At 37.6% G+C, this 144,179-nt stretch overlaps 1 long non-coding RNA gene across 5 annotated transcripts; it reads left to right on the top strand.

The window, feature by feature from the left end:
* The first annotated feature begins 13,181 nt into the window (after positions 1 to 13,181).
* On the top strand, positions 13,182 to 99,235 carry LOC134423012 (uncharacterized). 5 transcript variants are annotated; one of them, XR_010028982.1, is made up of 12 exons: positions 13,182 to 13,410; positions 23,251 to 23,480; positions 24,118 to 24,359; positions 25,342 to 25,485; positions 33,282 to 33,509; positions 36,197 to 36,381; positions 73,766 to 73,916; positions 76,575 to 76,674; positions 92,754 to 92,933; positions 93,519 to 93,633; positions 95,942 to 96,133; positions 97,967 to 99,235. It is a non-coding gene; the product is annotated as an uncharacterized LOC134423012 (long non-coding RNA). The 5 variants fall into 5 exon arrangements; XR_010028981.1 differs by having other exon boundaries at positions 13,182 to 13,371; XR_010028983.1 differs by having other exon boundaries at positions 13,182 to 13,371; positions 33,282 to 33,397.
* Positions 99,236 to 144,179: the final 44,944 nt, after the last annotated feature.

Raw genomic sequence — 144,179 nt, forward strand, 5'->3', positions numbered from 1 at the left:
CAAATGAATGGCTATTAACTCTGGATTATTAAACCCCCAAAAGCTTTCCTGAAGCTTCTGGGAGCTGACCTGGAACTTCCTTTACAAAAGGGAATGAAAAGAAAATGAGAAGCTGCTGAGGATTTTTTTTGGCTTGTTAAATTATTTTTTTTAGCAGGAGGAGTGTGAGTAGAGGGGAATGCAATATGTAAATATCAGAATATCCTTTCTTCTGGTTTATTTTTTATTTCCTCAGGTTTCTGGCAGAAGGACTGGCTACTGTCTCTCAGTCCATGGTATTTACTGTTGGCTTTCTTTGTCTGTCCTACTACTGGTAGGTTTTCATATTCTCCCTAAAGACAGGTTAGATGAACTGACAGTTTGCTGGTTGTGGGCAGTTTTCCCCTCAGGCTTGTGTTTAACACAGCAGACTTGTTTTCAGGGATTTTTTTTTTGTTTGGTTGTTTTTTGGTTTTTTTTCCATGTCACTCTCTGCAACTGGAATAATTTTCCATGTATATTTTGTTTGTCTAATGTTGGACAGATATTTAAGAGAGCAAACAAGCAAACCCTCCTCCAAAGAGAAGTGAACAGGGGTTCCACAGCCCCAAGACCTGCAGCTGGACATTCTTGCTTGCTGGGCTCAGCATTGCTATGGGCGTGAGCACCTTCTCTTCCAACTGGGAGTTCTGGCTGTGTCTGACTGGAACCAACTCCTTGGCTCTTGTGAACTGATGGTCTGTCCTGCAGGTTCTCTCCTTCTCCCACTTTGCCTCTCCAGTATTGCAAGAATTGCTGTGCTATTCTGAGTGTAGGTGGAAATACTATTTATTTTGAGGGCAGAGTAACCTACATCTAAGGTAGATGCATCCTCTACAGGCAGACTAATACTACAGTGAAATTTAAAAGATACCAAGATAATTGACTGATGCAATTAATTATAGACAGAAATGGGTAGAGACAAATAAAATAGATACTTCAAATCTGTCAAGCATGCTTAACACCAAGATTACTCAGCAAAGCAGAGTGGGGAATGTTTTGGGGTGTTTGAGCAGGGCTAATCTGTATTATCTAGTTGCTGTTTTATCTATTTGCTAAGTCTTTTACACAGAGATACTCACTTCTAATTTATTAAACATTTGGTTATCCCTACCTAATGCTGGAACACTGTAAAATCTTCTGTATACAAGGTGAGATGGCTGTGCTGATTGAAGGCCTGAAGATTGACTGAGCTGGAGCATTCTCAAGGCTTCAAGAAAGGTTTTTACTTGACGTGCTTTCCCACAGGAGTTCACATTTGCTGTTTTATCTCTGGGAGTGAGCTTAGTGACAGACACACACTGAGAGTCAGGGAGAAATGCCATGGGAGCTACTTAACAGCATTCAGATGCAGAGATGGCATTTGATTCCCAGCCTTCTTTGCTGCAGCCGCTTTATAAGAAATCTAAATCAGGAAACTCTACAGGGTATCAGGAAAGCAGACCTCTGATCTGTGAGCTCGCACCATTAAAAAGCAGAGTCCTGCTTCTGAAACAATAAACAAATCTAAAGGTTGTTTGGAATAGCTTCTGTTTATTTTGGTGGAGTCTGTGAAGTGGCAGAATTGCAGGTGTGTGGACACACCACCATGCGTGGTAGAGCCATGAGAGTTCTCTGACAAGGTGTTATCAGGTTGCCTGACATACTCATTGTAGCTGCTTCCATTTAATGTGGTAATTGCATTAGTCCAATTCCTATGTGTTGTTCAGGTAAAATGTTCTGGATGTGTTTAAAAGCAAGTGCCAGTCTTTTGAAACAGTTCCCAGTACCTGCGTTATAGACATCAAATATTCTTTTAGAGATAGCAGAGCTTGAAATATTTCTTTTGCATTTTAGTTTTTATGCATTCGTTTAAAATTATAAATATCTGGAGGTGAGTAATTGAAACTCATCAGCAAAACTTTTTCTTTCCTTTTAGATACACAGAGCTTGAAAAATCTAAACCACCTTGTGAGTAGACACGCTAATGTTATGTTGAAACCTTGCCTCTCATTCAAGGGAAGGGTAATTTTTTTGTGATTCTTTTGGTGCAGGGAAATTAAGAAAGTCACCAAAAATAAACATTAAAGCAAATGACTAGATGGCAAAAGTGATAAAAATGTAAGCACTGCAGCTGTAAGATAATGCACTCCCTGATGTCAGAACTGTGGATTGTTGATGAAGTTTGAAGTAATTCCGTTTTGCATAATATTTTTAAATTCTCATCTAACACAATTGATTTAAATGTAGAAACTTTGAAATACAAAGAATTAACCTCACCTTCCAGACAAGATGCTTAAGGTTAAAAATAATAGAAACATAAATCTTGTGTAAGTCTTATAAGAAAAGAAATATCTGCACTATCTGAGTTAGATTTCTTTCAACCAAAACTCCTATTCTGAAATGCTACCATTCTGACAGTGTGACAAATTGCTGGAACAAATGCTAAATAGTTAAATGGACAAGTGATGGATGGCCTCATAAGCCTTGCAGGGCAGCCTGTGTAAGATACTAATTGGTTCTGTGGAACTGGTTTTGGTCAATAAATTCACTTGAGATTTTTTTTTTTTGTATGTGTGTGTTAGATATCTTTAAAGAATGCAGTCTTGTAGGTGACAAACCACTTGCAATGTATTAGGCTACCAACAACTTTGTTTTGTCTGCTCTACCATCTACCTTCTTTCAAGGATATAACCTACTAAAAATCTATTATTGATGCACTGCTGTCTCTCAAATGCTTCTGAATTATGAGTTCATTTGGAAGCCTCCAGAATTTTCTGATGCTAAAAAATGTCCATGTTAAGTTTTCCACAGTGTTTGCAATTGCTCTTTTTTTTTTTTTTTTCTCTTCCCCTGGAATAGATTCTGCCGCTATTGCTCACTTTGAGCAATACATTCTATTGCAGAGAGCCTAAATACTAGTGTACTCCCCTTGTAAAATATATTGCCAAGGTGAGTAAAGGCAGTCAGACTGGACTTTGAGACCTGTGTTAGGAAAGAGTTGAGCCACCAATCCTTGCACTGAACTTGGAGATAAGGAAGTAGCTGCAGAGGGGTTCTCATGGTTCTCACTTTGAGTGTAGGCTCCAGTGGCTCCTTGTTCTATTCTTCTGGTGCTGGGTAGATCAGCTGAAGGGTTGAAAGAGCTCACCCTGTTGTTTCCCAGCGATGAGTTGGTTGGTTTTGGACAGCTCCCTCCCACAGCCTGGCTGCTGCAAAACCCGTGTGCTGCAAACTCCTGCTCTGCACAGCATTGCACAGCCCATCCTGGGACTTGCTGTCTTGACATCATCTCCAGGCATTGAAAAGACAAGCCCTGAAGCAATTGCCTTTCAAGTCCTTCAGTCCTTTGTTGAATTTGGACCTAAGTGATTTCAGTGGAAATAAGAGAAGTAGAGTTTGTTTTTGGTTTATTTTGTTTTGGTTTCTGGTTTTTTTTATTGTTTTTTTTTTTGTTGTTTTTTTTTTTTTTTTCCTTCTTGAGTTAGTTTATTTGTTAGTTGAGTGGATTTCTTTTCTTTTTTCAAAATTTTCATTAGTGCTAAGTAGAATTTTTTTTCCATGGATGCTAAAAAAACCCCTAAGAGAACCAAAGCCTGCCTCAATAAGCGAGCCAGGGAAGCAGAAGGATTGAGATGGTTTCACAGTTTTTTCCAGATAGCAACTTCCTGTTCTATAAAGTAGAACAGGTTAATTCTAAAAACATCAGAATTTAGAAGGCTAATCTTTGATATAAATGAGTAATCAGAAATTAATTTAGAGTTTAAACAATGCTAAACTTAAACATACATAATGTCTTTGTTTGCTTTGCATTCTTACTTATGTTAATATATATGAGATGTTTCATAATTAAAGCCTATATTTCAACTGCTGTATATTTAAACCAAATTTAACTGCTTACACTTACTAGCTACCTTAGCAGCAAACAAGATGTTTCCAGAATGATCCATAAGTCTAACATATATAAATGTCAAGAAAACTTTCTGGGAATGAAAAAGCATGCAGCTGCTTTAACATTCAGTTATTTATTCAGTTATATTTATTATTCAGTTCAGTGCAGTATTGTCAAGTCTTGTGGAATGCATATTTAACTGGAAGGCAAATGTATTACTTTGAGAGACTATGAAGACAAGGCTCCATAGGCTCCTTGTAAAGCTTTTGGGAGGAGGTAGATGTCTTAAGGAGAACTTGCTGTTTGTGACATACAACCCAGGCCTGGCTCCCCAGTACAAGAAAAACATGATTTGTCATTGTGGAAAAGTACATTCAAGTCATTATATGACAAAATAACTAAATCATGTATTAAATCCTAATACATGATTGGATTTTATGACCAAAAAACCCCAAAACAGGCTAATGAAAGCTAATTTTGTATCAATTATTTTATGGTAGCTTCCTTGTGCAGGTTAGTTGAGTGAGGTATGCAACAAGCTGAACATATCTATTGTTGATCCAAACAAGCAAGAGCTGAATTAGAAGAGTTCAGAGCTGTCCTGTTAGGGAAGCATGCTTGATATGCAGCCATCTGAGAATCAAGGGATAACTACAGTCTGTTTTCTTACATTTGATCAGATTCTGTAGCTCCTCAGAAAAGGCTCACAAGTCCCTCTGGAGAGAATCTATAATGACTATTTTAGTTTATTAATACAAAGGATTGTGACTATACACGTAACAGAACAAACAATTGTTATGTGAGATCTGAAACGCTGATCTCTATTTATGTTTGTGTGAGAACCCAAGGCTCACTTAGGATGTTGAGCAGTAATGTTTAACTACTGAATTCACCAAAGATGATAGACTTGAAATTTTCTGTGTAACCAAAAAAATTTTTAAATTATTTAACCTTTTCTTGTTTAAAGTTAATTTTGAACTTAGCTGTATATGTTGCTTTCTGTAATACAGAAAATGCTGCTACAGGTAACCTATCAATCTGCAATGGTGCCTGTGCCAAGAAAAGAGACCTTGCAGCACAGAACACTCCAGTTAATGGTTACCAGGCTATAGATTAATTGTTGTGAAGGAGACTTTCAGGTTTAAATACCAACATTCTTTTGCTTGTAAATCAACTGGAAGTGAGGGTCTTATGGGTCATTTGGATATTGGAAATCTGTCCTTTGAATTCAGCTGATAAACTTAGATGTTGCAAGTGTAAAGTACATAATTTGGTATAAGGAACGTGTAAATACTGTGTGTCTAAAATCATGGTGTGCATCTCAAAGGCTTTTGGTTCCTGTAGAAATCTCTTAATCACCTCAGAAAGGAAGGTACAGTTGGCAAGGAAACTGCTCTGAAAGCTTCTCTCATTCTCCAAAGTTTCCCAGCTAGACTTGAACTTCAAAACTTAAGTGGTTGTAAATGAAGAGTTTACTTCCAAATAGCTTATGAAACAAACATGGAGGTGATGAGTTGATATGTTTGTCACACTTGTGTACTTAGGTAGCCATGTGTTTATAAAGGGTTGTGTCACATCTGTGGGAGACACTGCAGCTGTTCATAACTTTGACTGTAAAAATCTGCTGACCTGCTGGATTCCTTAACAGTTTCAAGTTATTGCTTAACCTTTCTGAAAGATTTTTTTTAAGTTTATAAAGTATATTTTTTCAGCAAACCTGAGTGTGTGATGTTCGAAAAGAAAGTGAAGAGATTGAAAGAATAAAACTGCTGAATGTCAACCTCACAAGGACCTACTGAAATTCAGGACAAAATCCAAATTCAGGTAATTTCTTAAGTTACCATCTGTTCTGTTCACAAGTATCTTTTATATACTATAAATATACCATACTGTAACAGCTTCCCAGCTGTGAAGAACCCATTTGCCTGACTATTCTTGTAATTCCCCCATAAAACTTTGGTTTTGAAGTTGGCCATCTGCCTAGATGCCAGTGGAATAGGCATTAATAAAATATAGTATAAAGGATAAATTAAAGCATCTGCTAAAATTAATATGAAAATGTTCTATTTGGCATAGCAGGAAGTACAATAGTATGGAGAAACTGAGCAGTCTGAACTGGAAGTCATAATTTTGAGATATGGAGATAGTGAAGGAGGCACTTGGGAGCTGGTCCAGCAAGTGCTTGCATTCATGTAGTGTTCAACCATAAGCCTGTGAGTAACCCCTTTCTTGGCTTACTTGCACATAAACCCAACACTAAGTGTGTTATGTGACAGAAACCATTTTTACATCCTGCTACAGCTATAGAGTTATGGGAGATTCATTTTACTGCTGAGGATAAGCCCTAGCAGGTGCAGCTGGGTTGGAAAGGTAAGGCTGTTTCCCTCTTTGTCAACACCATGCTCTGTGTGTGCTGGGCTGCAGCTCAGAGCTGTAACCATGCTGCCCCCAAAGCTCAGCCTGGGCTGCATCAGCTCCTCCTGGCAGAGAGGCTGAAGGGCAGGGTTCTGTAAGCACTGACCCAAGTGACAGATTTCCTGCAGGCTGAGAGGCTGCACAACATGAGTGTTCTGTGCCTTTAGTAGAGGCCGCAGGCAGGCTCCACTTGTTGCTTATGCTGATCCAGCAACAGGAGCCTGGCTTGGGCTAAGCATGCAGAACATTAGGGAGGTGATCTGTGCAAGTGCAAATCTTTTCATTAGAGAAAGGCTTCTTTGTAAGGAGGATGTACAGCACAAAGAGAGATTGTGGTGTATTTCTTCACCCTTAGAATTTTTTCAGTCAACACTGGGGCTGGAAACTTCTAGAAATATGTTCCAACTGTCTTTCTTGAGACAATGCTTTTTCAGAACAAATCTCTCTCTAGCAGAGATCAGGACCAGGCACTTAGGAAAAAGCAAAAGATGAGACATACATATTTGTTCTCAGTATTCTACTATAATCTGGCAACAATGGGATGGGCATTTCCCAAACAGAAGGTGTTGTCTTTGTATTTATTTAATAAGTGTGAAAAAGTTTGGTTGATACTCTTTTAGGTTTTCATTTTAACCTAGTAATTTTTTGAATTCTGAGATATAAGAGAATTGATTTTGTTTTAGGAAGGGTTTTGGTATTTAATGATAGGGTATTTTTAGGAGAAAAATCTGATGAATTTAATTACATTTTTCTGGTGTACTATATCAGCTCTGCCTCCCTGCTATTTTGTGGGTAGACAGGAAAAGGTGTTCAAATTCCTGTTTGTTAGTCAGTCGCTTGAATTCTTCTACAGTGTCTTGGACCTGTGTGCTCAATCCCTTAAATTGTCTGGCTCAGGAAAAACAATCTTCACTTGATCAGCGACATGGTCTTTGCCTCAGTAACTGAAATAAAGCCAGGTTGGTTTTATATAATTTCTAGCATTAGAAATGAACAGCTCTGATTCAGCTTTTTCTGAGGCTTAGCTGGGGTTTTAAGGTTTGTAGCACGTTCCCTGAGCAGTGTTGCAAGCCCTGTATTGTTCATGTCCCCTCTGCTGTACTGTGTGCTTTTTAAACTGGGCACTGGTTCTAGGTTTGTCTCCAGCATGTCTGTTTCATTACATAATTTTAGAAATGTTCTGTGATTATTGCCTAATCACTTTGCACTCATTTCTTGATCTTCTGGAAGCAGGGATTAACCTTCTGTGGCATTTTTGATCCAGCTAGCCACGGAATCAGAATGGTTTCTGCTGCTGGTAACAGGCTTTGAAGTTGGCCTTCCTGGGGCAGCCCCCAGTCTGTGCCACGGCCAGCTTGGTGTCACTGTCTCCAGCAGGGATTTCCATGGGACAAACGCCGTGTCCTGTGCAGCAGCAGAGGCTCTGTGACAAGCACTGCAGTGCCTTGGGTGCACTTGGCTGGTGGCACCTTGCTAGGTCAGTGCCTGGGCAGCTGCACACCCCTCAGCACAGAGCTGGGGCCGGGCAGGGCACAGCAGCCCCTCTGCTGGGCTCTGCCAGCAGCTCATTTCACGAGGGGGCTGCTGCCAGGCCAGCCCCTGAAGCATCCTGCCCCAGAGCAGCACTGTGACACTGGGGCCCAGGGCCCTGCTCATGCTTTGCTTTACTTGCTGGCTGCTCATCCTCAGACCTCTGGCTCTTCCTCTTATGAAGCTGTATGGGAAAAGTGTCTCAAGGGTTTCTCTGTGTGTATCAAATCTAAAAAGAATACATCATGCCTCTAATTATGAGCTGAAAGTGTCTTTTCATTTGCTTTTATCTGTGCATTTTCTTACTGGCTCCTTATCCCTTGATAACAAACTAGGTCCCTCTGAGATGAACAGAATATTTCATGTAGAAAACATCAGTTGTGTATGTTTAGTTCTAATTCTAAATATTCAGAACTTAATCAGTTCTTTACAAAAGGCATCTGGGAACCTGGTGAATACTCTGCTTACACATTCACAATTAGAAGCCTGCCTTAGGTGCTATCACATACGTAGGTACATGTGTATATATGTATACACACACACACATTTATATTTTTAATCCTTCGCTTTTCAGCAGCCTGATTATGTACTTGATATCATCATGGTGAAAGGTTCGTAGAGAAATCTTGATAAAGAGCAAGGGTGGGGACAGACAGTGGAAAAAAAGAAGAAAAACAACCCAAAACATTTAAAAAAACTGATCAAAGAAGCTGAAGACTCATATGTAAACCAGAAAAGACCACTGTGAAAATAAGCTGGTTTTTATAATTTTTTATGCTATGTATACCTTTAAAAATTATTAGGAGAGTACTCCGGTGTGTGCAGAGGGTCTTTTACCTCAGATAGCATAACTTTTACTATCATTGTATATTGCAGTGGCACTCGATTCCACTGCATTAGTTAAGGGTCTGTGAGGAGTATTTCTGTTATAAATCTGGAAGATAATATCTCTGTCTTCTCATATTGCATCATCCTGAAACCTGACAAGTTGTCAGTGGAGAGGCAATTATTTCTACCATAACATAGAGAATATAATATAAATTTTGAAGGTATGTAGAAAATATGAAATCCATGAAAATATATGGATTTAGGAGAAAGTGATGAGGTTGTTGGGATTCTTTGTTTTAGTTTACCCCAACTATAAAATTTGCATGTTGAAACTTTAAAAGTGATCCTTTCCTTGCTGGTAGTTGACTATGATGGTTAACTATGTTTTTCAGTTTTCAAGGGTGAGGGAGAGGGAATGACACAGTTGAAACATGAAGAAAAATGTGAGAAAAAAACCCCAAACAAGCCAGTGGGGCTGGCCGTAAGATACTGTTCTACCCTGTGAAAGAGAGCTAATATTATTTCCAGTTTGTTGTTGGGTTTGAGAGCAGCTGGTGCTGGAGGAAGAGGCTGTGTTTCCCAGCAGTGACTCAGTGGATCTCGGGAGCAGCAGGGAGAGCAGAGCCAGGAGCGGCTGGCAGGGCTGGGACACCAAGACTCCTTAGCAGGATGTAGCTCATTATTTTTGCCTTGCAAACTCCCCAAAAATGAACGTGTTGGAAGGGTAAGACAAAGACTAGGGAGCCAGGGGAGCAGAGATAATGTTTGGAGGGGCAAAAGGAATCTGTGAAGAAGGGTGAAGGTGCCCTTCAGCTTACCTGATAATATGCCAGGTTAGAGAAGCACAATGCATCATCAGTGAAATGTATAGAAGTGGTTGTATGAACAGCATAACCAACTGAGAGTAAGTGAACTGCAAATTCAAAATTCAGATTACCCTGTATTTTAGGATGCTTGTTTGTGTGAAGAAAGCCAAGTGGCCTTGGGAAAGGTAGCAGCTTAGAGTTCCTTATTGTGAATTAGCTTCAGCAATGCTGATTATTGAAAATGGATGAAACGGTTTTCGTATTAAAAATCTTCAAGGTAAAAAAATTCTTTCTCTCTGCCTTGCTGTGAAATTGAATTTTAACCTTTCCTATCTGCTTCCATAAAAAATGGAGGAAATAAACCTGTATTATGGCCCAGCAGTGCACTTATTTGGAAAGATGTGGGAGTTTGATTCACATTACCATAGTGGAGGTGTCTCATTTACTGGCTTGGAGCTACAGTGCTTTCTTCACAGACCTCTGCTGAGTGACTACACCTAATTCTTAGGACATGGAAGAGCCAAGTTCCGTTCTCTGCTCTATTATTCTTTTGTCTCTTCTATGGCCGTATACACCTTGCCTTAACTTTTGACTTGGTGTCAGAAGTCCTGTTGTAATATTTTTGCTTAATGTTGGTCAATAAAACAGAAATTTGGATGAGAGTTGGAGACAGCAACTAAATTGTTCATGTCTTGTAAAACTGCAGAGGGCCCCACAGCTACTGACCAACATGACAAGTAATTCCTAGTGTTCTAGTATTCTGGTTTTAATCAGAAATATTCTGTATATTTGCCCAATATATATTGCCATTTTTATAGTTTTCAGAGATACATTTACAATAGGTCAATCAGCATTTTTTTAGGACCCTAAATTGAAATTACGACTATAAACATGCAATTTAGAGAATTTTCAAAGGAATTTGTAAATTTTGTTTTCTTTCTTAAATCTGAAGAATTAAACAGAAACATGAATTAGTAAGGAAAAAGGTCTTCATTATTTATGGATAGAACCTTTATTTCTCACAGTCAGATATGACCTACAATTTGCATCATTATACTGCTGAGATGAGTGAGCAGTGACAGCAGACACCACACGGTCTGTGCTGAGTGGAGGGGAAGCAGAAGCAGTTTTGGGCTGACAGATTGCAGAGATGATGTGATGAGGTCAGGATCATCCCTGCTGCACTCACTTTTCTATCTGTACTCATCTTGAAATCATGAAACCATTTTCTGTGGTTCCTCTACCTTGTTCCATCAGCATTATTTCCCCAAAGAAGAGTGGTCAGCTGCTGAATAGAATGAGGGGACAAAGTGTGCAGTCATGAAGTCATGTCTCAGAGAGGCCACTGGGGTTTGGGGGCACCTGGGGAAGGTGCACAAGGACGTTCATCCAAGGAGGTGCAGACACATTCAGGGGGTGAAGAATATGACAGCTGATACTTGTTTGCTTAACAGCTGGGACCTTCTTTGCTAGCTTCATCACCAGTGGAGAAGTGTTTCATACATGTGCCATGTAGTATAAACACCAGATTGCCTTCCTGCCTGCCAAATTCCCAGGACATGGGTGCCTGAGAAGTTGCTCTGAGTGCACTGAGCAATCATGATGGCATTTGCCATGTTAGCATTTGTTCATGGGGCGTGAACACGCTGAAACAGGAGTCGTGCATTAACAGCTCAGGGTCACAGTGAGGTGGCCGCTGTTAGCATGATCTCACACCCTGCAGAAACTTACACTGATCTCAATAGCACTTAAAAGAGTGCCCCTCATAATTAATGAGGCTGTTAACCTCCTCCTTGGAGGATGGCTGAGGGCCTCAGACTCCTCCTCATGACCCCAGCTAATAGGAAGGAAAGAGAAATAATTGCTAAAATTTGAATTTTATGGCTATTAAGAGTTTTTGTAGACTTGGCAGTTAAGCAGCTCATATCATGGTTTTGCTTCATGCTTCCCATTGATTAATTTCCTCCAATTCCCAGATCAGTAGACTATGGCCACTGAGATCTTTCGCTGCATAAACTGTTTTTGATTGACATTCTTTGTAATTAGCTCTTTAACCCCAGTGGCCTTCCAAGATTACCTCTTGCCATTCCTGTATTAGTTCCCAAAAGCTTTGCTTGTGCACATCTTTTATGCCCTTTTCTCCAAGGTTAGAATTTGTCAGCATTTCCTAGTTTTGTAGAGAATTATTATATATTATATGCATTTACACTCTTGAAGATAGAATTTACCTCCCCTTTCACTTCAACATTGCTTTATACTCCTGGGCTACCTGGCAGTCCAAAAGAAGTCATTATCAGAATTAAGAGCTCATCCACAAATCCTTTTGTGTTTTCTCTTTTGTGAAATGCCTCTTGACAATAAAGTTGAATTCATATCATAATTTGTGTTTAAAATTCAGCAACCAAGTAGATGTTCCTAAAATTAAAATGGCTGTTGGAAAACATATTCTCTTCCTATAATTCTCAGCAGTGAAAATCTGAAAGTGAGAAAAGAGAAGAAGTGGGAAAGCTGGAACTCTATAGCAGTAGAAACAAAGGATGCACAGCAGAAGTTTGAACTCGTTCCATTTTGGTGTGCCAACACTTCTGATTTGAACAGTTAATTGCTCTTGTACCTTTAACTCTTTTTCAACCGTTGCTTTTAGGTGTTTATTACGATGGGGAAAATCCATTGTTTAGTATAAAAGGAGTGAGGGAAGTACTTTATGGCCTTTTATTACTGGTCTCTATACATCAACTGGTTCTATACATAAAAAAGTTATACCCGTTTCCTTGCTTAAAAACCTCTCTCACAGGGGTTTTTCAGTTAGCTTGAGCAGCAACTTCTAAAAAGTGATGATGTCCCTATAATATCTGCTTTCTAAACAAGACTCCTGTAGTATAGACATCAAGTTATTGACTTTGAGGGGAAGCTGGTAAGATGGGAAAATTTTAATTCTCTTGTTCTTGTATAGCTAAGAAACAAACAGAACAAAAACGAGATGTTGGTCAGAGATGTTATGTAAAAAATAAATCAGTAGTGCTCTAACTTACACCCAGTGAAATCATAGTCTTGTCTTGAGATGCACAAAGTATTTCCACAGATTATTTTAGGTCCAGGAATCTTAATATATTTTCAGGCCAGATTTATAAAGGTTTTGCATTGGGATGGTGATGGTGTATGAAAATATGGCCCCAGGTATCAGACTTTATCCTATATTTATAATAACCTGGAGAAAAAAAAGTAACAGTAAAAATAAATCCCCTTATTTTTATGATAGCAAACAGAAAAATCAGCAAACCCCCCCACCTGTTTAATGTTGCCTTTTCCTGGATTTCTGTTTTATTGTAAGTAGCTTTTTTTAAATAGGCAATATATCTGACAGTTTTCCATGGAGATGTCAGTGGCTGCATGTGTGACTGATCTTTAAGAGAAATCCATGTTTAGTGTTTGGTTGAACTCTTAGATCTTGGTAAGTTGTCTTCAATTTGTGAACTTGTCTTCCATCTGTGTAGTGCATGGAGACAGACAGCAGCCTACAGAGCCAAATGGGAATTTCACTGCTGTGAGGAGTCCCTGACATGCTGGTTCTTGTGCTGCCTTGTTGGCAAGACTGTGAAGAAGATACATGACCAATGCAAGAAAAAACAGATTATGACATGCATTAGGCTTGAAGTGACATACTTTGCGTAAGTTCTGAGTGAGTTTAAAAAAAAAATCCCAAAATAGGAAGACATAACTGGCTCTTACATAGCTTCTTATGCTTTATGATGTACATTTAGCTCAGCTGAGGAGCAGGCATATAGCAGTGAAACTTGTCACTGTAGACCTAGTTTATCATCTCAGACTCTTCACAAAGGACAGCTTGGAAGTAGAGAAACATTAGTGCATTTGTTTACAGGTCGCAGACTGCTTTCTGCTCAGGTATGTTTTACAGGAATGACGGCACAATTAACAGAATTGGTACGTTTTCCTTTTGGACATTTTGTGTTCTTAATTAAATGTGCTTCTTCAGCATATTTGTGATGTTTAGGGATAGGCTTATAGAGGTTCTGAAGGCAGAAATACCCATTTTGTTGACTGTTTTTCTTTTACTAGTGTAATGGGTTGGTTTTGACATTATGGGACAGAAGATATTACACAATTTGGCCCAAAAACTGATGCCAAATCTGAGGTTTGTGAAAGTTCTTTTCTGTGCATGCTTAGGAAAGCAGTGGGAAAAGAGGGCATGATGAGGGGATCACAAACCTGTGTGCACCCATTTTTATACCTTTTTAAAACAAGAAAAAGTCTTTTACTGCCTTGGAAAATCAAATTATTATACTGGGTTTGAACACATAATGTGTCTGTTGCAGCATATAGAGGGATTACTTGTGAGCAGGGCACACCAGGTGACTAAGAAAAGCAAACCTGTGTAAGCTGACATAGATTCAGTTAACAATGGTTCATATTTTGAATGAAAAAATTTCAGAGGTCTACAGACTCCCTGGACTAGTCTGTTGCCTGGGAAACTGCACATCATAAATTAGGGTAAAGGGAAAAGGTGGTTATTAGATATGTATTTTTTATAATTATTGCTGTGTTTTTTACAATAAACATCCAAGCCGGGCTGTGCAATGGAATTGATCAGCCTTTTAATGTTTGTACAGCACTGATAATAAGTTTGGGACATTTTTTTGTAAGCAGTGCATGGTTACAGAGGAGGCTAAATATTAAGCAAAAATAGTCCTTTTCCAAGTCTATCAGCATATGTTTTGTAGATATAAAATCTCTTCTTCTCGTTATTGATGACTTGCTGTGCCTGCCTTCAATGCAGAATAGACTGCTGGAGGAATGGATGAATCCCTTCCTCCCAAACCTGGCATAATTGAAAAAGCCCAGAGAGAACAAGGATTGCTTGAACTCTTATGGCTCTAATAATTTTTTTATCCTGTAGATGTCCCCTCTTTCTTAGCACTTGTACGTTTCAAGAGCATGAGCTTAAATTTTTATAAGGGGTATATAGAAAGATTTACTTAATATGTGAGAAAGCACAGAGCATCAACTTTTGAAATGGATAAAATAGAACACTTGGACTGGCCACTCCAGACTCTGAAGCTTGATTTGCATATATTTTCAAATGGGAGTATGAAATACTCCAAGAGCATAAGAGCGCATAATTTTTTAACCTCATCTGAAAAGAAGAAGAAACTAAGATCATGCTAAAATGCTAAACAGCACCTCCTGCTTTGGTGAACCAATTCAACGAAACCAAATATTTTTTTGCAACCTCCATCTCCTTGGGAGACACCAAGAGGGACACAGTTTCCATTGGGGAGAATGAAGAAAATTAAGATAAATGTTCATTTTACTTGAAGCCAGATACTCGTAGAGACATGTTGAAAGCTCAAGTCAAAATGAGTTTCAGACAACTTCTTCCTTCTGCAAGTGCCTCATGAGGTAGTTCTTCCAAAATCTAAACAACTGTAAGAATGTCTTTTACAAGAGCATCCATGCTGCTGTCTGGACAACAACTGGAGCAGGTGCTGCCAGTCTGGGGAGTGCTGTGCCTGGTCAGACCAGCTTTTCCTGTGTGCTCTCCCTTTCTTGGCTTTGGCACTCTGGGTTTCCTTGCATCAGGGATAGATCCCTTAGTGGCCACACCTGCCTGCTTGGTTGTGATGTCCTGACTCCTGCTGAGCACTGGCTTTGCTCTCTGCCCTCTCAAGAGAGCTGCAGGTTGCCCAAAAGCTACTCTTTGGGTCTGATCTCTCCACATTTCTTTTTGCTGGGCTTTTGCTTTTAGAGGCAAAACAAACTCCTTAGCTCAAAAGGAATTATCTTTAAAATTGAGTCTTGACATTTGGGTTGGAATGGCAGGGAGAGAAACTGCAATTTTTATATTACTGCATATGCAGCAGGAGTCCTAGACTCTTACTTCAACAAGAAGAAACTCACTGAAAAACTAATCCTTTCCTGGTAGTAAATTCATTATTTTCCTGAGGTTAAGCCATTCAGTAACTGTGGGCACTGATCTCTGTCAGGGTTTTCCAGATGTGGTCTTTCTCTAAGTGTCAAGCTACAATTGGAGAATGAATGCTTCAGTCCATAGTAAAGATTATTTTCCAAGTCAAATGAAATTGTGGAATTGAGGAGTTGACATTGGCATAGTCTCCAAACTGTCACACTTGTGTACAAAAATTAATAAAACAGGACACACTGCAGTCTTCTGGACTGGTAGAGTTTATTTTTAACTCTGTAACTGAGGTAAGGTATGGAAATTTGGAATTCATTGCCACTCAGCTTCCTCCTCAACTCCCTGGTGGTAAAGATCTACTTCTTTTGGTTGTCATTGTGCTGTATTTACTTACGTTCTCTATAGATCCTCTTTATTCATTATTTTTTTCTAAAACCAATTTTTTTCTTTTCCATTCAGGAAAATTATGTTGTAAAAATCACAAGACTCTATTTTGTTAGATAAGTGTTGAACCTGGACTGTTCCTTCTAGTTCTACCAGTGGCTTAGAGTGTTCTCCCTGAGAACATTTAGTAATGTGACTAGTCTGTTACATATAGTTTGTTCTGTCATGTTTTATCTATGGAAAAATTGTATAAACATTGTAGTGCTTTTCTGTGACAAGATGTTGCTTATGTTTGTGAAGGTTTGTTATTTACGGGTGTGTTAGGAAAGGTGTCTTGGAGAAGAAAGCTGGCTTGCTTCCTTTGTTTTTCTGGAATTTCATTTCATTCCAGGGCTGCTATTATCCCCTGAGTAACCTCATTGCTACCCCAGTAATTTTTATTACTGAGCATAGTTACTGACATGACCGAATACAGTTTTTTCTTTTAGGGGTACTTTGAAAATGTGTTTAAAGATGATGGTCTAATGGGTATATTTGTCATAAAATATAACAATTGGACAACTTTTGGATAGCTTGATATTTCTGTAGATCTTTGCTGTAACCACATCCACAATAACTTTGGGACAATTGTAAGTTAAGTTACTTCATAGAAGTGGCTTCAGCAAACTTGAGGTAGATCAGTGTAATCCTCTGAATATGTCAAAGCCATTAGTGAGAATTTTCTTATGAAATTTGACTTCAGGTGCCATATTTGGTTTTGAAATCTGGATTCTTCCTTTTGAGACAGTTATGTTACAAATTTTCCTAATTGATGATAACATATAAAACAAAACGGTTTCTTGCTTTTACAAAAAAAAAGTGCTTTAGAGATAAATGTGACTCAAGTATTGACAGTTTCATAAACCACAGGTTGTAGGCAGCCTTCTTGTTCACAGTACTTTTAAATATAAACTCGATTTATGATGAAGAAGCTTTAAAGCTTTGTTTTCTAATACCATGCTTTCTCTTAAGCCCTTGTTACTCTGCATCTCTGGGCTGGAATAGACATTATTCCAGCTTGTTTAATCTCTTAATATTGAACTACTAATTCTATCTAATGTTTATGATGGGGAAGACATCTCTAGGAAATTTTTTTCTCTGAAAAAACACAATATATTGTGTTTCTAAAGAATAAGATTCAAAGGCCTGAGGAAAAACACACCTCATAAATGATTACTAGAAGCACACGTAGAGCAGCCACAGTGCTGTGAGTTGGCCATGCTTTTGGGGAAATGAAAAATTTAACACAAAAATATGCTGAAGAACAATACAGGAATATCTTGTGCCTCCTAAATTCTGAATGAAAAAGGTAAACACCTTATTAAAAAATCCAGTATATCTATCAGCCAGCTGAATTGCTTTCTGGAAACACATTAGTTCTAGGCTATGTAAGCAGCAGTTATTAGTGTTCGTAGTCAGTTTTATCCAAGAGATGTGTCCTCCAGCAGGTCTATACCAATAAAACTCTGCCTTAACTAGGTTTTACATTTTGCTTATACATGTCCTATCTGCTTGGAGTGTCTCAGCCCTTGCTCCTAAAATGATTATCAGAATGCCCTGTTTTTCACCTCTATTTTTTTGGAGTATCATGATTTATTCCTCACAGAAGCACGAGTTGAATCCACCTCAGTCTCAATCAGGGTCAAACATTGGCATGTACTTAACTGAAAGTATATTGTTATCTTGATTTAATTGTAGAAATAGAACAATGGAATAATGCATTCTATTCACTATTCTAAATAATTCAAGTGACTTTATTCAGATTCCTAAGAAGTGACTGTCAGTGTGGGATTTGGAATAGCAAGTATTGCTTTATGCTTAACAAAACACAGATAACTGACAGCCCTTTCAAATGGGGAATGGTTCATTTTGTGATGCAAAACAGATAGTTTGGGTGGGAATAATATTGTGTATCTATGTGCAGGATTAAATCCCAGGCAGAAAGCACAGGCAGATGAAAAAAATCGTATTGCTAGTCTCCTTTTTTCCTGCAGTAAAACTGAATATTTCACAGCCCTCAGGAGAGTAAGGCAAGTGGCTGGTTAATGCATTGGCTGTGTTTGACGTGCCTTATAACTATTTTTGAACTTCAGCTCCCATTTTAAAACATAAGCAGATTGTTGCTGTGATTGAATAGCTTTCTCCAGTAAGAATCTTGTGATAGGAGATTTACATGTTAGAGAACAGTGTACCTTCAACATAGGTAGGCAATATTTCTGACATCATTGACAAGTAAAATGCTCAAGAGCTAGGTACTCTTCTTCAGCAAAGGCTGTCTTCATCCCTTTCATCATTCTAGGAAAGCCTTGGTTTCAGGGAGTTTGTTTTTTAATTAATTTATTTAAAGTAGTGTGTCACACACATTTTGAGTAGCTGAAATTTGCATTCTTAGAACTTGTGGTCCATGGAGCTAACTCTGGTAGCCAAAGCAATCAGATGGCGTTTAGGAGCCTATTAGTCCAGCTCTTTGCCATTGCACTGTGTCACAGTGGTGAGTCCTTCACTATCTGTCACTTGCAAACCTGCCAGCATCTCAGTGCATGAAACGTCAGGAAAACATTTCTGGGGATGCTGCCAAAGGGAAGGGCTCTGTGTGCTTGGCCCTTTTCCCCCTGTCTGGATGGTGCTGTGTGGGATGGCTGCTGGAGATCAGCCCCGGTGACACACAAGGCTCTGTGAGCTTGGCCCTTTCCCCCCTCTGCATGGTGTTGTCTGGGATTGTTGCTGGAGATCAGCCCCAGAGACACACAGGGCTTGGTGCCAGCCAGGATGGAGGCACACATTGAGGGCAGATGGGTGTGTAGCAGCTTTTGTCTGTCTTCCTTCTGGGCTGCCACGCTCATTACCCAACTGATCCAGCAACCACTTCACATATGAACCCTCAAAAGGAACTGTTAGACTGATAGTTTCAGTGAGCTTCCACTGACACTATACAGAAAATGCTTTTAAAAACATTTCAGAGCCCCAATGAGTTAAAAAGCAATTTATGCATTTCAAAACTTGCACTGAAGGGGAATATAATATTTTTATATTGTTCTGGTGAAAACGTATGCTTAAAGAAATGTTTCAACCTGAAACAGGCAGGAGGAGAGCAGGTGGCAGCTTTGGGCGTCTGGGCACAGCTCCTCTTGGTGGTGGGAGCTCTTTTGCTGGCAGGTGAAGGGGCTGCTGCCTTGAGCTGCCCCAGAGATGCTCCTGGTTCACTGTGGTTGGTCACAGTCAGGTTTGCTTGGTTTAAAACGTAGTTGTTCAAAGCTACAGTCAAATAGAAACCCTTCAATCAACTGTTTTATTAGATTGCAAAAACCCAAAGTTCATAGAACCACAGAATAATTTATGATGGAAGGGTCTCTGGAGGTCACCTGATTCATTTTCCAGTCAAATTCGGAATACCGCCAAAGATGGATATTTCACAGTGCCTCAGGTCTTTTCCATTGCTTATCTTATCGTGAAATTTTATTTAAACCACAGCTGCATAACCACAAAAGTGCAACATTCCCGTATTTATCCATTCTAGTGCCCTTCTTTGTCAGGCAGAGCAGGAAAGCTAATAGGGAGTAAAAAGGAGCCTTGAAATGCAACTGTAACCTGGACTCAGGAGGATATTAGAGCTTATATCAGTACAGATTATTTCTTATTTCATATAACTCCCCAATAGGCTTTTGTATTTTCCCGTTTAAATCTCTGAAATTGAATCTCTAATATCTGCAGCAAGATTCCTAAATACTCCATGAAAAAAAAATCAAAATCCACTCTTTATTGGAAGGGAAAAAAGCAAGAATATTTTTGGGGAGGTCATATCTTGTACAAGAAAATATACAAAATCCTTTGAGGCTCTTGCTTGTGGGTGACTTTTTGTCTGTTTTGGCAGGTGGTCTTAACTTATTTTCCTATTTTTCTATTTAGTCCGTAAGGAAAGCTCACGGTCACTGTGATCCTGGACATTCTGTGCTTAATAGGTAGTGTAAAAAATCCTGATGAGAATGTAGAGTAACACCTCTGTAATCACTCATACAAAGGACACCTTTGTGAACTGCATTTCTGTGAGGACACAAAATTCAAAGGGGAGTTTGAACGTGCTTTTTGTGTTCAGAGGAGGAAAACCGCGCTTCTTGCAAGTATCAAATCCTGTCCTCTCACTGAGCTGCTCCTCAACATTTTCATGTTCAAGGGTTCTTCCTTCTTGCCCTGTCCACATTGTCTGGTCTGCCTCCTGTCCCTGCCTGCCTGCTTTGGGCAGCAGCAAGGAGCAGTCCCAGGCTGTGCCTGCGTTCCCCTGATGAAGCGCCGTGCTCAGAAGCCGGCATTTGTGCCGCAGGTTTACAATCACTGCATCGATTGGTGTCTCCATTTAAATGATTTATCTTTGCTCTTGGCTTGCTGTGAGCTTTTCCATGAGCTGCAAGGAAAACTGATTTTATATGAGTTTTTTAGCAAGTTACTCAGCTTGTTACTCATGTTATCTGAAGGAAATGGGTTAAGAACTGGGAAGTAGCGTGGTGGGTACCAGGGTATGTGCAGGGCCTGGAGCTGTCCGAAAGGATTGTGTGGTGGGTGTGGCTGAAGACCTCACTCCCTCTGCCCTGTGGCACCAAAGCCACGCCTGGCTCTGAGATCTGTGAGCAGGCTGCTGAGAACTATTCTGTTGGGAAGGATCAGTTGCCATAGGTTTTAGAAAGCATAGAGTTTGGAGTATTTAAAGTCTGTCATTGAATCAAACCCCCAGGGAACAATCCATTTTTGGTATATCAAAATAAGTATATTTTGCTTATGTAATCAATCCGAGGGTGATAAATACTTTGTCATCCATTCCAGGCAATTTACTTCATTGATTGGCATCAAATAGACATTGTATGGTCAATATAATTTTCATACCTCGCCTTTAGCTGCAGTTTTGCCTACTTTTTTTTTAATTTATTAAAAGCTATGGTTCTGTTTTCCTTTTTATTTGAACTCAGAAGTCTGATTTTGTTTTCTTCTCCTGATTAAAAAGTATGTTGGCAAGACTAACCTGGAGTTACGTAAATCAATAATGCTACACAGAAAAGGAGAACAAATTGTACCTCTCATTTGCATAATGGACAAGATCTAAAATGAATTCCTCAGGTTAATGAGTGTCCTCAGGGTTGTTTGTGAGAATGTACAGCCTTCTGTGACACCAGTGTGTTACTGATTGAAAAGTACTGCTCAGAGTCAAAGAAAAGAAGTGAAAAAAATCAGGAGCAATCAGGTTGGGGGACTCCATACTAAGCTTTTAGCTTTAGTGCATTGATTTTTGGATGCCTGCATTGAGCTTCACTATAAGCTGAGGATACAAATTCAGATTTACCCTTGCTTTGAGGTTCAAACTCAGCCTAATCTCACCTGGGGTTTTGGCTAAAATGCAGCTGAGTCCCCAGGTTTCTGTCACACTGACATAAGGTTATCTTTGTGTTTCTCAGAAAGAGAACAGTGCTCCCCAGAGGGACAGGAACACGAACGCCTTGTGCAGGGCTATACAGCTTGGTTAACTCAGAAAAGTCTGAATCTTAGATAAGACAATCACAGGGCCAAAAATTGCTAGAAGCAGGCAGTTACAACAGCATTAAAATGTCTCATATTTCCTATTCTGTCTCTGCTCCATTACCTTTATCCTCTTATTCCAGGCAGTTAGCCTCCTCTTGCTCCTATTAGCTTGCTGTGAAATGGTAACATGGCTGGAGGAGCACAGGATGCTGCCACAGGTGGCCATTCCTGCATGGAGAGGAAAAAGGATAGGAGGAACCTTGCTTTGGGTGGAGTGCTCTGCAAATGGAATTGCTTTTGGAAGCTTGCAGTGTGACTGCAGTTGGATGTACATTTACATAGATGGCAAGAAGGGATTCAAGGCAGAAGGGAGGGCCTATTTCCTCCCCACCCAGTGTAACATTTTTATTTCAAACAGGAGGAAGCTGGTGCTACTCAAAGTTCAATTGAGGATAACCAAAACAAGTGTTTTGTTCTTGAGTGTTGTATTCTTACTGATAATGAACTGTAGTAAATGAATTTTACCTTAACTGTGCACCATGGAAAGGTCATAAACTACTGGAGAAGGGCTTCTACAAAAATTAAATTACACATTAGTACAGTACATGTAATGTGAGAGAATTGACTGTACAGATCAACCACTGCACAATAACTCTTGCTTTTTTCCCTGTTTAATGTGTACCTTGAATATTGCACCATAAGAGATGATCTCCTTTAGAGGGTTGTTCTGAAGAAGGGAGAGTTCAATGGTCAAGTGAAGAAGGTGTTTTCCAATTTACAGTACAGTGACTTGTGGAGACTGGGGCCACTCTGGCTTCTTTGTGCTTCAGGACGTGAGCTGGAAAGGCACCTGTTTGCAGGAGGACTGCTGCAGCCTGGTCCCTGTCAGTGGTGCCCTGACAGCACATCTCACCCATGCAGCAAGTCCCTGGGGGTTCAGAACCACACAGGCTTTTTCATCTGCTGAAACATTTCCTTGTTGGCAAATAGGACTTGCTGTACTGGGAGTCAGCAGGTGCATCGTGCTGGTTTATGGGGTCTACTCTGTTTTTCTGTACAGGCAGAATATTAGGAAAACGTGTTTTTTCATATGTACAGATTATTTGTTTATTTAATTTACTGAACACACACACCCAGAATTACATCTTTGGGTTTCTTTTATGATTTTTATATGGCCTTTTTTGCTGTGTAACACTTTTCTTCCAATTCTGTTGCATCTTGCCTATGATGTATAAAGCTAAGAATTATGAAAAAATTCCCAGGGATTTGTAGACTCCTGAAAACTGAATCCTACTGTAGAAACTTAGTGAATTAAATTGCCCCAATGCCTGTGGTTTTGAGAATTTTGCAAGCCTTCTACATAGAGGAAACAAAAAGAAGACATTAAGTAAGGAGAATTGTGCAAGCTGAATCCAGCAGAGCTGCTGTGCTTTACCTATCATTCTTCAAAAGGTGTTTGATCCTTAGATAAAACATTTTTTAATACTTTCAAGATTTCAGCATAACATCTTTAAAGATTTTCTCTTTTTCTACAGTAAAAACCTAATAATAAGTCATAATTTTACTTAAGTGTTAAACTTCTTTCAATATCTGGAACTATTCACCCTAGGCATTCAATAACAACAGTGTAACACAGGAATCCTGAATCAGGAAGTAAGAGGATGAAACAAGGCTGGGGTAAATGAGTTGAAGGTTTATAATAATTTCAGATTGATTTAACTCTCTGACTCTCTGCTAGCAACATGAAAAAGATAATCTTTTTATGTCATTGATAGGTAACTTTTGGGAAATGCTGAATGCAGGGCACAAAGTAATTAGAAAAAGAATTAAAAGATGAAAATGTTCTTTCAGATATAAAATCATGTTATTGGATAAACTAAGGTTCTGGAAGCCTTATTCTCTCTCTCTCTTTTAATCAGTTTGCAGGAAATGGAGCAAAGCAAACAGAAAAGAGTGGCAGGGTGTTAATTGCAACCGGATAATTAAAGTGAAGCATAGTCAAGGAACAGATATCCTCCCAACTTTCAGCATGAAAATGATGATGGGCAGCATCTCTGGACGTTCAGCACTGTTTAGATAACCCTGGGAAGCTGCAGCAGGGAGAACCTCAGTGACACACAAGTCTGTGTCTGAGAGCACACATTATCAGGTGGGGAGTTTCATAAAACTGATTTTTTTAATTGATCTTTTTTTTTTTCCATCTCTGCCTTGCTGTCTGGGCTGTTGATGGGTAGGAAATGGAAAGGATGAGCTCCTTTGGTGATAAAAAGCGTGGGCGAGCAGGCGGCGGTTGCAGGGTAATGGCAACAGGGCCTTGTGTCAGTCACAGATGAGTACTGAGAGATTAAATAGATTAAATGAAAATAAATGTAAGCTAATTGAATTCAGTGATATAGGAGAAGAAATCAGAGGAGTATAAAATTAGGCCTAAGATGGGCATTATTATTTTACTTTTTGTCAGCTCTCTTTTTGGCTTTCCAGAGTCAGTAGCTTTTTGAGTCAGAAGTGAAAACAAAACAACAATACACTGAAAGAAAATGAACTGTTTACCTGTTTTACAGGTTTTAGTTTTTTTCTTACAACAAAACAGTTTTGCAGCATATTTGCATTGTTTCAAAAAGATTACACTTTGACACCATCTTAGATTGAAGTTACTTGGATTTTCTCCATGTTTTTAGGTAAGATGACCTAAAATTTGAGTTAAAAGTGTCTCTGTGTCTCTTTTTGAGTTAAAATGTTCAGAAGTGTGATGAACTGTGACAAAATAATTGTGATTCATTTTCTAGATTTCGTTGTGACTCACAGAGGTAGTGGTTAAACTCCTCTTCTCCTGGCACGACCTCCCCACTTCAAGCATGTTTTTTTATGGAAGAATATAAATTTGTGAACTCATGAGTTTATATCCAGTCAGCAAGATGGACCACTAAACTTGAGAACACTACAGAAAATACAATAGACATGAAAGCCTGAAGAGCATAATGGGGAGAAGGAAAGTTTTAAAATAATCAGAGCAAATTGAAAGCAAGTGGTAAGTATGTGTTGTGTTTTTCTGGGCCTTATATTTGAGAGAAGAACTGTGAACTGGAAACAGAGGATGAAGGGTTTGATTTGAATATGAATGTCTGTCAGGGTCTTAGCAGCATGAAAAGGATAATTTTAGCTGCAGCTTTTGAATAGGGTGGCTGGGTACAAGCTGAGATGTAAGTAGGCTACACAGGCTATAGCTAAGATCAAGGATGAGGTAAGGAAAAACCACGAAAAACAGATAAAATTCACCTGTGTGCAAAAAAAGTCTTGCAGAAGCATGCATGACTTTCACTGATACCTGGTTTGTAAATTTTATTGGAATACCAAGGGTTTGGTTGGCAAACAGATTTCCCTCAGGCAGGCAGGCTATATTTTATGGTATCCATTTACAGGCACAGTACCTGAGGGGGTTTTGTGAGCATCTGAAACATAGGAGAGGTTATTAGGGTTGGGGTTCAGTTGAGACCTCGCACCAGATGAGGGAATTTGTAGTAAAGATGAACTTTACTACGTGGAGTCAGAGGTTATGGCAGGGTACCCAAGAGAAGGGGAAGATAGAGGCAACATTGTCTAGATTCAATGACAGGCTTAAAAGATTTTTTCACACCTGAAAGCTTGTGCTGTAGAAGTAAAATATCAAAATAAATGCAATGATTAAAGAGCAAACCAAAACAATAGGAATCGTCTAGCACTTTTTCCTCTTTTCTAACAAATGCTTTTTCAATTCCTTAGTGATGAATTTTTTTCAGAGGAAAATACCATACAATTAAAGTTTAGTAGGCATAGATGAACATTGAAAAAGGCATGCACTGCAAAAGAATTCAATAATGTTTACAGCCAGCCCATTTGCCAGATAAAATACTTTTCTCTACTGCTTCAAAATTTTCTGTGAGAGGCACTTCACTTTTCTTGGTACATAGAAATGTTTATTATCTTTGATTTGAAAACAAACAAACAAAAGCCTTTTTCTTATTCGCATTCAGGTCTCGCTTTCATCACAGGATATTTGAAAATCTAACATTGGCTTTACCAGAGGAAGGAATGAGCTCTTTTCAACTTCAGTTGGATCACTTGCAAGTTTCATGGTTGATATAGCTATTTCCAGGACCTGAAGCCTTGCTTTACAGGTAATGGAATACATAAACTCCCACCATATGTCATAGAAGGATTTTCATATTATTAATGAAGTAACCATGGATAATTGAGGTTTTTTTTGACTGATTAGACTCAGGTATTAAGCTGATCCAAAATGAGAGAGGCTAGGTTCATTTATACTGTAATGAAGTGAAATTAACATTTTTGATTTAGGACTGTATGCTGTGTATTTGACAACTTTCTCTGTAAATATCAGTGACCGTAAAGGGTTCTTTTTCTCACCTCTTCATTATTCCAGCCAATGTTGCTTATTTTTTCCATGCTCCTAGAAGCTGAATATATTCAGTGTTCCTCTACCTTGTAATATTACTTAATTGTCTATGATGCCATTCATTTATCACATGTTTATGATCTCATAAAATGGTTTAGGTTGGAAGGGACCATAAAGATCATCTGGTTTCAGTCTCCCTGCCATGGGCAGGGACATCTTCCACTAGACCAGGTTGTTCAGACCTACATCCAACCTGGCCTTGAACACTGCCAGGGTTGGGAAAGCCTCAGCTTCTCTGGGCAACTTGTTCCTGCCTCAACACCCTCACAATAAAGAATTTCTTCCTAATATCTACTATAAATCCACCCTCTTTCAGTTTAAAGCCATTTCCCCTGGTTCTATTAATACATATCCTTTTAAAAAGTCCCTGTATTCAGCACCCTCCAGGTACTGGAAGGTGATCTAAGGTCCCTTCTCTTCCCCAGACTGTTTTTGTAGGAGAGGTGCTCCAGCCCTCAGATCATCCCTGTGTTCTCCTCTGCACTTGCCTCAAGAGGTCCATGTTCTTCTCTACCCTGGGGACACCAGAGCTGCACACAGCACTGCAGGCTGGGTCTCACCAGAGCAGAGGGACAGAGTCCCCTCCCTGCCCTGCTTTGGGTGCAGCCCAGGGTGCAGTTGCCTCTCTGGGCTTCAAGCTCACATTGCTGGGTCATGCTCAGCATCTCAGCCCCAGGTTGTCCTCCCCAGGGAGAAATGTGAAATGTCCACTAATTCAAATACACCGAGGCAACAGATTGCATTCTTCAAGTTAGATGTACTAAGTGTAAAGTAAAATAGATGGGAAGATAATTTAGAGTCAGCAGTCATAGTAGAATGTACTGCCAATGAATATGCTTGAAACTCAGTAGAACAGTGTTACATTTTCCCTCACTAAAAATAATGAGATCTGCTTTGAAATTTCTGGCTCAAATTAAATTTCAGTAAATAACCATGGAAGAGAAAATGAGTCTAGCTTGCAACTTTCCTCCCCCATTGTTTTTCAAATGGCACAAATAAATTTTTCATTCAGAATTTTGGTAATTTTTAGGATCAGAAATTTGGAGAGCTTTCACTGATGTACAAATATGTGAGCTATTTCAAAACCTGAAAATGTGTTTGTAAGTTCTGTAAATAGGAACAATTGAATGCTGAGCTCTAAGAAAAATCTGGCCAGGATTTTATGTGCCAATTATTCAAGAATCTTTCCCTTAAAGTGTAAAAATATAGCCTTATCAAAGCCAAAAAATTTGAAAATTATTGAGAATATTCTCCCCTCCCCTTCATATTTCTATCTTACAGTCTGAGGCATCCAAAACCACAAGCAAGGCTAATCACCATTTCTTGAAATATTTTTACGTGGCATGTTGTGATGGGGCTACTGTCATGTCCTACAATCAACTAGCTGTGGAACTTCCAAAATCTCACCTCAACTCAAATGGCTATTAAAATATATTAAAAATTTTAAATTTAATATCAAAGCCTTGGAGAAGCAGAGCTATCACATACAGATGAAGGTTAGAGTTTTCTTTATCCTTGAGGTGGCTATTAATTCCTGGTTTGCACTAGGAAGCAATTTATTCTTTTTCTATTATTCTTATTAGAAGTCATTTAGCTAGGCAAAATATATTCATTCTTGTTCCTTAATATGGTCCTTCAGAAAGAGAAAATATGTCTGTTTTTTCGTGATATTTTCAGTAGGAAGCATATTATAACTTTTATGCTGTGCATCAGGTATTGGTGGAGGAGAGATGGAGCTGAGGTGATGCTTGCTATATGTCAGTAGCAGAAGTTCAGATTTCACTGATAAAGGAACTGTAGTGTCAGCTAAATGGGCTTAGAGCAAGTTGGTTCAGGTCAAATGCACTGTAACCATCAGCAGTCTGAATCCCAAAGAAAGGGGAAAATAAAACCTTAAAGCATCAGTAGCCTGTGGCTGAAGCACCTTTTCTCTAGTTTTAGTCTTTAACTGTAAGCACATATATAGGAAACTGATGGATACAGAGGCTTCCCTGAACTTTATTATGGAATAGTGCAGGCTGAAGAAAAGCTTCTTCAAGTAGAAGAGAGGATTCTTCAAGTAGAACATGGCTCCTTTTTTCTAGAAATTTTGCTGATTGAACACTGTTATTAGTTATACATGAATGAAACCTGAGAGTTAGTTTAATTTGGGGTTTTTCTAGATTTACATCATCACAGATAAAGAACAAACTGCATCCATTGTCCAACTTGTCCTTTGAACCTTTTATTGCAAAGTTCAATAGACAGCTTTCTGTATACATTAATTTTTGACTCTTGGAGAAAGTCTTGAACACCTGAAATTTCCTTGGAAGAGTGTCTATGTTTCTGATTCTGATGAAAGAACCAAACTCCTTCCATCCCTAAGGTTAAACAAGGATAGCTGAAAATAACTGCAAGGGTGTTAATTGTCCTTTGAGGATATACAGGGAGAGAGACTGAAAAAGAGCATTGAGAAATGGGAAGAATTAAGTTAGTTTCTGGAGTTGAACATATATTAAATATACTTGTATTTTGTTTTATTTCTTAGAACTTTTGGATTATCTATTTAATATGTTGGAACTACTGTATAACCACTTCTAGATTTTTTGGATAAAATGTGGTGAGGAAGAAATAGTAAATACAAGGATTAAGGGATCTTTTAGGCAGAGGGAAGAGGTGAAATTAGAGCCACTTGATGTTCATTTGTTTCTATTGTTCTTCCTTTCAGAAAGTGCTTGTATGCAGACATCAGGACAGTAAGTCCCATATAAGTCAGATCTGGTTACAGTTCCTCATACTTGGCTTCAGTCTGTCAAATGTCCTTGACAGCTTTTAAAAACTTTAAATAATTGTGAAGGAAAATTGAACCATCAGCCATCAGTATGAAACAAGAATGCTTCATTTTTGCTGTCTGTTTGCCTATAGGTTTTGGAACCATGTTTTTTATGTGTGCTTTGTTTGACTTATGCAGATACTCAACTGACTAAGGAAAATCCATACCACAACCTAGAAAAAAGTTTTCCTATGACACTTTATTTTGCAATTGGCTTTCGTAGATTTTTGTTGCAGGAGGCTCCTCCATGCAGCCTAGTTTAGATATCACAGGCTTGCCATGTTAAGACAGCAAGGTTTAAGTTATTACAGAGATGGGCAGTAGTGTAAATATTCTGGCAGTGACCTGCTCTAGTATATTCTATATATACTATGTATATACACATTTGCATTGTAATAACTCCTTTATTATTATCTGGTGAAATAAAAATTAAATCAGCATGAGATCTGTTTAAAAAAAGAGTAAGATTACTTCCTTCAAGGATCTTTCATCACTATTTTAACAGCTAGAGATTCTATGCAAGATGTGGCTAGTATGTGTGGGAACAAAGGATATATCATATCTTACTGAAATCTTCTCAGCTTTGGTAACTCCAAAACTGAACAGGAGCTTTGTGGCTGCATTGTTTGATGATATTTCCATAACATTTTTGGCTGTCCAACTTTGTTGTGAAATGAAAGCCAGGAAATCTGACTGAATGCATTGTTAACTTTCAAGAGCCTACATTTTACTTCTGCAAAAGCCCTGTGACATTTTGATCTGTAAAGGTCCTTGTCCTTAAACTGGGGCAGAAAGAGAGGGTCAGGAAAGAAACCTAAAATGATGACTGTAATTTAAGGGAGAAGATGAGCAAGGTACTATTTGGTCTGCCAGAAGCTGAAATCAAACAAATGACTGTTTTAATATGTTGGGCATGATTTCATTTCATCATCATCAGCCAGATGGAAAACATGCTTACAAGCTTTGACTGGCCAGTGACAGGATCAAAGGACACTGTGGTCACAGTATGGTTAGCTGGCAGAACAAGGGCACCTTAGATAACTAGCCATGCTACTACTGTAGTGCATTAATTTGTGAAGAATTACATTGGAATTAATTATTATATTTTTAATTTTTTTTTTATATCTGGCATTTCTAGAATGCTGGTTTTAGTATTGTATATTGGGTTTGCTCTTTTCATTTCTGTATTTTAGAGTCACATTCTGCTGTGTAACTATTCAGATGGGTGGAACTACAGGCAGAGTTATTTGGCTTTTAATGCATAAAAAAAGACTACCAGAAAACTTATTGAATTTATGGTGTGTTTCTCAACAATTAAATATTGAAGTAAAGAAGGAAATCATATGTTAAAATTATTGTAGTCATTGTACTTATACATTTTTATGAAGAAGATGATTTGGTTTTTGATGGTATTTCAGAGATTCTGGTAATTATTTTGTGGTCTTTTCCAGCTGCTCTAATACCAAGCTCCTTTGCATTTTCCTCATTTCATAGGTGCTCTAGGGAATTCTCTGTTTCACAGCAAGCCCGTGCCTCCCTGGCTGTACTGTGGGAAGAAGCATGCACTATGATTTCTTTTGGAAAGTCCATGCATTTGATTGTGTAATGAGGTTGAGGTGTTCCTCACGATGCTTTTACAGTGTGATGCCTGTGACCTGATGTGCTCTAGAAGTGAGGAAGAGGTAGTTAACTATTTATTAGCTCTCTATGTATGAAGCAAGAGATTACAAGCAGTCACCACATTATTGAAGCAGTCTCAGCTGATCATTCAAGCCTTTTATTTGTGCATTAAAGTAAGACTGGAACATTTGTAGTTATCCTTTCCTAGACATCCTCTTCAGGTCTCTTTCTTCTGGGAGAAAGAAGCAGTGTGGGTTTTGGCCCTTGGCTTAGACCTGTGATATTTCTGGCCAGTTTATCTCCCCTTTTCTTGTGGTGCTGTTTAAAAGCTGGTTCAACCATTTTTTGCTACCGCTGTTTGTTTGCTTAACTAATCCTTTAATCCTATTCATAGCTTCTGTTAGAGGGCGAGGTTCTCATAATCCTTTTGGGCAAACTTGTTTTCCTTTTATTGTCTTGGCTGGTGTTCATTCAGGAATGGTTACTATATTTTGCCGTAAATATAAGGCAATTTTTAAGGTAAGTACAGAGGCAATAATTGGAGAACTTTTGACTTTGAATTTTACTTTTCTGGTAGCAGGTATGAGCTCAACAAGTCATGGTGCAGGGCTTTGTTGTTCCTGGTCCCATAACCACACACTTACTTCTCCAGTTAAAGGAGGGTGGCATAAACCTTCTCATGAAGGCTTGGCAATCTCTTTGCAGACAGAAAGCAAAGTATTAGAGGATTTTAGAAGACTCCATGTTTACATATGACATTGCTATGTTTCTGCCAGTAGATGCAAATTAAGTAAAATTTCCCAGCTTTTTAGAAAATATAATATTTTCTCTAAGAGTGGCTGAATTAAGGATCTGAAGCTTTGCCTCCCTGCATGACAAGCAGGAGGCCCTGAGCAATGTCATTTTCTGCCAAGAGGGAGGAAGTGGAGCTGACAGCAGCTCTCCTGACAGAAGGCTGCTGACCACCAGGACATGGGCTGTTGGTCTCTCTAAATGCAGTATTTCTTTTCCAGGGGATGCATTGTGAATTTCAAACTTTGCTCTTTTTCCTGTTTCTAGCATGCAGGCTGTTGGCAGTGTTATATTTATTGCAATTTTGTTGTCTTGGAAAAGAATTCAAAAATGTTTGCATGCCTCAGTGGACCAGTGATAGAGTAATGATATGTAGCAGCAGTAAATGTTTTTTTTTTTTCCTGTGCTGCAATCATGTTTCATAGGTGCCATGCTGGAAAATGAGATCCAAAATGGAAAATGAGATGTTTGAATCCACCCTGGTAGTTCAGTTGTGGATATGCTGCTCTCCAGGGACACAGCTCTTGAGTACAGTGGACAGAGCCCAGGGACAGCCTGGCAGTTTTAGCATCACCTCTTTCCCAATGGAGTTTTTCTTTTGCCTGGAGAAACATCTTGGGCCATAACTGTAATTGTGGGTTGCATGGGCTTTGAGTGCTGGTGTGTGCCCCAGATTATGGACAATTCATCTTCAGATGATGTGATAAAATGGTGTTGCAATAGTGCTGCACAAGTTGCAGAGTTTTGAACTACTGATGGTCTGCAGATGCTCAATCAGCACAGAAACATGAGGTCCTTCAATATGGCCTGTATTCAGTTTGAGTTTTCTGGATGGCAATAGAGGAGGAAAATCCCCAGAGAAGCCAGGAAAATCTGTCTTGCCAAAAGCTATACACAAGGAGAAACTCTTTGTACACATCTGGCACGGTGCATTTCCTGCATGTGAAACTTCTCTTGCTAGAGCAAGCAGCTAGTTGATGGAGACGTGTTTCTCCAACTGAACTTTAATGCCAGTTAAAACCAGCACTTGTTTATTAAAACTGTTACTTTTTCTAGACAATTTTTTGTCTGTCTATGGCATCAGAAGAATCAATGAACGATAGTAAATGTGTAAAGCTGGCAAATTATGAAAATTAAATAATGAAACATACTTTCCAAAAGCTATGAAGGATTATAATTTCAAACTATTTCAAGTGCTTGATTTTTAACATGCTTTTTTCTAATATATTTCAATTTTTTTTTAGCGTGGTCTCCCTTTTAAAAAGATCTCAAAACCTAGTGAATGTTGCCATAGCTATGTAAAAGTGTTCCTCCTCAGAACATGAAAATCTTGAATGATACATTATGGTCAGCTAATAATTTTTTAAAATTTATTTAATATATTGCCTTCTGAGATTTTTTTAGTTTAAAAACTTCAGGCAATTTGACCAAAAAGGCCCCCCAAAATCTTGAATGATCTAGGTGCATTACTCCTGGCATAGAATAGAGTCTAAAACACTGATACATTACAAAAGATTTCACACAAGTCTTCCCTGACTGTCCAAAAGCAGGAATTTCTTCCCTTATGCAGACTGAGATCCCTAGGCACAAAAAAATCCCATTGAACCAAGGAACTGAGGCTGAATTTTCCAAAAATGTGTAAAAGCTCCAGTTTTTTCACTTCTCTCATAGATCAAAGGGACTAATTGAGCGCAAATCTGTGCAATTTTTTTGAGTTGTGGAGTTGCAGTATTGTGAAACTATCCAAAAAGGTACCCCAATGAAACTTCCCATTTTTGGGGAAGGAACAATTAATGTCCTTTGATGAGCTTATTCTGAGTGCTTTGTGAGAAGGCATGTACATATGGAACAGAGGAGACCTAAAAGTCTGTGGGATTTGATCTCTGTCATCCTCAGCTAATGCTGAGGGGAGATCAGGTATAGTGGTATAAATTTTGTTGTTAACCCTCTAAGCTTGTGTAAATATTAATTTGACCAGATTAAACCTATGATTTACTTTATCAGCAGGCAAAACCAGATCACATTCCAGGCTAGCCCTATTTTGTGCCTGCTGCAGAGCTGGCATTGCAGGTGATGCATGGATTGAAGATGGGGTTGAGTTCTGTTCATCTATCAGGCTTAGTCCTCAACCTTAAATGTGTACAGCATGGTAATATTGCATGGCTTGTGACCCCTGCACTGGAATCCTGCTGAGCATGTGGCAAAGTGAGTGTCCCACAGTGTTACCCGGGAATAACACGCTGTCCTGGTCACTTTGGGTTCTGTTTTTCCAGGTTTGTGTTTCAAGTCATGGAGATAATTGGACAACTGCACCTGCACAGTATGGAGCGTGCTGTGTAAGCAGAGGTCTGAACACTGTCTGCAGAGACATCTAGATACCAGGGTGTGTGTAAGAAAAACTGCTTAATTATGGACACAATAACAAACACATCTGCAGGGAAACACAGAATTCACTGCAAGGAGGTGTCTCTGGGATGTAATCTACATACATTAATTGCTAGGTAATATTTTTACATTATGGAAATAGCTAAACAAAATACCAACATGCTATAGCCTCTTAACAAGGAGCTAAAGGCTAGGACACCTCATAAAAATTCTGACAAACACCATTTAAAAGCGATTATGCCTCTGTTCTATAATTTTTAACATCTTTTGTATTATTAGGAAAATTTCAAAGGAACTGCAGTTTTTGTTCTCTGATCTCTACTTTTCAGGAGCATGCATGTAGCTTTCTGCTTGGCTAATCTAAAATGCATGAGAGCTGTGATTATTCAGATAAGCTGATACATATGCTGACTTTCAAAACTTTGAGTGATAAGCTATTTGATTTTCTGTATTTTCCTTTTTCTTTTCAGTATTCTCCTCTGAAACACTAATCTTCACTACGCTTATATCCCAACCACAGACATTTTATGTTCTAGCAGACACAGCTTCTCTGGCACTAGGCAGCACTTCCACCAGTTTAAGCTTCTGGATGCCTCTCAAATATCACTCGAGCAACATATGGAAATCATACTACAACTAGTTATATTTTTTGGATATGATTTTTTAAAGAAAATGTGTTCTGTTTGAAACTTGGGGTGAGGGGAGATAAGGAAAACAGATTATAATAAAAAACACACTTCTGAAAAAAAACCTGTATGATCTGACTTCTAAGCTCCCCTATTCTAATTCAACAACTACTTTTTTTACATGCAGTAAAGCCTTTTATTGGTTATTTCTTGTTCTTTAATGACTTCACTACAGGGTTGCATGGGTCAATAGGAATGCCTTCTCCAAAATCCATTAACATGGTTCTTGATTGAATGCAGTCCAGGCATGTTAATCACCATTATTCTTCAACAATGTCAGACCTCAAGTTTTCTATATGTGAATTTCATGTCTGAGAATCAATGCACTCCTTATTTATACACAGGACTGAGTACCTTGCTGGAAATCATGGTATGCTTAGTTTAAAAATCTGCTATAGCAAATATGATCAAATTAAAGAGATTTCTTTAATGCTGTGAAAGACGTATAAACTGAAATCAAAATTATAGTATCATCTGTGCATTTCTTATCTAGATAGTACAATTCAAAGAAATTTGAATTATTTGTCTCTTCTTTTACTCCAATACATGCATATTAAAGAGAAACTTTTTTTGATGTGATTGCATCAGGAGAAAACATATATCATGATTGATGCCAGTGGGGTTTGACAAATAGCAACTCTACAGAAATTATACAAAAATTTCCTTCCATATTTCCTCTCAACTGTTCTGCCACTTTGATGAAATGGTAATCTCTCTAATCCATTTCTCCAGCTAGAAAAGCTGTTTCAGAAACATACCCTTCCCTGCAGTTATTACCATGATGGAACATTTATTATCCAGCAAATGAGGCATCACACTCTCTGATAATTCTCCTAAAAAAAAATCTTGGGGATAGTTGCCTTCTATTGTGCATATCAATGATCAATTAAAATGTGAAAAAAAGTGTTGTATATTCTGCACAAGGCAGGATACAGACTGTTTTACTGATCAATATCCAGTGCAGAAATATATTAAATCTTGTTTGTACAAATTCCTGCCTTGTGCTGAGGGGTGGTTGGACACCCTACTCATCCCCTAAACCAGCAAGGCTGTAGAATGTGGAGTTGTGAATTATTGTTTTCACATACAAAAGCCCTGGTCAATTTTGCCTTGAAAAATATGTCTGTAGTGCACTAAATGATTGTGGCTTTTGGGCCTGTGTATTCCTGGGCTCTTAGGGAGGAGTGAGAAACACAGCTGTAAAAAAATGTGCTACCAAAACCCGATCAACCAACCAAAGAAACCCTTCCAAAATTTATCCCTGCAAAAATCACCAGTGAACCTTGCACAAAGCAAAGCTAGTCCCTGCTTAACTATTTGCTTTATTTTACAGAAAGGTAAATCACAAGGACTAAATTCACACAGGAGCTCTGAACCAACCATACTACTTTAATAATAATATTTTTTGTTCGGTCACTTATATTTTTGTTACTTAAAACATGCAAGTGAAGGTAAAGGTATTCACAAGAGTTAATTTTAATGTTACGGGATTTTATGTATGAAAAAAAAGAAAAGTGTTTTTTACAAAATGGTCTAAGAGTAATGTCAGAAAATATTTGCGGAGTGATATGGGTTGTTTGTCTGTCTTCAATCGCATTTTATTTTATGTGTACACACATACATATATATGTGTGTACCTGTTATATGCAAATACATTGAAGTAAAGAGCAGGTACTGTTTGTTAACTTTGACCAATTTCTTCATTGCTTTCTTTAAAAGATTCTGTGATTTTTGCCCTCTGCAAGTAGTTTCAGAAATGTTTTTGTGGCACTATGTAACCAAAATCTCACTGAATTACTGTTCTGTCCAAGAGAGGTTTTCAAACACAGTTGAATATTACCTTGAAAATGCAATTTTTGAATAGTAATGATTCTTAAAAATCTTTTTTGTGGATTCTCTTCCTTCCTATGTCTGATCTTTAAAAATAAATTTCAATTATATGGCCCATTACAGAGCCATAATTGCATAATGAGAAAATTTAGGTTATTCATTTTTTAACATTTACTGCTGCATTTTCTTTTATTAAACTAAAACAAAATAGACTTTTTTTTTTTTGCTTTTTTCTGTAGCTGAAGCAATAGGTGACATGATGCTGTTTGTGTTTTGCCCACTTGCAGGTTGGTGTTTTAACATTTGCGCACCACCTCTTCAGCCGCCACATTAGGAACCCCCTCGCATTTCATTCTTGCACACATGTAATGATTTTACAAAATTTGAAAGAATGTACCATGGATGGAAACAAGACATGTTCCTCAAGAAATGTTTTATTCAACAAAACTTGCCCAACTTGAGCATTTTCCAGGTAAAGGATCTGCCTTTTTTTTCTTTCCTTTTTTTAATTGTTACTTGTTTGCTTAAATACTGTGGAGTAAGTGACCTAAGAAAAGCTGCTGAGTCAAAAATGCTTTCTCCTACAGTCATTTTTGAGAAGGGAACAATACCTAAAATAGTAACCTGCTTGGAATCAAACCTACCTGATAATGCCACGAATATGTGAATATTTTTTTCTTACATAGTAGAAAAAAAGTCCCAACCCAATGATCTCAAATCCAAATAGTTACCATAGTAACTCATGTTATGGTATATTATTTATGGACATATTGCAACATAGTATTCATAATGTGTTACTTTTTTCAGACCTTATGCTTCTGGTTGTTCAGGTAACATTTGCCTAGCTGAGTGAAAATGCCAGATCTTTTCACTTGTAGCAAGCTAACATTTCTCTATACTATCAAAAAGTGCAGAATTATGTATTTTGAGGCCACTAGAAAAAAATCATAGGTTTTTAAAATTATATTTAGATAATCAGTGTAATAGAGCAAAGCTGTGCTTTGTGTGTAATAGATCAGTGGTGCTAATTTCTTTTTTTATCACTGCCATGTTTTATGGGGTGAGGGGCAGGGGGGAAACACAACAAGTAGTAAATTCCTGATTTGCTGATGGAAGGGAATGACACTTCATTAGAAACTCAATTGAAACTGCTGAAAAGAAAGCAAACAGAAGCATCACATGACTGGCTCTACCCTAGTTTTTCATAAATGCTTTTTAATAATGTTACTTGTAGGAGCAGAGAATATAAGAAAATAAACATAGTGTAGAAAGTAATCTCACCCCTAAGGAGTTGCAGCTGGGCCAATTATCAAAGATTAGGAACAGGACTTTAACAGGCCACAGCTGTAAGCAGTGAGAAGAAGATGCTATAGAAGAGTGGGGTGGCTGGGTGAGAGGGGAACTGGAGTCAGTGGCTGCTTTGTGAAGAAGAAAGAGTCAGTGCTCTGAGGAGCTGCCCACAAAAAACACCAAGAAGGTATGGAACTTTTGTGATAAGGAGACAACAGTATGGAGGCACTACAATATGATGACAACAGTTACTTATGATGTGAACACATAAATTAGTCTGTAAAAGGTAGACTAATTTGTTAAGCTTGTGTTGATGAAATTTCAAAGTAATTTTATTTTTCCAGGATTATCTTCAGATATTTATATACTAAAATAAGTACCTATGATCTTGGTAAGAGTAATGTTCCCTTCCTTCTGCTTACATTTTGAGGCACAAAGAGCAGCTGGACACTCTACTGCCAAGGAATAGTAATGAAACTTGGTCATCTGCCTTTGCCATTCCCAGCCAGGGGCCAGAGTAGGTGCTCTGTCTCTCTCTGCTCTCTTCCTTTTTATACAAATACTGTCTTTAAAAAAATCAATCTAGATATGGCTATGAATGTCTGCAAAAGAATGCCATTGACTCCAAGGGAACAGTGTGGGAATCTGCACATCCAGGTCACTCTGAAATGCTTTGTCTTTGAAGATGATCTCGTGTGTGCACCAAATTGAATATTTGGATATAAATATTTAGACACTTGAGTTGATTAAGTTTACTTAACACCCAAGTATTTTTACTTGTTATCTAATTTCCATGTTATACAGAACAAATTTTTTGAAATTAGGTGTTCCTGCCAGCAAGTGCCACTCCTTCCCAGACAGGAGCTCAGCTATCAGTTGCTATTCCTTTTTCTGCTTGTCATTTTCATCATTTGGCACCTGTAACTATTTTGAACACAATTTATGTCATTTAGACAGGAAGTATGTGACACCCAAATGCCACAAATCATGCATATGCATCATTGCTGGCACAAATTTACATCTGTAATTATCTATACTTGCAAACTGTCATTGTTATGAAGCCTTGTTGGGGACTGGCTGAAGAACATGACATACTTCACTCATCCTCTACGCGCAAATTACGTCCTGTTCCATATTTTTTTTTCTGTTTGAAAAGTTATTAAAATGTTTAAAAATCAAAATTAGTTAACAATTGACATGGATGAAAGAAGTATTCTATGTGAGGAGTATTTTTCAGATCCTCTCTGCACTGCATTTTATTTCAACTGTGAATGGACTTTTCAGAAAAGATATTAATATTTTATTGAGAACAGTCCTTTTCCATTATTACTCTGACTGTGCAATTATCCCACTAATGAGCAAAAAAAGGGTGTCCCCCTATATAGATTTATTTTTACCACCAATATTTACATGGATTCTGGTACATCCTGTTGGTAAATATTCTCATAATTCCTGGTTTGCATTGGAAAAGAAAGCAATAATCACTCTAGTATAAAGTGTCCAAATCTGGTGGTTGTGGTTGCACAGATCTGAGATTTTCCTGCTGTGGTTATTTGTTGTAGGAAGACAGTAAGTTCACTCAGCGATAGGGAGGTATTTTTGTCCATTCACTGTCTGATTATTGATGCAGTTTCTCTGCTACAAATTCTGTTAATTTCTGTGAGAGAAGGGAAAACTACTTCATGTGTAATCCACAATTATTTTGTTAAATTGTCACTATGTAATAATTCAGTTGTAAAATACTTGTAAGTTGTAAGTATGGTCTGCTCTCAATGGCAACATATTTTTTTCAATCAAAAATGCTGATTAAATAAATCCAGTTGGATTTGGATGTTGTTTATACCATTGGAACTGTGATCTGAGAGCTCATGAACATGTCACAGGCTTTCAGTCTAAGTATTTTGAAACACACTCAACTAGGATCCTTGAAGAGAAATTTTTGTAGTGCCTCTCTACTGTTTGTATCATTACTTTTTTTAGTGCTTGCTCTTCCTCCTGCAATTCCAGTCTTTGAAGTGCTGTGTCTCGGTAGCCAACTGATAGAGTTCATAGTGATTTTGAGGTTGGGAGTATCTGCATTTATTTGGAATATGTAGCTGGCAATGAAGACTCTTAACAGCCATTTCAGAGCTGTTTGAGAACTGGCTGTTGCCAGCTGGTGTCATTTTCTCATGTGCTGATGGGTGCTACTTATTTTTAACACCACTATTTTCTAAATGATAAGAGCAGAAGAAAGAGTTGGTGAGGGTAAACATCACTGTCTTTGAAATTTTGTATTAATAGAATATTAAATGTTAAGGAAGGAAAGGCTGAGGGAAGGATTAAAAGGGGCAAAAAAAGGAACAAATAAAATAATTGAGTTGAAAGGAAATTTAATTGCTCGCTGGCTTATAATATCAGTGCTTCTCTTTCTCCAAAAAGAGAAAACAGAAAATGAAACACTGGCTTTACAGTTGCACAAATGGAAATAAAGGCCATAAAGAAGACATAAATTAAATCAATATTTTAACTGTACCTAGGTATCTCTTTCCAGCTGACTTCTGACACCTGATGCTTGCCTGTGTATTCCCAAATCAGTCATCTGCCAAGACCTGTTTTTCAAGCTGGTTAACTTTTGTGGGATTTGTGTCTTTAAGCCATCGATAGGGTGGCTTTTACATTTTGAGAGGTAGAGTTTGGTTGGGGTTTTTTTGGTATAATAATTCTGTTTCTTGTAGTTACCAATGTTTCAGTCTGCATGCAAAATTGCTGAGTTTCACTGGCAGGAGTGTTTTTACTCCTCACCACAAGAGGAGTTCTAGCCCAATGGGAAATTGGAGAAGCCTTTCCAGAGTTTGTAGAGATCTTCCAAGTGACTCTTTGCAACTGTTGTTTTGTTGTGTTAAAAGAGCTCTCATGCAAAAAAAAAAAAAAGCTGCAGAAAATGTTTAAGAAAGCACATTAATTCTCAAATGAAACTTTGTACACCAGCTGCTAAGCATTTCTACAATCTGAAAAAGGTTCTTTCTTTTATTAGAAACAAAAAACGTTGGCATTCCCACTACTGCCAGAAAAGGTTATGCCAATATGAAGCAAAGAGAAGTAAGGAAAGAAGATTAACAAGTTTTCCAGCTTTCCATTTCTACATAATAATGTGACTTGAAGAAAAACAAAACTAATGTTCATTATATAAAGGGAAATAGCTTTTGCATTTTGGTTGGTCTAGTTCCAAAACAGATTGGAAGATTTTTGCTCTTGTGAGGGAGCTTCTTGTTGTATTTTGGAAAATTGATCTGTTAATTGAAGTCAAGTAGCTGAATGCTGACCTTTTTAGGTTTGGGAGAGCAGGACACAACAAACAAACCAAAACCCCTGACCTTGAAGGTTCAAAGTTTAACTTCCATTTTAATAATTTGTGTGGTTCTGCATTTGTGGTCATCCTGACATGTTTGGTAGATAAACACCAGTAGAGCTTCATTGACCTCAGCTTTGACACCTATGAAGCTGTTACAAGATCTAAAATTTGGAATTGCAACAGGAAGCATGCCAGTAAAAACTGTGCCTTTTAAAGTCTAAATATGCAGATATATGTTTAATTTCATTTTCTAATTTCTTTTCTTTCTTTGTGGCACAACTGCTGAAAGCCAAAGTGTAGGTTTTTTGCCTCAATTAAATTAATTCCCTGATCTTAATAGGTTATCTACACTAATCTGATTTTTGTGATATAAGTCTAGTTATGCCATTATAAAAATCATGGAGAGCATTTCTAGGTGCTGCATCCTATGATGTGGAAAACAGCTCCTTTTTTGATTTTGTATCTAAATGAACAAAGTGCAATATAGATAAAGCCATGTGTATCTTATATAGCCTCATTTTCCTCTGAGTTAATCAATCTCATTAGCCTTGTCACACAGTTACTTATGTCAGCTGAATACAAACCACCACAAACACAAAGAATGGAAACAGTTCCACTATTCTTGGGGCTAAATTATAGTTACATAGGAAGCTTCTTTGTTTTCCCTTTGTTTCCCTACATACAAAGACATCCAGCCTTGCAGCCTGGGGTTGCTAAACATGCTGCACTGCAAGGGCTTGGGGAGAGAGAAGAGGATGAGGAGGAGCTGTGAGCCTGACTGGCTTTATTCCAGGGAAACTCTGATCAGTAGCAGAGAGAAAGGAAGGACATCTTTCCTATAGGGTTGTCAGGCTCTTTCTGTGCTTTAGATCAGGTAGGATTACTCAGACTCCTGCTTAGTGTTATGTGGTCTCAGGACCCACAACTGAACCCTTAAGGTTCAATTTTATCTGCATGTCTTGTGAATATTTACTTGAATTGCTACCTCTATTTTAATTTTACTCCAGACCTGTTTTTTTAGTTCCAGCTACCTTCCACTCTGTTGTCAATTACTTTGTAGTTAGATTTGGACCCAATCAGTTCAAATAGCAATGCCTTCACTTAGTCACTTAGATCCAATTTAGCTACCTAGAGAAGTGACTATGAACATTAATCACTTAACTAATCAGCACCTTTTCAGAATGGCTGAGTAGAGATGGAAGATAGAATGTTCCTTCCTGAAGGCAGATGAGTTAGAATTTTTTGGCCAAGCAGATAAAATCCTAACATTACATTGTCTTTATTGGTTGCTCTGTTAAGTGAGATGGGAGATGAAATTCTGTGACCTTTTAAAAATGGGCAATTACAGTTGCTGAGAAATTAGCACACATGAAATCTGGGTAGAATTGCATAACTGAAGTTGTATGAATGATTTAACATTGATACTACCATTGCCCTGCACATACATTTAGCACAGATTAAATTTACTGTAGATATTGTAGGTTTTACAAATCTGCATCTTAATCTGAATGTCTTCTGTATTGTACTTTTAGTAGATAAAATGAAGTGTCAGGTTAAATAAAGCAGGAAAATATTTATTCTAAGCTGTTGATGACAGCATCAACAATGTATTAGGAGCCAGCCTCAGGAAGCACTGACTTCTGTCTCATCTACTTTAATGTGAATCTGAAATAAGCCATCTAAAGATAAGGGATATGTTAATAGAGTTAAGTCAGTGTAAAATTGGCATGAAAAGAGGATGAAGATGTAATATTGAGCCATTGGTTCAGAACAAGATACAGAACCTGTTAAATGTAAAAATTCTCGTGACTGATGCATGGCATCTGCTTCCAGCTGCAAGTTGCTCCTCTGATCCTTTTTAAACCATCCATTGGGACATCCTTGTATTTTGTGTATCTTGAATATCTGTGTCAGGGAACTGAAAATATTTGGGTGCTATAAATTCACAAGAGCTGGTATTGGGAGTTATCCCAGGAGTTCTGAAACATTGTTTAAACTTATCATGATGTTCTTAGTATGGATAAGGATATTTCTTTAGTCAACTATGCCTGGTAACTTAATATGACTGCTCTATTTTCTTCTGCATGACATGGCCTGGAAAAGCGTGAAATATTTCAGGTTGTGCAACATGGATATAGAATGTCACAAAATTGGCAAATGCATATCAATATAGTATGACATGAATTATTAGAATTTTAATGCAAGAAAGCACAAAGTTCTGCATATCCAACTTCATCATCAGTGCTGTTTGATCCTGGCTATCTCAAAATGACTCTAGATATATGCCTGGACAAGTCACAGAAGTTAAACCCCCATTGCAAGGCACTGCCTTCCTGAGGACCCTCCTGCTGCAGAATAGTCCCATGTACCTCCTCTGTACTTATGCCTGGCTATAGGTTGTCCTCACCTCTAGCTGCTGGCCTGGGGTTTACAGGGAGGCTGACACTGTTTGTACCCCCTGTAGCCCTGCAGGAAGGCTACAGGTGGAATCCACTTTCTGCACTTCACCTTCAAATGGCTCCTGTAGCTTCCCTGGAAGTGCAGCCCGAATTGAGATCTTAATATAGCACTTATGTGCAGTTGTTAAGAGGGCAGGGCTATATATCCAGGCTTCTGTTTGACATTTCTATAGCCTGATGTGAAATGTGCTGCTTGCTGTAATTGGCTGATAAGTGAGGAAGGTAGAAAGTGGTCTGGCTTGACTGCTACAAAACACTTCATGATTATGTTGCATAGCTCACCTCTTTGTTTCCTGTATCACTGCATCATGATTATGATTCTAATTAGTTTATTTTAATCACGATCAATACACCAAGGAGAAGCGTCAGACAGCTAATATGATTTATTACATATTCCAAGAGCATTTGTCTCATATTTGGCATTTCTGCTATCTGTCTCCAGAATGCCCCTGCCTGCTTGACAGCAGCCTGTCAGTGCTGCTGTGATTGCTCTATGCAGTGACTTTAACTGCCAGCTTTTCCTGCAGCCTGGGAGAGTGATCGATCAGCACTACAATCACAGCTACACAGAATATTTTAACACTTGCCTATGGCCCTGCCAATTATGAAAAGATGGAGTATCAATGCATGTTGCAATCTGGTGCTGTAGCACTTCAGCATCAAACAGAAGACAAAAAGTAAACAGTGGTGACCGCCTTTATGAATATCTTTCTCTTTTGAAGCTTTTTTTGCTTATAACTGATGTTTTACACATAGCTCTGGAAGAAGATCAAGAGCTGTCTTTGTAACATTAAGGATTCTTGGAGGTACTGTTAGTACTGAAGTAGTGGTAAAGAAATGCAGTGATGCTAAAGATTTTCATAAACTGTCTTTCAAACCTGTGAAGGCAAAGGTCAGGTGAGGTGGTGAGTTATTATTATTAATGAATATAGGAGCAAGGGGAGATATTAAGGTTTCCTTCAAAACATACAATATTTTACAGCTGAGTTTCAAGGCATCTTCTTTTCCTGAACCTCTAGTATGGGTGACTTGACCCTGGTTTTATTGATTAAACTTTTATTCTTCCCCAATGAATAATTTAAATTATGAGCTGTAGTCTGGCATGATTAGCAGGATCGTAGGAGAGATTTTAAAGTAATACACTGTATCACTGTATGCTTCTCCTCCTGCATTGGATTCCTCTGCATCACTGTGCTCTGGGCTGAAAACTTTATATGCAACTTAGTAACTTGATTACCAGTTCTCTTCAGTGACAGGCCTAATAACAGATTTTTACTCTTTGATACAGGAGGAGGGTTACAGAGCTGGTTTTGGTTCCCTGATTCTCCTGTCAGTCTCCAGCCTTGCTGAGTTTCTAATCTGCTCCCATAGTTCAGCTCACCTAACACAGGTGATTTAGCTGTGCTGCAGTAAAGCATCCCCTGACCACTACTCTTCCCTGAATGCAACATGTGTCAGTCCTGTTGGATGGGGAGAAAGGCATGACCTGTTTGCCTCAAACACTATTGCAGTAAGTTGCGCTTTATCACAAGGAATTTTATATAGAGGGCATAGGAAAACTCAATAACATGTAAATTTGTAATTTCATAAAACTATGCAGCACAAAAGGCCAAGATTTGGACTGTGAAGAGTTATTTTAATGTTGCACATATTGGTCATTATACTCTCACTAATGTTTTCTATCCTCAGGTGCTCTTGCAGGTCCCACTGATATACCAGAGTATTAGTGTGTGAGACCTGAAAACAAGTGTGGCTCAATGTAGTGACTGCTTGAATATGTTGTATACAAGAGATGTGCAGGTGGCACTGAAAAACAATCTCAGATTGTAAATGGTATTCAGAGAGATAACTTTTAAAATGTTAAAGGAAAAAAAAAAAAAAAGAATGATAGCAGCAACAAAAGAAAAAACACAAAGTGCTTCCCTTCTACTAAGCCATAAAATGCAGCAAAACTCGGGAAAAGGGCCAAAAATAATTATACCAGTTCCCCAGGAAACAGGTATTCTTAATTACAGAGCTGTATTAGCTGGCTAATAATCCCCATGGTGAAGTTGTACACAGGAAATTGCCTGTTGCAGTTGCCAGGCTGCTGCTGCAAAGTCTGTTGTGCCCCTGCACCAAAGTGCCCAGAACCTCAATGCCTTGGGCTTTCGCTTTAATATTTTTCAGATTCTCTGCTGCCTGGCATTTAACTCTGAAACTTCATATTAGGTATTAGTAGGTTCTCTTAAAGGGCTGTCAGTGAAAATCATATATCTTTCCCTGCAGAGAATCAAGGACAACTGTTACCCAAAAAGCATAAACGATGAAAAGAGAAGGGGGCAAGCCAGGGGGTTGAGATTTCATGACCTGGAGCTGTAATTGGACAATTGAAAGCAATATGTAGATGAATAAAACTTTAAAAAGTGTAAAATGTTGTGACTGGGATCCATCTTGGATTCAAGCCGGGTGTAGCCCTGGGCAGGGTCTTGTGCTGCCCAGGGTGTACCCCTTTAAGGCCTTTCAGTAAATACCTATTTTGTCGATTTAGCTCTGTTCCAGATCAGCCTTTCTAGGCATCAGCCTCAGTTTAAATGCTGTTGCCAAAACATTCCTTGGGGTCCTGAAAGCAGCCAGGGCTTCCCTGTCCCCTTCCATGTCCCCTTTTATAAAGTGCCTTGATGTGGCAGGGCTGACCCCCTATTCTCGGGACAGGGACATCCCTGCGTGGTGCTCCCAGTCCCTGTGCAGATGTGGAGCAGGAGGTGGAGCTGCCAGGGGTTACAGGGCAATGGAGCACGTTTCTGCAGGTCATGGCATGTGTGCACAGGCACTCAGGCCATGGAGCATGGAGCACAGCCTGCTGCCTCAGGTGTCCTTGGTTTCCCAGCCACAAGCAGGAGAAATAATTTCTTGGATGCTGAGTGTTAGTAGAGGGAGCACTGCCATATCTTATTCTTTATTTCAAATGATGACTACATTTGGGTTGTTTATTTACATATGTATTACAGTCTTTGCCTATTACAAATTCTGTATTTCTTAAATAGTTTATAGAATACATCCTTTAAACAAATTTTTGATTTTTTTATTAGACTGTTTTTCTAACATAATAGAAGTACATATTTAATAAAAGTATATATTTAATGAAAATATAGTACATTTTTCCTGCAAGCTGTTTAATGTATAGGCATATTTCACCCACTAGAACTTGTCACTTTCCATATGGATTCAGTCTTAACTCAATCTGAAACCACATTTTGTTAAATATTTTTTGGCATTTTTAAAATTAGTTGTTATGAAATAAAATCTGCCATAGCAGCAAACTCATTTCAAAGGACAGTTATGAGGGTAATGCAAATCCTAAAATGTTAGAATTGATCTGAAGATGGCATCAGACAATATGCTTCAATGAAGTCTTTCCAGGAAAGATGAAATGTTTTAAAGAGAAATTGTACCATACTAAATTTAAGATAGGACAATCCTACCTCTGTACATCTATAATTTTGGAGCCTAGAAAAACCAAAGGAATGGCATTTTCATGTCTGCTCACCTTCATATCACCTAGAGTATCACAGTATTCCATTTGCAGGGTTGTTACTTCAGAACAGATTTCAGAGAATGACATGCATCCATATTTTCATCAAATTGTTGGTCTAATATAAAATCAATTGTGATCTCTGAGGCTTTTATTTGTATTCACTGGAGGATTAGATACCCTTGCCAGGGATTCTGGTGTGTGTATGTGGGGAAGGGGATTATCCCTGAAGTGGGTCACAATCCCAGCTGATGCTGGGCATTAGGAGTGCAGCACTGAGGAGCTCCAAGGTTGTGGTTTTCCAGGAGTGTTTTTCTGGCCACGTTGTTGCTGCTGATCCTTCAAAGAATGTTTAGCAGTGCCTGTCAGCTCAGTATTTCTACAAGTTGCTGTTTGCAGTACTAAGGTCTTATCATAAATCTTTTCTGATGTCTCAGGTTTAGTGGCTTAAAACTTTCTGACAATCATCCTTCAGTAATTTTCATAGAAGAGTCTCCATCCTAAATTTCAGAGCAGGTTAATCCCACATCTGTGTTGTGCTGGATAAGTTTTACACAGCTATGAACTTGTAACAATGCACATATTGTATTTTCCTATGCCTTGGCAGACTTATGGGGCAATTTATTAACCATCTAGGGAAATAGCAGGAGAAGTTCTTTCATTTGGCACCTGGAGGCTGTGAATTGGTGTTCATTTTTTTCAATGATCTGCAGTCACTGAGAAAATACTTAAAGAGTAGAAAATAAAGTACCATGCAAAGATTAAAATGTGATTTATGGATTGAATTTGAACTTGTGATATTAGTTGTTATGTATCTATAGATTTTTTAAAAATCTTTTGTGTTATAATGCTATAAGTGCATTTGTACATTGAAGCTGTAAAAAAGAAATTGATCTCTTCTTAAAATGATTTGCTAGTATTTTAATATATCTACATTCATTTAGGCCATAGAAAAGACAAAGAAACAAATTCTGTGCTGCTCTTAAATTATTTTAGTATATGAAGCTGAAGATCCAAATGCAGCTCTCAAATGCAAGATGTTGGAAGATTTTACAAGGAGCAACATGAAATTGGACATATAATTATAACTTCATCTCTAATCAACTCTATCTTTTTTCCTATGTATTTGATAATTTGAATGCAAAACAAAAAATTCTTGGATTATAGAAATGAAATTGAAATTAAGGCAGTTAAATTTAAAGGATGAGTGTTAATAACTAAAATAACTGCTTATTTTAAAGGAGGAAATTGTTTCTGGTGTAATGCTTAGATATATTTATGGTAAAGACAGCACTTCCTAACTTGAATGCTCAATGCTAAAAACTGAGCAATGCATGTGGGTTCCTGTTGTGCCTGGAGACTTGTACCCCTTTCACTGAACTTGTGAACTTCTGCTGGTGTCATCTGGATTTGATAATCCTTCTCCACTTTAGACAATGTTAATTTGCATTAATTTCTCTGCTTTTTTTCCTTCATGTTAGTCACTTCCTGCAAGGAACAAGTAGATTTTTCATGGATTTTGAGGTGGAAATGACAAATTTGCGTTGTTCTGCATTTGAAGTGTAATTTTATATTGCTGTTATACATTTTGTGGGTTTTTTTTAGTATTAATTCCATTCAGAAAAGTTGTGGATCCAATGCAAAGTTTGTTTCACCTGAAATCTGTCACCTAAGACTGTTTTCAGTCATCCTCAAATAGTAGATTAAAGGTCTGGAATTAGTTTGGGCATTCTTTCTGGTTTTGTTTCATAGAATACAGGCCTTTTGTCTTGGCATAGTTGGCTGGTTTTTTTCTTTCCCCTGTAAAATAATAGAAAAGAATAACAGAATAATTCTTCTGTGAATAATTATTGTATTTAGATGGAAATATTCTCTGATGTAGTTTTTAGTATAAAGGATTTTTAACATTTTTAAAAGTCTAGCTTTTTAAATTAAAAAGTCAGGGTGTACTGAATGATATTTTAATAATGAAACTTTTTTTTTTTTTAATCTAGGGAGAAAAGATGTATCAATATTGTACCACTTTTTTGGGCCATGTGTGCATGGAAAGTGATTGCATCAGAAGTCAACCTGATTAAGTGATGAAAATAGAGGGGGGGGGGAGGGATCTTGTTTTATTGTTTCACTACAACAGTTTAATTTCCCGAGCTACTAAAAGGTGGGGGGTGGGCCTGGGTTCTAATGTAACTTTCTGTCTGTGATAACTTTGCACTTCAGTGTGAGAAAGGGATACATGTTCATGCATTGCTGGGGTGAGTTACTGAAACCCTTCCCTGCATTCCCACCTGTTTGCTGTGGCTCCTGCAGGCTCACAAGACTGGCACGAGTTAGTGAGTCTCAGTTCTGAGGCACAGGAGACTGTAGATTTTAACTTTCTTGTAGGGCATAATTCATTTGGGAAAAGACCTTAAGGGATTATTCTTGTGGGAGTTTTCTGGCCAAATTGTTTCAGCAGGCTGGAGGCTTTTGCAAAACTGATGATGCCCTTTGGGAATGTTTCAGCGTTGTTCGTATCTTGCCTTGAGAAATAAAGAGGACAAGCATAAGGGGAGACAGTGACTTCAGAGTTTTCTTCTGTGACTGTTAAACCTTCTGTGAACATTTCAGGAAGATTTGGACCCCCAATCACAGAGTATCCCCTTCAAGAGCAATTGTGCAAATTTGCTTCATCATCTGAGAGATTAGTTGCTAGGTCTGGTTCCCATGAGCTGTGCAACCCTACTGCATGAGACTCCTTCCTCTTCTTTGCTTTACTTCCCTTCCTGTAAAATCCAAATAGGAACAGCCTATATATATATAAGATCAGTAATGAAAGCTCTCACTCCTTAAATTAAGATTTGTAGTGCTCTGATAAAGGACAAGCCATTGTAATGTGCTGATATTTAAGTAAATGTAAAGAATATCATTGGAGGAAAATAGTAAATATAGAATTGCAGAGTCAAGCATAAGCATCATCAAATTAGGAAACTGTGATTTGGGATTAGTGTGCTTGGAAGTCATGATCAATTTTTGTGGTCCTCTCTGTTGTTCTGTCTAAATATTTCTAAAGGGAATGGATGATGAGCTTAAGTATTTTTGGGTGTGTACCATAAAGAAAATGAGGAGGCCCGTGGCAGGGATTGTTTTCTTGGCCAATTATGTGAGAAAATGTTTGTAATATGCTCCAGAAATCTCAGCAATATAATTCCTTGTTTTCCGTGTTGCTTAGGTATTGGTGGAGCTTTCTAAATATTAGCATATTTCCTGTCACACAGGGCTCAGTATTGTCTTTGGAAGAAAGAAAAGCTCTTATCTTTTCAATAGCATAAGCAGATTCATGTTTATCCAAATTCAGGATGTAGATGTTTTTTGTAATTAGATTTAAAGTGCACTCTTAGTGAATGATTTTTTAGCTACAAATGCCCACAGGGCATTGTGCCTGAGTGGTATCATGTCTCATATCACTTTTGTGGAGCAAGGAAGACAGACCCACAAACAGCTTTGGAGCCAGACATGACTGTGGCCCCATGGTTTTTGAACCATCTTTAGCTGGTAGATAATTTTGATAACTGCTGCTAATAATAACTTTGGTAGGGTTGAAAGTCCTAAAATCAAATCTAAACAGAGTTCTTCTTTTCCACAGTTGCAAGTAAGAAAAATACTGAATGCATTACTAAATTCAAATGTTTTATTACCTTAAGTTGTATCCTCACAGTGGGGTAAATCAAATTTCATTACCGTTCAGAAATCTATGTGTAAGCTGCATATGAACAAAGTGGTTAGCAATCATTCTCTTTATGGTAAGAGAGGGACACAGATAATTTGTATTCATGTTATCAAGACCATTTTCAGGGTTTTACTCAAAGCGGTAGCAAGGAGTATGCCTGCTGCCTGTTGTGTAAAGCTCTAATATGCTTTCTTATGGTCACTTGTTTTGATTGAAGAGGAATTGCTAGAGCTGAGAGGACAAAATGAATGCTATTACAGGGAGTGTTACAGGCACAGAGAAAAGAACAAAACTTAGTGAGCCTCAGAACGTGAGGGCTGCCTATTACCTCTGCAGAGTGCAGTGAGCATTCATGAGAGCCATTTATAAATGTGTGCCTGCGTGGGGCTCTGGTGGCACCCTCTGATGATGAGTTAATTGAACAGTGTCAGCCAGGGCACTCCTGGCCCTGGAAGAGACTGACAGGATGACGGCTGCAGTCACTACTTCATTACTTAGAAACAAAATCAGAGATTCTTCATTTTAAAGGCAGGAGCTGCCAAGCAGTTTAAGAGCAAACGATTTAATGTGTGGGGGAGGATGAGGTGAGGAGCTTTTATGTGTGAAGAGCTTCACTTAACCCTGTGGCAGCATTCCACTCTTGATCTGTCTGTGGCATTCTAGCAGGCAGGCCAGTCCTACTGTTTTAATTCTGGTCTTTGATTCTCACCAGGCAAATCTATTTTAATTGTTTAACTAATTTCATTTTCCTCAAGTAAGTCTGTTTTGCCCATGACAGTAACTGGCAAGATATCTCCCTGTCTTTATCTTGACCCACAAGGTTTTTCATCTCATTTTCTCCCTGTCCTACCAAGAAGGGGGAGTGATAGAGAGATTGGGTGGCCATGTGGCAGCTGGAGAAGGTCAGCAGTCCATCCTTTACATTGGGGCTGCCTCAGTCATACCAGTGCTGCTATTCAATGTTCCATTTTCTCAATTCCTTTACAAAGATCTGTGTGTAAGCATAAGGGGTAACAAATAGAACTGCCAGATGCTTTATTGCTTGAAAATTCTGCTTTCTTCAGTGATCATCTTATGAATGGGATTTATTTCCAGTGTTGGCTATGTTTTTTTCCCTACTCTTTGCAACCCTGTCCCCCACACCGTCCACCAGAAAAAAAGAAAGAAAAAATGTTAAGAAGTGTCACTGCTTTGTTCTCTAGGATGATTTGGGATTTCTGTCTCTATTTTCACTTGTAGATTGAGTCACTGACTAAGGAGTATTTTCCATAGTTACTGCTTCTCAGAGGAGGATTGTTGTCTAAGAAAAGTAAGAATCACACTTACTACAAGGTTCATAGGTAAATTTCACCCTCTCACACACATCCCTGAATTAGTGCCTTTTAGATAGAACTCAGTATTTCTGATGTTACAGGTATTTAATCTCTTTGGTGACAACAGTTGGTCCTCTACAGGACGTTTCAGTGAGCGTACATGCTGGGAAGTGCTGGTAAGGTGAAGAACATCCTGTCAGGTGTGGAATGGGTACTGCCCCACCTGATCCCTGGGTGCTCAGCCCCTCCATCTCAGATGTACCCGTACCCATGAGGGAAAAATGTCTCCCTGACAAATGTCTCTTTATCACAGAAGCCGGTTTATCTGTGAGGAAAGGTCTCAGGCTGGGATACAGGGAACAGGGCATGGGCAGCAGCCCACAGCCCCTCCTGAATGCCAGCAGGTGCAGACTATCTAGCCTGTCCCTATCTAGCCTGTCAGGGATCCCAGTTCTGTCTCTCTGCTCCTTTGAACTACTGTCAGCTTTTATTGTGTGTAAGCACAATAACTGGAAGAGAGGTCATAGTATACTTTAACATTTTTAATGAAAGAGAACATTGCATGTGCAGACTGTAGTCATGGCAGTAGATTTGGCACTGATGTCAATGTAAGTAAAAACTGAGGACAAAATGTCTCAAATTTGTGGTTTTAAGTGTTCAATGAAATAAACTGTAAGAAATTTTCAGAAGCAGTGTCCCATAATTCCAGTAAATAAATGGAAGGTCTGATTTCCAGACATCCTACTTCCCCGGTAGCAAAGATACTTTACATATTTTACTACTTATTTCACTGTTTTCACACATGCTAAATTCTTCTGAAAATACAGTTTAAATGGTCTTTGGAGCAACCTCTATAATCTATAGATGGCGAAATAGGAAATTTCTAGACTGCAAGTTTGAAAAGACTGCTATTACTATCATTTTCAGCAGTGGTGACTGTCATTATTCAATCTTGGCTTCCTCCAGCTGGCCAATAATAGTTGAGTTTCTTATCAGCTTTTCCATTTTTATAACTTATTGGATTTGGATGTATGTTTAAGATTACATGTGAATTTTTCCATTTTACCGTTCATTCAAGAAGCCATGCAATTTTTGTTACTTGTCCAGTTTTTAGGGATTGTTCATTGAATTAGACTTTAGGAAATTACAGCTCATGTAATGACAAAAGGATGGAATAATTCAAATCAGTAGCAGCATGAGAGATTTTGAAAAACAGTTTTAACTCCCAAATCTGTTGGTTGCTGCTGGTGATTTTTGCTTGCTGGTTCATTTATTTATTTAAGATTAGATTTAATTTTAGATTTGAGGCCCAGATCCAAATGATTCCTTCCTTAGCAGCCCCAAAACGTTCAGTCTGAAGAGGGTGAGGTATAATAAGAACAAACTTCGAGTGCTATTTGCTTAGATTGCATTTCTGTCATCTGCCACTTACCAGATTTTGTATTGGAATTTACACTGTCTAATTTAATTTAATGAGTGGTTTTGGTGAGGCCTGGAAGAGAGGAGTTATCCAAGTTTCTTTAAGAAACTCATGCACTATTGCTCCCTCTGCTTCCTTTGCTTTATATAGGAAATAATTTCAAATACTTAATATCTTGCTATGTGAATGTCTTTCCAGACCTTGGATTATTTTTGGAGCTTCTTCAGTCTTTTAATAACCTTTCTTAGATAAAATGAGTGGAACAGTGTTTGAAGAAACAAAATCAGTGATGTATGAAAAGATATGCATGTTTTCATATTACATTCTGTCCTACCCTTGATTTCTTTACCTGTTGAGAGAAACTCTCACTGAGCTGACCACAATGATAATTCCATTCCTTTCTAGTAGTACTTTTGTGATAAGAGAATTGTAATTCGTGGAACATAGATTTAAATTTTTCTCCCAATTTGCATTTCTGGACTTGCAGCTTTCACTTCCATTTCCATTGTGTAGTCTCTTCCTGGAAAATGAAGGCTCTATGATATTTCTCAAGATTACAGAGATGACGTCAAAACACTTTGTAGACATCAGGTCAGGCAGGAGAGCTGGCCAGATTGCAGAGTTTCCAGCCAGCCCTTTCATCAGCAGCACTGACAGACTAGCGAGTTACCGTGCAGCTCCTCCCAGATTTTCAGGCTGTTTTGATCCTCTGAACGTTTCCTTTCAGAGACTCAGTGTTGCAAGTTCCACACCCCCAGGATGCCCAGGTTGTCTGTCCCAGCTCAGGCTGAGCTGACAGCTCCTTTAGGGACCTGCACCTCATCTTGCTGTACAGGAGTGTGGCTGACACTGCCCACCAACCCTTCACCTTACAGCATGTCCAGCAAGCAGTGCTCCAGCACCAGGACCTCACTCCTCTTTCCTCAGCCATCTCCACAGTAAACTGCTGACAGCTTTCTGAAAGATACTTTGAAGTAAAAGAAATCAGACATTTCAAAGTGATAAACAATTGGCCCTTTGAGAAAAGCAGGTCTTTAGCATAACAGTTGCGCACGTCTTCAGCTGGAGGGAGGATGTGCCAAATGGACATGCTGTCATTGGCTGCTTTGGGTCCAGGGTAAAAAACTATTGTCAGGAAGTTTAAATCAATGCTTGTGATGCTCTTGGTAGTTTTGTAAGGAAATTTCTTTTTTCTTGGTTAATGAAAAATGGCTTTCTCATTAAGCCAGTCTCACAGGTTTCTTGGAAGCTTTGGTCTAGAAGCTCACATGGTTCTGTTTCATGTTGTGTTTCATGCCCTGAGAAATATAAAGTTACAGTTTTATTTGTTGTACCTTTCTTGTTTGTGATATGCCAGTTACTTTGTTTCTCTTAATCAGCCTTGTTCACTAGTCTCACATGTAAAACTTTCTTTCATATGTCAATATGAAAGATATGTCACACTTAATTCCATAATTGTATGGATTATTTGCACAATTTTTAAAAACTAGAACATAGTATTCATTGCTTCCCAGTCGCAGCTCGCTATAGGTGTTTATTGAATTTTGAAGTTCCTCTGCCCATATGAGGAGATGATGAAGGAACATCTTGCTTTTGATGAAAAAGAGAATTTCACAAAAGATTTTGGAAGGCAAAGGACTGCTGAATCTCTTGAGACATAATTCACAGGATAGGGCTCTCAACAGAATGACAGTGAGGAAAAGGTTTGCTTAGGGTATGAGTAATATTTGAGAGCCTTATGGGAATAAATGGAAAAAACTTTAAATACTTGTGAATAAATATTCTCAGGGGTTTCTTGTTATTGCAAAGGTATTTTATGGTTTTTTTTTTTTTTTTTTTGTGTAAAAGCCTGTGATATTTCTGAAAAACAGCCATTGAGGGAGGGAGCGTGAGGGGGAGTAATGTACAAAAAAAACAGCAAATGGATCAGTGTCTGATTTCTCTCTTGCTAAGGCAGGAAGGTATCGTAGAAATGCATCAGTCCCAGCAGAATTGTAAAAATATGTCCAAAATAGTCAAATATTCCTCAGAGTTATTTGATGCTTATCTTGAATCCTAGAACTATAGACTCTATGTAGAATTTGTAGTTTTCAAATGACTGGGATAATGTGGAAAGTTATGTACATTTTCGAGGAAAATACTGGCATTCTTGGTGGCATTTTGATCCCAGGAATGGAATTATTTATTTAAGGAAATTATTTTTGACCTCCATTCTCTTTGCTTTGACTTTTTGCTGTCAAGTTACAAAATTCAGCATGGTACATCATGCAGGCAGCAATGGTTGATATAACAATGAAGAAACCTATTCAATATATTTAATTGGGTGCCAATTCAAGGAAACCAGAGAAAATTGCTGTACAACTGCTGTGTGAGTTGGCTGGTTCTAAACAAGCTTTAGGTGAATGTAATTAACATCACTGCCATGTTTTTTGTGATTGATTATTTTATAAGGCTGTGAACTAGAAAAATAAAAATAAAAGAAACATTCTACTGTATTTCATATTACCTTAAAATCGGGTCCAACAGTTTACAAGTCAAATAGGTGTATGACTAGGCCTTATTATCCTCCACACATCTCATGTTTTGATTGATTTGACTTTTTGGAGATAAATGTCTTGTGTCACATATATAGCACAAAGCATAACACAATATAATGCAATTTCATCAAGGAACTTTTGTAATTGCTTATCACACATATCTGTGCATGATAGATAGAAACAATAAAAATAAATGAAAAATATTCAAGCAAGCAATGTTAGTTTCTGAAATGTTGATTTTTTTGTTTTCCAATATGTCCAGATCTGAACACTCAGGAAACATCAATCTCTTCAGGAATGCATTAGGAACTGTGGGATAGAATTGATAAAGAGCTTACTTTCCACAGATTTCAAATCAATAGTGGGGACTTTATGGAAGGCAACTGCTGGCTGCTGCATGTGGTGTAAGGTACACGTCTGAGTGCCTGGAGCAAGGTCATCATATTTATCAAGTCAATTCTTTTCATTTTGGTTGTTTTGTTGAGACAGTGTTAGGAGAGCAGTTCAAAGCATCTCTTTAAATTAGTGAGACTACATTATCTGAAAATGGTATAGTTTAAGAATCAGTAAGTTATAAAAACTAATTTAAAAAAAATTATCAGAATAGTTTATAAGAATTTAGAGATTTTGTTTCAGAACCAAACTCCAACTGTACTGCTGAATAGCTGTTTGATATGTGCTTGGATGTGGTTGGACTGCAGTAAGCCTTCATTCATTTGCAAAACTAAAGTTATACAAATATAATTTTAAAATGTGCCTGTTATCCCTTTGTAACCTGGGCTTCCTAGTAGCAGTGGTTCACAAAATACTGTTCCGTACAGATGAACAACCAGCCCCCCACTTTCTGCAGTCTGTGGTAGCAGAGACCCTCAAATAAACTGAGTTGGTTTTGGTTACTATACTTTCATCTCATCTTGTCCCACCTAGTGCCTGCCTTTCCCTTTAGAACCATGAAATACCTGGGAGAATCTTAAAATGGAGAAACAGGTGCTGAAAACTGAAGTGGCTTTTCACACTCCTGTAAAGCTCTGATCCTTATCACTGTACCATGAAGGCTGCAAAGCACCTTCAGACATCTCTAGTCCACCACCCTGCACAAAGCAGGTCCAAGCTTTGTCCAGGCAGGCTTCTGCCGGATAGGAGCTGCTCTGCCTAAGAGATGTGTTCCCAGAATGTGCCATCCTCTTTGTGAAAATGTTTGCTTCTAAATCAAGATTTCCTGTGTTGTACCTGATTTCTGTTGTCAGTCATCCTAGTCATGTGCACTTCTGTTCTTCTGTGGCCCTTGACTGTATTGAGGCAATTAATTCTCTTACTATCTCCTCCTTTGCTGTCATTTAGCTCAGCTTTGGAGTCTTCCATTAGCAATAAGAAAAATGTATTTTGTCTTTAAAAACTATTAGTACCTCCAGCACTTGAAACATATTCGTTGTACTGACAGATATTTAATATCACACGTCATTCAAAATGGCAAAGCTGTTACCAATTCTGATTCCAAGATGCAGGGTAATATTTAACAAATTTTCAGTGTAAGTGACAACTCCAGACAATATTCTATATGGCAGCCTAATATACAGACCCCTTGCGACTGTTTGTAGCAATACATTTTTTTAAAGATTTTTGGGAATTTTATTTTACTCCTTTTTCTAGCATTGTAAGATATCTGGCTTTCTGTCATGTTAAGGTTTACTTAATGTTGTCTATTCATGGGGCATGTGAATTTCTAATTTGGTGATCTTCACTATGGCTTCCAATTCCAGTAGACATTCTCAGTGCTAATATGTGGTGTTCCTAAATCAGTGACTAGAGGGAATCATGTTTACCTGGCCCCTTTCCTTGTGCCTTATATCCTTGGGCATAAGGGCTCAGGGATGTAATTTGACATCTGCTTCTAATTTTGGTTATAAATACAAGAGAGCTTGTTATGTTCTCTCAGGCCTCCGAGTTTTCTGTAAGTAAGGATAAGTGCAAAGTAATGGGTGTTGCACTAGGATTGCCAACTGCTAGATCTTAACAGAACCACAGCTAAGGTCATAACTAATTCATATTAGCTACAGCTTCATTCAGCTGAGGATTTGTGCTCATGGACAATATTTTTAATTGGTTGCTGAATGACTTGTGGGAAAGTCCCATTTTCTTCCATTTCTGATGCAATGTAGTTATTCTCTAACCAAAAAAGCACAGGCTCCTTTATTCCTTTGGAGACTCTGCTTGTTCAAGGCTGGTGACAGCTTTTCATCTTTGGGATTTTGCTGTTTGGATTTTTTAAAATTGTTTGCTTGCTTTGTGAATCATGTATTTGAAACATGGGATCATTTTGATTGTATAAAGTTAAATAAAATGGACTGTTTAGAACCCTAGCACCTAGATTCTCCTTTTGTTTTTTTTTTGACTATTTGCATTTTGCATTCTGTGAGCAGATCTGGTTTTTCTTTTTTTTTTTTTTTTTTCTCTGCTGTTTCCATTGCTCTTGTTAATTCTGCTGCTTTGGGCCATGTTAAATTTGCTTTTGCCAGGAATCATCTTTGGAATCTCTCATTATTAACAGGGCATTCATTCTCTCAGTATATCCTCTAGGACATTTCTAAAATGGGCAATATTCTGTTAGTCTGTTAGGCTGTCACAAACACAGTTGTAGTATTGTCATATTGCTTTTTCCTATAATGAAATATTTTTACAATGTGTTTGGTTTGATATGTTACTATTTCACAATTATTTGTACATCTTCTGAGGTTTTATCTCCTGCTTTCTGAGACTGCTACAAACTACTTAAGGCAGAGTAAGTTTAACCCTTTATATATTTAGGAGAGTTATGTGTTCTCTGTAATCTTGTATGTGAAAAAAATTGGCCCAGGTTTTCTATATATTGCTGCCCTTTCCTGCATTGAACTGTTCATTTTTCCTACAAATTATCATTCTTTTTTTTTTTTTTTTTTTTGTTAGTATTTATATTAAAAAAACCTTTAGTTTAAAAAAGCAAGCCGTACTTACATCAATGAAAAAACTCTTGCTCTATTTCAGCAATATGAAAACACAATAGAGGAAAAACCACTGTGTAATTAAACAGTAAAGAGATGAAAATGCAGAATTGCTACACATGTCTTGCTTTTAGTTCATTTCCTGAGATGCTATCTGTTAACTATCTGGAATAGTTTATTCTGGGCAACACAGGGTTGTTGTCCAGTGTGCCTTTGAAGGATGTATGCTTAAAATAATTTTTTAAATGATCATTTTCCATCATTAATTGCAATTTGAAAGAGTAAACATATAACTGATTTGGTTTTGAAATTATTGCTCTTGTAGATAATTTGATAGTTTGTGTGGATTTTATATGTCTCTTTTTTCAGCATAAGCCAGAAACTTGCCCTGTAGGAATTGTATGTCTATTTTGTCTTCTGGAAAAGCCATTTAGGTAAATTTCAGCTTTTTTGAAGCAGTTGATGTTCTCTTTGCACGCTGAGTGCCACACATCACATTGCTTGAAGCTATGAATGTCCATAGTTTTATTTTATAGGACAGTATCAGGCATGAGCTGTGGAATATGCTGCATTTAGGTCTGCCAACACATAGGCTCTAGAGCAGATAAACCATTAGCAAAGCCCCCAGCCTGGTGGCCAAATGCAGCCTCATGAGTGACAGCAGATGAGATGATTCAAATGTGACCTGTACAGTTTCTAAATTCTGACAACTCTTACTCTAGACAGCAGCTAAAGCCCAAGAGTGCCTAAAGGAACTTTGTGCAATAAGAACTTTTTCAGATGCAAAACTTAATATGTGGTTTCCTTGTTCATCAAAAATTAATGATAAAATATTCATTTTCTGTAAGGGTATGACTCAGGAGTCTGTCCAGATGTCCTGGTTCTGGCCAGGACAAGGTTAATTTTTTTCAGTAGCCAGGAGGGGGCATGGCTGGGACACTGAGATTATTCTATACCACCTCATGGAATTGCTGGGGGCTGAAGGAAAGGGATTCCCTTCCAGGGAAAAGGGGCTCCTGCCAGTCAAGAAGAAGTGGCAGCTGGAGCAGTCTGTTCTTTGTTTATTGTCAGGGCCTTTATGTGTAAATTGTTTTCCTTTCTTATAGCTTTTGTATTAATACTGTGCTGTTACTGATAATTTTCTTATCTCATTGCTCTTTCCAGTAAATCACCCTTACCTCAACCCATGATCTTTGCCTTTTGCGCCTCCATTTGGAGTGGGGTGGGAGGGGAAGCAGTTGTGAGACTAAATTGGAAAATACCATTTCTAAACCATGACACCAGGTTGAACTGTCTTCTCTGAATGTCCAAGGGGAGACTGAAATCCTGGCTTTGGCCAGGCAAATTTCTGATGTGTCACCTTCCCAATAGATCAAACCCTTTCATTATCAACATCTCTTCTGCTTCCCAGTCTCTCTTCTGTCTCATTTCTCTCTCCACCTTACATTTTGACTTTTAAAAAATTATTCCTGATTAATAAGTAGGGCTTTTTAACTATTGCAAGTTTAGCCTATTTTAATGATTTTTTTCTGAGTTTAGTCATGCTTTGTGTCATCAACTTCCACACATGGCCCTTCAAATGGCAGACAGGAAAAAACATCCCCAGACTTTATAAAATTATATGTAAGTACCTTAACAGTACTTAACCTCTTTTTATACAAATTGCTTTTTACATTAATTTCCAGTATTTATAGACATCCATAATTTTATTTGCATTAGGGTTAAAGAGAAAAGAGATTCTGAAAATTATGCAAATTGAGGGGTACTTCAGATCTGGAAAATATAACCTGATTTTGAACTCCAGAGAAGCACAACAGAGCCACTACGTCTGGTTTCAGGTAAGCACATACCTGAAGAGCAAAGTGATTTTGGTAGTTGCCTGAGACCTTTTTTTTAGAGCCTAATGCAGTCAGGCACCCAACTATTGTTGCATTTCCAAAGAAATCAAGTTCCTATATCCCGTAGTCATCTTTCATAATTCTAACCTATTTTGAGCATACCTTTTATCTAGTCATAGGAAATATATACTCTCCAAATATGAGAGGACATACTCAATTCATTTATTATTTATTAGAAAGAAATATTTAACTATTTAAATGCTTAAATTGAAAAAGATCCAATCTAAGCCAAAGCCAGCCTATCATTTAGACCCTTGTATGGGGAAAATCATTTCAAGTTATTTATATTTTATATTTCTCTACTCAGCAGGTTTTGAGGGCTGAATGTTTTGGTGATTTACATGCAATAAACCTGGGCTCTTTTCCAGGCTCTCCCAAAGGCGATTTTAGTGACCTTCGGCAAGTTAATGGCAAATAAATAATGGGATTGAACCTAATTTCCTTTACAAAGGAAAGCACTGTGGCTAGAAGTATAAATGTTTATATACTCATCTGAGATACTGCAGTAAAAGAGTCCTGTCAACCACAAACCAGCATTATTTATTGGAGCGGCTAAGATTGAATGATGAAAATGCTAACACTATCTACTCAATCTGCATGCTTGTTAGTGTGTCATAAACACAACACTTCCCATCAAATGCACTCTTCCTGATGTGAATCAAACGTTTTTATTACAGTGCTCTGCACTATTCATCAGTCTGACTCCCTGGCCTTAACTGCCAAATACAAAATGCTTGCTGATTTTCAGGAATGTCACCACATAGCCATGTGGTTTTGGTTAGAGTAATGGGCTATCAGCAAAACACATACAAAAAATAATTACGAACACTTAAAGCTGAATTCTGAATGTTTGCACCAGCAATACAATTCAGGTACCTGCTTCTGCAATCAGTGGGCATGGCCTAGTTCTATACACGGATTTTTTTTCATTCATAGTTAGAAATGGACCAAAATGCTCATAGAGAATCCCTATGTGACACTGCTAATTTCACTATCAGACGTGGGATGATCTGTTGCACTTTCAGATTTTATCCTCCCCTGTACACGACACCTGTGTTTTCTCTGTTTAACATGCTGAACACTTGGGGTAGGCAATCCATGCCAATACAGGAAGCAATATACATTATTGCTAGCAATGTATACGTCAACAAGAAATTGCATTCTAAATCTTGGATTCTTGGATCTGTAAACCCTATTGAAGACAATCAGTCCAGATGGCAAATATTTTTTGTATTAAAGCTCAAGATAGGCAGTTTGCAAGTTTTAGAACAGAGACTAAGACTCCTTGACAATCTGGAAAAAATCCCCATTCTCTTGAAGGATTCTATCAGAAAACAAAAATCTTTAGTTCATTGGCTTGGTTACTGTCACTTTCGGTTAATTAATCCCTGTGTCAGTGCCACACTCTCTTAAGGGGCTATGTCCAGTGCAGAACATCAAATGTTGAACAATCAGTGTTCTTCACCTTGTGAAAAATCTCAAAAAGTGTGTTATGCGTGGGAGGTGCAAAAAGTCGAGGTTTGAAATACAGAAGCAGCTGTAAACATTACACTTTCCTAGGTGTTTTGTGATGATAGGAAACCTGATATACTGTGAGATTGTTGTCTAAAAGGTTACAGTATTGTAGAAGGTCTATTTATGTTTATTGCAAACACATTTAATTGGGTACACAGAAAAAAATTGGAGATGTTGAACAAATGTGAGTATTGTTGTGCATTTTGTGCTCTAATTGAAGAAAAATTGTACCAATGAGATCATTGCATTATTTTTGAAGGAATTTCTCTTTTCTTGTATGAAATTATGATTCTTGTGATGACAGAGACATTTGATTCTCCTTTGGAACTAACCTTGTGTAAAATGAGAAGGGTAATCTTTTGCTCTTGGTAGAAAGCAAGACCTTGATAAGACATAAATAATTTTAGAATTTCCCAGTGACTGTGAGCAAATTACTGATGCTCCCTGAGGCTGTTTTACTCGACTAGTAGAAAAATACTGTTTTCTATCTCTACTCTTGCAAAGTTCATCTGTTGAAAAAGCTTTTTGTTATTATTATTGCAGTAAAAAGGGATTGTACCCTCTGTTGGAGGGTGTGCTGCAGCAAGGAGGGAAGTAAGCAAAGGAATGTCTAGAAAAAAATGGATAAGGTTTCATTTAGATGCTTTCAATCCCATGTTTTCACATTTCCTTATATTTCTTCCCCAACTTGAGCCACAAGTATGTACAAAAATTCCTTGGTGGAGGATTTTATTTAATAATTCAGGGACACAGAGAAGAGACATTGTACCCCACAAGCTGTTTGGCTCCAAAGCTGACCTATAACCACACTGCTGGCACCAACACTGCTGCTAAAAAAAGGAAATGCCACAGAAGCTTTGGGGTTTTTTGAACACAATCAAAAATCTGTATTTATATTTTTGTTCCAGTTCTTTCCTTTAGTAATTTTTAGGTGGTCTCTCTATGTATGGCTCTATGATTCATTCTTGTTTGAAAAACACCCAGAATTTCAAACTTGATTGGACTTGGTCTGTCTCTATGGTTTTTTTTTTTGTTTTTTTTTTTTTTTTTTGACAATATAGTTGAAAGGAATAAGTCTGGAAATACTGACATTACTTTTGTTTCAGTTTGGTACTATGCAAGAAACAATTCTCAGTAAGAGGACTTCCAGTCTGAGAAATGGGCTTTATAACATCTGTTTTGTACAGCAGGCTATGTGGGTTAACTAATGAACTCTGAAAAAATTATTACTGAGTTTTTGAATAAAAGTTCTATCTGTACAATAACTGCAGAAATGTTAGAAAACTGCAGTTTTAAATCCCAGACTGAGGATTGACAAAAAACCCAAAACCTAAAAGAAGACCAGCTTAGCATTTCAAACATCCTTGGAAATGTGAGGGCACAGAATGACCGGGAGGATGCCTGATTTTTAGAGGAAAACTGGTGATTAATTTGTATAGCATCAAAGTATCTCTTGGTAGGTATGAAAACTGGTATTTCCATATAAGTTTGGGAAAAAGTAAAAATAATTCAGTTCCTCTAAAGTGACAAAGGAATAAAATCAAGGACACCCATAGCAATACTTTAGTTGTTTTTATTCTCACAGTGGCGCATACAGAAACTGTTGAGCCATTTGCAGTCTGTGCTCATGTGTGTCATTTCCCAAGAGAACAGACACCTGAAGGGTTTGATTTTAAAACACCATTTAGATGAGAATTATCTGTTGGTTTAAGGTTGTAGCTTTTGTTCTTAGTTTTTTCCTTAGGGGGAACAGAACATTGGTGACCAGTGAAAAAGCTCTGTTCTTCCTTGCAGAGAAGAGCTGCTCTGCCTGTGCTGTGGGGTCAATAGCTTGGCTGTGTTTGTTTTATTATATATATTTTTATTTAATCACTGCACTAGTTTTTAATCTTTTATTGGTTCTTTTCCAGACAGTGCTTTGGAGCTGCTTATTAGCTCTACCCCTGTAATCCTAGATTTTTGCTGCTAAACTGTTACATGGAAATTTACCTTTAAGACTTGTGGGAATGTATGTTGGCTATGACTGTGTTATCTGTGCAGCTGGCTATATGATTCTTTATCCTAGTGGGGAATTGTGAGTTGAGAAAGGTGGATTAGGGGAGCTGCTGGACAGCAAGTGTTGCTCACAGCATGCAAAGTGAGCATTTTATTTTAAATGCTGTTCTGATGGCAACTGGGTGCATCTGATGGCAGAACAACACACAGCAAAGGCAGCATACAGCAGACACTGGGTATCTGCCTGGTGGATGTGATGAGCTCATCTGTGGATTTCTTAATTTACTGTTAATTTTTCTATCTCTCAATTGAGATTCTGCCATAAACATTCTTTATTCACTTTACATTTTCGTTCAGATTGCAAGTGAAAATAATCCCACTACCTTTTAATGTAATGAAAAAGGAACTTATTGTTAAAAATTATAGTGACACACTGAATAGATGAATTCCACTGGGAAAAAGGAAGAAGTATTCCCTCAGGGTCTTTTTCATGGGAAGCTTTTAAAAGGAAAAAAGGAAAATGCATGTAAGAAAAAAGTAGATCTGAGTGATTTTGAAGGTGGCTTTGCCAAGTGCTAATGGGAGACTATGGCAGGAATCTTTTCAAAGGACATGGAGAAGCAAATCTGTGCTTCTTGTGGTGTTAGTCTTCATACTGTGGTGCTGATTAACCAGGGTCACTTGAGTAGGACGACCAGGAGTAGTTCTCATCTTGGATATGAGGGTCCATCTTCACCAGGGCTCTGTAACTCTGCATGAATTTGAGTCCTCTTTGGCTCAGTGCTAAAGAGAAATGTGTTGGCACCAAACCCACCACCACAACTCAGTGGGGCAGGAAGTGTTGCTGCTGTTGAGAACTTTGAAGTGAACGAGTGAGGAAGAGCCAGAGCTACCAGTCAACATACAGAATTCGGGTAGCATTGTCACCATTGGCTATGTTTGAGCTGGTCTTTGATGTAGTTGAGCATTTTCAGCTCCAGGAGTTAGTTAAGTTGGTTAAGCAATACATATTTTTTATTTATGCTTTTTTTGTCTCTCCCAATATAAAGGCAACTGTTGAAACGTAGATACCTAGAAAGCCTAAGATCTCCTGCTAAGGAGGTTTAAGTTGTGCAGTAATGCATGTGACTATAGGAACTGCTGAGAAAGCTGAGTACTACCAGTGTGATATGGGCTGGTGCAGGACAAATCTCTCTTGTCTGAATTCTGTGTTATTGTGGGTACACGGCCATTGGTACCTGAGTTAGCTGCTTTAAAACTGGCTCAGGTGTGTCAGTGGTATTGCAGTTTCTGCAAAGTTTTGGTCTAGCCTGGAAGTAAATAGAAAAGGGATCTTGTATGGTACAGAAGTGCTGGTTCCAAAGCTGCAAATGTTCTTCTTTCCTCTTCGTGTTACCTCTGATATTACTGGTTTAATATGGAGAAAGTGTTTTATTGTAAAGCACCCTAGGACACTCTTAAGCTAAGGTGTTTCCAGTGGGATATTACTTGCATTAGATATTGGAGAATATTCTTGATGGAAGAGTAGTTTTTTGATACTTTATTCCTCATGATTCTCTTATTGCACCAAATCTGAGCATAAACATTCTGGGAGAAATGTACTGTAAATATTTGCGTTTATTAATGCAAATCAAAATCACACAACTAAATCCCCATGTACTGGACTAAATATTTACTCTTCTGTGTAGATTTTAAGTGTATTCAAGGACAGAAAAACCATTCTCCATGTTCATAAATAGTAAAAGATGCCATTCAAGAATTATGGACATTTTCTCATTATTGTGTGGGAGAGTTGGAAGCTACTATAAAATATAAGAGTGGGTTCTAAAATGTAAATATTGCGTGTCTTGAAATATTTTGCTGATCACGATATAATGCCTTTAATTGCTTGGCTATCAATTAGTTTAGCAAACCTCTAGAAAGCCCCTTATACACAATTCCACATATTAAAAACCATTCAGCTTAGAAAAACCCCTTCTAAAAGAATTGTCTAGTGAGCTCAAATGTACAAAAATGTAGGATAACAAATGGACTTAAATGAAGTAAAACTTCTGGCAAAGGTCACAGAGCTGCTTAGGTGAGCTAGAAATGTACTTCTTCTTCCTTGGCCCCATCCTAATACACAGTCCCAGCCAGTCACACACACACCTGAGGCTGCTCAGCTATTCCAGTTTAGACCGTAGGAAATTTCTTGGGAGAAGAATCCCAATGACAGGCTTACATGGCTCGTAGATTGACTCTAGTTCTGGCTTCCAGAATGGTGCAGGAAGGCCCATACCTTTCATCGTGTCCATGTGTCTGTCCTTTATGAAATGGTGTGAGGAGAAGTCTCTGCACCAGCCCAGGGGCTGCAGCCTGAACTGTGAGCACATCAGCAGGGCCAGCTTAGGCTCCCTGTGCCCCACAGGGCAGAGAGGGACCTGATCATCCACCAGGAGCTGGGACACCAGCTACCCCTACTCAGCAAGTCACCCCTGCACACCAAAGGAGGGCTTCCCATATGGATATAGCCTGTACAGCAATTTCTTTCCCTTTGGTGCTGTTTTGTGTGTGACAGTGGGAAAACCTCATCAAACTTTGCCCAGAGTGAGACTTTAATTCCCTCTGTCATAGCCTGTCCTGCCTGCTCTTGAGGGGCCAAATCAGTGCTATTGTGTTTAAAGATAAATGGCAGAGCTTTGCATACACCTGTGCTGGCAAATGTGTCTGCTGCAACTTCAGAAAAAGTGACATAAGGACAAGTAATGGCAGGACTGGAGTAGATTAAATGTGGAATACCTTGCTGAGCTGCAGCTCACCAAGACCAAAACCCTGCCTGTGATTTAGTAAGCCAGGAAAATAACTTATAGTTTAGACTTGTTTTTCTCTTCTTTTTGAGACCCAGGAAGGCTAATACTTTTATAATAACTGTTTATAGAATGTCTGACTTCATGATCCTGACCTAAGCACTGAACAGGAGACCACTACAGGAAATTTATGCCTCAAACCAGCATACTATCTCCAGCTATTATTGAATTGTAGCACTACAATATAGCTCCTAATAAAGCTTGTAACAGTGGTGAGTTCTTTGCAGCTCTTTCTCTTTAAAATCTCCTGATACACTTTTAAATCAATTTCTAACAGGGAAACATTTTTTCCCAGGGCAGTAAATAAAACGTTAATGGAGAGAAGACTCCTGCCCCACTGTGCCCAAGCAATCCAAGAATTTCAATAGATATGGGCTCCCTCTCTTCCCCTTTGAGGGAAAGGATGGCTGGGGATATACTCAGTGGTGGCCTTGTCTGCCACACAAATCCTTCTCTGGGCTAGATGACCCAGACTGGGAGTGCAAACAAATATTTATAACTCTCAGAAGTGCCCTTACACTCCATCCTGCCATGACTAGTAGAGCTCTATTTTGTGCCACTGGATGAAGTTCTTTTTCAGTAAAAACATAACAGAAAAGATTATATGATTAACAAGTATTTAATTTTATGGCTTTACATGGGATTTTTTTCCTTTAATAGCAAACTGGTAACAGGCTTAAATCAAACCAGTAGTGAGAAAACCTGGGAAGAGAAAGAAAATTCAGAATAATCTTCAGGTTCTCTGTTTTGGTACTATCTTTTAAATAAGCAACAGTTTAATATCTGTATGTCTTTATCTGAAGCAACAGATAAAAAGAAATAAGAGCAAAAACCTCATATGGTATCTGTACATATGCAGTAACATTGAGCTAGTTTGTTAATAATGAGAGTAGCTTGAAGGGTTTGGAGAGGTAAATTGTATTGCTAGGTAAGTGAAAAGTGATGGTTTCTGTTTTCATGACCTGACTTGCTCTGAATCAGGGAAAACCTCTGATCTGTTTTAACAAGACAGACTACAGATGTAATCTAAATAAGCTACATTTCTTATTTGTATAAGGTTCTCTCTCTGTAAGAAATTGAAAGGCCATATTTCTCCTGTATTATTATGTAGTAGTTGCTTATCAGGATCATAATTTTTTCTAATGTTAAAGAAAAAAAATGAAAAAATTAAAGTTAGGCATGTTTATTAAAGGGAAGAGGTTGCTCAGTGTAGATTAAATTTTTAGGGGATTTTGATGTCAGCTTTTAAGAGTGTGCACAGGTAATAATTCTGAACCTTACAGTTCAGTTAGGACTGATTGGTAGAGAGCATATTCTACCTCCAATGCAGTATCTTAAAAATTAAGTTGCTGCCAAACTTTGCAAACTCCCATTGCAAATCATGAAGCCGTTAAGCTTTCTCATAACTGATTTATTTTCCACATTTGAAAAATGCCCCTGTCTCAAAAAATGGATGAATTACTTTCCTAAAACTATTTTTTAAATGACATTCAGAGGGAGAATTTAATCTCAAGTATTTAAAGTGTAGCATAATGAGAGCAACTGCAAGATAGTTACATTGAGAAGTGCTTTCTTATATTAACTATGAGTATTTCTGTGGGCTCTATCTATATTGAAAATGGCATAAATAAAAGAGTAAATGCCATTCTCTTTTTTCTTTTTTGTTACTTTTAAAATGCTCCTTCAAATAGGATTAATTTAAGTTGTTTCTATTTGAAAACTGGGCTATCATACTGGTGATTCAATGGATAAATGTCTGTTTAAAAAGATTAGTTTTACTCTGGGACTTCAGTGAAGACTCTGGGCCGTGGTGCTCTGCAGTAGTATAGTATATTTCACAGCTGTGGGCTTTGATGGAGAACAGCCTGCCCTCTGCTCCACACAATGCCTCTCAGGGGAATGTTCCCCGTAGTACTTTAGATGACAACCACTTCCAGAAAGTGTAATGGATGACAAAAGAAACCACAAGATAGTTTGACCCGTGCCAGTTTGAAGGCTTTAAAATTACTGACCTTACTCTAAACTTACAGCTGATTTTTTTTATTTTAACTCCTCTATGTGGAAAATGGAATACAGGTGTGCTGTGATCAGTAGCAGAAAGGCTTGCAGCAGGCAGGATGCCCTGGAGATTCTGTGTAGGCAGTTTCTTGTACAAAGTGTCTTGGTGAAGACAGAAATGTAGATTACTGCCATGGAGCTGTTGCCACGTGAGAGATCATGTGCTGGAGAATTGGTTCTGGTTTTGGGTGGTTATAGTTTCCCTGTTACCATCTGGACAGCCAAGAGTGACAAGTGTGAAGTGATCCCCTGCACTTTTGTACATGAAGCTGGCTTTAAGCTTGCTGATCTGGGCCACGTTGTGCTGTCACAAGAGCACTCAATGAAAGCCAGCCTCTGCTGGGCCCTGGCCTGTGCTGCCACGGCTGTGCTGCCAGTGCCACCTCAACAAGCAGCTCTGACAAACCTGCTGTGCTAAGTCTGTTCCAGACACAGAAATGACTGCCGTGCTCACATCTTCTGGCTTTCCCTCAGTGCAGGAGATGTAGGCAGAATTATGTGAGATACATCTACTTTGCAGCAGTCCTGAGAGAATTTGCTGACCTAGAGGTAAAATATGCTTACCTGGTTTTGTATGAAAATACCATTGGAAAACTAGCATTTCACTCATGCATAAAATTGTTATTAAAAAAGTAGAGAAGCCAGACATTGTGATGTAGATAGATATCTGCCCATCTCAAATGGATATATGAAATTTATTATTTTCTGATTCTAAAGTGCCAACCTCAAGAGCCAAGGGCTATCAAGAAAACAGTATTAATGAAGTTTATCAGTTTCTGCAAAACTTTCCTGTAATACCCTCTACTGGCATTGTATAGCTCTTCATAGTTTGACAGTTGTAATTCATTTTGGGGCTGCACCACTCAGAATCAATGAGGTTATTCCAAATTTCTGCTGATAAAATCTTTATACCCACCTCATGCTGATACGTGCCTTTGTTGTACAGTGTGCAGAGAGGTAGATGTATATACACTTATTCAGTTTATTTATCTTTACACTTACAGTGCATATAGCTTAAGATCTAGTATTTTAATACTTCAATACTCCAAAAATGTCCATAACTTTAAAGGTAAATGGCCTATGAAATGATATACTTAGCATCTGTAAAGGAATAATGTGTTTAGAGACCCAATGAAATAAATCTGTCAACATAAGAACTACTTTGGAGAATAGGATTTCCATGAAGTTATTTTCTTCTACAGAATGTTAGGAAAGCTGATTCAGTTAGACAAAAAGAGATTAGAGAGACAAGTATATACACTATACACGCAGGAGACCCCCCTATATATATAGGTAGTAGCCAAATAAGCATTTCAATTACTTGAATTAAAAAAACACAGTGAAAAAAATTCATTTGGCCAAGGCAGCCAATATTTGATGTAATCAAAATTACCAACAATGTTCACAGAGCAATGAAATAATTTGAGTTTACTGAGTGTCTAAATATGGAGGAAGTACAAATGTATCTTTGAAAGTGAAAAAAAAATTCCAAGTAAGTTTCCACAATTAAGTTCTTTCATTTTCTTTTGTGCTAGCTTTTATTGCTAAGCTCAAATTTCTTTCAAAGCCTTTAAAATGCAGGAATTGGAGGGGAAAGTAACATGTTTATACTCATTCCATCCAGTATTTTGTTAGTAATTGCAAAAGTGGCAGTATCTGATATCAGTGAGAAAGAAAGCCTTACAGTAATTTCAATAGCAATGTAGCAAACAGCAGCAAGACTAAAGTGCATATGCTGTACTATATACAGCAAGTCAGCTAGCTCTTAAATGTGCACACATCACTTCTGCCTGAGCTAGTCTCTGAAAAGCAAAGTCTGAAACTGGGGAGACAGTCTAGAAAGGTAACCTGTAATTCTATTCTGGTTTTAAAATTTCCTCTGGCAACAGTAACTGAGCACCTTTCGAGACAGGGCAGACTGTGCAGGCAACTGCCTTAATCCTGAGGGGTCACTCCTGTGTCAGTGTCTTGCATTGTTGGGAACACTAAGCTCTAACTTTACAAGAATTTCAGCAAAATAATTAAGCAGTACGAAATTCCATGACATTAAATATTATTCCTGTATATAATACTAAACATCTTTGAAAAAAACCCAAGTAGATGAAGTAGAGGATTTTATTATTTGAATCAGAGCAATTGACCTCCTGTGTATTTATTTTGATGCTTTCTATGTATAAGATGGCCTAGTGACATGTCATCCATTTTGGGCCAGTCAATACACATTCTCTTCTTTCAGGATTAATATTTCGGAATTAAATATCAGCTCCAGTTCAATAGTATATTTAATCCCAAATATGAACATACCCTCAGAGAGTGAGAATAGAGGGAAAGGTCAGATGATATCATCAGTTGCTAAGAACAGCTACAGGGTTTGAGAAGCAGGCTGAGGAGAAGGGAATGTTTCTTGGTCAGGAGCCAGAAATCTGCACTGTGGTGAAAAATTTTTCAAGTTGTAAGTACAGTATTTCCATTTGGTAAGGATCTTTGAGGATTGCACCATCCAGCTTTCAGGGATTAAAAGCAACAGCAGCCTCAAGAATCTTGTTTGCCCACATTTTTAACTGCTAGAAATGCTAGCTTTAGGCCTCAAAGCAATGAGACCTATAGAGACACAATCAAGTAGTTAATTAAGATGTGTTTGCTCTCATCCTTCATTTAGAGAATGAAAATATTCTGATGGGATATATTCTTGAATGGTGTGGCTATCATTATGGTATCTGAAATTATGTCCTAAGATTTGATATTTCAAGTCTAGTCAGATAGCTTTCAGGGTTTTTCAATACAAAAGCAGTTCAGCCCTCAATGTATCTTATAAAGTGAATTCATTGAGATGATGTGTTGAAGATTAAAGAACTAAGTCTAGCAATTATTGCAGTCATAAAACAAGCTAGGTAATAAACTGGGAAACATTTTATAGAATGATTTAGCACCTTTGGTAGTCAATGGGAAGAAACAAATGAGATGGGTCCTAATGGACTTTCCTTGGAAATCAAGGAAGTCAGAGTTAGGAAATCAGTGTGAACAAGGCACAGCACACTTAACCCCCTTGCCGTGTCTGTAATGCAATGCAGATGCTGTGCAGGCGCTTCTGAGGTAGCAGTGCAAAGTGTGAGCTGTGTGTGAGCGCATCCCAGCGTCTGAGAGAAGCAGCCCATGGAGGGATGAGCTGCCAGTGCCAGTTCTGCTGAGGGAGGCAGGGCACTGCAGGATCGGGCTCTGTACGGGGCTCTGCACTCCAGCTCTGGGGCCAGAGCAGCTTGGACATCCCCACACAGCTCTCCAGCCTGCAATGACAGCTATTCCCATGGCTTCCAAGCTTTATGCAAACTTCCAAAGAGTAAAACATACTATATATTCTCAGTGTTTATTCATTTCGCATAGTAGCTTTCAGTTCTCTCCCTGCCATTCCTATTGGCAGATCTTTTTAAAATTGTAACCTACTCAATTGCCAACTTTCATTATAATCCCAAATTTACGAATAAAAGAAAATGACTGCTTAAAAAAATAATCAAAGCATTTGGCTGACTATAGAGATGTGTTATTACGGATCTCTTTGTTTGCTGTGAAATTGCCTGTCTTTTCTTTCCAAATGCTAGTCTCATTTTCATAATAATGATTTTAGCTTTGCCTTCCTTTTTTAAAACAGCATTAAATTAAAAAATGAGTATGTTCCAGTGGTCAAATCTGTTGGTGGCAAAACATGCTTAATTCTTAATGGGTGTATAACCTTGTTAAAGGCTGAGTGAAAGCTAAATGATGTCCTCACAAAGAGAAAAATAATGCCGCTTGTTCCTGGCATAAATACGGGGAGGGGAAAGGGGAGAAGTGTGAGCTATAAACAAATCTGTGCAATGGAGTCAAGCTTGGTGTCCAGCTGGAAAACTGTCCTGTGTACAGAAATGGCTGTGGGAATAGTGACTGATAAAAGTGAGTGATTGGCACAAGAGAGGCCGCTCTGGGGACCCTTGAAAAAGCAGTTTTTTCCTATAGTCTGTGCTCCTCTCTACCCTTGGCTGAGGAAATAAATCAATGCACACTTCCTAAAGTGTATAACCATGGTTTTTCTAAATGGAAATGCAGCCTTTGAATACCCCTGTGCACAGGAGGGAGAAGCTTTTTCTTGCTAGTGAGTCACACACAGCTAAAAGATTTGGAATTTGGTATGCAGAAACCTGATTCTCAGGTGCTGGAAGATAAACTTCCACTGCAACAATGTAGATTTACATAAGGTGACAACCAGTACTTTAATTTCAGCAGCAACACAAAGCAGTAATTAATATTTTAAAAAAATACAATTATAAATAAGCATACTAATTTCTGTATTGCATTAACTATCTGTAGTTAATGCAAGTACATAAAATAGCACTGAGCTAAAAGTATTTATTTCCCAGAGACTTCAAAATGAGCTTAGCTGTGATGAGATTGGTTACTGTTTTCAATGAAAAAGAGAAATAATTGGGGGAAATTTTAAATTAAGATTTTTAATTAACATTCCTCTCTTTACAGAATAGAAGTGTTAAAAATTGAGTACGTGGACACCGAAACAAGTAGCCTTAACTTTTAAATATGAAGTCAAAGATGAGTGATTTACAAATGAATTCTAGATATGGGTTTTCTTTTCAATGATTAATCTGTTGTTTGGGGATTTAGATGGTCATTAGTGGAAAAACCCTGTATTGCTCATATGCCTCTGGTCCTTGTGGAGGAGGCCAGGTAGCACTTTCCATCCAGGCAGGGAATGGGCCCCAGGGAGTTGCCCCGGGCTGGGCAGAGGGATGTCAGGGCTGCTGGTCCCCCTGCAGAGCTGCTCTGGGCCCTCCTGTGACCACAGCTCCAATTGTGCCCTGGAGGCCCCCATGGGCAGCACCAAACCTGCTCCCAGGGGAGTGTGTCATGGGCAGGACACAGGGCAATTAATAACTACAACACAGAACTAAACTTCCTAAGTCATGTTTGGGTTTTCTTTTTCTTTTTTTTCTTTTTTTTTTGGCAGATTATTCCCAAACATCAGAAGCTCAGTGTTTAAAGGGACAGTCCAGTACCTAAGGAAATAATCAGTGTAATCAAATGCAATCATTGCTGTAGCAACAACTTCTTCCAGATCAGTGGAGAAAATGCTTGTTTCAAACTTGGGTCTGTAACTTGTAAGTAGACTTTATTTATTTTCTGTTTTATTTCCTCTTCAATGTTCTCAATCACCACAATGAAGCTTGTAAAGAGCACAGTGCAACAATTGGTGAAGCAAGTGGGTTCAACAATCCATATATTGACACAGTGAATTCAATAGAAAACTAATTAGTAATAATAATAAAAAATAATAATAAGATAACACTTTGCCCTCTATGGCTTCTTTCATCAAAGAAGTTCAAAGAGCTTTGCAAATATTAATTAAGCTTCAGAACACCCTGATAAGCATCTCTTTTTTCTCATTTTCTCCCTGTAACTTATATTAATGTCTGGATTACAATGAATCAGAACTAAAAATCAAGAAAGACTGAAAGGTAAAAAATCCCCTCAGTACTGTTTTAAGATTACCCACAGATGCGAAGCATGGGTGTAACCAACTGCTGCATCTGGTGCTCTGCAGAATAATCTGTGCACCTGCCCTGCACTCTCATTTGTGTGAAGTGTTTCTTTGCTCTACAGTGTATGCAGCCATCTGATCAGGTTTTTTTTTATCAACATGTAATCCTTTCCTAATCAGTAAACTGCACTGTTCTTACTACTACATTTACAGTCTAACACACAGATTTAGGCAAAGAGATTTTTTTTTCTTATTTTAAGAAAGTGTTCCCTAAAGCTTAATAAAGAGTTCATATATTCTAGTGTGCAGAAGGCTGGTCTAGGATCTTGAGATCTAATCCTATTTGCAAATGGCTTGAATTGTAGCTTTGGAAAAATATTTTAATCTCATTACTTCAATTTCCTGCTTTGGAGAAGAGATAAATAGTATTTGTTTATATTTGGGGTTTCTAGAAGGATTATTTAAATGTTGTTTTCAAGACAGTGTGGCTCAGTGCATTGTCTCAGAACAGGAACAAGGCAATTATCTGTTTATTGAGGCATTTATTTATTATTCCCTAATTTTATGAACTTGGCTTGGCTGATCTGGGGCATTCTACAGGGGGACAAGATTTGGGTGAGATTTTTTTCTACAGCCTTATCAGCAGTTTCCACTTCCTGGTCTCACTTTATTCACCTATTAGAATGCAATAATCTTAATTATTTTCCAGGGCAAAGTCAAATCTTCTCCAGCTTTTAGCAGGTGCACAGTGTCATTCCCAACTGCCGTTTTCTTTGGTTCTTGGAATACCATTTCCTATTCCCTATTGCACCTCACAATCCCTTTGTGTTTTTGGGCTCCACATCATTCTTCAGTTGAATAACTGCTGCACCTGATCATCCCCACAGCTTTTCACATGCAAGAGTGAGCTGGTATCATCTCTGAGTCTGATCTGCTGCAAGGAAGAATGGCTGAACTCAAATTATGCACAGAAAACCGTTTCTTCTGGTTTGTGCCGTTATTTCAGACAGCCAAATGATTTCTGCTCAAGTAGAGACAGCAGTGTGGGGCCACTGCAAAGCTGTGTGTGCTTGCTCAGGGCTCTGTGAAAGTCACTGCCTTGGCAAACGGGCTCTGCAGCCTCCCTCCCATTCGTCCTCATCTTCTGACTTTTACACAGAATTTCATTTGCAGGCTGAGCTTGAAGCTCTTAAACTGCAGCTCTCTTGGACCGGGATGTGGATGTGAGAGAGGTGAGGAGAGGTGAAGTGACCTTTAGGTAGCCTGTTTCTCTGCCAAACACTTCTCACTCGTGGAAAGTGGTGGCGCAGGTTCTGACGCAGGTGTTTGCAGCAGCTCTCGTCAAGGAGTCGGGGTGTAAAGATATTTGTGCTGGTTCTCTTGAGGGCAATTTTAGAGAGACATGGTATTGCTTAATTCTAATGAACTATATGTAAATATTTGATTAGTCACCACAGAATAAAATTGTAAATGGTCTTTTTAAACTCAGGAAAACATTTGAAGATATTTTCCTAGCTGTTCACAAGCCCAGAAAGGGGAGAATGTTCAGGTGCACTTCCAGTGCCTGAGTGTGTACTCTTAGCCCCCTAACGTGTCTGACTTCTAAGGGAAGTGAGGAGTCTGACTGTGAGAAATGAAGTTTAATAAGTTCTGTACTAGTGAATGCCCAAGGTGCTTGGGTGCTTACCACCTGGGAGTAACTCTCTCTGTTTCACCCAGGGCACATAAACTGTGTCCTGACAATATCTCTCTTTCCAGTAATACTTGGAGACATTGAGCTCCCTGACAGTGCTCTGAACTGTACAGAAATTGGTTGTTTAGAAGACATGGTCTAAACAGAACTTTTGGATCTAATTCTCTGTGTTATGCTAGCAAGGGAGTGGTGTAAGGAAAATATGAACTGAAATCTATTCTGGTTACTATCAAGGATAAAAAAATGGCAGATAAAAGCAGTCAGAATCAATTTTAAAGTATTAAGATTATTAAGGTAAATGTTTTGTATTTCATTAGGTCTACTAATTAAGACTAATTATCTTTCAGATGGAAATTTGTATTTGCTGAGATTGCTCATTTTTACAAAATTAGGTACCTTAGTAATTCTCTCCGAGTTTGTGGCCCAGATGTGTGGTGCTAGGAATTTAAGCATATGTGCATGCATTTTAAATTGTATTTCCCAAAAAGTGTATAACAAATAGTTCCAACAATTATGCACTTCTACTTGGATTCAAAGAGCAAATTTACAACTGCATTCACTCAGAACTTGCATATTTCTTTGTAGAGTTGTAAACTAAAAATCTCGTATGAGGACTGCATTCTCTTGAAACAGCTCTTGAAATTTGGAAAGTTTTTTAAAGAATCTTTTGAATTCCAAGGATAAGGTAAGGAAAATATTCTTCATCAATTTATTTTACCATAAAAAAAATCCTAGTTAGCTCTTGCAGACTGTTGCCTCTTACACAGAGATCAATGTTATAACACAAACACCATGTCAGAAAGGGCATATTTAGCAGCCAGTTATGAATATAATATCCAACTAATGATTTAGTCCTCTATTTCCCATAATTTTGTTGGTCCTATACGATACTTATTTATAGCACATAGATAAAATTTGCTTGTTTGACTGAAGCACCTTAGCAGAGCCACCTTTCAGCAGTTCCTTCAGGTTCCATCACCGTGCTATTACTGTGGATTAATTAGCCTTTCCCAACAGAATGGTGGTATTAGAATATGAATGAAGTCCTGCAGCGATCTCTTTCAAGTGTGGGATCACTGGGTTAATCTCTACATGAAACAGTTTGGTTACTGAATGGAGGAGCTGCCATGTGGGCTAAAGCTGGCAAAGTCAATATATTTTAAGAGATTTAGTAAGACATACTCTTCAGAAGTAGCTCCACAAGAACTGTGTGGTCTGCAATAATTTAATAAATTGGAATTACTTTTATATTCAATTGGAGTGCAGCTTTAGTTTCCATCCTTTCCATTTGCTGTATAACAAAGACTTAAAGTAATTGAGCATAATCCTGGGCTGTCACCCTGGGAGCAGGCAGAGCAGGGAGGGTGCTGCTTCAAGCTGTCCTGATATATTCCAGCTACTACAGAAACATTAATGAGCCCCAGGTTATTAGCCCATGGTTTCATTGTCTTTTCTCTGGCAGAGAACACAACCTGACTCTGGTGCTATACACAGTGCCCACTCAGGGATATGAATTTGGCATCAGTAGGGCCCAGTTAACTGAAGGAGCAGCCCTAAATCCCCTCCCTGCCACTGTTGGAATTTTCAGTCAAGGCTACACACTTGGCTTCCCTTCTGCTCACTGTCATGCTTGTCATGCTTGCTTACTGTTAATATTTTGTGCATCCTTCAAAGTGTTAGTAACTGAATTCTTCCCACAAATGCCATGTGCCTTGTCCTCTAATATTCTCACCTGAGTGATTTTACCCTGCTGACTATCCCAGACTGGCAGAGGGGCTTGCACCTCTGTGAAGGGCACCTGAGAAGGGGCAGCAAGGGGAAAAACGCATCAATTATATGTGCATTTTCTTCAGGGAGAGCTAAACTGGAGCTGGATGTGTGACTTGTGGCTGGAATGAAAGCAAAAAGAATGTGATCCTTGCATCAGAAAGGATGTGTGCATTTCTTGGTGGACAAGTATTCTCAGTGGGAGCTTGCTAAATATTTCTTAGAGTGATCATTTTTGTGTTTGTTTTTTTGTTAAGTGCTCATTGTCCTACCCAGGTATACACCCTCCTTATTGCCAGAAGGACAAAACTCTACAGGGATTGCTTCATTTTAAGTAAATATTCTTTGCTCTTATGCTTGTCCATTGTTAAGTCATAGTTCAACAGCAGTGACTTAAGTGGGTCATACTTGCTTTGCTTGATTTCCAAGTAAATTTAACCAAATGGAGACCAATATCTAACTCAAACATTATCTGGTTTACCTTTGACTTGGGGCTGTGAAAGGAACATGAGAGAGAAAAGGAGAAACCTGTGAAAAATATGGAAAAGTAAAGAGGGTGAAGGAGAAGGAGGAGTTATTAGTACCTGCCTGCCTATCTTTCCATAGGTACACAGGCTGAGGGCAATCACTAGCTATCAGTAGCCTAGTGAGTAATTTGTAGCAGAAATTGTATTTCAGTTCTTTCAGTAGATGATATTTACTATTCAAGATATCAAAAATCCTTTTTTTTTTTTTAAACCTCGGTGCATACTAGCTGGAAGAGAAAAATTGCCAGTTAGAAATAAATATTACTGTGGTTCCTAGCACCAAATTTTCATCTGCCTGTGTCCTGCTTGCTGTCTCACATCTCCTTTCTTTACTAGTGCAGTTTTGGAGGTCTTCCATAACAACATCCCCTTTCATTTGCAGGAGGGGGGATAGATGAAGGTTTCTAATGGTCAATAAGATTTGTTCTCTCTCCTGCAGTGGGCAAAAGTGAGCAGAAATTCAAGCCTTCAGTCCTGCAGCTGCAAGAGGGTAGGGGCACATCCTTGTGCTCAAAACCCCCAGGGAATCTTTCAAACCTCTGCCCTGCTCCCCTCTGATATAGCAGGGAAAAGCAAGAGGGCAGCCTGAGCTTTAGGAAACGTGTTGGTGAGGATTGGGCTACGCTTGAAAGGCTGACAGGATATGTGTAGCCAACATATACAATTGCTACAGTTTTAGTTATAGGGTAACAAAGATTCCAAAAATATCCTGAGATTTTTTTTTTTCTGAGAATTGCCTCCTGTTAGAACTAATTTCAGTATACCTGAAGCATTGCCATATTTTTTTGTATTTTGTTTTTTTGTCACTGAATGATTTCAGTAGAACTGTCTGTTAAACATTTATTTTCCTTTTATGTTTTTCTCTAGCACAGAATAAAAACTGTTTACTCTACAGGAAGAACTAGTCTCCCTACTTAGTATGCAATGTAATTTAGTGCTTAGAGTACCTATTCTGTAATTGTGTATACAAAACTAAATATGTACTTCTCAATAGGGCTTAACCTTCTATGAACATATGCTGTAAATCTACAGTGTTTGCATAATGTTTATCCAACTTGGTAGAATCCTAAGGTTAAGTGATACAGAAAACTTACTGTGTTTTTTAATGTGGTAGGTATGGAGGGGATCCTGAGATCAGCTGGAGAGCTCTTTGTCTTGGTTCTGAGGATGCTCTGAAGTGCAGCTAAGCAGGGCTGGCAGTTCTGCTTTGTGGTGCTACTGCCAGTTCTGCTGCTGCTCCTGCACCTTCTCTAAACAATGTGTTTTGAAAATTGACAGATGTCTTTTAAGTAGAATTTTAGCCCTTCTGGATATTGTGAAATAGTAGTGGCATGAGATGATGCTTTTTATATTTTGCCTTCAGTTTCTTGATTACTGTACTGAAAGCAGTCTGCAGATTTTAAATTTGAGCTGATGGATGAAACTGTACACCTGAAGAGACACAGCACACGTGACAGGTTTGCAATAGGTTTGTTCATCTTCCTGTGCTAAATGACTGAACATCAGCCAGTAGTGAAATGGCATTAAAGGTCTGGGTCTAGTGAGCTGGCAAAAGAGATATTCCCTGAGATACCAAGAGATGGGAGGTTTTTGGTAGGAATTATTGTACTATTAATCTGCAAATGTTATGGTAACAGGTCTACTGTCTCTTTTTTGGGGACTTAAATAGAAGGGTTTAATTGTTCTATTTTAATTCATTCTGTGCCTCAGCCTAACCTATAGAATTTGGAGAGAATAAGAATGGACAATTCAAGTTTTATTGTCTTCTTCTACATTGGCAGGTGTCCTATAATGGAATTTTTTCCCAGTTGTCAGCAGCCTTGAATCTAAACTTGATTTTTAACACTTTCATTTGATGAAAATGCAATTGACAGGGAGAAAATATTTTCTGAAGCAAAGTTAAAAATCGCTTCTGGAAAAAAAAAATTAATGCTGTAAGCAGAAGGAGAAAGCAGAAAAGCTCTAGTAAGACTACTTTTTAAAGTTAGTACTATCAAATTAAAAGGAAATTCTTAAAAAAATAATTCACAGACATGGAATTTCTATGTACTGACTTCACACAAAGAAAGAAGAAAAATGTTGAAACTTTCACCTCCCTTGGTGAAGCAACTTCATAATCTCTTCTAATTTTTGATCTTTAGAACTTTATTTTTAATGTTTTGTCCTGAAGCGCCTTGAGGACCATGAACAGAGCTGTCTTACCTATAATGTTTCTTGTGTTTTTTTCTATTAGTCACTGTCACCATAAGATTGTAAGAATAACATTGTCCCCTAATCTTAGTATGTGCTGTTTGTGGCAATCAATTTGGTGTAGCATGAAATGGAAATGAGGGAGCTCTGTAGCAGGTGTCTGCTGTTGTATAAAGGAGGGGAGGCCTTCGAAATCTCTCATCTGAAGCTCTGGAACTCTGCAGGCTGATGAGCTGAAGGGGAACAAAGCCACAGGCACAGCAGAGGCAATAATTGTGTGCTCAGTTCTGTGTGTGCTGAGAGAATAATGTGGCAAAATGCTGGACACAGATCGTGCAAGGAGGGAACTCCATGGGCTTCCAGGGGTTCTGTTGGTCCTTAAAGCAGCACATCTGGTGGTGACCAGGCTCTAATGATTCTTTAGGCTCCATTTCAAACAGACTTAGAGTCTGTATTTAGAATCAGGTAAGTTTTATGTACACAGAAAAATAAAGACCCTTCAATTATCTGCTTAAGGCCTTTACTTAAGTTTTATGCTTTGCATATTGCATTTTCTCCAGAGAAATGTAATTCATTAATTACATCACTAGCATAGCTACAAAATGAGTTATAAATTTGCACATTCAAAAATTGCACATTCAAAAACATAATATGGAAAACAATGTTAACTTGCAGTGTTTGATTAAAAATATGTTGCAGATTTTTTTAAGCCACTTTGAATAAATATTTAAAGACATTTTTTAAAAACAAAATAACAGAGTAACTTCTCATCATAAGAAGGAGTCACTGTAGTCTTGTAGAAATAGTAGAAGTGAGAAAACTCATGGGTTGAGATAAAGACAGAGTAACAGGTAAGGCAAAACAAGGAACTAGCAGGTGTTCAGGCATGCCCAGGAAAGCAGGGCTCCATCAGTGTCAGGGTTACTTGGGAAGGTAAAAGCCTTTCTGTGCTGAGCATGGCTCCATGTGGTGTGGGACACCCCTGGGGTCAGCTGGGGCCAGCTGTCCTGGCTGTGCCCCCTCCCAGCCCCTGCATTCCCCAGCCTCCTCACTGCTGGGGCTGCAAGAGGCAGAAAAGGCCTTGGCTCCTCACTAGGTCTGCTCAGCAACAACAAAAACATCTCTTCTATCATCACCACTGTCTTCAGCACAAATCCAAAGTAGTCCCATAGTCACTACTGAGAGCAAAACTGACTCTATTGCAGCCAAAAGCAGCACGCTCAAGACTCCACTGAAAGGAGCATTACTGAAAAACAGAAGGAAGGCATTGCATGCAGATGTATAATGCAGATGATTCCCTGCTTCATGGAACAGAATAATCTGGAAAAACACAGTGAAACAGGAGAGAGGAGATGATAAAGAAACAGGAAAATGTTTGTATTTACTATGATGTGGGCCATTTATAATTTAAGGTAAATATAAATTTATTATTTTTTAAGCATGTCTAATGTTGATGTGTTCTTTGGCTTTCTGTCTGAACAGGCAGCTTTCATCTGACTTTTGGTGCATTTCATGTGGATACCTAAACTTTCCAATTTGCATCAAGAAAAACTATAGCACAATGACTTTATGGAAGCTGTAAAATATGTACTTTATTCTTTCTTATGAAAGACTGCTCATCATTAAAGCTCTTCTTAGGGCTTTAAAGCAGATTGCTTGGGACATGAAACGTGAGGTTTTAAGATGACATTGCTGTGCTGTAGAAAGTCTTTATAAAAGTGCAGGTGTAAGAAAAATTTGATCTGTTATTACCCTAACAAGTCACATTTGTCTGCTAGCTTTAAAGCTTCTTTTAATCACAGGTCATAGTCTTTGATGTTCATGGTTACCTTTCATCCCTTTTCTCTTCTCTGTCTTCCTTACATGCCCAAACCATAATTCTCAGTGCTGCTAAATCCGCACGTCAGACATTTTTTATTTGTGATCTCAGAAATAGTTTTACAATTTTAACTTCATTTCAATTCTAGTTTTAGTAGAGGTAGGGACAGAACTGTTGCTTTTAACCTTTGTCTTTAAATATTTCTCTCTATATACCTAAGGTTTGTTTTTATTGCTTATTGGGTGATTTTGTTTCAGCTCATTACACTTCTAAAACAGCTAGCCAAACCTTTTAACGACTTGTTAATTAAATACTAACTCCTCCAAAGCTTTATAAAGGACCTGTATGCGGACTAAATTCTGCCATTTGGATTAGAGTGCTATGGATATCTTCTCCGTGGCACTGGTGCTGATGCCTTTTCTTCTCCTTCTCAAGGGTCCATCCATCATACCTGGCATTCATAATCTCTTATTGCTCCCATTTCACTGGGATTACTCTTACAGCAAAATGCAAGCTGGCATAAAGTAGATCTCAGTCCTTCCTCACCCTGTCTGAGGATACATCCAGGCAGCAAATGAAGCACATTGACCATGAATCAGCACTAGGGGACTCAGATAGTGTGCCACAAACCTGCTGGGGCTTGTGGTCAAAGCAGTGCCTTGATTTGATTTTGGAGTGTGTGGCACAAAGGCCAGCAGAGCAGATAGCCAGTGTATAGACAGAAAGTCACAAAGCTATGACTCTTACACCTAGATTTTAGCTCCATCTGTCCTTTAGTGTAAGGTGTGGACTAGGTGAGGGACTACCAGAGCATTTAAAATGTCATCTCCTTTAATTCTTCTGTTGTAATCATCCCTAACAACAGGAGCCTTAGAAAGTAGCTGTGCATTAAGTGTTTATTGCAACAGAGCAGAAGTTATGCATTTCATTAAACTATTAAAAATGGGGCCTACGTTTGGAATGTCCTGGCTCTGCAGATCTCAGATTCATTCAGTCAGAAGCATTTGGTACCAGGGATCAACTGATGAAAATTAGAGAAACAGTAGGTGGCTCTGAGCTTTTTCCCTTCCTTTTTCCTACCCAGTTGACAGCAAAATCCTACAATAATAGAGTGAGCTACAATGGCATCTAATGATTTTCTGGGAAGCAGGGAACCAGAAGCCTTGCCATACTGATGCTTTATATGCTTAAGTTTAAAAGCCAAAACCTCAGCAGTTGATGACAGAGACATGCTGAGGAAGGAAAAAGTAGCCCTGCATTTCTTCACCAACTCATATTTTAGTAAAATTTATAACATTCTCATTTCAAAACACCAAATTAACATATGAAATGGGGAGATATCTAGGCTGATTTTAATCCAAACGAGAATTACAGACTGCAGAAAGTTACTTCTTGGACACTATCTCAGACATCCTTGGTTAGTCAAGCAAATTTCCTAGTCTGTTATTTTCAGTAATTTTAAATTAAGAAGACTTTTTTTTTAAATTCAAAACATTAAACAAAACATGTATTACAAATTAATAATGATTAGTTCTTTAAAAATCCAAAACAAGATATGGAGAAATGTCAGCCTTTCCACTGAGTTGCACTTCCCAGGCTACCTGGAGTTAGAGGTCAGGCTGCCCTGAGCTTTTGGCAGCTGCCTACAATGGGTCACTCCTGAAGGCAGGGGTTGGTTTCCACAAGGTATGAGTTACTTCCTCACTCCTCAGGGCAAGCACCTTGTTGGATGGCTTGGGCATCCAGGTCACCTGCAGAAGGTGGCAAATATATCCCAGGACACAGACAATCTTGTGCTCCTTGGGAAGGAGCAGGAGGCAGCACATCTAATCTTAGAGGATCCAAAATGATGCTGAATACTTGTGCAGCCAGGATCTGCACCAAGTTGTCAGACATGATCAGATAAAACAATGAAAAAAACTGAAAAAGAAAAGTCTACCTTGGACAGTACTGTTTAGTCACCTCTTATAAGCCTGGGTCTAATTCTAGTATCTTTTTGCTAGAAAGAGGTCAGACTCAGAATATTTAGCAATGATCTCATATAATTATGTCTTCCTAACAGGGGGGAAAAAAAAAATCATCTTTCCTATCTAGCAATTTATATGCAATTGGCAAATGTCACATTCCCCCAGTGCACTCCTCCATTTATTTACACCGAAGTTCTCCATCTGTGTATCAATACCATTATGAGGAGATTTCTCTGAGTAGAGCCAGACATGTTTGAATGCATATTGTAAATGTGGAGTGGGTTTTTTTGCCTTCTTTTTTCTACCTTCTGGGCATAAGTATTGCACACAACTATTAAAAGATGCGATCCCCATGTAGTGGCTGTGACAAATGTTTGGTGTTTTATTACAATGGAATGATATCTTGAAATATTAAAATATATTTATGCCTATTCTGATGCATATGGGTGTAAAGAAACTGAGGTTTTTTTCATGTGTAAAAGTTTAGGGTTTTTTAAAATTTTGCTTTGGTGGTTGCCAAATACAAGTTTTAAGTGTTTTATGAGACCAGTCTACCGCAAGAACTTGTACTCTTAACACAGGTGGTTTTGTTCCAGCTATTACAAACGTTTTTACTGTTTATTATTACCTGTCTTGGATGTGAAAATGGCAGTTACAGTTTTATGTTGAAAAATTTTTTTTTTTTTTTTTCATTTATTTGGCTACTCTGTGAAATGTATCTTAGTTCCTGTTTCTGAGAGGTCTGGGAAGTATAAGGTAGATAAGTCTGCCACATTGAAATAATTCTTAATATTCCTATAGGTATTGAATAATTTTGAATTGCAGGAATTTGTGTGCATAGCATCTTATACATGATATTGATAACATAACCATGCATTTTAGTAATAGATGGATTTATGCAATTTGGATGATGATGTGCTAATCTGAAGAAAATGGCAGGTGTGCCTTATGCCTGATGCAGAAAGAGTATGTGGTGTTTGTTGGTAGAAAGGAAATAGTTATATGGTGTCTCAAATACATTTCTTACACAAGGATATTCTTTGAGAGATGAAAATCTGTAGGATTGGCATGTTGGTGTGCTGTGTTAATAACTCTCTTGCAGCTCTTATAATTTATCCTGGAGGCCTTTTGCCTCAGTTTCTTTATTTGCTAAATAAATATATCCAATTATCCGGTTAGACTTAATAACAGAGAGAAAATGCAACCCAAATTTAAATACCTTGCAGTTAAATAAATGACAGTATTTTGGTTTTGATACTTGTAAAAAGGATGAAATCATGTCATCAACAGTTCAGTACATTATAGCTGTATCTATTTGTTTCTGGGTAGATTCTTGAAGCTTTTGCAACTAATGAAGTGCATCACTTGCATGAAGATTTATTTCATTGTTTAACTCTTAAATATCCAGCAACTTAATAAAACCAGCAGAGAGGAATGGAGCATAGCCAGGCCCTAGAGAGCAGCTGAGGCGCTTACCTTGCATGGGGGAGACCTCTGCTCTCTGACTTTTGTCCTCCCTAGAATTCCCAAAGAATACCCTGCACATCAGCCACTGGAGCTATTCAACTTCCCAGGTAACCTCAGGTGTCACACAGCTCTCCCAACCACTTCTGAATTTTATTTCATTCCAGCAAAAGTCTCCCTTCCCTGAACAACTGGGGAAGATGCTGCAGACCTTTACAAAAAAAAAAAAAAAAAAAAATTGGTTAGAATGCTCTAATTCCTTGGATAGGGTTAGAGCTGACTCCTTTTTCTGAGTCGTCTTGTGATCTGGGAACTAAAGCTTTGTTGTACTTCAACTGTTAGGTGCTTCTTGAGCCACAGTTGCAAGATCCATGCACACATCAGAGGGGCCCATTAACACCACCAGGTACATTAATGAAGTGTAAAATTGAAGATGTGAGTGTTTGTAAACTGAGAGATAGCTGAAGTTCTTATAGCAACAGTTTCTGTTTTTCTGGTTTTCTTTCATGTAGGTAATGAGTGTAGTAAAATGCATTTCAGCATTAAAAATTAAGATAAATATACATTAAATATGAAGTGGAAATAACTTTATAAAAATACTGAAATGAGATACAATTGAAAGGACATTATCTACTTAGATCACTTATAAGTGGTGATTTTGAAGAAAGAACTTGAAATCTAAAGCATTATACAAACTTAAGTTTATCCTTTTAAATTTCTTTAAAAGTTTGTGGGGAGATGTAAAGATTCATCTAAGTTAATCTGAAAGGTCTTAACATTGTGCTTTAATGTTACATCACAGACGTAGTAAAACTGTTAAATTTGACTCCTATGTCTTTTCAAATAGGAGTTGGCTTTTGTCATATGATATTTTCTGTCAAGAAGTAGTAGATTTCAGCCAATGAATGAAATGTTTCCAAATTTTCACTTTAAAAAATCCCAACAGATGTAAAAATATATACATATGTAAAAATTACATTTCAAGAAATTCAGACAGTGAGGAGGTAAATTGGAAAGAAATGGGAAATCAACTTTTCACATACTTGTGAGCTGAGCTTCTTAAACAGTCAGTACATTGGTTTCCATTGCAAACAAGGGAATTACTGTCCTGTTTCTGTTGCCATTATATGCTGATGATATCAGTCTTTTTTTTCTTTGCTCATCTATGGAAATCAAATTGGCTGTACCTGCTTGCATGGGCAAGAGGTTACAACACAAGTTATTTTCTGAGCCCCTAGGAGGATTGTCTCTCTGCTTACAGTCTAGTGTCTGCTAACCTGGCTCATCACTGACTGATACATTTGTTCATGGGGGAAGAAAATTGAAAGCCAGATTTCTTCAACTGAATTGGAATAGTGAAGGTGGCTCTCCATCTTCCTCTCAGGAAATAGGGATGAGGGTGATGCTGTAGGCTGAACTGGAAAGAGGGAAGGTTAATGCTTGGAAACAGAAGGAAATGGAGCAGCAAATTTGGTTTAACCTTCATTTGTGTTACGTGTTTGTTTGGATTTTAGAAGTTCTTCTATTCAGAGCAAATGTTTTTTGTCCTGAAATAGGAAGACTATTTTGTACATTGTCTTGAAGAGGGGGAGAAGAGAATCCTGTTTTCTGAAAGTGTGTTTCCCAATAGGAGAGTGTTTCTGATCCTACTTAATTGAATGTCACACTTGGTGTGGCAGAAGTCACATTCTCCAGTTGTACTGACTGTGCACCTGCTCTGCCTTTCTCAAAGCTAGTGAGGAGGTACTCTGTTTACTATTATTATTTGTAGCAGGCAATGGTAGGATTTTAATAGTGATTGATTTGAGCATAAACAGCTGATTTCAAAATTAATTCAGTCCTGTGATCATTCTTCCAGCCTTTGAAAATCTTGGTACTAAATGAAAGACATTGAGCAACTTAACATCTATTTTCTGGAAGCCACTTTTATCACTTAGCATATTGTTTTGGTCAGTATGTGTAATCTGTGTAAATAAATACATTCAGAATGGTGATAATCTCAGCTTAAATAATTAGTGTGTCAGATTTTTAGGAACTGCAGTGGGAAGTGTCAGTAAAACTAAGCGCCTCTATAAAAGTCAGCAGATGCTCATACCAACCACACCAGTTTTTCTTGGATTTATTTTTATTTCCCTTTTGTTTAAGTATTAGACATATTGTTTGGTATGTTGTACAATTACAATAAAAAGAGCATTGCCGCCTATTGTAGTGACTAGAGAAGTAATTAATTCATTTATTTTAGTAGCATGCGTCTTTCCATTATTAGGATTAGTTCTGTAAATAGCCTGATCTAAAACAGAGAAAACAAGCCTAGCATAACTCCTGGAATAATTTCACATTATTCTCAAATTATCCATAATCTTATACTCCTGACTTTATGACTGGTGTGCACAATTACTGTAATAATTGTAAAGATAATTCTTTCATTTGAATTACACAATAAAAAATTAAAATTTTATGATTAATCAAGATACACTGGTCAATACAGCTTTAAAAGCATTCTAAGCATTTGGTTAGGTTATCCAATGAGAGTTGAGTTGCACTTGAGGTTTCAGCATCAGTGCTGTGTCAATACATGGTCAAGAATTTAGGCTTTCTTGTTTGAACTAACAACAGAACTGCAACAGAAATTTATTCTCCTTTAATTGGTAAGGGCATGGAGAAGGACTGGGCTTATTAACATCTTAAGTAGAAGTTAACTCATCTAGAGAATGAGTTGGGTTTTTCTCAGATCTTTCAGACTTGAATAGAAAAGGATTTTCTGTTACAGGTGGTCAGATGCCTGAAGGAACGCTCATTATCCCTCGGTATTGTATCACACACGGTAGCAGGAGACAAAATCTGCTCATTATGTTTTCATCACTACAGTTTGTGCATCTCTTGTGCTTTCTGCATAAAGCCATCAAGTATTTTAAAATGTTAATGGATCTTAATGAGGATAATTTCATATAACCTTTTTGTGGTTTCTTTGAAAATTAATTGTTGCTCTGTTCTTTAGATGACTTGGATCGTTCACTTTGAGTGACTTGTAATGAGAAAACTACTACTAATACTTTATTTCTTCAAACTGTTAGGAGAATGTTTTCAGGTGTTGGCATAAATCTCCATCCTTGCCAGGTGATGAAAATTCCTTTCTGCTCCCTGTTTGTCTCCCTCACTGTAGATCTTAGAATTTGAGTTTGGTAAATTTCCACATTGCTCTTTTATTCCTTTGATATTTGGAGGCTTGATCACCTTTCAGATAGAGGAGGAATAGGCAATTTCTCAGAATGTATTTTGTATTCTATTAGATTAGGCCCTATGATTATCTGATCTTTTGTGCTTTCCCCACGTGGGCATAATTCTAAACAAGTGTGTCTGACTCCCTGTCTGTTTGCTCTGGTGCTGAGATAGACTTGTGCTTTCTATCAAGTAAAATGCTATGCATTGTTGCTGTTATGTATATGAATATCACTCTCATCACCTGTCTCTTTGCTTGCCAAAGGTTTTCCAAGGAAAAGAGAAAAACTGATGCAAATCATGATGAAAAAGCTTTTAAAATTTTTTTCTATTTTATCTCTGGCAGTGTGTCTTTGCTGTCTAGTTTGGATGCACGTTTTTGAGCATAAAATATCACATGAAGTGCTAACATTTGGTAGAATCTTATAAATTTAATTTGGTTTTCACATGGGATGTAGAAATCAATAGAAAAATATATCTATATTTACCTAAAATGCTTAACATCAAATAACAAAGGTCTATTGATATGGCAAATGCAGGACAAATTGAATAAGAAATACAAAAGGGTAGCAGAGGGATTTGAAAACATTCTCATGTTGCACAATGTTGTGTTAAATCATATTTCATAATGGGAGAATAATGCAATGGTAGCTGCACATGATGTCCTGCAAGGTAGGTGATTTGGGAAAAAGTATTGGCAGGACTGTCTTGTCAATACTGTTTTGTCCTACTGCCAATTCTGAGAAGAAAATGTAAGCCAGGTTAAGATGTATGCATGGTTATTTGGTAAAAGGATCTTTTTCTGTATACAGGAAGTGATAACTCTTCTTCCATGGTGCCAGCTTAGAGTTGTTTCATTTCTGGGTCTGATAGAATTACTGTAGAAAATTACAGATTGACCACGTTACATTGCAACAGTTCAATTTTCTTGATGAGAGTGACTGAAGTTATTGCTTATATGTATCCTAAGGATTCATAATTATGAAATGTGAAGATAAGCAGTACAACAGGGGCAAAGGAGACCTTAAGTCTATGACATGCTTTTTTTTGGTTTTTCTTTTTCTGGATTTCATAGTAGAAAAATGCTAAAAGAATTGCAAGCAATATTTGTATTTGATTACTTTAACTGTTTTTTCTCTGACAAATTTCTTTAACTCTTTTCATCTCCAACTCAGTGCCATTAATTCACTATCATATTTGAACTTTGTTAATGCCTAAATCTTCCTTCTTCAGTCTTCAGATATTTTCTTGAAAGTATGTGTCTATTCAGATACATACTTGGGCAGAGAGGGTTAGGAAATGGCAACTTCTGAATAAAATGAAACTTAATTATTTTGTAGAAATTTTTGGAGTTAGCATGGTCCACTTGGATCCAAGCTGGGAACAAAACTATCCATCATTCATGAAATTCTTTTCTCTTTTTACTTGCTTTGTTTGCTGTAGCCTTTTGTTTGCTTGTACTGAACTGTGCCTCAAATAGAGAAAATGAGCTTCAGTGTTGAGAAGTTTTGTTTCTTCTGTACAAAAGCAACAATAATTAAAATGTCATACTAATTAATACAAATAATTTAATGTGTTCCCAAAATGCTTTAGTAAATTCAGATTTGGATTAGTTCAGCTTTTCTTGGATAAAACTCTCACAAAGATAAAATAATCCTTACTTGTTTAAGACAAAAAAAAAGTAAGCATACCTTATTCAGATGGGAATTTAGAGTGGAATTTATTTCTTCATTTAAAATTCAGGTATGACATTACTTCTACTGTACATACTTTAAAAATGCCATAGACAATTTTTAATGATCATGGAAGTACACACTTTGATGTGATGTCTTTCCAACAACAGAGTCTTGCTGCTACACTGTCTGTCTCTCCTAGCTACAGGGCACCTGTCTGCTTGGCTGCTGGGAGCAGAGGGCTGCAGGGATGGCTGAGGTGCAATGTCTTGTGTTTCAGTCTTCTAAATGAGTGAGAAAAAATCTAGGCAGAGCTTAAGCATCAACTTTTAAATACAGATGGACAAGTGGGTATGGTTTGGGCTGAGAAGTGTAATTGCAGCAAAGACAATGTATTACACAAAGTGCTAAGTGGGAAGAGGAGATGCCAACCTAAAATTTGGCTGATTCATAACATATATCAAGATTTTCTAAAACTTTAAATAGATTATTTTTCGATCTCCAACTCTTTCAGAAATGGAGACTGTACAACTGGCAGATCCACTGCTTGACCTGCTATTATTTCCTTAGGAGCCTTTTATTTGAACACAGCATCCTTCAACCATTCAAGAGAAGACCTTGAACTCTGCTTCTACTCATAGCAGAGGTTATGCTGAGAATACTTTTGATAACACTTCTTTTCTTCTTGGGATGCTTCTAGAATATATCTGCTACCTGTTTCCTTGGAGACTGACATGCAGTCAGCACAATGGCTCTATAGCAGCTGTAAATCAAACTTGGAAAGGAGACACTGTCCTTGTTAGAGGAAATGGTATGCATTGTGGGGAGAGAGGAGAGCTTTGCTTTCCCCTTGGCTTCCAGAGGATAAAATGGCTGCAGTGCTACAGAGAGATTGAGATTTTGTTGGAGGGTGAAGTCTGGGTAGTCTGTGCAGGAGCCTTCAGACTGCCTGGAGTTTTTATCAAAAATAGCATTGGAGTGCATTTAATTTGTAGAGAATAAGGCCTTATTTTGCAAATGGATTTGTGAATGCAGTAGTCACAGAAGCAATTGTATATTTGTCATTAAGAGTTTAGATGGGAAAAAGATACATTAGTAATTCTGACAATCTTGAGCATCTTTTTAGCAAATTCTTTTATCACAGTTGCTGTAATCTTCATTTGTCCCTATTATGTACCCTTCCTGCATAAGGAGATAGGGCCAGTACACTTGTGAGGACATGAGCTTGAACCTGTTTTCTGCAATTCAAACACTTTATCTTTCTCCTCTGTCCTTTGAAGTGTGGTTAAGGGATATATCCTAATGGTTTCCTATTCCTTTCCCTTATGTCAATGTTTTAAAATGTTATTAGTTTTGGCAGTTATAAATTTGGTCAACATTTAGCTTCCCAGCTCTCACACAGAAACAAAATTAAAGGACATATTTGCTTTTAGATTATCTAGCGATTCAAAAAGAGCTGAAAATAAATAATTGGGGTCTCAACTTAGGAACAGGTGGTATATTACAAGGGGGAAAACAGGTTTCCTGTTGGAACAAACACATGAATTCAGGTGAACAACACTTGGTCAAATAATAATGATATATATAATCCTTATTATTCCCACTTTAGAACGAGTACTGCTATTGCCAATATCAACATCCAGATTTCCTGTGACTTCACTTCAGTGTCAAGTTTCTAGAGTAAATCCACAGCTAAAAATTGCCAGCAGTAGATACAAACAATTTAACAAACCTATCAAATGTCCTTCACAGTCTGAGCAAATTTTAAGAGCATGATGCTCAAATATTTGATTAGATAGTGCTGTGGGATGTTCATGTGCTGAGCCTGCTGACTGAGATCCTTTTGACTGCTTACCATTTGCTCTGGAAGGGAGGGGGGAGCCCCTAAGTTTAAAGTAAATTAGAGATTTTCATGGCATTTCTAAGTGAAAATGGAGTCAACTACTGTGTGATTTTATAATCCATAGCTTCCAAATCTGCAGATTGACACCTAAATGAGTAAAGCTACAGCTGAATGAAATTAGGTTAGATGTGGTGCATAGCCATAAGGCAGTCCTAATTCTTGTGTTATTTTCTGCAGTCTCCCATTATTCTTCAGTGATGTTAGGACATAGCCATCTTTTCTTGTCTTCTCTCAGGCCTCCATCAACCACTCCTTAAGTCTTCTAGGAGTATGAAGAATGAATCTCTTTCATCCTCTGAGAGGCTTTATCATGTCTGCATATGATGTTGCATGTCTGCAGATTGAGTGAATCCTCACTTTGATTTTCCTTCCACATTCTGCAGTTCTCAAAATGCCTCACTGGGACTGCATGCAGGTATCAAATCTTTTGTTACCAGGTAAGCTTTGGCTCAATTCCTAGGCTAGCAGTGGTCTGCCTGGAGAGTTTTGAACAGTAAATCTCACAATAGCCATGTTGCCTGTGAATTATGTGGAATGAGTTGTAGTTTTTAATGAACTGCCAAAGGCCTTCCAAGGCTCTCTTCTACAGAGAGGACTACACAGCCTGTCTGCCCATACATACTCTACAACTCCTCTGACTAGGTTTGGGGCCACCTGAGCATAGATCACATGGCAGATTTGTAACTGAGAGGGTGCTTGGAAAGATCCTTTAATATCCCTTGGATAAGAGGAAATCTAGAGCTCCAGAAACCATCAAACATCTCACAGCCTCCTTGCAGCCCCACGATGAGGCAGTAGCAGAGGGTGGGGTGCAGTAACATGAATGGTGTCTCAGCCTGATTTCAGAATGATTAATGGCAGCCATTCTTGCCTCACAAGAACAACGTACAAAGCACAGCTCAGCTCTCACTGAATCACCAAGCTGTCCCTTCTCAATTACTCTCTGGGTGTCATTCAGTCCTACATACTTATTTCCACTATAATTTTATTTTTGTCATAGGTTGCTACAACACTCAGTGTGCGTGCACACACTGTTGCTAAGAGCTCTGCTATGTGTCACTTGCCAGCATTCTGCAAGGAAGAAATTAAGGTGTTCATCATAAAATACATGTTTGGTAAGTTATTGGTGTAGTCTGAAAACACAGAGCCTCAAATAAAGCTTGTCTATTACAGCCAAATAAGGCATAACTGGTGGTTTGGAGAACCTGTTACGAGTGATGCACTGATGAAATGTGAAAAGCTCTGAATAAATTAATTATATCACTCTCTGTGCCCTGATTTTGTAGCTACATGAATCTGGACGGTGTGTGAACTTGTATGCATAGTCTCAGTGGTCAGAAGGACAATTTCTATCATTTCCCTCCAAGTTTTTGAGTTGTTAGGCATGAAAATAATTTACACATTATAACACACATGAAACTCTTTAAAGAACTTTAATTACATATTCAGCATAAAAGGATTTTGCCTTCTCTTCATGTACAGGCTAAACTGATTAGTATTAATAGAACTTACATGTGTTCCATGAAAATACGACCACAATTTGTAGGGGGGAAACTTGAAAGAAAATAAGATTCTTAATTATAAATAAGAATTATGTTAATAGGTATTATAGATACGCCATGAAAAAAAATCTGAAACCCACAGTTTATACTAAGTAAACAAACTATTTTGAATTAAGTACTTAGAGAGTAGAAGCTTGTTTCTAATTTCTTGTTTTTTATATATTCATATATTTTGTAGTACCCGCAGATCTTATCTAGATGGACTCTTTGTTATAGTTAATGCTGTATAAATATGTAATGAAATTACTTACCCAAAGATATTGAAGTATTAATTTTATTTATAGCCCAAGCCAACCCTATTGTCTGCAACACTGAGTTCCTACATAAGTAAACTATTTGCTATTGATTTCTTATAAGCTTCAGTGAAACATTAAAGAAACTAATTTTCCTTGCTGGGTCTGGTTATATGAGTTAGTCACTAGCATTTGTCCCTGTTTATTAATTAGTGTCCGTAACGTGCCTTTGGATAATCATGTATAGAGGAAACAGCATCTGTCACTTAAGTCAAAGTTGACATAACTAATCTAGTTATTAGAATTGTTAGGTAAATAGACACTTTTATTCTTGCAGTTTTTCAATTCTATCCTGCCAGAAAATAGGCATTTTTTTTCTCATCCAACTGAAAACTAGCTGAGCAGGACTAATTGACAACTGATTTAAAGATTAAATAAAATTTATAGTATATTTTCCAGGATGTAAGAAAATAAAATTCTAGCCTAAATCAGGAAATTTGTAATTTGAAAAGATTCTTTCATGATTGGAATCAAAATCTTGTAATAATGGAATATTTCTGAGCAATAAAAAATAATTTTCAGTAGGTTATGAATGAAATGACAGTTTATTACTGTAGTAAGGAATCCCTTTACTTTTTAATATCTTATACAATAGCAATTCTTTAGTGTTTCAGATGCAGTTTTATTGCTGCTATGGTTACTGTTGTCACTTGTGTGTCTGTGCTGATTTGTATAATCCATGAAAGGACAGCAAACCTCGACTTGTAATCTATATGAAAAAATGTATCAGTTAGCCACAGAATTTACCACAATAGAAATAAATATACAATCCCACTTTGATTTTTGTATTAAAGAACTGTGGGCTGGGTTTATTCCCTTGGGGTGGCTTATTATTAATATCAAGTGTGAGGAATGGAAATGAGTGTGGATTTCTGAGCAGGGGGCTTTGGCTCTCTGGATGCTCAGAGGGGGCACCAGAGTTCTTGGGGAGAGCTTGCAGGGATGGGACAGGGACAGCCTGTGATCCCCAGCCAGGTCATGTGTGACAGAGCAAGAGACTGGCAGTAGCAGCAGCAAAGGGGGAGCTTTAGCACTTGTTCTCCGGCAATTTTGCCCTAATTGCAAGGTTGAACTCGTCTGCCTGACTGCTGGACTAGATCCAAAGGAAGAAGCAGCCTTTCCAGGCCATATGTTCTGTTTTTAAAAAATACCAGGTCAACAATTGCTAAGTTATTCCTGTTTGTATCTCAGGGCCTTCTGGAGAGCTTGACATGTCTGGGTGACTCTTGCATGACTTCAGCTATCACATTTGATAAGGCAAGCAGAACCTCATAGTTAAAATTTCCCTTCCTACTGCAGCCGTGTTGTGTTTTTGCCGGAATCTGTTGGGACGCTGTTTCTTTGAAGCTCTTTTGTATTTCCTGTAACTGTCTGACAAGATGGGTTCCAGCTGTTGGACCCCCCCACTTATCCTCTCCATCCTTCCCTCTTTCCACCTGGTCCCTACAGCAAGAGCTTGTAAAAGTAGCAACAGAGGGACATTTTAGCAATTCTGCTCAACCATTCAAGTCCTACTAAACCAGCAATATGATACACTTTAAACTCTTTTGCTTCTTTATGTATTATAGAGCTGGGACATAACACCAGAACAACAAAAAGAAGACTTCTTTACATCCAGCCCCCAGCTCAGTTGGTAGCAGACATGTTTCACTTGATCACTGAAGCCAGCAGTGACTGAGGTCCATTTCTGAACAGCTGTGTCCTGCATAAAAACCATTTCTACTTTTCAAAAGGTTTCAATATTAGATGCAAAAAAAATGGTAAGATAGAAAAAGAAAAGAGTTCTCATTAAAAGTGTTCATAGAACTGGAGTTCTAAAGTATTTGTATTCATGCCCTCCCTGCTGCTGGCTGTTCTCGAGAATCAGGACAAGCTAATTTGCTCATTGTTTGCTGGGGACAGAAAGTCATGTAAGTAAAGTAGGAAGTTCTAAAGCACATCACTGACTTACAGCCAGTTCAGAGACTTTTTGCAAATTGTTTATGCTATTATTCCCAATGTCAATTAATTGAACTGCATACTTCTTATTGATGCTGGTGTAACTAATGTATTTTTTTCCAGGTGTGTGTCTCTTGGTGTTGTGAGACTTGGCCATTATTTTGTGCCTTTTTTCTTTGGATGAGTTCAATATTTATTTGATATCCTTTTGAAATTTTTTCTCAAACTGAGCAAATTTGGTTTAAACAGATATGTAGATGGTGAAGTGCAAGGTAAAGTTATAGTTACTGACTTTTATTTTGTCCTATATACCTGAGATTTAAAGATTTCCTTTCACTACCATGTGGTTAATGAATCTATATAACTTTCAGTTTTCAATATAGCTATTGAAATCAAGCTGACTTGCTTTTAAAAGAAAAAATTTTAAAACATGAATCAGATGATGAACAAATAAAAAGGATTTCAAAACATTTTTCCAGGAAATGGATTCGTGACCAGAGAGAACCAGAATAGAGAGAACTTCTATACTTTTACAAAAACAAGTATTTAAATTATAGTTATAAGCAAAACACGTTGAAGTTAGAAATAAAAATTAAAGGAATGGGGGGGATCAGTAAAGACAAAGTATTATCTAATCCTCTTGATTTTCTAGGATAGCTGTTGGTACAGACAAGTGTGATTTTTACCCTCTTTGGTAAGCAGCCATTGCAGAGTTAATTAGTCTCCAGTGTTAGCAAGTGGGTGGCATTTACTTTTATAATAATAAGTCTGTCTCTAAAGTGGAGATAGCACAGGTCATGATTGTGTGCCTTATCTTTTGAGGCAGGAACAGTAAAGACTCTGTAAATGGGTTTAAGCAGAAAGTTAACTAAAAGCATTTTGGTGTGTCCCAAGAACGTCGTTTGTTCTAATTATAGAATGGCAAATATCAAGTGGAAGGGATGCTGTGCTGGGGTGGTGTGGGTGACTCAGTGCTCACTATTCACTGCAGAGCAGGCTGTCAGAAAGTGCTACTTTTCTGACTCACTGCATCTTGTAAATGAAGAAAGAAACATGAGCTATATTCATATTATATTCATCAGTGCCATGTTATTTAATTCCAACAGTGTTTGGAGGATTTGCTCAGCTACTGAGCCCTTTGAAGTGTTAGACCCTTGCTCAGTAGTAACAGTAGTGATGCCTAACAGAGTTACTGGCATTTTAGATATAACTGTGGGCTCAAGTGCAATGCTTAAACAATAAGAACAATAATGGCAAAGGTAGTGTCCTATTATAACAGAAAAAAAAATCTCGTTTTTGGCTTTATTACATGAGTTCCAAACAGGCATGCACATACACAAACATTAAAACTAGTTTAATAGAGGACTTGCCATAAAAATCATTCTAATCTGATCCTGTTCTGAATGCTTGGCTAATTAAACAAAAAACCCCAAACTAGTTACCCAGTGAAAAAAAACATTAAATGTTCTTTTTCCTGAGGAATATTTTTTTCTAAAGAAGCTTAGTTGTTATCTCATTTCCTTTTGGCATCAAAAAAAGACTTGTAATTCTGTAACAGTCATTTTCTATGTAATGTAAACTGTTAACATGTATTTTAGGCTTTATATATATATAAAAAAAATGTGGCTATTATTTCAATGTTTTCTCCTATCTAGGGGATGTTGAGCAAGACAAGACTCATCACCTACATGAAGTAATGGATAATTCCAAACGTCTTCTGAGAGGGATCTAAGCCTTTTGAAATCAACTTCCAAACTGTTTTGCTGAGTCATACCTAGAGTAACAGGGAATTTTTCCTCTGATTTCAGAAACTATGGATAATTTTGCCATAAATTTATTACAGATAATGTGTGGAATTCCATTTAACTCTGCTTTTGAAAACCAGCTGTTTTTTTTACTTTGGGGTTTTAAACAAAGTGGCTTTGTAAACTAATTGTACCTTATGTTGAAAAACCAGTCATTGGCTGAGTTGTTAGTGATATATATTGCTTTAAAATTTTCCCTTGAAAAACCTATCAGCTCTTCTAAATATTTTTTTTCCTATACAAGACTCTATTATTTTTGTCCAAATTTTACAGTATTGTCCACAATAGCCAATATGCCGGAAGACCTCTTTGGAATGAACCTGTAAGCAATTTATTTCATTTTGAAAATGGGATGTATAGAAGGAAACTGCAGAACAGATGGAAGAAGTGCTATTATAGATTTGCAAACAGTGCAATCAAAGGCATAGCTAGTTAGTGCCTGGCAAGATTTTGGCTGTTTTTTTGTCATTTGAGAGGTCTCTTGCTAAGGATGGAAGAAGTGCTTTTAAAAGTAAGATTAGCACCAACATATATAAATAATTTTTTTGTTTTGTTCTTTATTGTCCATTACATCCCACTGAAGTTGGGTGCATTGGTTGGTAACAGCAACATGTTTAAATACAGACAACTCAGTGAATGGAGCCATTCAGCAGAGACTGTTTGCCACTACTGAGGATGGAGCTCCAAGGAACTTTGGTCTGTTTTTTCTTTGCTTTGCTATTCCTCTGGTTGCAAACTGGGCTCAACACTTAAATTTCAGAGGCTGATCTTCAGAGCCTTCCTTTCTGCACTCTGGATGGTTGGATTTAAATGTGGGTAATGCAAATGTGTATATGCATATATCCATAGCTATTTATATTTACAATAAAGATGGGGGAGCTGTATTTTATGCTAAGACAAGACTAGCATGCTGAAAAGAACATGAAAATTACTGTAACTTCATCTTAAAGTTGTTTTAATCTCATTTTTAAAAGTGCTGCTGAGCTTTCAAAACTGACTCTGCTCAATTCCTAGTCAATAACTGTCATATACAAGACAGTCTACTACTGAGACATATTTTTACTTTCTAGTTTCCAGGTTCTTTACAGCCACTTTAGAACAATAAATTCAGTTGTATTATATTGTTTTTATTAATTATTATCTGTAATCATCATGTGCCAGTTTATCTGTGGATTACATTATCTTATGTTCCCAGTCACCTTTTATCAGTCTACTCTCTTTAGTGAAGAAACGCAGATGTAATTAGCAGTGACTTAGGAAGAATAATTATACAGATCACTTATGCAGACCCACACACACAGAAGCTAACTCCCAGCAACACTGGTTCTACAGACACAAAGGCAATAATGCATTGCACTAATCAGCAATTTCAGGCTTACTAGGCAAATATGACAGAGAAGTTGATTCTGATTTCTAACAAATCCAAGAAAAGGTTAACAAGTATTTTGATGGTTTTGGATCAAAGCACAGAGACAAAATTCTCAAATATGTGAGCAGTTAACTTCTGTGTATTTTGATTGTCAGTGATTCAGTCATGAATCATACAGTAATTTAATGTTTAGAAATAATATACTGTGTGCTATCACCTTAACAAGCATAGAATTCTGTGGTGCTGCGCAGCATTTTGTCTAAGATAAAGTTATGGTTTATTTGTTGGGTATTTTGATGTTGCAATGAAGTGTGGTTAACACTGAGGTTTGAGAGTATAGTAGCTATAAATTGGCTTTACTTTCCTTTTTAGCGGTAATTTCAGTTCCTTTTTCTCTTCTGTGCTTATGATTATTATTCTGAAAAGAATGAAAAAAATGGAGGCACCACAGTATGATGATAGACTGAGGACAACTAATATAAGCTGTCTGAAAAACTGCACTGAGTTGTGGTAGCCAATTTAAGAAAAATGCTGCTGGCCAAGGGCATTTATGGATGTGCAACCTGCGAGTCTGAATTTTTCAAAATTAATTGTGAGTATGGTCTAAGTTAAGGGAATATGTACTTGTGGATGAAAACTGTTCCTACCCAACTAGAAAAAGAAAGCTGAGATTCAGTTCAGAAAATCTGATTTTTAAGTATAGATCCCAGATCTCAGAGCAATGGAAATATTGCACGGATTGTGAAGTACACTTAAATATACATAAGACACAGAGTGGTATTTTTCTCCTGACCTCTGGTCTGAACTTTTAGCTGTAGTCTGGTTTACTGCATAACTTGAAACCTTTTCCAATTTGGAATGGAGTTTCTTCGTGTAGAAATGAAGTTATGGCAGATTGAGAAAAAATTCACATCAGGGAAGTTGTTCTTTTCAGTTTGCCTTTATGGGTTATTTTTACTATGTTAATAACTATAAATTGAAAATGGGCTCAAAACTAGTTCTAGATCTTATGCTATTGAAAAGTTTTTGTTTTGATTTAAATTTAAATAAGTATGCCTTTTAAAAACATTAGTAGTATAAATCACATGCATATGCTGACTGATTCTATTACCTCATTTTCAATACAAACCTCTTAAACAGAATCCCAGAGGATGCATTTCTGCTTTAATCTCTCTGTAATCAAGCAAAAATGTGTATTTTAGAAGCTTTCACAGACAAATGCTTAAACTGAACTGTAATTTGCATGTTAGTACCTGAATGTGTTGTTTCTGACTTTAATTACTCAGTTTTGTATTATTATTCTGAGTGTGTTTGGAGTATTTTATCAATAAATTTCCATCAATATTTTTATCAATACTTTTATAAACATTATCTTGCAATTGATGGGACCTTGCTGATATCCAGTATCTTGTCAACAGAGCCTTCCACTTTGTGGTAATAACTATTGACCTGTGAATTCTTGAGAGTAAAAGAATACTGACTTAACTAGAATTTCATCAACAGCTCTTGTAAGGGTTTTGGGCTAGATCATCTTGTCTGACCATTGTAACTCCACTGATTTTAGCTGTGCTGCTTTGACCTGGATGGTCTGGGAATTTTTGGTATTTTCTACCTGAATAAAAACATTGCAGTGATATCTTAAACAGGTGAATTTTGATTACCCTTCTGGTGATGCTGACAGCCTGCAGGAGGTTAGAGCAGTGGACTGCTCAGTTAGAGGCAGCAGAATTCACTTGCACAGCTGTTTGCAGCTAGCAGGGAGAAAGAAATTATTTCAGCCAAAGGTAATGCGAGGCAGAAGGCTAATGGCTATCTATTCCTCACCACCAGTACTGAATGTATTACTGTGCTGATTGCTCAAAAAAATTCCCTTGCTCAAGTAAAACAATGCAAATTTTTTGAATTAACTTCAGTAGAGTTTGGTTTATTGACCTATGGCTTTGGAAACTTTTTCTGCCTTTTCTAGCTTTTTAGAAATTCTCAAAGGAAAAGTCTATATCTGCAGCAGATATAATATAAATTTTAAATAACTATTGCAACACAATTCTCTGTAACTGCAGACATGAATTTTGATGCTAATCTCTGAGTATAGTATAATGAACTTTTGTCTGTTATTTTGCTCTCAGATTGATGCTTAGTTCCAGTATCCAGTAGGGCAGAAAAATAACTTATCAGCATTCATTAGATACACGAAACTCAGTGGAATATTTCCTGTTGCCTATGAAAGTTGCTTTCTAAACTAGGAAAGGATGTATGAAATGAGAGAAGGCAAAACAGAATTGAAATTGGATAAGAAACCTTTCACATAGGGGCCATTAGTTATCAAAAGCTATTCTTACATGATGGCTCACTGGTATTCTAAATTTAATGCCATATGTGGGTGATCTCATCATTGCTTCTTACTTAATAATTTAACATCTCTTATTTTTGCTGCTGGGACCTGGGTTTCTTAGTTGTAGCAGGTTTTTGGGGTGTCTTTGTTCAATTTTTCACCAATAAAAGGAAACATTGTTTTTCAGGACTATGTTTTCAAATTTAGACTGCTTTTCTTCACAAATGTTATGAGACAAGCTGGTCTGCTGAGGAAAAACAAAGGGAACAAAAAGTCTTTCCTCTGCTCTTTACCTCCTCAACATAATGGCAGTACCAGGTCAATTTCTGGTTTACTTCAGAGGTGTTCATAATTACAGGTGAGCTGCCACCCCTCCTCTTGTTCTACAATTGAACTTTGTTATAATTTGTTTTCACATAGGGTGATTTGCTTGATCTGAGTCAGAACAGATTCTTTTTTTTGGTCTCAGTGGCAGGAGCTCTATGCTTATTTCCTGCATTTGCTCAATCCAACACCAAGGCAAAATTAGTTTGAACAATTGCAGCTATATAAAACTCAAAATTGTTTAGGATCAAGAGCAATTGAAAAACTGAAAGTCAGATGCCAGAATTGTGTGAGACTTGTGATTTCATTTTCAGATTTTAACCCACAATCCACATCTTCTTAATGGTCAACCCCAGGAATTTTGTGTGTATTTCTAAGGGGTTGGGTGAGGATGTTTTTTCAAAACTGTAATATTTTGTAGGCATCCAGTGAGTAACATCCATGTTTTCTATAACAAATCTAAAATTTTTGCTTAACAACTAAATAATAACATCCTGACCTCTAAGCACACCAGTGTCTATCTTTGAAGGAACAAGAGTGATGGATTGAAAGAGGAAAATATGTTCTTATTTTGCATGATACTACTTCAGTAATAGTTAAAATTCCCTGTATTGATCTGGACATGAAAACAAACACCAAGATGGCTTTGTTACCTTAATGTATGAATTTAGTGTGTGAATTCAATTAACAGTCATAAACAAGCAGGGAAAGCTTAGCTCACCCTCATTTCTAGGTTATGGATGTAAGAAGCAAAAGACTTAAAAGGAATCTAATTTTTTCCCCTTCCTGTACTTAGGTCAAGGCAGAGGATTTGTAAACATGCCATAAGCTTTTAGGCAGTTCACTGTATCTGGACTTCTGAAATAACATTATTTGTAAAGGGTTTTAGAGTTCTGACTCCTGAAGAGACCTCTGAACCTCAGAAATTAACTATGAAAATCTCCATGTTCCTCCTTACTGTTAAAGTTTGTTTAAATTGAAAATTTCCACTTCTTAAATTGAAAAAACAGACCCATATAATAAACTTGATCAATCAGCTGTTAAATTAGTGTTGATTCCTCAGGTAAATTCTGTAATTTAAACCAATTATCTTCATTAGGTTTTGAGTGTCACAAATAAATTAGAAGCTGCTTAATTGTTTTTGCTTTTCACTTGAGAAATGCTCTGAAATCATAGCAATGACTTCAAAAATGTGGTGTAAGAATTATTTTTACTCCCTGGACTAAAACTGAGATTACAGGATGTAATGTGCTCTTTCAGTCAGTTTTAGGAAGGGACACAGAACTCTCTCTTCATGATATGTCACATATATAAAAGAAATTTTAGTCAGTGAATACTGTGTGTCTAGAGGACAACTTCAGTTTAAAGGAGCCCAGGTCTAACATTGTTCTACAGACCTTACTCTAGATTCATTCTTACTTATTAGTCTTCCAAAATATATATTTGCAAAGAAATATGTCCCTAGAACATATTAAAAAATACATTTTTTTATCTAGAAAAGTTTTCTATGCTGTTTTAAAGAATTGTTTGCTATATGTAAATTTTTAATGCAACTGAGCAGAACAAAATTAAACATCAGAATATTTTTGCTTTAAGGGTAAACAAATTTGATATTCCTATACAAATTTTCCATAAAAGCAAGTGAAATGAATGATCATGCAACTGCCACAGAAAGAAGGGTATTTACTCTTCTCTTAGTACACATAGACCTCTGTAGACCATATTTATTATGTTTCAATGGCTCCAGCGGCTTGTATTTGGAGGATTATTTCAGAGGAAAAATCCCATTTCAAAGGTTTTGTGATGTCAGGGATCATTGCCCAGTTAACTTACTAGTGATGAATGCTTGTAGCATACCCAGGAATTTCATTCTAATCCAAGTAGGAGAAGTAGAATTTTAGCCTAGTAATTCAAAAAAGAAGAAATATTAGTTTTGTTATAATTTTTAGTTGGTGTTTGTAATTTTAGCAGAACAAAATTTGCAAGGACCAGGTAGATCTGGAAACTATAGCAATGTTAAGTTGGGAGATGAGGGAGACAGCACTTATACTATTTTTCTTTGGACTATAGTCTCGGTAACTTTGTTTCTTAATAGCTCTTTGCAAGAAAGAAGGGGAAAAAAGCAACCCCACAGTTAGAGCTAGACCCTCAACCAACACTATCTGATGTTTCTCTTTTCTTTTGAGCAGGCTTACTCTATTTTTTCATAAAGATCTTTGGTTTTGTCTTATTTCCTTCTCATTGTATTTTCCAGTTTCTGATTTCTCTGAAATGCTGTCTCTTTTCTACTCTATGAAGTTTAATAAAGTTATGCTTAAAGAAAGGCTGCCATCACACTGTGTTGGTTCAAAAGGGGGAGAGGAATTCCCTATCACAGGGCAGAAATCCAGCTGCTTTTGTTGGGCTCTAGTCTGTGCCAGTGCCTGCCCTGCACTCAAAAAGCAGAGCAGGATGACAACAGTCAGCATCTCTCCAGAGCAGGAGATGGGGGCTGTGAATGTCTGTTCTGGCCAGTGAACTGAAAATGTCTCTGAGGGGAATCTCTGCTCTGATCTTGTCTCTGGATTTCTGCAGGCATTTAATCACTGCTAGCTCAGATATCCACCTGAATCTGGCTGCCTGTTGTACTCCTGTGATTGAACCCCACAGTTTTCTGCAACAAATGCACAGACAAGGTGCAATCAGTAAACCCCTTCACTCCAGCTGGCTGAATTGCTGTTTGCTCTTAGGCTGATAGGTTTTGGGCACAAATCTAAAGTCAGGTTGATTTCAGGGTCCATGAAGCTTTCACGTATCCTTTCCTCCCTCCTTCTCCCTCATTCTCTGAAGTTTTCCTGTACTTGATGTACTTGAAACATGTATCTGGGTATTTTACACTGCTAAGGCAGTTATTCTGAAAAAACTTCCATTCAATGCCTAAACTTAGTGATTCTTCATTTCCTCTACCTTTAAATAATTTCCACGTTGACAGTTAAAAATTCCTCTAACAATAAATGTACTATTTATTACTCCAGAGGAATATTTTCTTTGCCCAGGACTTTCAGGATCAGGTTTGAAACAGAAACTCAGGGTGCGTGGCCACAATCATTAGTTTGCAATAGCCCTGAGGCCAGGCAGAGAGAAGGGGAGTTTTCAAACTGCCTCACCAATTTTCTTCTCAGTTTGTCTGTACCCCAGTATTTTGCAGTTGTTAATACTTCTCATTTTATCTAAGGGCATTTCATTAGAGCAAATCTTTAGTACTGCCTATGATGAGAATTCTAAATTTCCTCTATCTCTGATCCAATTTCTTTATCTAATACTGTGATACTTCAAAAGGTTATGTTATGAAGTTTTTCTGTTGGTTATGTTTTCAGTCAAATGGTATAAGGAAATACTGCTTATAGGTACAGATTGTGTCCATAACTGGGGAAAAAAAATCACAGTGTTGATATCCCACTGTTCTGCTTATTATCAGGCAATCTTAATAGCTTGTTGTTGCACTTTCATCTTCTAATTTTTGGACATTATTGTGTATGAGAGCTGTACTCTGCTTCCTGTTTTTTGACAGTTGTCAGAGCATAACATTGGAAAAAAGTTGAGGGTTCTTCGGTCCTGCAGGAGATTTCTCAAGTCTTTACTTCCTAAAGATTTGTGGTTAATTGACAGTCTTTGAAACTGAAGCTCTCTGCAAATTGCAAGCTAGAAGCTCGTGTTTTAAAAGTGTTAAGTAGAGCTCAACAAGCTTTAGCAGAGTAAAAAAAGCTAGTGATTGAACCACCAGTGTGTCCTGTAATCCATGAAAAATATGATGTGTTGGTAAAGAGGAGTCTGACATAATAATATATTAAAGATCCTTGAACTGAAATTCATGGAAAAATCAAGGAGCTGAAATGAGCAGACTGATTCTATTTTCATATTAGCACCTGAAATTTTGTATGATCAATCTGAGAATCTCTGAAAAGTGAGACTTTCTGGAAGTATCTATTTAAAGTATTTAAGTGGCTCTGAAAACCACAAAGTACTTTTGTAAAAGTATATTAGGGTATTTCATATTATTTAAAAACAGTTGTTACAATAAAACAAATGCTGCAAAGAGCAAAATGCAAACTCAGTTGGGTTTTGCTGTAGACAGTCCTGCCTGCCTGTTAGTGTTGTATCTGTTGTTAACTCCTGGCTGGCAGAGCTAGACTTCATCCAAAACCTGCTTATTTAGTTGCAGTGAATTTCTCTTCTGACCTGTTGAATAGCTGAGTCACGTGGCAGAGATATTTAATGTGCTGCCTTCAGCCCATCCCATTAGGCCGAAGATTTATGCTTAATCCAAACCTCAGATGCTTGAGTGGGTTTTAAAAAATATAACTCCACAGTCCTTATCTTTGCCTGGTTTTGTTCTTTACGTTTTCCTTTGGTTTCTGGTAATCATTCTTCCACACACTGTTTGCCCCTTTCTCTGCTGCTGAGCAGAGGGGATTCATTCTCTCGGAACCCATCGGACCAGCAGGCACAAAGACAGACACTCTGCAGCTCTGCAAAAATGGAGAGTGAAATACTCTGCTCCTTCAAAATAAAAAAATTGGTAGAATTAAAACAAAAGAAGATATGAAGCAGCTAGAGATATGAAGATATAAAGCAGTAGAGAGAGTGATACAATTGTAAAGTTTCCAGAAAAGGAGAACTAAAAACCTTGTTTAAAGCAGGCTTTTCCAGGGATTATACAAGTATGAATTTGCATGGGAGTCTCTATCTCTTATCACTTTATGCTATTCATAGAATATCCCAGGCCATCACAGGTCTTCAGATCTTGTCTTCCCTCCCCCCATTTGTTCTAGCAAATGGAAGAATGAACAAGACAGACCATAAAGATGCTGCTGCTGCTGCCCATTTTTCATCATGTTTGTAATCAAAAATCTTTACAGTAAACATGTGAAACTATCTCCTGTTTCCTGGACACATTCCACATTAAATGTAGTACATCCCTTCACGTTCCTAAAATAAATTATTATTTAGTGTGACCTATGTCTTCCTGCTGTGATATTCTTTGCATCAATTCCTTCTTCAGAGACACTCCTGTGGCTATTTAATAATGGACTAGGAGAGAATATCTCAACTAGAGAGTACAAAAAAGTTCATTTCAGTTATTCTGTTTTAGTTTAGTCTTCTACTAAACCACCCCTTTCTCCAACAAGCCATTGTGTAGGGGTGAAATTTAATATCTATATGAGAACAAGCATTGGTAATCTTATGACAGCACATGAGATTAGGAACAATGAAGAGATTAATTTGATGAGGTTTGTTTATATCTTCTCTCTAAAACCTTTTCTGGGAAATTCTAAAGGGTTTTTGTGATCTATGATTAAATTCCAATACATCTCCCACTGGGTCACTACCTTGTATTTTCTGTTTACTTAAATGACATGTGTTTTATGTAAGAACTGCATTTCCATTTTTCTTTTACCTAAAACATTTCTGTTGAGCTGTCACCATAGAGTGAAAACTTTGATAACACCGATGCTGCTCTCTCCAGCATAGACTGCTTTAAAATTTAGCTTTAGAAATGTTTTACTTTATCATGAAGAAATTGTGAATGCTGTGCCACTGAGTGCCAATGACCTTGCTGTATCCCTGCAGGCTGGGAGCAGGAGCTCAGCAGCCCCGGAGAGGCTGAGCTGTCCTGATTGTGAGCTGCATGTAATCTTTGGTGTGCAACTGTGGGAGTGCTTCCAGACTGCTCTGGAACCTCTCTTATGGATCACCCAGTAACATCTTGCTTCTTGCTCAGCTGTGTGCAGAGGTTGGTAGGCATTCACACCTTCAAAAAAAGGTAAAAACCCCATGAGGGTAACATGAGAAAAACAGGTAATCAAAGAGAAGAGGAGAAAATAAGGTGATTTTTTTTTCCCTGGTGAGTTATGTCTCAGAAAGATATTTGGGTGATCAATGAAAAAAGAAAAAGAGAATTTTGTCAAATTCCATTGCTCTCAAAGTTGATCAAATTTATGTAGAAAATAATTAATGATGAGAGCTGCATTATATCTTAAGACAACCAGTTAGCTACTTCTCTTGAAAGACCATATTTTGTTACAAGTAATTCTAAATTATGCATCTGGTAGTATGTTAAATTTGGGCTTTTTTTCACTTATTTATTGTGAAATGAGAGAAAAAAATAAAATAACAAAAAACCCTTCATGGTTTGCTTTTGATTGCTTCTTTCAGTGAGAAAAAGCTGTGGCCAGTAACACTAAGTGAATGTTTTAAGTCCAGTGAAACAGGCAACAAGATGTGACATTAATTTAATTCATGAATTTTTAAAGAATGAGTTAATTCAAACATCAATTTGCACAATGACATAGCAAAAGAGTCCAAGAGCTCTTCTTCCCTGAAGGGGAGCATAAACACTCAGTGGAGACTTTGCCTACCAGAGGTGGGGAGCAGGGGAGGGCCAGGCTGGGGTAATGGATGGTGAATGAAGTGCGACTTTCATGTGCTCCTGGCCTCTGGTCCTTCAGCCTTTGAATGCAAGACAGCTTTTTTCCATGACAAATGTTAGAAAGTAGTTTATTGCTCAGGGTGTTTTAGGTGCCAAAAGGCTTGCAAATGAAAGATGGCAAAGCAAACATGAAAGCAAGCATGAAACTATTAAAGGAATGTCAGTTGATGTATACAAGTAACAGAAATAAAAACAAAATTATGTTAATACCTTCCTCATTATTTTCCCTGGAAATAGACCCTTACTCATCTGTCCTTTCTTTAATATCCTTTAATTAAATGTGTTTAAATAAATAAAAAAGCCCTAAGCATATGTTATGACTAATGATATTACTCTAATGCATTTCTCCAGTGGCAATCACAGTTGAATTGCTGGTGCATTTTCAATGAGACCACAGTTCTCATTCACCAGTTCTTGTGAAAAGGGGCTGCACTGATTCACCATATTGATTAAATTATTTTAATTTCTAGGTTATAACAGTGGAAATGTCTGTGCTTGTGTGGAGGGTGAATACTCTTTGTTTAGTTTAAAAAGAAAAAAAAGAAGGAAATGTATTTTGGAAAGCAATACTTTGTGTGATATTTTTCTAATACAGAAATGAATATAAATAAATATATAATGAAATGCATAGCAGAGTTTTTATGTATATCAGGGTCAACATTAATATTGATATTTTAAATTATTTGATCTCTCTCTGCTAAAATTTGTCTTCCTTGGCTTATGATTCTATAAAATAGAGTTGTTTAGCTTTGAGAAAAAAAATAGTGGTGTAATCTGCCCATTGGGACCAAGTGTACCCAATCTTATATTTTTGCACCCAGCCTCAGAATTCTGGGGGGAAAAAAAAAATTAGCTACGTGTAATATTTATTATATAAGAAGTACAACAAATACTAAATTTTATAAGCTCTCTCCACTTCTTATACTCAGATGCTCCATAATGCTCAAAGAGAAAATCTTTTCTACAAAAGTATAAAAAATTATATATTTGTATTATAAAGGAAAATAAAATATATGGGAGAAGGAGCCATTTGAACTACTGTTGAATACTTACTGAAACTGTGACAATTTTCCTGGGAGTCTATTAGCACTAGCATGGTCCACAACAGGACGTTTTATGACTTTATTATGGATTCTCATTTACAGGAATGCAGAGTCAGAATGCAGCTGGTTTTTTCCATATTTAGCAGTTTAACTATTTATTACCTGTCACAACTCTCACCCTGTCCAAGGATGTAACACTGAGACCATTCAGTAACACACTGAGAAATATCCATTACTGAGCATAAGATCATTAACATGGCACAAGTTTAACTAATAATGTTGAAAACAACTAATAAATCTACCTGTTTTTATTGTCAATTAAAATCTGCATACATCCTATGGCATTCATTAAAAATTAAGTGGATAGTTACAATCAGGGATAATCATGCATGCCACTTATCCCCGAGAACATGACATGCTGTTAATTCATAGAAACTGAAAGCCTAATTACTTCTATCACTGTAATTGATGAGCTTTGTATGTACTGCTTCATCATAGAAATAAATGTGAAACAAATTTTCCTTTAATTCATTGGCACTTCTGAAATAAAGGAATGCTAGTTAAATATGCAGAATTCTGCATATGTGTGCTGTTGCAAATTTCAGTATTAATTTCTGCAATCTTTCATAAGCATATTTCTGCATAGTGTTTAAGTATACTGTAATTATTTCATTACCTAATTGCCTAATATGTTATTAACCATGTAGTAAAATTAATTTTTAATTGGTGAATATGGTCACTGACCACACATTCTGTGTTTGAGATGTGGAATATCTCACGGTGTTAAATCATCCTGTAGCGAGATAAATACTTGATAAAACTCATAGCCAAGGCTACGTTAAGATTCAAATATTAATTTTTCTAAAGCTGTGATGTTATTGACATCTCTTGACTACCTGTTAAGTACAGTAAAGGTAGGAATGCTCTATGTCTAAGTTACTCATTTTCTCATATTCCTGTAAAATCAGCAACATTGGCCAAGTTAATCTGATGGCAGCATGACTGATAAAATCATGCCTTTTTAAACTAAGGCCATGCAATAGAATTCAGGTAACTGTAAGAGCTGAAGAATCTTGACATTGTGCTGTGTAAGAGGGATTGCATGGACAGTTTGATATCTGTTGTAACAAAAACTTTAAATTAATAGTGATGTTTAAGCATTTGGGCAAGACATTCAGGCTTCTCTTCTGAATAACTTGGGAAGAGTTCCACTTGTCCTCTTGTCCTTTCTCCTGCTCTCTCTGGCCTACAATGCTGTCATTCAGAAAATGAGTGTCGAGGTATTCAGGTTTTACAGTACTCTTGGAGATCCTACACTTTACAGCTCATAAAACTGACAGTTCAGAATAAAACACCTTGTTGAAATGAAAAGTTCAACAGGTTTATTTTATATTTGTAGGGTTTACTATTTCCCATATTCAAGCTTGGCTAGATATCTCTGTGCTAGGACATACAGGGTGGACTGAATTAAGACATGTGGGTTAGGACTGGTTGAGTTGTTGTACTGCATATTTAAGACTTATAAATATGTGCTTTTGTTGAGATAGAGTTGCTTCCCTCCTCTTTCTAGTTGCACTTTGTCTTTACTTACTATTCCTGCATTCCAGAAAGCACAAAGTTTGCAGTCACTTTTATAGTTTTATCCATTCTTCAGAGAGAAAGAATTGAAGTTGATGCATTTAATTGCTGAATGACTGCTAAGGATGGGTTACCTGTTTTTGCACAAATAAAGGACCCTGAAAATCAGTGGAGGTTTTCAAAGACCTGTCATACACATACTGTAAGGGGTTGGTGAGACCCTGTAATTGAATATTACAGGACAGTGGTGGAGGACGTTTGATACTATGGTGTCATTTCCTTGAGTCTCTTTTGAGCCATGGGAGCAGCTTAGAGCAATACTTACAGAAAAATGATTGACTCTTTCTACACCTTAAGTCACTTTTCTCCCAGAAGAAGTAGACCTGAGGGCAGCAGCTCGTTCTCAGATACTGCAAAAACCAAACTGAGTATTAAAGGTGGAAAAAAAGATGTCTCTAGGCTCAGGGGAGGGGCAGAGGTTTGATTTTTTGTTGTTTGTTTATTTGTTTTGTAAGATTGTAAAAAAAATTAAGTTTGTATTACCAGAATAGTTCACTAAAAAGGAAGTTGCATAAATGCAATCCCTTCCTGGTTTAATTTAAGTTGTAAAAATTGGTTGTGTTTACATCTGTCAGTAAAGCTAAAATGTCTAAGGATATGCTCTATTTCAGTTGACAGCTTTACAGAAAATTGAGTAGACAATAAAAAGGGAGATGTTTTCTCAGTCATACTTAAAAATTGCCTTTGATCTGTTGCATTTTATCTTTGGAACAAATAAGAAGGAAGATATTGCAGTGGGTAGAATTAACTGTATTCAGATTTAACAAATATTGATTTAAAATGTAAAAGATCTCTAGAAAAATCATCAGAAGGACTTACACTAAAAACTTTTAAACAGTTCCAATGGAAACATCTTTAAGAAGCAATGTTGTAGTTCTAGGAAGAAGGGTGAAATACCTCTGCAGAGACCTGCTGACTTTTTGATATGTTGTGAATTTCTAAAATATTATATTATTTTTAATATGAGCAAAGATGTTGTTCAGTTTTGAGGGGAGGGGGAAATGAAAGAAACAAAATAGGCTGTTCTGGAAAAAAGTCTCCAGTATTTCAGTATTTCACTTGTAAAGGGTTTATAATAATATAGGTTATGATCTTGAGAAGGTTTTGAGGAAAAAGAGACAGAACAAAAAGTTTTGTGAAGATATTAGTGATTTACCTGTAGTTTGATGTGTTTGTGCAGATTGCTCTATTAAAAGTAAATACATATATGAAAATTCTTTCAAATCAAGAATTTGCAATAAACCAGATTTATTGTTGGGCAATAGTAGCAAAGGATAGAATGATCAAATGAAAAGGAAAATCTGACAATTTCTTTTTCCATTGAACTAATTGAAACAAATCCTGATGGCAAGAGATTTGAGTGGGGAGGATGGAGCCTCAGTAATGCAAAGGAAGAACTTGGATTTATTTGCTGGATTTGCTATTGACTCCTCCTCTAACCAATAGCAGGTAATTTCCTGTGTCCCAATTTCCCTCTTTTTGTTCCCATTTCCTTGTTACCAAACCACAATTATTCTCTCTGCCTCTTCTGTTTTGTTTAATTTTCTAGGTTACAAGTTTCTGTGCAGAGGGAATATACTCTATGAATGTGATTGGTTTAATGGAACTTGGGAGTTTGTAAAGGCTATTCTGATACCAACAAATAATTATAATTTCAATGATCTTCAACAAATATTTACCAAAATGTAATGCTTTAAATTTCACTATAATTAGTTTTACTCCAGGGTTTCTGTAAAGGAACCACATAATAAGCGATTAACTAAGACATTTAGCACTGAATTACTTTTTCATGGCTCCTTGCTTCCATTAGAGGAAAAAAAAATGTGTGTTTTCTTTGGCTTCTCTTCTCTGGATTCAAAATGGATAAACTGTATTGATAATTCTTCCTAGCTTGTAGAGGTGGTTATCACTGATTGCATGGTCATTAGCCATTGTAACTACAGTGGTAATGCTAAACTTAAAATCCTTCTATTTTGTTCCTAGAATGTCTTTGTTACACAGTCCAGTTTTAAAATATGTTTATTTTGTCCATACAGTGAACATTTTAGCCAGAGAGCAGAAAGTTTTTTGAAATTATTATATCACTCCTCCACACTGCTGGAATGCCTCAGTCAGTCAGATCCAGGCTTCCTCTGTTGACACTACATTCTGTTTCCTGTTATCTCTGACAAATAATGTTTTTTATGAATAGAATTTCTTGATGAAAGCAGACTCAGCACTTTCTGCTAAACCCACAATCTGACCAAAGAACATTTTATTTCCACTGTAGCTCAAACTAATTCTAGACACTGCGATGTTGGAAATGAGCATATCCCTAAAAGTGAGCATGTCTATACATTTGTTGGAAAAATCTTTTAAATGGGATTTTCTAATCTTGCAGCCTCAATCAGAGATTTGACAGCGGCAAAATTCTTCCAGCTACTCTTAAAGATGCTAAATTGCAGGTAGTTCCAGCAGATGAAAGTAATGACATTAACTTGATACATATGCATTTTAACATAGAAAGTGAAAAGCTTTCCTGGAACCAAAACCAAAGCAAAATTTCCATGTTCTTATGACTGAAAATCTGAAAAAAAAAGCAGTTGCTTTGAAGAGGAGAAGCTGTTCACAAGTATTTCTGCTCTTCACTTCCGGCATTCAGACCCTGGAACATTATTCTTACTTGCCCTACATTTCAGCCTGGCTGCACTCAGAAGTTAAAAATCACACTGTAAAGATCTATTTCACCAGCATTTCTGTCCCCACATTATAGTCAGATATCTAGCTTTTTTCTTTCCTTGAAAAGAAAAACAGGCCAGTGTATTATTCCTATATAGCAAACTGCTGGATTTTCTCTTCTGCTGCCAAAGCCGGTCCCAGGCCCTCCGAGTGCACCCTGGGATAAAATTTATTTAAAGCTCATAGTCTGTGGTTTAATACAGCAGAGTGCTAAACATTCCTTCCTGTTTTCACAACTCTCCTCTGTCAGCTCCCTGTGTCAGAGCTCTGCTTGGAGCCCATGATGAGATCCATGCCTCTGCACAGAGCTGGGTGACAAAGGCTCTGGGTCAAGTACTGCCCACGTAAGAGTAATTTGTTTACATTTACTTTGGCTGTCACTCTCCCTTGACAAGAATACTAAGCAGGTTAGATGATTGTGGGTATATGTACAAAACCACTGATTATATGCTAATTTCTGTCCCTTTGCTGAAAGTCAGTATCTTCAAAGTTGAGATTGAAAAGTAAAAAAAAATTGAAAAAAAAAAATTCTCAACAAGTAATGAGAATTCTCTGCCTCTTCCTGCAGTGGCATTATTCCACGTTATTTATCTTCTTTTTTCCTAGAATACTAATCTACACAACTAACAATTTTTTTCTGATGTAAGCTTCTGAAAATATTTTTAAGAATTTATAGTAGGCTTTAAACTGTAACCCAGGGGATTTTATTTTCTCTTAATTTTTTCTTTATTTTCTCTCTTGATAATTGTGTATGTGTAGACCACTATCAGGTCTAGCTACAGCTGTGTATGCATAAGGAGGTATAATTTAAAGGGAGTCATATGACTAGGAACCATTTAGCTGAGGATACCGTTTCTGAAATATTTGTAGTGTGAAACTCATTTCTCTGTCAGCATATTTTAATATGAATTCTTCTATAATCATGAATTGGTAAATATCTTAACTCTCTTCCTCAAAAAGATAATGAAATTTTGATCTTGATCAAAATGAGACCTAAAGAGCAATGCATGAGGAGCAGAATCAGAAGCAATTTTTCACCTTGAAGGGATGATGGCATGAGCTTGAGTCTGTATTAAGAAGCTGCACATGCACGTTGCTGATTACCAGCAGCAGCATGGCTCTATCATATGCAAATGCAGGAGATTTTGCTTGATAAGGGTTTGACCTGATTAGGATGCAGGAAAACCCAGCAGCAATGCAGGAATCATCAGCACGAGTTGCAGCTGGAATGAAAAATCAGGCTGGCTTTGGGGAGGGCATAAAGCAAGGTTGTTCATCCCTGCCAAGGGCCTCTGCACTTGGATTGGCCAGGGAGCAGTGCAAATTGTGCAGAGTGCTGTGCATAGAGCCAGTCAGGAGATAAGCTCTGTGCTGGTGGGGTTTTACAGCTTCTTCTGCCTCAGTCTCAATGGCATCTGTTAGCTGGGGCTGGTAAAACAAGGCTCTGCCTTTGGCACAATTGTCCGATGGAACAAGGTGAAAATGGAGGTTAAAGAGTTTTTTAAGGAAAGTATTCTGGAACTGAGATATTTCCTTAGATGAATTATTTCCCTTGATTTGCATATTGGACCTTATCTGAAATTTCACTTCCATGCCTTGTAGACTTAAAACTCCATGCAGTCCATTCTAACCTTAATCAAAGTGGGAAAAGCTGTGAGGCTAAACCCGAGGACTTTAAATACTGTTGACATACAAAAATAAAATTAAAAAAAGTAAACCCCTTGGCCCCCAAAACCAAACAAAAGAAAAGAAATCACTTCAGGAACACAGTATTGGTCTGACCTGAAATACCAATGTTGATGCACTTTGATGAAAGGAACACTAAAGAGGAATCCAGCACAAGGATTCCAGAAGAAAGGTGTTGCATGTGGAATGGTGATATGTAATTTGCAAGTAAGAACCTTAAAAAAGTTAAAGTATGTTTTTATGTTCAATAGAAAATCAGAGATGAGAAAATAATTTGCCCCATTGGGCAATATTGATGAGCTAGAAGCTTATTAAAAAGGTTACGGCATTGATTCAAATCAAGCCTGGAGACAGAATTTATAATGTGTCCTGTCTTAATTTTTCTTTAAAGTGTCTTTGTAGTCTGCAATGTCTGATTTAAAATGCAAACAAGAATCAGTTATCAGGGGTCAAATCTCCTGAATGCCTGGTACTGCCCACACAGAGCAGGCATGCCTGTTCTCAGGTGACCATCATTTATTTTTTGCAAAGAGGTAGTGTGAAAATACTAAAAAATGAACCACCCAAAAAGCCTCCAAATATTACCATTTACATCTGACCTTGTGGCTGCAGTGGTCACATGAGCGCTGAGGGCCATGTATTTGCTTGAGTGGAGGTGAAGGAATGCCTAAGAATAATGATATTGTTACAAAAAGAAGGGAAAATAAATAATTTGCAAAGAATAAGAAGTCCATTATCAAAATTATTCCAGGGAAACAGGACTGATGTGGCTACTGAGAAAGTACCAAGCTCTGCAAACTTCACTCTCATGGTTCTCTGTTTCCAAAGAATTCTGGTAATATTTTGGTTTTAGATCTGATAGGTACTGCTTCGTTACAATACAATTACAAATAAAAAAGAAAAAACCCAAACAAACATTAAAAAAATTTCTTTCTTAGCTCCAGTGCAAGATTGGATTTGTTAGGGTAAATGACAGCATTTCAGAAAATGTTGATTTTGTTTCACATCATTGAGATTTATCCTAGTTAAAAGTCAAAATAATCTGTTAATAGCCCCTAATAATCCTGTTATTTTCCATCACAAATTAACACAGAGCTGGAATTTAAAGGAAATGTTTCTGCAACAACTCAGCAGGAAACAGTAACAGCCTACCTTAGAGTTCCAGGCTTGCAGAGAGTAAAGCACTGACTACACAATCTGTTCCTGTTTCAAATGTGTTCTTGGGGAATTAATTGGAAAGTACATTCCATGTCCAATAATGAAAAAAAATTGCAACTCCAGAGCTGCTATCATTGTTTGAAGCCACATTAAATTCTGGGGTTTTGTTCTTTTTCCAAGGCAAAGCGCTCTTGTATTTTGCCAGTAAAACCAGAGTAGCAGAGATTCTTTACCATTTTTTGAAATTGTAACCTGTACAACTCTTACTCTGTGATGTTGTATGAATTCTACTGATATTAAGCCTGATATCAGCACTGACCACTGGGAATCATTTGATCAGCTCAACTGGGACCAGGATAAAGCCCTGAGAGCATCTTTGAATCTAGCCAAACACAATGAAACATAGCTATACCTAAAGAGCCCCCAGAAATGTTTCTGGAGTTCCTTTAATAAGGGTCAGTCTCTTCTGTATTAATAATGAGTATAGAAAACCAGAAGTTTCTTTTTTGTGCTGCATGTTTTTTTCCATTTAATTTTATATTGATGTCTATAAAAATGACTGAATAATATACAGTAGAGGCAATCTGTGTTTTTCTTCAGTAAATTCTGTAATGGTGGCACATTTTTCGTGTCATTCAATGAAACTACTGTTTCAAAGTAATATTTTTTGCATGCAATAATGACGCTTACAAGGTTTAAAAAACCCTAAAAGACCCAAAAAATCTAAACCAGCCAACCAAACAGAACCAGATAAAGAAAACCCCAGCAGTGGGGTTACAAATAGATACCAAATCTATTAATTTTCTAACGTATAAATAATGCAAATAGACTGATAACCTAAAATGTTGCTCCCAGAAATTCTTGTTAAGAGCAAGGAAATATGTTGTACCTACAGTGAACTTGTCTGTAACCTCTGCAAACTTGGGGTTAAGGCACAAGTATCATCTCAATGTTTTGGTCCACTCACATTGTAATATTGATAAGCTAATGCATAATCTGCACTGTCAAAGAGCTACAGACAGACAAGCTTTGATAGCAGACTGCATTGGACATATCTTCCTTGCTTATATTAAATAGGATCTAATTTTAAACCTTATATCGAATGTTAGTGTTGAAAGTGACAGCCTTTCCTGATTTCAAACAGTCAAGCAGTGGTGTCCCTCTGCTAGATAGAACAATATATATATTTGAAAATAATTACTTTTCACTTAGTTTTAAATTGAGCCAATTTTAGGTTTTGTTCTCCTAGTCTTGGATGTTGTAAGTATTTAGCCTGTTGGTACTACAGGGATGGGAAATACAACACAAAGGGCTTTTCTCTTGTGCTGCTTTCTGCCTTTCCAGGCAGTCTGCCTTTTGCATGAAAATGGCTCCAGTTTCCTTGGCAATATTCTTAAGAGTGCTCTTTCCCTCACGAATAGGAGAGCATTTAAACACGTTTTTAGCCAACTTGCATTTTGCAGATGGGACATTTACCTGCTGTAAATAAGGTTGGGATTTGCCCTACAGGGGAAAAGAGAAAAAGGACTGTGCAGCTGGATGGGTCCTGTGATGGGGTTGGTGTGTTTCTGGAAGCACTTTGTATGCACAGCACTTTGTAGCTGTGCCTTGCAGAGCCTTGCAGCACTGTCAGGGGTCTCTGAGGAAGCACAGGTCCCTCCTTCCATCCTTGTGGAGCAAGTGAACACAGGCCCATGGTCAGATGTTCCCACTCCCATGCCTGTCCTGGCTGGGGCTTCTGTGCAGGTGCCTTGCTGAGGAAAGATGAAGATCCTGCTTCTTCCCATTCATCCCAGATGGACACAACGGAGAAATCCCGGCTCAGTCTGTGCAGCTTCTGGCCAGTTCAAAGGTGAAAATGTCAGCACTGAGTTTGAAGCACATTGTAAAGGAACAATTGCTTCAAAGTAAGTGGAAGGGACTGCACAGCTGATTTTTCACCCTTCCTTCACATGGAGCCTATAGTGGGCAAAATGCACTTTAATTTTAGCTATGACGTGCAACCTTAATACAGAATCAGGATTCTGGGAAGTATTTTTGGCAAGTGCTGCACCGTATCAGTTTCACACATGCACATGCTTTGTTGCAGTGTTCGCAAAATAGATCTGGATTTTGCCTGGGATAATCAATCTGTTTAACTCTTCATCAGCTATAGTTGTTAAATTATGTGTTATTGGTAATTTTATGTGCCTGTTGTTTCATAAAATTTACAGATTTGACATGTGTGTGCTGGATGCTTTACCTTGCTTTTTTCTTTGAGGCATTGAGAGAATTCGTGTAACAGTAATTTTGGGCTTTGGTCAAGGAATTAATTTCTAAAATTGTGCATTGAATATAAATCATGGTGCTATTCTTTCTTATAACCCAGAAACCTGATCTCTTTCCTCAAATCTGCACTAATCACATGTTAACAACACCTAAAAATTAGTAATAAAGAGTTTGGCAAACTAATTTTCTGCAATAAGCTAGAGATAGGTCCACATTTTATCATCTGTCATTTTATCATTTATGCAGAAAGCAAAAACCATATGGCAGTAGAATAAAAATCCAGGATGTAAAACCAAATGAAATATGTTTACTATATTTAATTATCCAGTGATTCAGCAATGGTTTGCATTGACTTTGGTCTGGGTCTGACAGGGAAAAACATTACATATTGAAATAGAAATTATAATTAATGCTACCATGATAGATATTGATGTATTTTCAGGTCTTGTGGGTAGTGAATAATATTTGACTTTTTTTGAATGTAGATAATTGTACTATTCATATGTTAATATAATTTTTGTTGTATTTTTTTCAATATAGATTTAGTCCATGACCATATGAAAGAAATTTTTAATATCAATACATTACTTAAGGAAAGAAAAAAAACACTCGGAAAAGATAAAATTAGGATGTTGCTGTTGTTTAGACTGGGCCAATTGTTATTTTATTTAGTACTGTTTATTAGTTCAGACTGGGTCACTTGGTGCTTTTTGCCTTTGGACAGTTGACTATTCGAGTTCTGTATCATTTGAATTACAGTTACATGATTATAATAATTGGAGGCATACATTAGATATGGGGACTACATACATTTAGAAAAAGCAAACAAAAGTTACTTTACAAGATGCAGATGAGAGAAGTTCTCTAAATTTCCTATGACGGATTTTTTTTCCCTTTCCTGTAACAGTGCAGGAAAAATAAATAAGGTGTAGTAGAGAACAAATGAAGTGTAATTATTTGCTGGATCATATGTCAGAAAACATACAAATGTTCTTTCTAATTTTTGATTGGACTTTTCTAGCACTTAAGCCAAAATGAGTGTTCCCATTTTCTTCAGTGGAAACTAGAACAAGCCAGGAATTTTAGGTTTATTAAACACCCTCAGGAAAAAAAAAAATCAGCCTTGAGGATGAGGCATCAGGTACCATCTGTGCTATTCAGCACAGAGAAGTAATATAAGATAAAGATCCAGGGATGAGAACATTTTAATCTATGTAGTTAGTATAAACACTATTGGAAGCATGCAGTCAAGTACTTCACAGCTTGGAAATGGCAAAACAAAAGCTGCAACATTAAAATTTCCCCATTTTTCTGCCTGTTTTGTGTGCCTACACTGTAATGGTATTCCTATATATGTGATTACTTACAATTTCCCCAAACAAGACACCTAATGTTATCAGTATTATATTATACAACTAAGATATAAAGATAGATGAGAGATCTGAGGTTGTACCAGGACCTCAGAGATCCTCACAGACTTTCATTTTAATTGCAAAGATGGATTTTTTTTAATCTCCAAACCTTAATTATGAAAGCATATTTTATATTAGTAACTACCTTATTTTTCAAAAATATATATGAAAAAGGTGTTTCCAAATTAAAAATATTAGCATTTTCAGTAGAGTTTACATATTTGTGAACTGTCAATCTGATTTGCAGTATTTTCTTTGATGGACTGCATTATTTTTTACAATATTTCTATTTAATCTTACTACCTACATGGTTCTAGTATTTAAATAGTCATAATAAATTCTTGTGCCGATGTTAATATCTTTATCTGAGTAACAGAGACAAGCATCCAAGATAAAAAACCCAGGTGTTTTTGGTGTCACACAAAAATTTAAAAATTGAGTCCTTGAAGTTGATAAATAAAATGACACCTCCCCAAAAACCCAGCTGTCATTCCCAAATTCTTTTCATTTCAAAAAAAATAAGAAAAAGAAACTGTATTTACAGCAAATGAATTCACTTCAATATTATTTTTCTTTGATGGAAATAGTTTGATACAAAGTGTGGGTTAAAAAGGGATTGTTTTGGTGTGAATGATGTTTCAATTTTTTGAACATCATTATGAACTCATTTTTGAAACTAGAACGGTAAATTAGCACAGCCTCTAAGTAATCAACATTTTCTTTCCTGGAAATGAATGTTGAGTCACAAGTCAAGTATGGTGAGCTTCTGACTTCTGTGACTAGAATTGCTTTTGACACTTTTCTTAGAGAACCAGTTCCCCCATTTTATTATTTAAGAGAGCTATAAATGGTCTTCTTGAAAAAAAAAAAAATTAACTCTCTTATTTTGGCATTTTTTGTGACTTAGAATTTAGCTGAAAGCAGAGATGTGTTTTGTTCTAAACACATTTTGGCAAAGAAGTCCTCATTTAAAGATTTTTGATTGTGCATGAAAAAGATCTCTTAAATAAATGCTAACTTTCATAGTATAATATTAATTAAGAAGCACACAAAACAAGTGAGGTTATTCACTATGTTAGCTAAAGCAGCAGTCATATAGGAACATTCAATTGAGAACACTGTGTGATATAGAAGAAGGTCTGTTTGTTGGTCAGTGCACATAACCAGACACACCAACAGCGTGTGCTGTTTTTATTGACTGTTTTATGACAGCAACATGAAAATATCCAAAGAGGATTGTGAAGTAATTAAAGGTAGGAACAGCTTTGCCATTGAAATTGCATTGTAGCATGGCTAAGTAGCAGAAAGATTGATTGTTTTGTAACTTGATTTGATAGTCTATTGCTGATCTTATTTAAGTTTCTTTTTCTAATCCATTTTCTCTGGGACAGTTATCAAAGAGAGAAAATTGGACTCTGCAAAACTTCAGATGAAAAGTTCACTGGGACTTATCCTTATTTTGAATACCTTCTTACAATAGAAAGTAATTCTTGGAAACTATTAGATCAGTTATGAAACTTTATCATGATAACTTGGAGCATTATCTGACCCTTAATCTATAGCAAATTCTTTTTCCTAAGTTTTTGCACTGAGATTATACCTGCAAGGTTGACCTGAAAACCTACTCCAATGTGAAACCTGGTCCTCTGATGTCAGGAGGGAAACCTGCACATGAGAAGGGTTTGCAGAGAGCTCCATTCTGCAGATTGTTCTTAGCTGGTTCAACAAAATACAAGTTCTAGACTGTTACTGTAGCACAGGCTATAAGGAGGCTTTTAATGATGAAACTACTTTGATATACAATCATCTTTTACAGTGTGCAATTTTTAGAACAAAGAGATAAGAAAGGAATAATAATAAATTGGAGACAGAGATTTCGTTTATGCTCACAATTGTATAATACAGAATAAAGCAATTTTATCTTATCTAGTTTTCTTGGAAGACTAGAAAGCTAAAATAACTTGGAAATATCTTTTAAAATTGCACCTAAAATTATCCTATTAGGAAAATTAAGATTTTAAACTTTACTACTGAAAAAGAGCCAGTTCAGGTGAACTATGAAGAATGAAGTACCTTGGAATATGTAGAGCAGGAAGCCAGAGCTGGAAGGTCAACTGCAAAAGGAAAAATCCATACAAAGATGACAGTGAAGCAAAGGTAGAAAGTCAGTGTCCATTGATTGACCTTCAGCCTGTTCCTCAGAATCAGTCAGTGGAATAACTCATTTGATCAACTACTACAATTCACATGGTAATTCAAACACCCTCTCTGCTCTCTTCCTGAGAAGGCATGCTGTCTGAGAAGGCATTTTGACAAAAAGGTCCTAGGATCTCTAAGAAATGGTATTTTCATTGGTGAGACCTTATGCTGCTAAGAAACTGGAGCAGGGAAGATTCTGGCCAAATTTATTCAAAGATTAGGTTCCTGTCAATATCTGTGATTTGAATAACCTTGTTATAGAACATAACAATTTTGTTGACTCAGATGACTCTTCACTACTGCAAATATGTAGATCTCTGATAAGAAGCAGGGCTATAACACATAGATTCTTTTTTAGGACTTTTAATTCCATAGAGCTTTAATTTTACTTTACCTGATTTCCCACACGAGCTACTTCCATGTTCTAAGTCATCTGGGTAAAGTTCCAGAACTGATCTGTTTGCCTCTAAGAATTATCTTCTATTGTGAGAAGGCATTCCATGTAAGAACAATCCAGTTAGTTTTTCATCTAAAGTTTGGCAATCTCCAATTCTTGCAGGATATTCTGCAGATTTTTCAGCATGCTAACTAATAAGGCAAAGGAAGTTATGCTGGTGGTTAGGATAGAACAAGCTTCCAATACTGATATAAGTATTTGGTGAATGTCTGTAGAATGTAAAGCTTTTCAATAATCTGCTCAGAATAATTAAATAATTGTAATCTGAGGACACCTTTCTGGCAATTGAGAAAAATATTGTATTTGGTATTTAGGAGTCAACATAGACAAAAACCACTTTTGATTGCCCTCCTCCTCTAAGGTTTCCTGGTTCTGGCTGCTGGTGAGAAGGAACAGATCCATTGCTTCTTGGGAAGTGGAGCGTGGGTCCATTTGTCTGTGGTATTGCAACCTTTACTTTTTCTTCCCATTATAAAACCACCGTGAAAGCAAAGCAAAAAAGTTTTACTTGAAATGAACAGCTTTTATTTTGTTACAAGTTATCCACTCCTCAGCTCAGACAGCATAAGGCTGTAATAATTTAAAACTTTATTTTACAGCTATTCCAGTGGCTTATTTTGATATACCACATTAAGATTTAATTTATGGAAGGATGTATAGGTATATAGGCTTGTTTTCTTCAGTTTGTGTCTGGAAAAAAAAGATAACAAAAAGATGGTTGAAAGTGGGAAAAAAACAATACTCACATGTGCTGGATTTTTATTCTTATCTATGTCTGCACCCCAAATTTAGTAACACAGTAATCCCAAATTCTTTAAACAAGCCTATTGAAATGTCCCTTTCCTCTCTTTCATGTTTATAGGTATGCTCATATGTATACATGAAAAATAATATAATCACAGAAAAACATGAACAAATTTACCAAACTTTCAGCTTTTAACAGCACAGAGAACTATTCACTTTTTTTAATCCTTACTTTTTCTTCATTTCTTTTATTTAAATAACTTTTTCTGCATTTTATTTTTCTTTCAGCTGCATACTTCAACCTTTTAGGGTTTTTTTTTTTTCCCCACAGTCTCTTCATCCAATTATTATATGCCTTTCCTACCCTTTAAAAGACGAGTGACAAAATGTAACTGTTTTATTCCCATCTATTTTTTCCCAGCTCTCTTTGAAGACACTGGCCCCAATTTACTACAGTGTGTAGGCTCTTATGCCTGTTCAGCTAAAACTTGGGAATTAACATAGGCATTAAATAATGTCTCTGTGTTTTGTATCTGGCTGGGAGTAGGCAGCAGAAAGGTGAACAGTTCCTGTGCATAGTGCTGTTTTTATCTGCATAATAGTAATCTAAAAAATGACAGTAACGGCATAAACCTGTTGGTTTATGAAATAAAGCTAAATATTCTAAAAATATAGTGTGCCAAGGCATAACCTACCATCTGTAGGCTTTTTCAGTCTAGCTGCTAGTCTAGTCTGAACATTACAGAGCTGGGTTGCATTGACATCCATGGCTTGAAAACAGCTTCTTTGTAGATTATGGCTTTCAGAGGTATGATGGCTATCAGTTGATTGCATCCTGCTTGCTCAATACTGAGTATTGTGCTCAGGAATAAATAATTCATGCAAATAGTACCATCAGGAGGAACCAACCAATACTATAATTTTTTTACTTGCAGGAATGTCTTGTTTTGCAAGTTGCCTAAAATTGTGTATTTGTACACAAATGTTTACACATTGAAAGGCACAGTGAGAAACATGTTTCTGTGTAAGGAAAGCCTCTACCAAAATGAATGAAATTCAGTCTTGACATTTCTGACAGTTGGAGCAGGATTCAATTCTATCACATCTTTATCCCATAACGACCTGCCATCATTGTTCTTCCAAGACTGACAACAGAAATGATCCCCTTTGAAAAAATGGCTTAAATATGTGAAGTCCCTATTTAGACATCCCATGCACCCCTGAGCATTGGAAACTTGTGATTTCTTGTCATAGACATTTTAAAGGGAGCAAACTCTCCACTGCAGTGTGTTGACTCTGCCAACAGCACCGTGGCAAGGAAATATTAAATTTTTTAATGATACTGTAAGGTTTAATTATGTACTTGGCATGTGAAATCTATGGTGAAGGGTGAAGCAGGGAAGGAGACGAGTGATTTTCTCTTGATATCCATGCTATCTACTGCTACGACAGAATTTCAGTAAAATTATTTGACAATAAAGAAGGCTAATGAATGTTCTAGAATCCACAGAGCTAAAATTAATATTATGTCAGGTACTTCCTAGGACTTGGATTGTTAATAACCTTCTAAGTGACAATAAATTTCTAAAAAACTTTTGTTCTTGAGGTCACTCAGAACTCATTTTTATCATTTTTTTTAATAACACCAAAAATTCAGTTAATGAATTCTAAGCTAAGGGATGAAGAAATTTCATAATTACCTTTTTCTCAGATGCCAACCTTTTCTAACACAACATGGTACTTATTTGATTTCACCCTTTTTTTAGGAGCCTTGTTTTTCTCCTCCAGCTGTTTCTGAGGGTAATCTAAGTCACAATAGATGTAAATCTACACTTTCTTCCTCCTTAATATTTTGTATTCTATTTTTTAACAGGAGAATTTGTAATTTATTTTAGGTTGATCAATAAATCCTGTCAAAGGAAACTATTTTTTACCTCATAAGCAAGAAAGTAAAATCTCTGGAGTCATTAAGGGATGATTCAGTAATGCTAAATATACCACAATTTGTTAGGTTCTTCCATGCATCCCCTCTGGGTGCTGATACATTTCACCTGTGTCAAATATGGTGCAGACCATTTTTTTTGTTTAGTAAACAATTGTTGTGGTTTATGACAATTGAACTAATAATCATTTAACCTAATCGACCTTCTTTTTGCTCTGATTTTTTTAACGCCTTTGTTTCTGATGGGATATAAAAGTCAGCGTTCATGAATTTAGTTTGCTGTAAAAAATTCTTTCCACCTATTTTCATATCTATTCCATGGGAACTAGTAACTTTAATGCCTTTGAGAAGCTGATCCCTCAAGGTGCAGATATCAGAGTGATTTGTAAAGTGGAACAGACAAATTAATACATTTCAGCCTTGACAGATATTGAGTTTGTACCAACATCCTGTTCTTGGCATATGTCCACCCCAACCATTCTATTAATCCATTTCCAGGAATTATTCTTGTTTCAAAACTAAAATCTATTTTCAGTACATTACTATACTTAATCTAGCTCTCTTATGTGAGAACAAAAATGTCATATTCATGTACCAGCATCTGCACTTTCAAATGGGAAATAAAAATTGAATACAATAAAACAAGCAATATTCCATAGGTCTCATTGAAATGTAAACTTACCTGAAAAAAATATAATATTCATGTTGTGTTTCCTACAATTGGGACAGGAAATTTCAGTGAGATATGACTACCAAAAACGAGTTTATTTTACATGTAGGCTCTACCAATATATTGGGGCCCTTTATGCAATGTTAGTTTTATAAAATGCGTACAATTCAAAACTGTCATGCTATAGTTAGAAGACCACCTGAGATGTGGTCTGAGAATAAATGTTGTCCTCAGGTTAGCATGTAACAGGTTATGACAAACCCTCTCCATGTCCTGGAAGGACAGACCATTTCCTGGCTGGAATGTTCTCAATATTTAAAATTGCTTTATTACAACTTAGTATATATACCTTTTCTCTTATATTCGCTTATCCTGTTTCCTCCTGTATCTTTGACTCCAAGAGACATTAGCAATGCTTTTTTATATTGCACATTTCACTTAAGTATGGGGGTTTTTGTGGCCTTCCCTGGGAAAGGGCACAATGAGTTATTTTCGATTAATTGATAGCTTTTGTCTGATGGCATTCCTGACTCTAGTTTAAAAGTAAAACAATGTTATTTACAACCTCACTAATACAATATTTAAAATGGTTTTCTGTCTAGAGATTAGACATCCTTTATTGTAGCATTCTAGGGTTTATTTTCCCATCTGACCCAGGGAAAATTATGATGTATGCTTGTACGATGAACTCATAACAAGAGTAATTTTAACCATCTGAAAAGCATACTAACCTCCAAAGATGCATTGTCAGTAATCTCTTACGACCTTTAGCAAACAGTTATTAATGTATTGGTCTGTGCATTATGGATGCCTATGGATGGACTACTGTGTGAAGGTTATCACGTACTAGAGCTGGTAGAAAATCCTGATTTATATCATAGAAGAATGAAGCCACCTCATAACAAGGAGTTGCACCACTCTATGTTTTTTCCTTAAATATGTATTTTAAGTGAAGATTGCCTGTTATTTCTTCTTCTGCATGTCTTTCATATTGCTAAGATTTATAGTTCAGTGTTTTGCTTGTAGACATAAACACTTTTAACTGTGGTTCTCCCTGGTTTGCTCATTTTGAGCAGTTAGCTTCCATTAGAGACAGAAGAGATGCATTCTCCCTTTTACCTACCACTCAGTGTATTTGTGATGTATTTTGTTGCTATCTGACTGGTTTAGGCAAAGAAATTTGTAAATAAATGTTTGTCCTTAGTATATTAACACATGTACAGCAATATTTGTGACATTTGAGTGTGATTAGCTCTTGAAAAATTCATCAAATGTATTGAGATCTGCATTGCTTTTTAAAAATTCATAAAAAGTTTTGAAGAGTGAAAATGGTTTGACAAGTAGGCAGGCCACAAAGAAACTGACACATCAAGGGAGGAAGATCAAACAGGAATAGAGCAGCACATTCATACTGGAGGCTGAGAGCCTGGCTGCACTCCAAGGAGGTTGAAAGAACTAGTAGACATGAAATATAGAGAAAGAATAGAGACAGGAATCTCAAGGTGGGGAAATGAAAGACCATTTGACATTCAAAAAGGATTTTTAAACATCTTTGACATACAGTCAATAAATTCACCTCTGCTTTGCTTATTTATTAACTAGATGCAAAAGTTTTCTTATAATGGAAATGTACACTGCATGAAATTTTCAGGAAATTATCTCCTATTTAGGAAGGAAATATTCAAGGGATTTGGAAAGGTTCTCAAAATAGTCATTGTGGCTTTGATGTGGGGTTGTGAGTCAAATAGGTCTACAGTGAAGTCACCCCAATACTTGATAGCTGCAATTTAACCTTAATGATTTATGCCTACTACACTAAACATGAACTGTATCTCTAAGACACTGCCTATTAAAAGATCCCATTATTTTTATTGCAAGTATTATTTATTTTATTGCAAGTATTTTATTAAAGGTGCTGTCATATTTGTATAGACAAGGTCTATTTGTTATGTGTGTATGAATATTCCGAAATTTGAATTGACTGTGAAATGAGAAAGCAAATGTTTCATTAATTACATTATATTTCTTTATTTTGCATTAAGCAAGCATTTGGCACCATGTCATAGAAGAGCTATCTATGTTAGTGTCAATCTGAAATGTGTTTAATGATGCTTAACAATGCTCTAGTCAATGGCTGGACCTGCTAGCCTCAGGGACACTCATCCATTCATAACATTTACACATATATAGTATATGAATAGGATAGAAAATGGGTCTCTTGCCTTCTACACTTCTTGCCACATATCTGTTATGCAATGGATGCCATCCATCAAGGAATTTCAAAGGGCAATTGGTAAAGGAAAACATAAGACATTCATCTCAAGAGGCCTGATTCTGTTTTATTAGATTCTCCCTAGGTTTTTCCCATGCTTTGAAGAGGAGGTAGCAGCAAGGGATCAAGCTGTAAAAGCCTTTTAAAACTTCAACCTCCTCTCCAGCTGGGTTTTGAATCAATTCTTTTTTCACTGGGCCAGCAGTAGTGCTGTAGGAGTGTAGAGCACTGCAGTATTAAAAACTTGACAAAACTTAACTTGCCCTTTCTTATTCCAGGGAAATTTTACAGGACAACACTGAAGACAAAGCACCAGTGAGGTTACAAATGTCAGAATACCTGGTTTGTTTTGGTTTGAAGAATTGAAGGTGGGAATTTGGAAGAATATTCAAGTATTTTACTCTTGAAGGTGAATTTCCCCCGTGTTCTCTGAGATTCTCATGAATTAGTGACTGTGTACATCTGTGCTGGCCAATTCTCAGTGTGTACACTAGGGTGGGAATAAATAATTGTATCCACTTGATAAGTCTGAGAATCCTGTTATGAAATGTTTTTGAAGTTCATTTCTATGGAAGACCTAAACGAGACAGAAAATTTACAAGACCCTCACAAATTTGGAATGAGGAATTATAATTTTGTCTTCTTTCTCTGGTAATCTCTCAGGTACTGCTAGAGAAAACAAGGCAGCCTGCAGTCCCAGAAGCTATTTACAGAAGAAATGTACTTTGTGCTTCTGACAATAACAAAACAACGAAGCCATATATCCAAAATAGTTTAAGAAATCTCTTTTGTGTATTGTGTCTGGGTATCAGAAGATGGAATCTTTCTGGTGTGCTCTGTGGTTGCTCTGGGTGTTCCCGAGGGGGCTGCCGGGCCCTGGAGCGCAGGTGAGCTCCGTGCTGGGCTGAGGGCCCGGCTGCCTCAGGTGCAATTAATTACCTGGTTAATTGGCGGCGGCTGGGGAGGGGGGCGGAACCCCCGAGCCTCCCTCACAACCGGGGCGCAGGAACGGGGGCTGCTCTTCTTGTTCTGTGTGTCTTCCCACACTCAGGTAAGTTAGTTTTGTTGGTCTCAGGGGATGTGCTCGGTTTTAGTCCTGGTCACGGATAATTCTCCATAATTGTCCGTGGCTGTCGGGCCCAGCCGCTGAGCTGTCGGCTCCGCCGCTCCGTCTTCGGGGGATGCCCTCACGGGGCTCCATCTCTGCCCGCCACGGGCCTCGCTCACCTCTCTGCAGTTCTTGCCTTTGCTCAGAGGGGTGGTTTTCGTGTTTCTATGTGGTGGTTTTTATGTTATGTGTGTATAAAATACAAATACACTAAGAATAAATACACTGAATCTGTCCATCTGTCTATCTATCTATCTATTTACACGCACGTATATCCACACGGGCACAAATAGATTCTCAGGATTTTATGCGCTTTGGGACAGTTTCCCTGTCCAGTCTCAGCAGAAAGCAGCGCTCTCCCGGCCCCTGTGGGGTTCGAGCGCCCCGCGGTTCTGTGCCCGCTCCTGCGGCCAGCACCGGCCAGCCCGAGCCCTTTGTGGCTCTTCGTGTCATTATTCCGGCAGGACAATGGCTCTCGTGCCTCATCATTAGCTCCCTGATCCTTACGACTCCCGTCTCTTCTGGGCTTTTTATCCTAAATAGTTTTTACCGGCAAATCACTTCCTCTTCTGATGTGTCACTGGGAGCCACACAGAGAGCGGAGTCGCGGGAGGTTATCGGAACCCTTCTGAGTCCTTTTCTTGCAATTAACTCAGCTGTGTGCCAGGTTTCCATTAGAGCACGATAATTGGTAAGCTGAGGTATTGCGGTTTGCAGCAGTATTTTCATATTTTCTGATTTATTTTCCTCTGGAGTGGTGGTCCTGTTGTGTAGGTCATTTCTGGCTGGAATGACAGAGAAGCTGAGATCCAGTGATTTACCACAGTTACAGCCATGTGTGTAATGTACTTTCAGCCTCTTTGTCACGTATGCTACACGTCATGAAATATTATCGTGGAATGCTTAATATACCAGTGCCCAGCAGGAGATAATATCAGATTAATTACACTGGTGGTGTATATAAATCACAGCTTTGAAGCTTCAGTTGCTCAAGTTCATGTGATGCTTTATGCTCTGCTTTTAAGGGTATCAGGTGAGCTGCTGCCTGCACTGCTCAGGTTAGTTTCTTTCCATAAAGATCAAGTATTTGCATATTCCAACTTTACTAAGGCTTCCAGTCTTTGGGATAAAAAAAAACAGTACAAACTTGTTGTAGAAAACTATATTGTTAGGCTATTGCAAAGCTGAAAACAAGACTTCTATTAAAATGTAGTTATGGAAGTTTATGTATTGGGGTGACTGAGAAATGTGTGGTCCTCTCCTCTTCCAATGTATTTGAGTCCTCACTGTTACAGCCCTCTGCTGCTGCATTTAGAAGGCTTTTTGCTCTAGTTGCTTTCTTCATAATCTGCATCTGACGCGCACTTCAAATTCTGGATGAACACTTTGTGCTCAGTTCTCCTTTTCCAACAGCAGTTTCTGTTTTTCCTACCAAAGGTGTTGAGATAAGTATCTCCTACTGCATTTCCTTAGATTCTTTCTCGATTTTCCTTAAGACTTTGAACAAAGCTGGATGCCTGTAAAATGTGAGCTTCAAAATAGATTTTAAATCCCTTGCTCCCTTCAAGAATTGCATTAATATTCCAAACTTTCTTCCCCTTTTAAAAGGGACAGGTAATGGGATTTAGGTCTTAGATAGTGTCTGCTAAAAATCAGTATGGAGCTTTTTACTGGAGGAGGAGCAATGTTTTGGATGTGAGGGGGGAAGTCAGGCCCTTTGCTTAGTGCTCTGTTGCATTTGTTAGCTGGTCTTAGGAATGTGCTAGAAATTGATACACGTGTCAGTTTGCTTCCTAACAGCAGTTCTGTTTTGTTACCAACCACACAAGACTGGTATGCTTAGAAGAATTTGCATGTAAAACATGCATTTCACATTTGATTCAGGGAGTGTGTGGTGCTCTACTCAAAGCTTCCTTTTGCTAACCAGTTTTAATGTTCCTTTTGCTAACCAGTTTTTACATGAGCTGTTACAGTGGCCCCTTTATCACCCAAACAGAAAATTTCAACTATCCATACCTAACCCTTGCACTTAGCCTTGCAAATAGCAAACACTTGTGAGTCAGTGTTTGGTTAAATCTAGTCACAATTTTACATGTATTTCACAGTACATGTAGACTGTCAGGGAAACCTTTGTGTGAAAAAAGGGGGTGAAAGCTTCACACTTTGCAGCAGGCAAGATTTTGGCCATTCTGTGATCTGTGTGTTCATGCATAACTACTCCCCTTCATCTATTTGCCACTCATGTTCATCCTCATAACTTTTTTGTTCTGTTTTTTGTTTTGCTTTTTCTTTTATTGTCCTTCCCAAAAGGACATTTATGAAGCTTTAAAAATTTTTATGACTAAAACATGACCTGGCCTGGTGAATCAGTGGCTCCTTTAGATGAAGATGTTAAAAATAATAATGGCACGAATGTATGATGAGGACTTTCTCTTGCACCTCTCTGTTGAAGTCCATATGGCCAAGGCCATTAATACCACAAATATATTTCTTTTCAGATTTGGTAGCATCATATCTGAATTTTGTTAAATCAACTTTGCTTCTTTCAGACATTTTTGTGCAATAATTCCCTAGAATTTAAATGGTATGAACCATCAGACTCAGTGCAGATGTTTTTGGTGAGTTCATAAAACGCTGTGTTGTCGTATTCAGGACCAAGTTAAGCCATTTATGCAGTCAATATCAATGACATAATATATCCAGGGGAAACTGGAAAGTCCAAGGACATCACCAGTCAAAAGGAGCAGTAGGATGAGAGCTGACTCCCCACTACATGTAACTAGACAGCTCCTGAAGTGTTTAATAATATATTCTACCCATTTCTATGAATTTAAGCATCTTTTAACACACTGAAATAGGAGCTTCACAAATGTCAAAACTGAGCATCATTGTAGGAGATAGTTCTTTGTTCTTGAACAAATGAAAGGGTAAAACAAACCTTATAATGATTGCTCAGCATGGTTTGATTCAGACTCAGGCCTGTGATTTCTTTTGGCTGGTTTACAGTGATTTTTACAGACTGTTCAGAGTAAAGCTGTCACACTCCCCCTTGGAATTATTTGCAGTTAGAAAATACTTAGTCTACTTTAAGCGTCCTATGGGATCCTTCAGGCATACATTTGATTTTCCACTGGTACCTGTGGATTTCTTGATGACACTTGTGAAACTCCTCCCTGAGAGAGGTGCTGTGCAATGGGTTAGAGGCACAACCTGATACAAATGTGCTTGCCTGCAGTCTGTGTGGCTTTCCACACAAAACCAGGGTATGCATAACTGCTGCATTAGCAAAGATGAGATTTGCAGAGTTGTTCTGGCATCTCACGTGAACAGAACAGATGACAGCAGAACAGCTTGTTCTGCTCTTTTTTCAATGAATAATAAAGTGTTGAAGCTTTATGCTCTTTAAAACAACTTCAGGAAAAAATGGCATTGAAGGTTTTGAATGTTAGAGCTGGTTGTGATGTTTCAGATCTGAGCATGTGTAAGATATATTCTAAAGTTTATTCCTACTTGTGGTGAACTGATCCTGGCTCTCCAGAATGGGGATTCAGAATGGTGTTTTGTGCATAGGATATTTGATGTTTTAAATGCTTGCCTTTGGCCCTAACTTCTGTAACCCTACATATCAGCATGCCAGCATGAGTCCTTTGCATATTGGAATTTGCCTTGCTGATTTGATAATTGATTTTATGTAAAACTATTCTAACTTTTCTGTGAAAAGGGATTTTTCTTACCCCACCTCATACTTAGGACAAAAAATACCTTGATGAGAATGCAAACCTATTACTTCACGAAATATTATTATATGATTAATTATACAATAAACATTATTGCTGGTATAAACTACTAATTTAACTTTCCAATTCCAAACCCAAATGAACTGGGTGCCTTGAAGTCTTTTGTCCTGGAAATGTCATTATTTTAGTCTCAAATTAGGGTTTTTGACAGGATGGTGTTTGGTACTTTTGTGCAGATTTTGTTTAACAACTTCGTTTTGGATTCTTGCAGTTAGAGCCCCTCTCTTGTTTGTTGTGACCTTTTCTGTTTCATTGAGTTTGCTTGCTTCCCAATTTCCACTCCTCACATGAAAGTGTCTGTTTTCCACTGCTTCATTGCAGCATCACTGATTACTGAAGTTATTTCATCAGTGAATATACACTGTATCTATTGTATCCCCCAGACTGGGACTGGCACCTCTGAAATTTTTTGTCCTATTGCTGATGACTTAGTCCTTGTAATGATGTTGCTTGATTTACTATTGTTAGCTGTTATTCAGGCTTCAAACTATTTCAAATCTGTTCTCTTTTCTTTCAGCTCAGAAAATGGTTGTTTTGGGGAGTTTGTGTCTTTTTACAGGATAGGCAGTAAAATTAATATGCCTAACCTATTATCAGTGCAGTTCTGTGAGGTTTTTGGGTTTAGTGTTTTTAGACTTTTATAAAATGTCATTTTTCTGAACTTAAGTGTTGCTGTAGTGTGCTAACAGCTTACACTTGTGTGGGAAGACTCGATCCAGGATGGCTCTGTGTGTCTAATTGTGAATGTTCATGCATGGAGAGAAAGGCCAGCTGTTCCTTTCTCATCAAAGTGTAGTAGTTGGTATTGCCTGTTAGTAGGTGCCACTAAGCTGTGCCAGTAATAACAAAAAGATGAAGAGTAATTTATGGTGTAGAGCAAGCAGAGTAATTTGACTTGACTATACTAAATGTGTGCTCTTAGCAGAATGCAGGCACTTCCTGAGGATAGCTGATGATAACTGCAGATGTGGAGCTGCTGAGGAATAAACTTTCTTCAAGGATAGAAGAGCAAAACTAGAATTCCTGGAGGTGAAATACTCATCAGACAGTCTGTCAGAAAGCATTGTTTACCCATTCAAGTTCCTTTAGCTTAGTGATGGAGGAGGCTTTATTTTCTTAATATTACTCTTGAGGTTAAATAAATGCTTTTTTTAGAGAGTGCTGTTTTACACCTGAGTAGTGCAGCATCAGAAGTATTGCCTATGCACTTAAATAATGCAAAAGCAAAGTTACACTCATGCTTTATTCTCTCTAAATTCTTCTCTGCCTGCTTGAATTCTGCTAAAAAATGTGCAAATGGGGTGTATCTAGGACTTTTTAATGACAAGAATGTCATAGAAACAGGTCTGGGTTTGGGTTGGAAGGGACATTAGGGGTCATCTAGTTCCAGCCTGCCCTGTGATGGGCAAGGACACCTTTCATTACATCAGGCTGCTCTGGGTCCCATCCAGCCTGGCCTTGAACACTTCAGGGATGAAACATCCACAGCTTCTCTGGCCAACCTGTGCCAGGGCTCACCACCCTCACAGTAAGGAATTTCTTCCTAGTGTCTCATCTAGACCTACTTCTTCTCAGTTTAAGAGTATTTCCTCTTGTCCTATCACTGCCTGTCCTTGTAGAAACCCCTTTCCAGGTTTTTGTAAGTTCCCTTTAGTTACTGAAAGGTGCTATAGGCTTCTCCTAGGAGACCTTGAGAGGCCTTTTTTACTCCAGATAGAGCAGCCCCATTTCTCTCAGCCTGTCTTCTGAAGAGAGGTGTTCTAGACCCCTGAGTACCTCTGGCCTCTTCTGGCCTTTGTGCTGGGGGCTCCAGAGCTGGACGCTGCTCCAGGTGGATGTCCTGATGGCTTTGGAGGTCTTTTCCAGCCTTAGTGATGCTCTGGTTGTGATGTTCAATGTGATGAAGAAGAAAGACATTATTGCTGAGAAGACAATGTCTCTGGAAAGGGGGGATGTGTTTAAAGTGAATACAAATAAATTAATGGAAACCAGGAGCTGTAGCTGTTCTGTGCTTGGTAGGCATTTCTGCAACATCAGAATGAAGTAACTTGTTGCAGGGTCATTGTTGGAATTAGGATGTGAAGGTTGAAAATAAGATTGAGATCTAAAAATGTCTTCATACAGTAATATTGGTGTTTTCAGTGCTTATGTTTGGCATATTTACAAGGAATTAGTAAGAAATAAAAATCAAGAACTTCCAAAAGGCAAGAGCAGGCCTGCAACCTGCAAGAAGCTTGGAAGGAGTCATGTCCTAGGACAGTCCTGATGGCACTTTCTGGGATGAAAATAGAGCTGAAAATGGTTGTTTAGGGACAGGTGAGAGAACTGGTCCATGACAGAAAGATCAGATAGAATTACTTAAGAATGTAAAAATTCTAATAGCCAGGAGAAGCAGCACTGTTTCTCTGAGTAATTACTCTCTGGTCACTGAGCAGTATTACCAATTATCCTGCACCAGGGGATATGCAGATTACTTTTTTTTTTGTTTGCCTTTAGAATTAGGTGAAGGGACTAACAGCAAAGAAAAGCTTTGTGTTTGAAATAATGATACTCTTTCCTCATGACCTTCCTTCAATGTTTCACACATCCCATACCTCACATTGGTGCAACTATTTCTTTTTCATTAGTTTTTCATAACTTTTGCTACAGTGGACAATCAACAACTCAAATTCCCATCCATAAGACAAAGTTAGTTCAGCCCATGAACAGAAGATGCTTACTCAGCATTTCAGTTTAGAAGTGTCATTGACACCAAGATAGTGTGAATATACTTGAAAAACTCAAGGTCTTGTATATTATTTACTTTTCCTTATCCCTCAAAGTGTTAGAATTTTACAGGGACAAGCACTAGATAAGGTTCCACTTGTCTAAACAAATGTCCTGCACTTTCAAGAGCATGTGGAAAAGATGATTGGCAAAACTCATTTACCTTTTAAGCTGAGGACTAGTTTGGTAATGAAAGAAGTGTTTTTCACTGTCAATATTTACTAGTTTCTAAATACACTAGGGGTGATTATTCTCCTCTCAGTGGATTTTAAGTGAGAATAAGTGGCAAGTTAGACAAAGTAAAATGTTTGTATGGAACCAAGCCAGAAGTGTGTGTCTATTTATAATCTTTACCCTTCTGCCCTGCAAGGCTAGCTGGTCTTGTCTTTTCTGCAGAGACTAAACCTGTGTCACTTTAGTGGTCTGTCTGAGGCTCTTACAGGAGAATTCTAAAGGATGGATTTCTTTTTTTTCCACTGAGTAATTGCTGTAGCTTTTCAGTTCTGCCTTCACAAAAGAAACACCATATTGTACATTGGGAGAGCATACCATGTTTATAAAAGTATAATGTTATAACTTCAAAATTATCTTTCAATGTCCTTGGAATTTTCTTTTATAATATTTTTTTGTTCTTTGTGCTGGAAATTCTACAGTATAACTTCAAAGACATTTTATATTAAATTATCTTCTGTAAAGGAAATATTTGGGCTCATTTATAGTTAGGTGACAATCAGCAGTCAGGGAACATGGTAATGTCACTAACCCAACGTCACTGCAGACATAATCCTTGTAGACTCTTATGAGAGACAGGTTGAGCCTTTAGAAGTATTTTACTAAAAATCCTTTTGTTTATGGTGTAAATAAATGGGTAGCAACAGTTGAGATTATAATAAATAATGAAAAAAATCACCGTTAAAGAGCTCTGTATCATCTGGTAATATTTTGCTGCAATTATGTGCTGTATTATTGGCATTTTTTCAGTTTTGAGGGTTCTTTATTTTAGGTCAAAGATCATGTTACTCTGTCTCAGTCAGTGGTTAGCCAGTCAATTTTTTACAGAAAAATATGATTACCCACACCAGAGGTCAATAGTACAGAAGAATTATAGATCACATTGCCCTGTCCTGATCAATTGAACTATATTCGACCATTCAAGGTTGTAATAATACTTAAGATGTAAAGAAAGTAGAATTTTGGACTTAAGCTACATAGCTGGGATGGATGATTCTTTGTTTTATTCAGGAGCATTCAGAATGTATAAGTGACTGCCACAGTGTCCTGCTGTAGGCTGGAACTGCACAAAGGTATTGGCCAAAGCCTGATAGTCCTGCCAGTAGATCAGTTTGTCACCACTGAAACTCCTACAAATCTGCACTGGCAGGAATCAAGGGGAATTTGACCTGTGTTTCTTGCTTGTTTAAGGATTGTTACTTAAGTGCAATTAGCTGCTCTGATGCTGATGCACAACAATAAGAACTGTAATATTTTGTTCTAATATTCCTTGAAATATTGTAAGGATGTTGTTTCCATTGTTCTGATATTTAAGAACCAGGTTTCAGTAGATTTCAAAGAGATCTCTAAATTTTCTCATCTCCTTTACATGGATAAGCCTTCTAGCATTTTGCTACTCGACTTCTGTGCCTAAAAGTACTTTAAAGAATACAAAAATAGAGGTTTTATTTTTAAGAATAGTCACTTTTTTCAAGATCCTTTGTTTCACTGCAGTTTTAATGCAATCCATGCAGAACTGTTAATCTCTTGCAGCTGACTCTTACAGATAGCTTGCTGCAGACATGTGTAGATTATCTAAGCTTTTCCCTGCTGGCATTTTCATACAGCTTTTTTTTTGTCACTGCAAAGTCTGACTTGGATTCAAATCTAGTAATTACCAGAGTCAAGAAAGCCACCAGCTAACTGTCAGTTTTACATATGTGTTTGCTGAGGCTCACTTTCAAAATGAAAACTACATTTTTTTCCAGATATTCTGCTTGATAGTAATTTGCAGAGAAATAGATGCCCTGTTTAGACATGAGGTAGCTCCAATGTCTGTCTTCCCTTTACAGACCAACATGCACAGGAAGATTCTTTAGGCAGACAGAACAATTTGGGTACTTGTCACTTCTTTTAAATGGATAAATTCTAAAAAAATCTCATTAATTATAACCAGAATATGATTTTTTTCATTAATATAATATTAAAAATACATTTTTTTCTTAAAATGCTTCTTAGACAGATACCTGCTCTGATCTCTTGCCCAGTTTGCTGTTACCCAGCCGTCCACTTAATTCTGTTGCTTTGTCAGGTGTTTTCTCCCAGTCTGTACTTTAAAACAACCCATAGCATGTACCCTTGCTTATATCTGTAGTATCTTTGCTGACAATATTTGAGATGGAGGTAAAGTGATAATTGTGAATCCATCTATTATTGGGGAAGGTAATGTCATGTTCCCCTGAAATGATGTAGCTTTCTTCTACACCTGCAATTATACTATACACAAATATTATTTCTGTCTATCATTTGTTTTCCTTCCTACTGTGAATTCAGCATGTGACCACTCTGAATCTACCTGAAAAAAAAATCCCAATGTAGATCTGATGTTTATTCCTTGTTATAATATTCAGCCACTGTTCTTCCTTTTGTTGATTATGGTGGGTTATGGGTTTTTTTTTGGTAGTGTGAAAGGTTGCAGCACACCTTCAGGCCACCAGTGAAATTGGATAACTTAATTAGCAATGAGTGCTTTTGGTCACTTGGATTAATCAGATCTTTTGCTTACTGTACAGGTGTAAATGTAACACCTTTTAAACCTAACATTCCTACCAAAAATAGTCTGGTTTAAGTAATATTTTCAAGGATTGTAGATGATTCTTTTCCTTTTTATTTTTTTTTTTTGAAAGAGTTAAGACATGATCATGCAGACAAACGCAGAGTATGCTGGCATGTACATAAGGAACCCATTTACTGAGTCACTGTCATTTTAACAGCAGGGATGTTGACTCCCTGAGGTGTTTCTAAAGCATTTCAGGCTCACTGAGTCAGGACTAAATAACACCCAGCTGGGTAAGAACAAATACCTGTCAGATAATCCAGCTAATAGCTGGTTTAGTTATCAGTGCCCTTCTCTACCTGCTTCCTCTTTCCTGCCTTTCTAAATGTATGATGCATTTCCTACAACATCATGTTTAAAAGCTTCAATAACCCCATAATGGCAGCTGATGGAAACCTTTTATATGTTGATTCCTTTTTCCCTTGGTTTTGGAAAGATGGCAGAAGTTTGCATGATGACATCTTGATTAGAATGCCTCTTGTTGTGTTCAGATCTATTTCAGCTGGGTTTTCCCCTCTTTGGAAGTGTCAGTGTTAGAAATTTCTTCTGGAATCCATGTCGTCTTTTTCCTCAGTGAGAATACAACTCTGCAAACTGACTTCTTCTGTGAGCGGGCTGGTTTCCTAAATACAGCTTTACATTGCTACCTTTGAGGTCCGTGATCCACAGGCTGGCAAGTGAAAGCTGTAGAACACGAGCATCACCAGACTTCTGAGCCTGCATCTGTGATTTTAGTGACTCTATATCCTTGCCCTGGAAACTGGCCTAGCAGTTTGTGGTCAGCTTCTTTTGACAGTTGTTCCAAGTATGTTTCCTTGTTTTCTAGATACACAGACAACTCTAATTCTGGTAATTGCTAAGTCTTGAGTTAGTTTGTAATCTTCCTGCTGTCCTAGAATAGTTCTGTATAATGCATATTTCTACCTTAATTCACTATATTTTACATCCTGCTGTATCTGGGTGCAACATGGTACTGTCAGCTTTGACAGTTTGATCTTCAGTGTTGCTGTAAAGCTCATCATTCTTAGCTAATCCGATTGCTTAATTAGCTGAATATTATTAACCTCATAAATGAACATAGAGGTTTTTCTGTTACAAACTGTCCAGTGTAAGTGTACTTTGGAAAACTGGCTTAACTATTTTCAGTCTTTCTTATCAAAACTTTATCTAGGATGAAAATCTGTCGAGGTTCAGTCTGAGTCGAATGAACACAGTTAGTGCTTAGGCTTGACTGTTTCTCTGCTCTGTTGGGCTAACGTGTGGCGTGCAGTCCTTGATCGTGGTGTCTGGTTTGCAGTGCAGGAAGTGGCTTTGAGAAGACCACAGCACATGCATGCAGGCATTGAAGGGAAGGAACACCTTGCTGTCATCCTGCAGAAATACTCTGGGAAATGAGAAGGTGGCATTAATGGGTTCCAAGAGAGCGAGCAAACCATATTGCTGTGCTGGCAGTAGGGAGAGCTGACAGTGGGTGTAAGCTAAAAGGCATCATGTGACACTTGACAGAGTGGCAGACATATGTTGTAGCTGATGGAAGCAGGGAGAGCAGAAAGCAGTCAGGAATCCATTGTGTGCCCATCATGAGCTGTGATGCTGCCACTGAACACCTCATACACCTTCTCTGTAGCTTTTCTCTTGTAGCTTCTATTAGAGTCCCATGACAAGTGGTGCTTTTCCTTCCTTGGTGCCTTTCAGTCCCAACAAGTGCTCTGTGACCTGGCCTCCACAGCTGAGATCAATCAGGAGTTCTGCTAATCCTGTTCTCTAATGCTTGTTGGGTATGTCTCAGCTCCTCAGAAGGGTTTAGGTGGGTTCTGTAGCTGGGCTCTCTCCCATATTTCTTCCTTTAAATACAAGTCAGTAAGTGGTTTTTTGCAGTTGTGTTTTGCTTATTGAAATATCTCTTTGAATTTAAATCTTCCTGAGAGACTTATTCTGTAACAGCGATAGTGCAGGAGAGAATAAATGTGTCTCTGGCAAACTGAAATTTGATAGGCAATCCCTTGGGAAGATGTCTTATTAGTGCTTTTGGAATATAATTTTCCTTTACTGTGACAGAACTGTGAACTTAGAATTGGAAAAAGAAATAGAATTTTTAGGACCTGGAGATTTCATTTCTTAAATCATACTGACAAAGGGAGCATGACTGGGTTTTCTGGGAGAGTGTTGTGAGCAGCTGCAGGCTGTTATTAATAAAAGGGCCTAAAATAATTATTAATAAAAGAGCCTGCTGGAAGTAAAGCTGATAGGGCAAGTAACTTTAATTTCCAGGATCATGGGCAGTCTAATTGGGTAGTTTGGGCAAATCAGACCAACAGTTCTGTATCTAATCTGCAGACACTGTGATGCTTTGGAGTTTGAATGTTTTCCTTTGCTGGTATTAAAGAAAAAAGATTCATCTTGTAGGGGGAGGCCCAGGATGGCTGATTAGATGCCACAGGATGCTGTACCTCACTCTGCTCCAAGTCACATTCTAATAATATCAGCATATTAGGAGCTATGAGCTTCAGTATTGTGGAATTTGGATGAAATATCTCTGACAATCTGACAGACAAGGTGACAGCTAATAAACACCTAATGCCAGGACAAGTCACCTGGCATCTGCTGAGGCTGGCTGGGTGTGCATGTGAGCATTGACTCACATGTTAAGACTTCCTACTGATGCAAACATACTTGTATTGCTGTTGATATAAAAATAAAAGAGTTCATATTGCAGAAGTGTGCATTTAATGCAGTGTATTTTAATGCAGTTTGTATTTAGCATGTGAATACTTTGAACTCATTTCAGTGGTACAAACTGAAGATATCTTCACTTCTGGAAAGCTACTAGTTAAAGACATTATGCACAAAGTGAGACATGAAGTTAATCTGGATCAAGGCTCTGGGCTCATGTATTCACCTCCTATTCTTGGTGAAATACAATTCTTAAATTTCTTTTATTTTTTTTTACAATTTTTTGATATATTCCCTGTGACACATCCTCATTGATTTGTCATTTGCCATCTTCAGAATTTAAACATACGTAGTGAAACTTAGGAAAAAAGCATTGGAAGATGTCACTTAGATCAAATTTGATATTTCAGCACTTAGTAATCCTCTACCTCAATTTCATTTCCAAGTTAGAGGCTGGTGCATTGGCTACAGCCACAGCTCTTTTGGGGCTATGGCTGTGCTTTTGGCCATGTTTAACTTGGTCCAGTTATTGAGCTCCAGAAACAAAGAGGGATGCACAGTTACTTACTTAAGTTTATTACTTACATAATAAAACTGCAGAAAACCTGGAGAGCACAATCAGGGAGGTGTTTGCTTCCCATGTGCAGTGCCAGAAGGTGTCTTGTAGTGAAATGGGAATTGTGTTGCGCTGTGCCTTGGGGTGGTCAGAGGAAACAGGCACTTCCCTGCTGAAACAGCTGCTTTGCTTTGCTTTGTAGTGGAGGTGTCCTATCTGTTCCAGGGTGATGTTGCATCATCATGCCCTCTTTGACTTTTGCTATGTAGTGGCATAATTTTTCTCTTGTTGGATATTCTGGAAACATTAGATTTTCTTGTTTTGCCACAAAGGGTTGCATGGATTTATGATATATTGGGGAAGGAAAAGTAAGGTGAATAATTTAAGCTTGTGATTCCTTTGTCACTAAGAATATAGGTTTGCAATGGTTTAGTTAAGTATGACTGTTCAAGGAGATAATGAGTCAGTAGTGCTTGGTCTGCAGAGAAACCCATGTAGATGGCTCTCATTTCACCCTCTATTACTATTAACCACAGAATAACTTTGAAAGCTTCAACATCTTATTGTACTTTTTGTAATCTTACATCAAAGTTTACTTCCAGCTGTGCTAAGTAATACTTTGTTTAATCCAGACATGAATCAGATTTATTCATTGCCCTTAATCTCTATTCTTTCTTGACCTCTTGGAAATTTAGTCAGTAGCAGAATTATTTCTACATGCTGATAACACTGTTGTCATTTTGCCATTGACTTTTTACTATTAAAAAACCCAAACACAATCCTTTGTACTAATTTTCATTTTAAAGCCATGAAGTATTCCCACAGCTCTTTGCAGATAACTTGTAAAATGTTTATCTTGCAGAGTGAATGCTTACAAAACCAAAACTAAGGGCTGGCTTTGGGGGTCAGCTTCTGCGTGGAAACCCAAGTGGGCTCACAGGAATTCTCCACAGCACTGTTAAAGGTGTTCTGGGGGCACAGACATTATTGAGATAGTATGCAGGGTTTTTCAGATTCAGAAAAGAAGTGTAAGTGCCCAGATAGCACTGGTGAATTGACTGTGCCCTATATGCATTTGGTGAAGCTGGTTGAGTTGTTGGCAGGTGTCTTTGAAGCTCATTCCAATGCAACTGAACATCAGCCTTCCTAGACACTCCCTGTACTCTGCAGTGTCCATTCAGGAGCTGAAATTAGCTCGTTTCTGGCCTGGATTCCCTGCAGATCTTTGAAATGAGAAAGCCTAAAAATTATAAAGGACTGATAAATTAGACATTTGATATCATAGGACTTTTTTTTGTTTGCATTAGACACTGTGCTTTGATAATTGTTTTTGAATGTTTTTTTCATCTTTGCAATGGAAGGCCACTTGGCGTTGCTGCTGCTGCTGAGCTCTAAGAAGCAGCCAAGAATAATAAGTTTGGAGAAACCCCTTGCTAGCTCAGTACCTGAGGCTGCAGACATGTTCCCAGGCAGTGTGCTGTATGGTCTGTGAATTATTTGGGTGTTTTTGAGCATTTTCCCACTTAGCATAGAAGGCTGCACACAGCAGTCCTGCAGCTCGAGGCCCCAGGAGCTGCCTGGGGCTTTTCCCTGTGTGTGGTGGCTGTGGCCTTTTGGGGCTGCTGTGGGACAGCC

Source organism: Melospiza melodia, chromosome 11, assembly GCF_035770615.1.
Source record: "Melospiza melodia melodia isolate bMelMel2 chromosome 11, bMelMel2.pri, whole genome shotgun sequence".
In the NCBI taxonomy this organism is placed as follows: domain Eukaryota; kingdom Metazoa; phylum Chordata; class Aves; order Passeriformes; family Passerellidae; genus Melospiza; species Melospiza melodia.